This window comes from Nothoprocta perdicaria, unplaced genomic scaffold (genome assembly GCF_003342845.1).
Source record: "Nothoprocta perdicaria isolate Ctin4 unplaced genomic scaffold, notPer1 scaffold_42, whole genome shotgun sequence".
Lineage (NCBI taxonomy): Eukaryota > Metazoa > Chordata > Aves > Tinamiformes > Tinamidae > Nothoprocta > Nothoprocta perdicaria.
This window is the reverse complement of record NW_020455666.1, coordinates 1,437,617-1,581,795: the sequence shown is the minus strand read 5'-3', so window position 1 is coordinate 1,581,795 and position 144,179 is coordinate 1,437,617. Positions and strand designations below refer to the sequence as shown.

Here is a 144,179-nt window from a genome sequence, read left to right as displayed (position 1 = left end):
ACTATAGAGTTGATAAATTCAAAGATAACTATTCCCCCCGTACCCCGCCCCCCACACACACACCCTGTTAGAGCAGCTCCAAACCAGTCTTTCCTATTTGAGTAGGATTCTACCACAGCGAGGTAAACTTTTTTCTCACAGGAATATGAGGCCAGCCCACATACATGCCAAGAAATCCCATGTCCTATGGACTGCAGGGAAGAATTTAAGCATTTACAAGACAAAAAAAAAACCTAAATATTTCACAGGAGGAGGGGGAAGGAGACAAGGAAGAAAAACCCTTTTAATCATCCTTCTGGCTGTGCTCCTCCTCAGCGTGAGCAAGGCTCTCGGAGGAGTCATGCTACTGGCCAAAGAGCAAACCAACAGGCAGTTTTTTGAGTTATTATTGCAAAGCATGAGCTAAATTTTAAATTAATGTGAAATCATACCTGTTTACAGCAAGGGCAAAGTGTGACATTTTAATAATTTTTTTCTTTTAAAACCCTAAACTGATCTGTAGCAAGAGACTGAGAGACATCAATAACAACCYACTACCCCTTTCCTTCTACAAGCCTCATTTAACCATCGTCTTTACATTTTTTTCAAAATTAAATAAGTGCTATGGAACACCAGCATGAGGCTTGCATTAGAAGTTTTTAGGAAAGCTCCAGCCATCCAAAAGTCAAAAACATTTACTGAAAAAAMCCCTTTTTTTGGTGAGCACCACAGCATGCCATGCCCTGTTGCCTGCCCAGGACAAAGAGCATCGCCTCGGAACCTACCTCAAAATGGAGGAACAGGGAAACTCAGAGCCCAAGAAGGGCACAGAAACAGAAAAAGAAAACCACACAAACTTACCGCCATTTAATCAGAGAACCTGAGCTTTATTTACACAGCAATTCAAGCATTAATCTTGCCAACTTGCTGCTGGTCACCTTCRCTGGCACCTTCTGGCAGGAGGACACTGGATGTACTACATGAACGGTTAGGAATTACAACAAACCAGCAGAGAAATGCAAAGGAAAAATTGTGAGAGAAAAGGCAAGCAGAGAATATAAAGACCGAGGCTAGAAGAGTGGAAGGGAAGCAGTGAGGATGTGCAGAGTTTTCCCCAGGGAAGCCCACCTGCTCAGCTGCTGCATTTTGCCCATGCTCAGCTCAACGGGAGGAAACTTCACTCTTCAGGCCCTTTAGGTCTTTGAACTGGAATATCTGGGATATTCCAGCTTCCTGGAGATTGCCCCAAGGAGGTTTGCGAGCTCCCTTAAAAGGCTSAGCAGCCCCCATGGCTCCTGCCTCAGTGCCTCACCCAGAGCAACTGCCAGCGAGCGGCACCTGTGAGGGGCGGAGCCAGCGAGGAACCTTCTGGAACTTGGCAGAACAAACACATGCCTGTGTATGCGCACCCATTAGAAGGAAGAAAAAGAGAGGGAAAAAAAAAGAGAAAAAAAAAAGGAAAGAGAACAGGGAGAAAAGTAAAAAAGATAAAAGAGAAGGGGAAAGGGATAAAAAGGGAAAGGAAATGAAGAAAAATAGGGAAAAAAAGGAAAGAACAGTAAAGAGAAAAAAGAAAAAAGGAAGGAAAGGAAAAACAAAAGAAAGGAAAGGAGAAAAGGAGAAGAAAAAAAGAAGAAAGCAAAAAGAAAGAAAAAAGGAAAATGAAAAAGAAACAAATGCAAAAAGCAAGCCTCCTCCCCCCGCACAAATAACAAAAGGAACATACCAAAAAAATCACAAATTTCGGACTGGAAATTTAAGGCTGCTTCATTGACATATGCACACAAATAAACATGGCATTTTTAGTGGAGATTCTGTTGTTTATATATATTAAAAAAGAAAAAAAAAAACAGACCTAGTTCTTACCAAGATGAGTAGGAAAAGCTACATTACTTATAAATTATAAAACTGCTTCCCATCAGTTGTATAAAATCCATCTAAATAAATGTTCCTAAGCTCTAAGCTAATGGCACATAGCCTAAAGTCAGTCTTGGAATAGATGCAAGTCAACTTCTCCTGCCTTTGGAAGTTGGTCATGCCTACCYGAAGAGAAAAAGGGTCCGCACAGTCACCAAGTGATTTATGGCTGGTAGCATTTCTTCATTTAATTAAGGGCATTTAATGATGCACTTTTTGAGTTAAGTGCTAGGACTGAGCTATATAAAAGCATCTTTTCATTTTGGTGCTGGAGATGTGGATGAGACATAAACCATAAGCAGGTTAGATAGAGAGGTTATACTGGAAAAAAATTTGCATTCAAATGAGTGCTAAAGGGACAAAAACCTTGGTCTGAAGCTGTGGTTTCATCTGATTCGGACCCATGCACAGCATGAGTGGCTCTAAWACCCATTGTGAACCTCAGCAAAGAGGCAGTGGAGATGAAGATTGGAGAGTTTTCCTACCAGAGGAGCCTCTCCATGGGGAATTTGCCCCTTGAGCTCCCTCAGATGCTGGCTGTAACTCAGTGCATTTTCTAGCCCACTTCCAAGGTTTTATTGCATCCCCCAGGAAACGCAATGCTTGTTTTTATGGCTCCTCTGAATGAGTCAAAGCAGCAAACTTTATCCCAAGCAAACACAACATTTTTAGAAACACTAAGAAAATTAACAAGCAACACTAAGGCAAAATATGCCTGCAGTTGAAAGGCAAACAGCACTTGCTCCGAGAACGAAGCAGRCGGGAGGAAGGAAGCCCCGGGAGGATACGACATCCATCCTGCCCTCCATGTGGAGCTGAATAAACATGGAACGCTCTGCGGGTGCTGATGGCCACCAAAATCCTGCCCCGGGCACACGCTGCGGATACAGGCAATCATTCAAAGAGGACCACGAGGAAATGAAGGACGGAATTGCTCAGTCCCTGCAGATAAACCAGTAAACCTCATTCTCTGTAGCGAGCATCGCCAGGACCAGCCTGCCTTAACTGCATCATCCCCATTGGAGGTCCTCACAATTTTCTCTGTGCCTTTTTGTTCTCTCATAGCTCCTTGTGAAACTGCGGTAATGACACGCTGCACCTGGCATCACAGCCCACCAATCACACAACCTAATCCCTTAAATAAATAAAAGTTAAAACAAAAAAAAAMCCCCACACTTGCAGACTAGAAGTGTATTTCCCATATTTCTCCTTCATCCCTCTAGCAATAATTGTATTCCATGCACTGCAGAAAGCTAAGGAAATTGAGCTCCTTAGCTATAAAAACTACTGTACTCCTTTTCTCAAAGATTTGTCTCCAACAACAACCAAACGTCACATGAGTGAAAGTCTGAATGATATTGCACTCATGTGATTCTGTTTCTATGCAGGCTAAACCTCTCTTTTCTGTTTTGCATGACTCCACAAGCTTTTTTGAGATTTAAGAACTAATCCTATTTCACCAAAACATTTTTGTTTGCCTCAGATCCAGTTCCCCCTTCCCTTTTATTGGCAGTGAGAGAGTTTGGAGACTTTTCAGTTAGCAGGCACAGAAACATGGAGAAGAGCATTTATATATTTAAAAAAAAAGTAATTTCTATAAAGGATGCTGGTTATAGCTCTTAGGAGAGCATTAAGTCTATAAGTCTGTCTCTTAGGAGCTCTGTTTTGGAAATAACTTACTTCCAAACATTTGGTACGTTAGAAGATTACATCTAAAGCTTACAATACTCGAAGTACATTAACATTTTTTAGAGTTAATGCTACCGTAGTTTGGGTACACATTGCCCGCCACACTCTGAGCACATTCATTCCCGAGGGCTGCCAGTGCTCAGATCCAGTCCCAGAATTACACGGTCCTTGCTGCACGGCCACTACGGCTGCTCCCTTCTCTCAGCTTGTCATCATCTTCCAGCACAGACGCAATCACACAGCATTTTGTCAAAACATATTGTGCATCAGCTGATGGAACGCATTGGCATTTATTCCAGCCCTGGCCTGGGTAACGTGCTATTGTGCTGCATGTTAGGGGGGAGTTGTTTGCAAACAGAAGAAAGCATTGCAATCAAGAAAATCCTATTTCAGTCTTCTCAGTCAGTCATTTATCCTGAGCTGTTCTTTTTGTGTGAGTCTAGGTTTCATGGTTTTGCAAAATATCCAAGAGAAAAAAAATCTTTCTTTCTTACGGACACTGGTAAAACACATGTGCCAGGTATGAATGCAGCAGCAGGCCTCAGGGCTTTGCCTCCCAGTAAGACACAGGGAAAATAAGTTAACTGATCATCTGGATTAAAAAAAAAAAAAAAAAAAAAAAAAACACCATGATAGATGCGATTGATCCCATACAACACTTGGCCGGAGGACTTCAGGCAGTGTTGGGCATTTGCAGCAAAACCGCCTCTATATAATTCAAACTAGTTCTCCTTTCTTTCATATTTGTTGGGGACCCTGAGCAGATTCAAAGATGAATCACTGTTAGATTTCCCACTACATTACCAGACTATGGCACTCTGGGATGCCATTTCCATGATTTACACAGGCGAGGCTTCTCCAGAAGAAATGCAGAAGGGAAAAATGCTGCAATGAGCTCACTGCTCAGCAGAAGCATTTTACAGAGGGAAAAGAAAGATAAGCCAAGTTTGAGGCAGGAACTACTGAAATGCATATGCAAATAAAAAAAAAGCGGGCAGACATTTTCTCAGAAATTTTGACARTTAATACTTGGCCTGTGAAATGCCTAACAGCTATGTTAGACAGGACTGCAGGAGAGCAAGTAGATCAAAGCAGAGACTTTACATTTAAAACCAAGAATGATCATTAACAGATATATAAGTCTTCAGAGCAGATGACAGAAAATGCCACTGAGCAACATAGTCACTGGTGTATATGATGTATGACTAACAGCTTTATATTGCACCTTTTCTCATCCTTTATACTGCTGTCTCCCTGCTTGAAATTTAATTTCAGTGATTCTTCGTTAAATATTTCTTTTTAAAGGCAACAATTTCAATCCAGATTTGCAAATGCAGAATTTCTGACAAGTCAGTCAAACTCAAATCAACTGAAAAACCTAAGTAAAGAGCATGTCATTACTGCAAATGGCATTTGGTTAGCAGAGAAGCATTTGGGAAAAGTGAACGGGACTGGTAATAAGATGATGTGTATTACAACCAGCAAGGAACGTAGCTGCAGCTACAGGAAAAATTGACCATGTCTTGGCTATATGTAAGGACTAGGGTAAAGAGGTTGGGAAACTAATTATTAATTTAAGTCTTATTTGAAAATGAGACTAAGCTGGAAAAAAGTCAGGGCATGAGTTTCAGAACACAAAACATTTCATTTTTAAACAAGTAAAATATTTCTTTTAGGATAATGGTATGTTTCACGCCAAATTATTTTATGCTTTAATTTCCAAATTCTTCAGATATTGTGATGTTTTGRAAAACATTTGCTATTAATTGTGCTGTAAATATTTTTAGGCTGAAAAGCAAGCACTAAATGTTGCTGGTCTACAATTCTTTAATTGTTGTTTCAGGTCAAATCTGTTTTTAGCTACTTGCAAAACATTTCATTTGGCCGCTAAAGAAATAAGTGCAGATATCAGCTTTAGCTCAGCAGTATTTCCCAGTGCTGCCAGTTCAGAGTGGAATGGAAGTGCACTACTCACAGCCAGGTAAAATCATTAGTTGCACTCACACAATACCAGTGCCCACATGACTAACAAAAATAAACCCCATTATGGACTCGAGGCATTTGCTGGCTCTAAGGCAAATGCAAAGTGCTCTCCTCAAAAGGCTGACAGGACTAAAAGGGTGAAAGAATTTGCACCTTCTTCTGGGAAAATCTGGGCAATTGATTCGCTGTTGCCATCAACAGGAAATTGTACCTTACCTCAGTCAAGACAAAAATCACCGACCAAGGGAAAAGTTAACAAAGTCAGAGGAATTAGGGTCAGTTTGCTTTGCATTGTGACTTCATATTTCAGCAAGGATAAAAGGTTATACAGGTTGGAGTCTGTTACTTGCTTATGGGGGAGCTTTACCCCAAGGGCAGCTGTCACACAAGTGCGCCTCCAGCCCAGAACTGGAAGCACCACTTCCAAGGATGAGAAAGCAGCCCAGCTATTATTCTTTTTTTTTTTTTTTTTTTTTTTTTTTATTATTACAGTGATACCCAAGTACTGCATAAATATTATTTCTGTCTCAGTAGTCTCTTGCTGAGCCAACCAACAGGATGCCAATTAGTGATAATTTTTTAATCTTATTTTTAGTTTTCTGCTTCCAACATCTGTCTGCTCGTAAAATGACTAAGGTCTCTCAACTTACATGAATGGTCCAAACAACATGCAGCTGAAGCTGAATCAGCAGCTTGATCAGATGCAGCTAAAATAATGATGACCTATAAGAAAATTAAGCTACACTTTTTCCTCCCTCCTATGCATGCAGCAAAACACACTATTCAGAAGCACAACATTCACTAGTAGTTTAATATTTTAGCATATATTTTCAAGCTTTACTTTCTATAACCAATTGTAAAGATATATTATTCAGTTAAGCTTAAGATAAACATTAAGATAAATAACTTAAACCATTAAGAGAAATGACATCTCGGGAACTGGTAAACAGATGAGTCTGCTATAAACTTCTCTTAATGAATGAGTGTGAAAATTCAGCCTATGCACTATTTCTTAACAGTTTAATTCACATAAATTATTAAAAGCAGTAACTAGAAGTTAGACATGAGCACATTGAGGAGAAAAGAAAACAGACTTTAGGTGGGGAAAAAAGTTTTTTAAATGTTTACAAGCTATTTCTTTCAGKCAAGGTGATCTGTTAATTACAATCCAGAAGAGATAAGAGTTATTTATACTTACCGTTAATGCTTTTATAAGAAAAAGATGAGATCCTAAAACAAATAAATAGAAAATGAAATATATGTCTTTGAATGTGTATGTCCATGTGCACACTGATATACAGAATGAATATTTCTATATATTCCACCATATTTCCTGTAATTATTTATGGAAAAAATCMTTCAGGCCAAATTAGATTAACTAACACACAATGCACAGATAAACATCAAACATACTAGCAAGATGCAAGGAAGGTACAGAGAACAACTTCATATAAAGCGTCAAAAGAGTGTGATGTATTTCTAATTTATTTTTGCAGTCATTCCTACTAYGTTTTTGTGGACTATTTAATATTCAGATAGGAAATGACATCTTTCRGAGGAGTATTTAGCATATTGCCCCYAAAGCAACAACAGAGTAAAACATTTCTTTTGTGCCCCAGGAAACAGACAACAAAGCCTGTTTGCTCTGGGTTGTAATTAAATGCTACTGAGGACTGTGTGTACGCTTATGTACATGGGCACATTCACCATTTACTGTGAGCTGTAATTAAAGGATATTGCATATGCAGACACTTACCTTTGGCAAGTCAAAGAGTATRAAACAACAGATCAAACTACAGAAAAATAAGCTGAGGGACAAAAAGCATCATTTTTAGGCTTTCCTAAATCTTTTATACATGAAATGCTAGCAGTTAATACATGGTAGCTCTCTGAAAAGCATAGCCCTCTCCTGGCTGCTGTAATTCCTAAGTCTTGCTTGAATACATTCATAAACTTTTATCTTCTCTGCTCATATAAGTAATTATTGCTCTCATTCACATAATTTACCTTATAACTTGACATTTCTTTGTTCTGCTGTGACACCATGAAGCATTTTGATTCGTTGATGTAAGGTTAACCACACGACTGGAGCAACAATACACAAAATTCAAGTTACAATTTTTGCTGGAAAACTACACTAATCTTGCATTAGTTGAACTTCTGAGCCAGTTACAAACAGTGCAGAATGAATTTTATAGTTAATGCACACAATTGAGCGACTCCATTGAGAATTCTTGTGCTATATTCAAAAGCATTTATTTATACTGTAGCAGTAATTACAGTTTAGAAATGTTTAGAGCTTACCTTTCAAAATAGTTAAATAAAAAGGATTTTAACTGAAAATTAAAGGTAGTTATTGCACAATGAAAAGCAGAAACTGAAAGGCATGTTTCTATTTGGGAACACTTGTTAGKGAGGGGGAATAGAGATTGTCATCCAAATTGTATGTTTTTCATCTCCCAACAGAGTAATCCCAAGCAAGTCATACAGATGTAAGTATCCTGTATGTMTCCTGAATGCCATCTATGGAATTAGAGATTAGGCTACTGTTAAATCTAAGATGTATAGACTTTATTTTAATTTCAAATCTTGCAAATGCACTTGGTTTTAATTGCTGTGTTCCTACCCTATTATTCTTGAATAACTGTTTTCTTCTCTGCTTCTGTATGAGAACTATAAAAGGTCGTGTCATCAGGAGGGGAGGCAAAGGGATAACAACATCCTGATGTTTCCTGAAGGACTTCTGAAATTAAAATGTGTTTTTGACACACACTATTAACAGCTCTGTTGGACAGTATTTTTGCCCTCGGTAACAGCGCTTATTTGCAGATGAGTATTTTGCCAGTTATAGGTTCTAGGCATTAATTATCTACAGAAGATAACACTAATATGAATAAATATTAACTTTTCTCTCAAGTAATAAAGCAATAGATTTTTAATTTATCTTGTATATTCCACTGGTCCATTGATGATATAAGAAAAACACTTCTCCTGAAATAACCCCCTGCATTAACAGGTAGGAAATGCCAAGCAAGGGTGCCCACCTGAGCCAAGCGTGGGCAGCCACATCCCTTGCCTGCACTTGCCTCCAGAAGAGCCTGGGTGGAAGAGGAGATGGACCCCTCCAGTGGGCTCAGCAACGCAACGGGCTGCTGAGCCCAAAGCAGGCATCAGCATTGGCCATTCTCCCCACAGAAGACTTTTGTAGGGGTTTTTGAGGGAATTCCAAAGGAAAAACAGGAAAAATAAATAAATAAATAAATAAATAAATGAAAAGCCAAACCTGTAAATGAAGCACTGCTGTTCTTGCTCTCCCCTGCTTCTGCAGAGGCTTCCGATGGAGTTTTAGACATGAAGCCCCAGGAAGATTTTACCTCATCAGCTGCCTCTGCCCGGGATTGCCTGCTTTTACAGCCTTTTCCTTTGAAAAATCTAAGTACATATCAGATCTTTTTTATTTTTTAATTAGCCTACCAGCAAAGGTGAATCATCTTACATTTAAATCTACAGTTACAGTTATTCTTTAAGGGATTTATTCTAATGCTGATTTCCATAGCCATGCTCGAGTCTAACACTGTATAGCTGACAAAAATGCCTCCTTCCTGGCACTTTGATRTGAAGTTGGAGCTTATCTGATGAAATTTGGATTCAATTCCTAAGGAGCTTTAAAAAAAAAAAAGGCATAGAAAAATGCCAATTGCTAGCATTGTGTTTCTCTATATGCATATATATATTTCTAGCCTATCAAGGTTTAAATGCAATCTGTACAGTCACAGTAACATAATGTATACATAATGATAAAAATCTTCTTTTTTTCTGTACAGTTTTCAGAATAGTTGGTGTTTTTTAAAGAAGAGGAAAAACAGGAATTCAAGGTGGTTTTGCAGCATTTTCTGACTCCAGGAATCAAGATTTTAAGGAAGCTATCAAATATCAAGAGGAAGACATACAGAAAGACTTGCACCAGGGAACAGAAAATTATATGCAATTCATTAATTACACACTGCACAGTCAAAAAATGACAAATCCACTTGTTAATATTAAAACCTTAGATTACTAATGTTATATTTTTGGATAGATGCTTCCTACCATAGGACCTATCACTGCTTACTCATATCACTTCTCGGGCTCCTGAGTCTTACTCATTTGCTGCTTAAGATGAAGATCTCAAAAAGCTAKTTGAAAGATGCCATTTTGGGGCAAATAAAAATTAAACCAAACTGTAATGGAACAGAATTAGCTCTCTGAGTAGCAAAAATAACTGAGGTCTCTAAGTCAGAGCTCCAACACCAAGCAGGTGTGTGTGGTACTCACAACTATACAACAACCTTCCTGCTCCCGCTCCCCTCCAACTCGCCCGTAGGAGAGGTGGGAGCGGACGCTGCTTGGGACAGGAAGGCAGAAGCCGCCCCTTGCAGCAGGGTCTCCCATTAACACAGAGAAGCTCAAGTCTGCACAGGATTTACTTTGACTTTATGAAGATCACTGCCTTCAGAAAACAGCTATAGGACCCTTCTCACTTTTAAGAGMAACATCTTGCAGTGTAAAAGCAAGTAGAGACGCGTTTTACCCCAGATAGTCCAAAAAGAGGTTGATGTTCCTAGTGTTTCATCACTGCCACATACTCAGCCATAAAAAGCACATCGAGCTCTGCGCCGCTTGCTGCGGCTATAGAGCTCTCCTCACTGCAACTCTTATCTTTTCCAAGATCAGATATTCAACCCGCAGCTTTCTTTTATATTTACAGTTGCACAAATATTTATAGCTAGAAAGAACACAGAAAATCGCACAGAAATATTACACAGAAAACATTGGTTCMTTCTAACTCCTAGTTCCACATATATAAAAAGTTCCTCGTGTCTCAGAGAGGTGAAATATTATAAGTATCTTCCAAAGCATATATTTTAAGGTATGTTGTATTTAAACACAAGCCTTTACCTCAGAATGATCCCAAACAGATATTCATAGAAATAACAAAACATTCTATGTCCAAATATAGCAAAGCTACTTAGTGACTTAAATTGTTACTAATATAAGAAGCCATTTAACAACCATTGGGAAACTTGCTATCTAACAACACACTGACAAAATACTTCGTAACCAAGAGTCAGGTTCAAGAAAAACTGTAACAACTTTTCTAAACATCATAAAAAAAAAGCCTTACAGTAAAACGCTTAGCTAGGAGCATACAAGACTAAGYTGAAGCCTTGCACAGACTATTTGGCCTCATTTGAAAAAAAGCTTCAATTCCTGTCAAATTCTACTARTACTAAAAAGCAGCTTGAACAAAAGACTGAAAAAAAGATTTTTCTTCCCCCTTTAAAAAGCTTACAATTACACTCAGAAGTATTTTGTCCAGTTTAACACACCTCAAATGCCTACAGACTTGCTGCAAAAAGGACTAGAAAACTGAAAAGATGCCTTCGGTCTCATCCTACCAAAGCAGAAGCATTGCACAGACATCCCAKAGGTGACAGAAACACAGCTAAGGAAACGGGCCTTCCATTGCCACGAAGAAGCTGGAATAAATTGCTCTGCATTGACAGATGTATTTTTCTTCCCTTCTTAAACTCTCATGCTCATATTCCTATGCATACACTTGTACATATGTTTCCCCATTCACTTGTCACTCATTTCACTCTGTTCGTTTCAAATGAAAAGAAAGAATTCAGCAAAAACCACAGTAGTGAGAAAGAAAAAAGGGAAGAAAAAAACAAGCTTCTCTGCCTCTGCAAAGCGATTACTCAGCTCACTACTCATCCACGGCCCAGGGTGGTTTGATTCCCATCTCCTAAGGATGCAGCAGCTGGGGAGATGAAGCCCCATGGGAGCGAGAGCCCCTCAAAAGCCCTTTGCAGGGACCCCAAACAAGCAGAGGTTGCTCATGCTTCCCTGCTACCTCTTTCTTTAGCTAAGAGAAATATTCAGTCATCAGGATCACACTGCTCAACCTCACCCACACTATCTTCTAACATACAGCAAAGCCCTACATACAAAAACTGAATGAGCTTTCCTAATGGGACCAGAAGGTCATTCAGTCCCTTGGATTTTTTTTTTTTTTCTTAAATAATTATCTATAAGATTAAAAATATCTATAARATAGATGTATTTATTTATTGTTAATGGAAGTCAGCAACAGTACTTGATATTTAGCTTAAAAACATTCTCCCTTCTGGAAGCCATGTCCAAACGTAGCATCGGGGAGCAGATAATTTAAGCKCTTCTGGCCATGCTTTGACAGTTTTCATTAGAAACACTGGACTCATTTTCAGTGTTTTGAAACTAAAGCAGGGTAGGGACTTAGGCTCTGCAGAAGAGGTTTGCTCCATTACAGGCCCGCTCAGGCGCTAGCCCATGAAGCTGCAGGCAGCCCCTTCCCACCACACACAGCACCCGCTCTCATTAGTCTCCTTCACAGAAACCTACCTAAYTGCATCATGTAATTTAACTTGGTTAACTTTAACAGAAGTGACAATGCAGCCCAATCTTGATATTTCAATCCCGTTGCTAATCGATACTTTGCTATTTGCTCCGCTTGGTGGCTGTTCATGCGGTCTGAAGTTCAAAACAGACAGAGCTCATTCTGTAGAGCTCCAAGTACCAAATGCAGGGCAAGAAATAAAAGCATTGACATTAACTGTGATTTGCAAAASCCGACCTTTAGATTCAGATCAAAATGGGACTTCTTCAAAGCTCTATCCACTCTAATCAAATATATCGTTGAGCAGCAAAGGACTTGCACTCAGATGTTTACGAAGCTTTTTTAATTATAGAAATCAAATATTTCAACCTTATTACACTAGGGAGATTTCTATGAGCTTATTTTGATTCTATAGACTTGATCTGGTTTAAATTATGAAACCGTGTTATAGCTTCCTATATAAAGATCCAGATTAGAATTCCTTTAATCAGCTCAAATGTATAATGCTTGAATTAACCACTCTTACCGTGTGCTTCTCCTGATAGGGATTTAACACAAACCAAAGTGCACACCGGTTTGCTCAGCAGAAAKCCAGGGAGGCAAATGAGGCCAAGGAAGCACAGCCCGACCCTGCAACAGGCGCGCTGCCGCCGGAGACTTGAGCTGGGCTTTACAGCAGCTCCCAAGAGCACCAAGGCTCTTTCAGAAAACGTTCTTCCAGGGCCTCTTGCCACATACGTTATTATTCACAAATAAGCAGGACAAGCTGTATTTYCATTACTCCAGCCCCATCAGGAGAACTTTTTAAACATCGCCTTCAGATTGGTGCAGGCAGCCATCACAGCCACTTTCACCATTATGGGAATTTCATGCAGTAAAGGCTTCTCAAAGCCAAATTTACCAAAAATAGCTGTCGGGAGTTAGGATCCCTGTGGCAGACTTTCAGAAGTGATTAATACTTTGAAAACCTTTTAAAATACATTTTCTTCGAAGAGAATAGCTGTTAAGCATTTTCTGACAAAACAAGCCTTTATAAGAGGGCTTATGTAGGTAATTCAAAAATTCAATAGATTCAAATAGATTTCAATTATTTGGAAATTAACTGACAGGATGCCCAGCTGGATACCTGATCAATAAGCTCAGGTTTTGTATTCCAATACTCACCAAGAAATCAAAGGAAAAAATCTTTAAATTAGTTTTTCTAAGAAAATGGACATTCATTTTAGCAGATAATATAGGTCCCACTATCATTAATGACAGCTCATATTAAGGGTGACTGATTTTCAAGTAAAAAAGAAGAATATGACAACACAATGACTCTCCAGTACTTTACTGCGCAGGAGCTCTCTGAGGAAAYTGGTCCATACACAACATTGGAAGTTTCATAGGAAGTTTTACCCCATAAGGAACAAGACCATCTCCATCATTTCCCCATGAAGAACCACCTTTCTTCCCAGGCCCAGTTGCAAGGATGTAGGGCCCTGATGCCCCAAGCACTTAAGCCTGATGTTTAATGCTTTATTTCAGCAGAATGCAAAAGCACATGTAAGTGCTTTGCTGAACAAGGAGGGATTTAGGCATATGCTTAAGCACTTTGCTAAACTAGGATCATGTCACTATATATAGAAAGCTTTTTGTTCTGGTTTTATTGTTCAATGCTTACAGCCATCCTATGGCTTTTCCTTCTGTATACCTTTCTCTGCTACAGGAGAGCACTTAAGGAAACCTTTTCCAGAAGTCTGAGTCTCTAACTTTAAGAGCAGGTGGATAGCAGAAGCTGCACTGATCACATCAGTGGCCATATTTACACAGGAGCATGAAAAGCACCAAACAAACAAGCATAAAAAAGAGCTGATTCATAAAAGATATGAAGGCAGAAGTTGTACATAACAGCAGGTTGAAAAGACCCTTTAATCCCCTCTTGGAAGAAAGCATGCATGCAGGAATTCACCTCTGACTGATGGGCCCTTAAGGGTTCATGYCACCTTCTCCAGGAGCTTCTCTGTTCCACCAAGAGACAAATTCAGGCAGGGTCATGTCTGAAGCAAAATTCTGCTCAATGTGATACCAATAAAGACACTAACGCTGTGCACCCACTGCTGCTGCAGACATGGACTGCTACTGGGCACCCAGAGGGGCAGTAAGGACAAATTACTCCCCAGTGAACTACTGCTTAACTGTAATGTCTGCTCTGTGTTCACTGAGAAATCTCCCTCTCTGCTTTGCACAGCAATCTGGCCTGGCCAGCTCATCTTTGAGGGCTAATAAACATATTTTCATATTTCTGTTGTCATTAACCACTACACAAGACCAGTTTGATCACCAAAATCCCCAAAGAACCTTAAAATCTTTAAGTATTTCTCATATTTGCCTCACTGAAAACGYAGTGCCAGTGATATGTACTTGTTCCATCACAGATTTTATGAAGTCTAAAAGATATACAGGGGGCTTCTATTTTTAGTATTCACACACCCTGCGAGGCTGCAGGGACAAACAAGCGCTGCTGCTTTTCGTTTGAGGCAGAGCGTCTGCTGAAGGGCCGTAAAATCTCCTGCTTTGCCCTCAGCCCAGCCTTGCCAAGTTAACCCAGCACGAAGCTTCTGCTAGAGTTACAGAGGGAAGAGCTCTGCCCATCCAGGAGAAGGGGCTGCTGCTCCTGGGAAATCCCTGCAGATCTGCACAAATAGGCAAAGAGGATTCCACCATCTATTCCTCCTGATGCATCAAAAGGGGCGACGTTATTCCCCAAAGTGTATTATTCCATGGCAGAAGCCTAACAGCGTAAGACACTGCATCAGATGCCAATAATCTTCAGCTGAATTATTAATGGTAACTTTTAAGTTTTTTATATCGCTATCATGGGAAGATCTCTATTAGTCACCAATTTAGAGGGCAATTTTCAGAAACATCTAGCGGATACAGACACAGAAATGCCACTGCTGAGCCAAGAAGACTTCAATTCATTTGGCTCTCCCCTTTTTAAATATCCTGTCTTTGATACATTAAGGATTTCTACTGTGTTATCTGCAACCTATTTGACAATCAGGCCACAAACAACTTGGAAACTCTCTCTTGACGAGAAAGCACCACTCAGCATTCAGTTTACAAATGCAATATTCCTTCTTGGAGCAGGAAGGKATTTTAACTGAAGTGCTCTTCTGTTGTGCGCAGGTTCTTCTGCTCGGGACACTCAGATCCTCAGCACTTTGCCCAGATGGGAAACCTGGAGCAAAGTGGTGTTTCCACTGGACAAAAGGCTTGGTTCATTCTGTGTGTATTGGTAGAACCTACCACACTTCTCTGCTATTTGAGTAAGTCACTTCAATAGTCTTTCAGAATAGCACRAGGGATATTTTGTAAATACAAGCAGCCTTTTCTACTTGCACAGCACTTTCCATGCAAAACTCCYTGTAGCTCTACAAGTAGTAAAGAACTAACCCTCGAATTAACACAGGTTAAGCACATACTGTAGTCATTTAAATATTAATCTGAAGCAATAGCCCAGAAAAGGTTAGCAACTTGCAGGAAGTCAAAAAACACCCCTGCCCAAGCCAACAACAGTACACAGAGCCCTGGCTTCCCATTGCACCCCAGCCATCACATACACCTTCTCAACCTTTTCATGCTGCTCCTTTGAGTAGAAAGCACAGTGTCAAGGTGGCATTGGGCTAAGAAGACAAAGGCATGAACATGGAGGAAGTTTCCAAAGTTGCACTCACTGCGTGTTTTTTTGGATTAATATGAAAGACTTGACTGAGGTTTTAAGGGCAGAGATTAATTTCAAGTGTGCGTTATCACAAGTTATTAGAATTCACTACACACTAAAAAAAACACATGTGCAAGCAGCACAAAAAAGAAGCGGGATGCAGGAAAGCTTCATGGGACAGTACTGCTTCAGCAGTACTTCAGCAGACTGCTTCAGCAGACACAGCCAAATAGCTGGTAGAGCCTCTTGAAGAGATGGGCTGAGAATTGAGAAGCGCAGGAAAACTAAGGGTTACGAACAAAGGCTGGATAAAAAGGTGCAACAAATTATCTCCACACAGAGGAAGCCCAGGAAGCATTGTAAGAGCCTATTATATACCCAGGGTCTTTAAAGGTTTTGACTGTCAGAAGAGATTGTACAAAAGGTGAAATAAGAGTGTAGAAAAGAACAGTGCAAACGTGTTGGGTATGATTCACACGAGCCACCGCACAAAAGGATCAACAACTAATGAGGTGCATAAAAAGACAACGAGAAAAGGATCTATAAATACAGCAGAGGCAAGCAGGCGACAAAGGTAAGCACAGGTTCTGGGTTTAATGGGAAAGGAGAGAAAATAACAGATGTTTAAAAGACAGCTGAAGTATTTAGTACCTCCTTCATATTCTTTGAACATCTTCATCAAAGGAAAAAGAGGAACAAAAAGTCTGCAACAAGCAATTATAGCAAAAGGAAGGGACTGCAGGCCTGAGGAAAGARGAATAAGCTAAAACCTAATCTAGGGAAGCTATGGGTATTGACAGGGCCTGACAAAGCTCACTGCAGAGTGCTTAAGGAATTATCTAAAGACATTCTCAAACATTAACTATTATTTTCAATAATGCACGAAGGGAGGAAGAAGCTTCCAAAGGACTGAGAAGAGGCAAAAATAGCGTGTAACTTCAGAAGGAGAAAGGAGCCTCATGGAGGAAGCTGCACACCAGCCCACCTCACTAGTATACTGGGGAGATGCTGCTCAAACAAGTGAAATCACCACTGTGCAGCTCAAGAACTAAGTGCTTCAAGATAATCAGAATGTCAAATTCATCAAATTTCCTTTTGATATGGAAACCAGCCCACTGAAACCAAGAAAAGCAGCAGCAAGTAATTTATATGGGCTACAGTAAGGCTTTCAGTAYTGTCCCATGTGGCATTTTCACAGGGCTGTAAAGATTGGTACAAATTCACAACTTGCACAAGATGCACAGATTCTTCTAAAAAGAAAAAAGGCTGAAATAAACTTAAAATGATTAGTGACAGTTCACTGTCAATAAAATATAACTTCCTGTGACACACTGCAAGAACGTCTCACAGCCAGGTGTACACTCTAGCAAAATCTAGCAGAGATAATACCTGTGAATTATGCACATAAGGTTCATCTCACCTTTAGTCCACAGGTGGATAACATCAGAATTCAAAATACAACTTAATATATTGAAAAACATGCCCAAAACAAGCTACAAATAAAGGAAATGCAGATCTAGAAATCAAGCACAATATAAAATGGAGATCAATTGAGTTGTGCTGGAAAGGATGCAGAAGGCATTAAAAACCATAAGCATTATTTAAAAAAAAAAGACATACATAGGGCCAGGATGTATAGCAGGAATGCTGTGCATAATTAACATTAATCAATCTTTCCTTTTTTTTCTCTCCACTCAAGAAAGTCATGAAACCAGARGGAGAAAAAAAGAAAAACAAAACAAAACCTTAAAACTTCGTAGTCTATAATGACATTTTCTTGTTTCTATTTCTTGCAGATTTGWTAGCACTTGACACCGAATCAGAAGAGGACAAAGCATCTCACATTAACAATTCAGAATACTTAACCTTTCAGTAAGAAACAGTCTGCTCTTTTCCAGGTGATGATAGTACCAGCACACAGCACCAGACACAGGCCTGGTTTTGCCAAGCCTTTTGAACACTAAACTTAAGTACTGTCATGAASAACTCAGTAACATAGAATCGATGCTTCGACATTCAATTTTGATATTTTCTCTTGATATAATTACTTCCAACTACATATAGGCTGCAATTCCTGTCAGTTCTATTTTCAGTTTACTAAAACAGGATTCAATAGACACAGCAAATTTCTTAGCATAAGTCAGAAAAAAACTGATGAACATTTTTAAAAATGTTGTAGGATGATACATTAAAATGGCATTTGAGCTTCACACAAACTTTAATGCAGCAAAATAGTTGCATATATACTAAATGTGGCTTGCTGTTAACTAATTTTTCTGGGTAAACTTCTCCTAATMAACACTTTGCTTTTACTACTGCTGTAGGCCACCACAGTGACACATCAATTTCCTCAGATGACAAAGAACAGAAAACCTACAGTTATTTGGATCAGCTAAATTTACCTTAAGTTTCAGCACTCACTATCAATAAAAGGCTTGAGAGGAATTACTGTAGCAAAGGACGTTGTTCTGCACTTAGTTCTCTTAAATCTCCTCAAATAACAGTTCTACTTGAGAAGTTTTCAAGACTCCAGTTATAGGAAGCCATCAAATTATTGGGGATTTTCATRTATTAGCCACAGACAACATTCACCCAAAACAAACTTCCTATTATTTCAATCCTCTTAAATTATTAGCTTGTCTGGGAGAGGGAAAGACGTTTAAAATATCAGTCAAGTAGGTCTCACCTGCACTGCAAAAACTAAATGGCTGGAAGCTCTAACATATGGGCATGCTTTGTATGTTCTGATGAATGCAATCCTATATTCTATGACATAAGATTTCCTATTAGTGCAAATAGCTTTCACTGATCAAGAGCCACTATTTGATAAGCAGCATAAAACATAAGTGATCAGCAAATATATTCAGGGTTGCATAGTAGCTTTTGAACAGTTAAACTGTGCAGAGGCTTGAAATGCATCTCCTGCTCACCAGGAGATATCAGTAAGAATATGTTAGTGTTAAGCTCACTACTGACCACCAGAAGAAATCTACTCTTTAGAAAATTTTCAAGAGAGATGCCTATAGCAYGGACTTGACATCGGCAGTTGCAACACCTCCCAGCACACTTCATCCCTGCTGGATAACTTTGTATTGGACTTGATTTCATGGAGTTTAATGCAAACTATCCTAGGCATGCTAACAGATGCATAGGGCTAAAGGTAACTCCCCAAACACTATGGAATTAATGACTTATTAATCTTAGAAATTTAAATGCTGAATAGAGACAGCTTCACTATTCTGGGCTTCCAAGCAGTTCAAATACAGAAAGCACATGTGGAGCCAAAGTGCTGCCAGGCTTGGCCGAAGGGGAGACCCAACCGGTTCAGCCCCACAGCTCCCAACCCGCTCAAATCAATGCCTGACGTGTTTGCAAACGCGGGGACGGTGCCCATGTGTACACACGGCGCAGCACAACCAGGCAGCCACGTCCAGGCGGGTCAAAGCGCCTCCCTCGCAAGAAGCACCTGCCCAGAAAGGCCTTTCCGTCCCCGAGGGCCCAGGGCTATCGCCCTTTAAGGTAGTTCTTTGGAATAAACAAGCGCGCTGTGACAATTCCTGCGTTGCGACCAGCGGTACTGCCTGGGACGCAGCACCGCGGCTTTTCTGCAGAAACCTTGCAGCCAGGTTGTCTTCCCAAGCAAAGGGCTCTCCAAGCACATCTGCTTCAGGAAGCCACACGGAGGTACGGAAGGAAGCCTCCAAAATACCCTTCCAACTATATGCATCAACCACCACCTCCAAGCAACACCCAGAGCCCTCCAGGCTCGCGGGACGGTTCTCAGAGGACATCCCTGCTGGATGCTGCTTCTTTTCTTCATTCGCTACAGACTATGTATTGTAATTGCAAAATTCAGAGTACGTGAAACCAAGGCTATCCACATCAATGACCTTTAGATAAAAAAAAATGTCGACACTTACAGAGTCACCCAGGAAAATGCCAGTAACGCTTCAATTAGGATGTACTATATTAGATCCAGTAAGTGGAAAAGAGTTCATTATGCCTATGAAGTAGAACTCAAATACTTTATGAAAGATAAGAAACCTCAAGCAAAACACATGAAGACAAAAGAATAAGCTTTTCTGATCTAATAATTTCATAGTATATACTAAAGACTAGATATTCTCWATATAACATATAYAAAGACCTTTATGTATCTCAGGCACTACATAATAATAAGCATGACTATCATGTCTGCTAAATGTAACTTATCTGTCCACCTTCGCTCTTCTAAAGATCTAGGGTTTTTAATAATTAAGACTATTCTATCCTCCTGCATTTGCCACTTTTAATCATAAAAGAAATAACATAGTCTGTATTTATACTAATCTTCATTTMAACTTGAACATATTTTATCTTTTAAAGGACAATCTATGTTCTTTTAATTCTGTGAATTGTGATATTTATGGCACAGTATACACTATACATAAAGCTTTGTTTTAAACAGAACTCTCAATTAAATCTGATACTGATTCCAGAGATAAGCTTTGTCAAAAGTTTGAACTTCATTCAGACGTTTACTTTAAAAGAAGTCTTCAACAGCTGCAAAATTTTATCAATATGTTCACTCTGTTCCCCTTCTCCTCTGTTTCTTAGTCTCTCTGTGCCAGCCACAAGCATYACCAGTTAAGGGATGGATAATTACCCTGCTTTCCCCTAATGGGCAATACAGATAAACTAAAGACTTCTCTTCCCCAACTCCATTCATCACACTGCACTTACRCTGTAGATATAATGGCTCAAATAGACATTTTTGACTATCAGATTTTTTTAAACTCTCTAAATTTCATTCCAAGTTAGGGACAAATAACCTGAAAATGCAGCTTTTGTTACTAGAGATAAACTTTCAGCTAACCCTTGGAGGATTATTTGTATTCAGATAGAGCTCTCCTGTGAATCACATCACCGGGCACCCTGGGCAATGTCCTGGCAGCACCTGAAGGCAGTGGAGGCACCAGCCAGTGGCACCAGGCCTGCATCTACCTCTGAGGAGGCAGCTTGTGGGACCCGAGGTGCCATTYAAGTCCTTCTGAAGCGGGAGCTCAAGGCCACATAGGACACCAGAGCTATCACAGGTGACTTCAGACACCTTACATGCTTGAGAGAAAGCAAATCAAGCCCACCAAGCACCAGGAAGGCCCCTTGTCTCCTTCCAAAATGGATTTCATCAACAGGACAGCATCACCAAACAACATAAGCCCCTTACCACTCATCTCATGGGGCTTGCCAAACTGCAAGCATGTATCAGGGCGAGGAAACAGGCAACTGATACTCAGTGCAGGTGAAGAGACATGTGAGACACCTATGCCAATRTTATGTCCAAGCAGCTTGGCTTACCAAGAGGTAGCAGAATTGGACTTACAGCACATGAGCAAAGGACAACACTAGCAACGAGATCAAATATGAAGCAAAGTTAACTGTACTTTGCACTGCAAGATTAACCAAAACGTTATTTCTCTTCAGTGTTAAACATTTTCAGTTTATGTTGACACTGGACTGAACATATTGCACACTTTCCTTTGATTAAGGAGGAACTCAGAGCAATGCCCATGCTAGAAAACGGCCTCTGCATTAAGGCATGAAGTCACTAAAAATCCCATCAACCTAGTTTAACAYGACACGTGCATGCACAAGCAACTGCATATATTCTTCATATAAATGTCATGAAAAAGAGCTATGGAAGGTTGACTTTTCCTTGAGGAGCCACGTTAACCCCGTCAGCAGATGCATAGGGAGGACGCGGCACGAAGTTCTGCCACACACACGCACTCACCCCCCCTCTCAAAGACCTACTTACGGAGCAGCCAAGGACTCGCAGTGTCCACTGGTGACACATTAGTATTCTTTAAGGCACTGCCGTAAACAACTACCTCTTTTTCCCATTCAAGAATCAAGTTACAGCGGTGTCAACTACCCCCCTGTTTATAAACCTGCATTTTAGTTCCCTTTGGAAGCAGTAACATCCACCTCCATGTGGTTGCTTTTAGCTGGCCTATCTCCTCACTATCTTATCTTGCTCCTCAAATATCAAAGTTCACTACAAAAATACTCTAATAAAAAGAAAGTGATTGAAAGTTGTAGGACAGAAGTGATGCAAGATGCAGTGGTACAAGGTGAKGAAACAACACAACAGTAAGTGGGGAGGAAAAAGCAGACAAAGAACAAGAAACATGTAGAAATAAGTAAACTTTCCAACTGTGCAATTTTGTGAGAGCGAGGATTCCTCCATTTAAAATACCACAGACCCTGCAAAGACACAGGAGAGACGACAAACACCTCCTCTTTTGCCTTTATAGCATAGTTTCCTAGTCCAAGTTTCTGGAATTGAATGCCATGTGCTCGGTGACAGCAGGAAAGCACAGCTCGGCGACACCAGCGGAGGCGGCGGCGCTGGGGACTGCAGCGGACGACTCGGCTGCTGTATCTGCAGGTGACGGGGAGCGCGGGCTCGCGCCGCAGCACATCCCCGAGCCCAGATACCCGCCGGGCTCCCGTGAACAGCAGGGCTGCGAAAGCGACCGCTGCTGGGGCACCGTCAAGCCCGCAGCGGGGAGAGGCTGCGGGGCGGTGAGCAGCCCGGTGCAGGGGAAGAGCTCCGCGGGCCTGTGCAAGGGAGCTAAAGGTGCTCCCAAGGTCCCTCTGCCTCCACTCGTGTCCCTGGCAGGGGTCAAAACCCCAGGTTCAGGAACAGAGCTAAGAGACAAATTAGAGAGCTAGCAAAGGATCTCTAGAACCAACGTCACCGCCTGAAACTTGGCGCGGAGAGARCAGGGCTCCCTGGTTCTCCCCAGCCCGCCCAGTGCCGCAGCGGGCGCGGGGGCCCGGCCAAGCCGCGGGGCTCCGCGGCGCCCCGGGATGCCCAAGGTGACCGGGGCTGCGGCGGCGGGCGCCGCTCTTACCTGAGCCGGCGGCGGCGGCGACTCGGTGGCGGCGCCTCCCTCGCTCGCTCCGTGCGCGGCGGCGGCGGCGCTGCTCGCTCGCACTTAGCGGGGCCGCGGGGGGCCGCGGGGGCGGGCGGGCGGGCAGCGCCTTCCTCTCCTCTCCTCCCCGCGGAGCGCCGGCCCGGCGGCGCTGGGGCTCCCCGCAGCGGGAGCGGCGGGAGCGGCGCGGCGGGAAGCGCGCGGGCCCTCGGGGAGCGCGGAACCTCCCTCCGCCCGGCCGCGCGCGGCTCCCGCCACCCTTTCCCTTTAATGACGGCCCTCGTCTGCGGCCAGCGCTCTCAGAACTACCTCGGGGGAAGGATGAACCCTCGCTCCAGCTCAAGGACGKGGCACCTGAGGGGGCTCCGGGGGGATATAAGAGGATTTTTACATTGAGGGTGAAGGGTGAAATACAGACTGCCCACATCCAACACGAGGAAACTAGAGCTTCCATTAGCAACGTAGGCTAAAATCCCCAACAAAACCCTGCAACAACCACGCTGAAGGTCCTACCCGCTCTGCTGTGCCACAGAGCTCCACCACGAGCATTAGCCCTAACCACAGAGCAGAGGGGATCTTGATGGGCACAAGAGTTCCTGGCAGTTCCTGGATTTATTCATCAAAAAGGGTTTCTGCATGTTGCAAAGCACACACAGGCCGCTAAGGCCAACCCCATGAGCATTTCATTTGGGAGCCTGGAGGTCTTCCTTGTGTTTCTGCACCCCAGGCCACCCTGGAGAGGACAGGCTGTTAATTTTATTCTGTTCTCTATCATCATCACTTCCTCAACACCATTTAAATTCCAGTCTCAACCTTCTCTTGGCACAAACTTGTGGAGAAGTAGGACAGCCAGAGAACTGAAGTACCAACCCCTTCAAGTCCTTCAAAAACCATTTCTAGCATTTAAAACTAGAAAAAGCTGTCACCGTAATTTCATTAACATGCTCTTCATAATAAAGGTTTCAACTAAGCTACAATAGTTAAATACTTCTCAATTTCTTTTGATTCATACGCATGAGGTTTTTTTCCCCTAAATTCACTATATGTTCACTCATATGAGAGATTTATCTTTTCCTTTAAATTCCTTCCAGTTTTCCTGGCTAATGAGGGCTCATAGAGGTAGGAGGTCATCTGCTTTGTCAAGAGAACCTGAAGGGCAGAGATCACACAGTCACCACTTCAACACAACATCTATCTTAGATTAGTCAAATTTAAGAGCGAATCAGACAGTTTTTCCAAGGTCTCCACTTCACATGATGCTCATAATCTAGACCTTAACCTCCACACTAACCAGAGGAAGAACTTCAGAGACTCCAAAAGGAGGGAGTAAAGGATGTCAATCCAAGAGTTTACAGTTTGGCTGGAATTACATTATGTAAGCTGGAATGTAATAGCTACTCTTTGTATTTTAGAATCCTTTATGAAATTTCTAAAAGCGAGGTAGGTTTCCAAAGCATATAACTATGCTATGATACCTTATAGCATACATTCATACCATCTTCCCAAGGAATCCATATACATTTCCAGAGTTTACCTGGCAATATAAAGGATTGAATGACCTGTATCTACTAGAACTACAGCAGAGAGCCAAGCACACTCATAAAATGTGTCACCTTTTTTAGTGAGGCGAGAGGCCATTATACAAYAGTAAAAGGCTTCATGAAACATGGAGACTAGGAATGACATCTGGAAGATGAACGTTTGACTGACAAGCATCGAGTCCTATCCCTTTGTAACAAAGTTGGACATTCAATTATCAGAACATTCAGACCCAGGCTTACTTTGCTATTTAGAAAACTTGCAAGGCATCTTATTGTACCAAGTTATGCCCTAAATCCAGGATCTGCTTCACCAGAGAACAGATTCCTGCGAATAATCAATATGATCTGCAGTTATTCCACATCCTTCCATCACAGACAAGAGCCAACACTCCTAAATTTCTACAGCTTCTAAGAGCCCAAGTAATGACAGACTAAGACTGTGAGAATTAGCACTGTCTCAGCATTGCCAAGAGGTTGTATTTCCACCAACCAGTTAAAATTYTGCATGATTAGGGTACTTCCCATATTAAATGTTTGAATGTCACATATACTGCAAGAAAAGATGAGAAGATAACTAAAACCTGACCTGCCCAAATCTTTGTTTTCTAAAAACTGTTTGATCAGAAGAGTCTTGACCATACTGGGCTACTCCACAGCTCTAAGCCAGCATCAAAGCAACACAGCTGCAGTMAACTGCAAAACACACATTGCACTGGTGCATGCATGAAGAGGTGCCCTTGAAAAGGCCAGGCTTCAGCTCAGAGGATGGCAGATGGATTTAACCTCACCCGGTGCCTAGAGTAATTGCCTAGGCCAGACATCACACTCAATTGCTGATCTTGATGACAATCGCAACCCTGGCTGCAAGTAAGGATGATTAAAAGTTATCTATTGATTTCTCTGTAAAGAGAATCTGGTGCTTCCCTAGCTAAACAAAACAAAATCTCACACTGTGAAGTAATTTATTAAACCTGACAGAAGTTGATGATTTTGTATGCAAAGCACTTAGCCAGAAACAACATAAAAGAAGGATTCCTGTGGAGATTAAAACCTGGCAGAGGTGTCTGCAATATCTCTAATCTAAAAATAAAGCAAAAAAACACTGAACAGCAACAAGTCCAAACAAACCAAACCCACAACACACATCAATACAACAAAAAAGCAAGCTGGAAGAACACTGCCAATAGCTAGCACATAATACTATGGCAGTATAATCTATGAAAGGACCACAAGGTAGTTTTCCAGATGCATAATTTGACTTTTCCTCTCTTAAATTTATCTGCTAAATATGTTTATATAAATGGCAGCAGCAAATTTTTTTTTTTTTTTTTGCAAATTATCCCTGAACTGATTACCAATCACAAAGCTCTTTTATGTACATGGAGTTAACAGTGAGAAAGAACATTCAGACCTTTTGCAACACGGTGTAACACCCATTCCACAGGCCACTGTGAGAAGTCAGTTATTAAAATAAAAATGTTAATAAAAATGGCATTATTTGCAAAACCACTTACATGTTTTGTAGGAATATTTCTGCTCACAATAATGTATATGAGAGAACATGCATGCATGAATGGATGCTATGCTGAAGAAAGCCATGTGAGGAAAAAGAGACAGCGTGCTATTGAATGTATTACAGGTATCACAATAACACAATTCACAGTTCAGAAAAAAAGGCAACTTTTGGCTATATTTTGAGGATGACAATCATCAGCACAAATAAAAGGAAAGAATGATGTTAGAGGAGGTTGATTCTGCAACCTCCTATTTGACTTTGTGTTCGGAAGCAAATACCAACAGAGTAAAATGGCAACAGTTTGCACAAACCTTAGAGCTAATAACAAAGACTTTGAATGTGGAAGATAACAAAATTTTTGGACATCAGATGCAGGTCATCTCAGAAGTAAGACTAAAATCCAGAAACACTGTGAAGATGCAAAAGCACCACATAAAGGTCAACACTGAGAAACAAGCTATTAGCAAACTTGATTCAACTTTCCCATAAATTTAAAAATCAGCCCTTCCCTTCTACAGCAGTTTCCCAAGGGGAAATAGTGTCATTGAAGTAAAAGCTGGTTGTCATCTGTGGTTTCAGTGAAAACTCATAAAACAAATATTACACAATATTCCATTCAAAAAAAAAAAAAAAAAGTCCATAACGTAAAAGTCTTGCTGCGAATACAGCCTGATTTAGTAGGGTAGCTGCAGAAGCTAGAAAGGGTCCCAGTGGCCTTTTATAAATTCCAGGGTTTGCATGCTACTGTTTGAGGAAGAAAAACTCAGCTGCTCTGTGAACAACGTTTCAAAATATCTTCCTTAGACTGAAGGAYGCCAATTACACTCATGCTGTTCTGCTGGGAAGCCCACTCACCTTTTATATTTAAACTCTTAACAAAAAATAGATAGCACATGGGCAAGGCAAAGCTGCTGACATGTGTTTTAAGTGATTGCTTTAAGTCCCAGGTGCCAGGATAAACAACCCAAAAGCCCTTAGTTTCACTCATGAGAATCCACGTCACTGCTAGAGGAAGTCAATGCTGCCATGCAACTGCTCTCCAATTTATTGACATTGAAAGCTGCTCTTTCACTTTTTCAGCTTCTGGCCAACTCCTGCTAATTAACATGCTGCTTATTTCTCCAAAGGACTCTATAAATAGCAGCTCCAAGTCTGCTAGTAATTATTACAAATGAGCTCTGTGGCGAGCCAAATCTAAGTGCTCCTGTCAGACATGGACGGACTCAGGTACATCCAAGCCCACTTGCAAATTAATCCCCCAATTACCTGCCTATTTACCATGATACGCTGCCCCACAGTGTGTGCTGCTGACCACATACAGAAATCCTAACTCACACAGCCCTCACGTTCCTGTGATATCTTCACTGCAGCCTCTRATCCTCGAAGGAGGAAGGTTCTTACACAGCTCCTGCCTGCACATTTAACAAATTGTTACAAAGACAGACTTACACTGATTACCCTTAACTGCAATGCTGCATTTTGGAGCACTCGTCCTGGGCCCCATATATATGTGTATAAATGTATAGGCACATGCATAGACACACATACCTGAATGCAAGGGTGTGCACATGCACGTAGAATCRAAAGAGAAATATGTTCCTGTAAACTGCATCCCACGTTCCCTAAGAGCTCTTTAATACCATCTTCTGGAGACATCTACATCTTTCCTTTATCTGTAAGTTTATAGTGACTACATTCCTAAATTCAGAATGTTAGTTAGGATCAATCTCCTCAATTATTTCATGGTTAGGTCCATATCCCTGGCTAACAATCTTGGATGTGTATTTTAGTGATGAATGAAAGAAGCAGGAAGGAAAAATGTGGCTAAAGAATGCATTACAGATAGAAAAAAAACTACAAGCCTCTTTTTCCCTGTTCTTCAGCTTTTTGTTTCCTACATATATTTTGGCAACATACTGGTTTATACTGATCTACTGCTTTTAGGTAAAAAAGTTATCCTCAGTTTACTGGGATAGCTACCTGTACTCAGTTTACTGGGATAACTAGTTGCAGTTTCTGCCCCAGACAATAAATTCTCATCATATATAGCGTCAACAGATCACCAGGTAAGGGAAGAAAAAAGGCAAAAAGGCTCCATATTAGTAAAGTTTGAGCAACCCATACAGACAAATATAATTAGTTTCTCCTTTACTGCTTTGATTAAACAGTGTGACACTTTTCTGGTTTTTCTCAGTCCTATCACCAAACTTCAAAGATTTTTTCATTAAACATTTTAAACTTAGCCATTGTCAGCAGCAACAACCTTCTGCAAAGAAAAAAAGAGCATKCAAACCAGAGTCTCTCTCAACCTAACTTTAACACGGCTTTTAGCCATCTTGGAGCAGTCAACACATGAGCAAAACTAAAGATATTTTAAAATATATACTTGATTCAATCTCATGTGAACTTCAATAAGGAAAATTCAGAATTTCTGCAGTAAAGCAAATGTAACAGGTTGAGATTAATATACAGAATCTACTAGGGCAGTGAAAAGCAGTATCTTCACATATAGCCTAACTGTCCTACAATCTAAAAATAAGCACAGAAGCTAGACTAAATTGTATATTCAGTTATGCAAGATGGGAAAAAAGAAAAGAAAAAGCAAGCCCAGCTAAGACGACACAATATTTGGAAAAAGGTTGATGAATTGCACAAGACAAGCAGTACACCCATATGGGAAAAGCAACTATATTACACAGCAGAGCAAAAAGACACAAGCAAATCATCAGCTGTTTCTTAAAACTTCTCAAAAACTCTACATATGCACATTACTTACTTTTTATGAACTGCAATGGCATATATTAATCAGAAAGTCTATGCTAAAGTAGTAATTATTACAAAGTTCTACAATTATAAGGGGATGTTCAAGTAGATGTACTTAGTAGAGATTAATACCMTTTTAATTATATAACTTACTGGGATCTGAATAAAAATGAAGCTATACAGTGGCATGCTTTTTGAGTTGGCAGTCTTAGTGGTTTCTCAGTAGTAGGCATACATGACAAAGCTTCCCCAATCTCTCATCTTTTTCCCTCTCATTCATTTATCATATGGTTACAGTAAAAACAGCAGGGAAATGAATTATGCATATTTTTTAGCACACTGCAAAGTTAATGAAAAGTTAAATACAACTTATGTGTGTAACTGCACAAAGCACTTATTTGACCTTGCTAAGCTTTAAGAGGCATTCTAAGATTAACTTGGCATGTAATTCAAGTGTACAAAAAATACAAAATTAGTTCCTAAAATGCTAGTACAGACTGTTTCATGCCTAAATCCTCATTATGTTCAGTGTATTTATAGGAAGTGACTCAACTTAAAAGTGGGTAAAGAAAAGTAAAACCTCCTTTTACTGTGGAAAAGTATGCTCGTATATTCAGGTGCTAGCTCATCAAGCTACAACCTTCAATACATGATGTTTTGCATAGTAATGAGCAAAGACTATGCAAATGCTTCCCCATACCCATTTCTGTCAGTGAGCTGTACAGCACCGCAACATTTTGTGGTTTAGCAAATATGGCCAGGATACAGAAGAGAAGAAGAAGAAACAGAGAGGAAGGAACTGAGCTATTCCACCCCCTCCAGTGTTAGGAATTGCACAGAAGCCCAGAAGCCCATGAAAACCCTTCAATCATCCATCTCACCTTCTCTTTTCTATCGTTTGTTACATTTAATTTTAAAGTTAGGCCTTGATCCTATTATTTAACCATAGGGGAAAGTTGCTTGGCAATGACTAGAGATACCAAGGGCTGAATACACTCCCATACTCCTAGCAGTATTGAGGCAAAATAAAAATAGAGTAAGAGCTTTCTCTTGACACCTCTATGCAGAACATCACACTTTAAGATCTCATATACCATCCTGTCCTGATTCACCATCCCTTCAAGGAAGCTAACAGTAGGAGTTGCTTCTGTTTATCCATTTGTGAAATGGAGACAATATTTCAAGGAGATGGAGAAAGCCATATTTGGTATGATATTTCTGGAAAGTTTCAAGGGCAGTCGTTTGATTTAGTACTTAAGATGCAAAGAAATTTTTCATTAACTCAACTCTGCTGTGCTGAGGATTCTTGGAGCAAGTTTCACCTTCAGCACTAAGTGCCCCTGTTGAAATCAGAGAAGCTAAGAATGTAACGGGAGTTTGTTCCTCTCTTTTGCAAGGCAGGTTAGAGGCATTTTGGGTMTTGCTTTTATTTATCCATTATCCTAGCTTTTATTTAAGCCTTATCCGCAGAATAGGTCAGATGAAGGATGTTACACTGCTGTGTCTCAAAACAGAAAACAGAATTTGCTGCCCACAGCTCATCTGTAATATCATTGCCATTAGGAAAAATATCCAGCAGAAAATGATAAAGAGCACTCAGTGTTTCAGATCTACCAGCTATCACTGTTCTTGCCATAGACCCTTATTGACTTTTTTTTTAAAAATTAATACCTTCAACATAATAATTGTCTCTCCTGACAGCAGCTGTATCTCCACCTGTCCAGCCTTTTTATTTATTCTTATTATTGAATTGCACTGATTTGTATGTCCTGCATGTTTATATATTCCTGATTTCCTGCCTATAAACTCCTGGCCAAGTTATGTGTCTGACCAGCAGCTGTAAAATTTATTCTCCCAGCCATACTCCTTGTGGAATGTTCCCCTCTGTCACCTCTGAATTAATAAAATCCACTGCATGGCTGTGGCATTAGCCATTGAATCATGACATTAAATCTATTTGAAAACCGGATTTAATACAGAATTCAACAGCCTGCTGATCAAGTGAAGCATCTTTCTGAAAGCAAACAGCGCTTCTTCCAGAGCTACAGGGACGTTCTATTAAGYTCAACAAAAGAAAACAGTACTTCTTAGCTCACTTCAGAAACTCCCTAACATCCCAAGATTCGTCAGTTTAAGAATCTGAGTAATAATATACTGTGGGCTGGGACCATTGCTAGTGCCAGGGCAGAGCACTCTGCAGAAACRCTCTTCTCCTGCGGCACAGCCCTTCATTTCCTTAAGCAGCAGCAATAGTGCAAACTGGCTGATCTCCAAAAGCCCTATTTTTGAAAGGCATCAACTGTGATCTTCATTYGGTATCACCAACCCTCCTTCCTCCCTTGCCAAGAGATTAAAAAAAGTTAGAAAAACTCCTCTGATGAAAAAAWTTGATATAATACATGAAAACCTTGAAAGATCAGTAACAAAGATACTACTATCTGCCACTATAAAACTTTCTAATGACTCTTTGAAAGAGAATAATATATTTTTTTCCAAAGTGATTCTTATTCCATGTAGAATAGTTTTAAACTGGCAATATGTTAAGCATATTATTAAAAGGCTATATAAAATCTGCTTGGTGTATTATCTCATATAAATTATTTTGGCCTCTTATCACTCTAACACCCTTAAACCATTCACTTAAGGAAATAATCTTTCAATACACATTTTCCCTTGTCTTTTCTTTTTATTATCTACATTTGCATGAAAATATCWTTCATTTTGTTCTGGCATCATTCCTTCCTATTCCTGCCTGCTATTATGATAGAAGCTATTAAAAAATAAGTTACTGCTTGTGACTCCTAGGTCAGGTGGCTTTGATATCACAGAAAATTACTTGGGATTCACACTCTCTAAATAGTGGGTTTGGGAGAAAGATGGTGGGCAGAGTTCATGTTTTGCCATTGAGTTAAGTGGAAGCAGGAAGATAYCCCCAGGCTGCAAGCTGATGTATTAAGCTGAAAAATGCAAAGTTACGGTGTAACTGGCCTATTTCTTGGTCTCAGAAGAAATCACTACTAACTTTCTTTTCCCAGTAATTCTTCTATTCATCCCACATCAGTACTTTTAATCAGTAAAGCCACATTTTCATTTCGCAACTCTCACACACCACAGAAGTAATATGAAAGTAATTAGGGTTGGAATTAAGTCGCAAGAGTCTGAAAACTAAGCCTTCAAAAAGGCTCTTAATATTTAAAAATATACATAGATAATATTGTCCACTTCAAAATATTATTTAGAAAGGAAGTACCATCACTACTACTCATTCTCCTTAAGGATAATGAATCCAAAGTATGTTGGTGACAGGATGAAAAAAAATACTGAGAGCATATTGATCTCTAGCTCTTGGATTCATCAAGAGATGGTCAAAAAYATTTTGCACACTTTCACCTGAGACAACTCTCACTACTAATAATCTATAAATGCTTTCCCATAAGGGCTGTGCACTTTCCGTTTTGCAATCTGCTGACAACAAAGCCAACCTCTTGCATCAATGTATTTGCTGTGAAACAAGGTTTGAGACACGACCCTCGGCGGCAGACACCACACTCCTATCTTCCAAGTTAACCTCACAGTCAAGTCCTGCTTAAAATATCTTCAAGCCTAATAATCCCCCAAAGCCCATAGGAAGAGAAACACAATAGCAGTGTAGGAATGAAAAGAGAGCCAGTAAAACCAGCACGGGATGGCCAKGTGTGAAGACAACACTGCAATGGGCCACAGAACATTAGAGAAATGCAGGAAACCAAGGAATGTTCTGAGATTCTTAGGGTCATGCTGAGCAACTTTAGGGTGCTGCATGTGCTAAAAAAGTCTATCCTGACCATAGTCATGGATACCTATATACACCTACTGAGAGTCCAAGGGAAAGTAACTTGTATCACAGTAATAAAGGTCAAAGCAAACATTTGACAAAATTGCCAAATTCAAGATTGGTAACATGACTGTTCTTTGTGATGCACTTTTTGTTTAGGTTTTTTTACCTGATGCTACCATGATAAAAATACAATTTTGGTGCAGACTAATATATCTAATTTGTGATACCTTTCTATGGATTCTTCTTTTTTTTCTCCTATTTTCAYGTGAAAGATGACTGTTGATGATTATCTGTTATTTTCCCTGGGGAAAGGGAATATAATCACTGTGTTTCATGTGGCCTGAAATAGGCATTTTTTATTTATTTTTATTTTCTTTTGCCAATGTACAGAAGTGATAAAAAATATCYAAGCACAAATTCATAGAGCTGGGACTGAACTCAGTCACAGAGCTACAGAGACTGAAGCTTTCCATAAAAGATTCAGAACTCCATATTACCAAARTACAAAAATTAACACTGGCCACAGAGGGAAAGACATTAAGCCTGCATTGTTGAGCATCACTACACTTGGAAGATCAGAAATACAGATGTAGCAAGACCATTTCACCACCACTGAACACAGCCTTGCTCATGCAATTAATCATAATGAAATGCTGGAATAAAGCAGCAGTGTAATGTCTGTTAATGACTTTTTCTCCTTGCAAACTGATAATCACTTTTTTCTTAATTCAATTACAGAGAGTTTCATGTGAAGAATGAAGATCAGGACTAAGCTCCTGTCAAGGTTTAGTGACTGTCTCTCTGATGCCCTGCACTATAAGCTAAACATTTTAGTTCATCTACTCTCCATTGTCTACCTTTAATATAGACACTTACCTTTGACAGAGTTGATGGCTTAAGCCAGATGCCAGTTTTTCAGCATTAAGTGAACAACAAATTCTTGAAGGTCCTCAAACAGTGACAGCAAAATCTGCCAGTGCCTCTGCCGGTACATGTAATAGCAGTAACCCGAATGCAGCAGAGCCTGCTCTGGATAATCAAAATGCAGGTCTCACTGATTCAATCGGCATTTGTGCCAAGACATTTTTTAGATAACATTAGATGATATAATTAAAATATAAAAAACAGAATGGGGAGATATTATACAGAACTGGACAGATCTCAGAACTAGTATATATTTAATGATAAGCAGAATCTCAATGTTAGAAATCTGTGAAAGGCTTTTTTTCTCTAGGCGGAAAAACAGATAAAAAGGGTCTGAAAAGGCTTTGAGAGGTCTCCCACCAAAGAACAAACTGTTTCTGGAAGACCACTTCATACCCTGTTCTTACACTTGCCCTTGAAAGCTCTGGTCATCCTCCCAGGCCATCCCTTCCTGGGGCTAATTACTCATATAATCAGAAAGCTTTTCCTGATGTGTGGCCTAAATTGCCATTCAATTTAACCTCAGGCTTTTTGTTTTATCTTTGGTAAATATGAAGATGAGTTCATTACTATTCTCTTTGCAGCTACCACTTAGTTATTTGAACTTATCGTATCTCACCCTGAGTCTTCCCTGCTGTAGTTTAAACAAGCCAGTTCTTTCAATCTTTCCTCATAAGTCAAGTTTCCAAACTTCATTCCTTGCTTCTTTTTATTTGACTCCCTCCACACGGTCAACATCTTCCTCCTAGCAAAGGTCCTGAAATTGGACACAGTGATCCAGATGAAGCCTTATCAGTAGTAGAGCAGAAGGATTGTTTCATTATTCTACAGATGACAGTTTTGTTTTTCCATCCCCAGTATTTGCTTTTTTTTTTGTTCTGATTGGCAAATGTATGAAATTATTATTCTTATTTAATTATTAACCCATCACAAGTGCAGTGATATTCAGCAACATTCAGGATCCTTCATCCTTATCTAGATAATTTCATGTCCATAAACATGAGTTTGCAGAATAAGATACTCCAAATTAGCCATGTGTCTTAATTTCCCTTCCCTCAGTCTGCATATGCCTGGCACATGACATTCATAAACAATAGTGGCTGAAAGAGGCCACAATGCTGAGAGTTGCCTGCACTGTTAATGACACTGCACTGTCTCTTTGTTAAATAACTGGCTTGAAAAGCAAAGGAAATGTGTCCTTCCAGTGTACTGCAGGTTATATTCTAAGGAACACCTCGTGCACAGATGTCTGGCTGTCATGTACAATCAAAGGTAGCAAATATTAAGTGCCAGGGGGCATTTTAAATATCTAGGAGATTTTAGGGACTGAGAACCAATTGCAGAACTAGGGCAATTTACAGAACTCCATGATCTCTGACTCCAGAAAAATCCTACACACTCAACAGATATTTAGGGGCAGTTTTATTCTAATTGCAGCTGTAAGGAATTTTAAAAGCCTTTTGAGGAGAGGGGGAATCCTAACTAGAACTACTAGAACTCTGCTCAGTTAACTGAAAAACCTAGACACGCTGAAATAGGTCCCTCCCTAAATTACACATAAGCTGTAATTATACTGGTTAAAGAAACATTTTAACTGGAGATAATCAATTGAAGACCTCCTAATTGAAGACCCATCCCCAGCTAGCCACCACTCACACACCAAGAAGAAAATTAATTCAGTGTTCGTGCCATTAAACTACTTCTGCATGCACATCACCCTGTGCTCTTCTTTTCTTATTCATTTTTTTAAAGATGATAAAGCATCTGACACCATTTTAAAGTTCACCTTTTGTTATACACGTCTACACATTATCTTTTTCAATCTACTTTGTCAACGTTGAAAATCAGAAGAGGACATAAGAAATGTCCATAAGAAATCAGAAGAGGACAAATAAACAAACAAACAGGCAGGAGCCTTGGCCCCCTGGGCAACTGCTTTGTGCTCAGCCAGTAATGACGGAGACAACAGTAGTCCAGGACCTAATTTCTGTAACAAACTACTTCAGAGAGAAGTTAATTGAAGTATATAAACCATGAAGACTAKCACATCAAGCCAAAATACTATTATTAGCTTAACCTAGATGTAGTTATAGAAGTGAATTAGTAAAAAATTAAAACTAGTAGTAAACTTTTCTCACTTTAGGATCTCATGAGACAAGTGCTCTCAAGAAATAATTAGAGATTATCCAGAAGAAAATAAGGTAATACTAAAAACAGATGTAGAGGAAGAAGGTAGTACAAAAAGCACAACTTCACCCTACTGGGTCACAACTTTTTCCTAATACTCTGTCACTATGATTTAGAGATAAGATAGCTTAGCTGACTAGCAGAGCAGCAGCTAAAAGTAGAATTAAATTGTTACTCTGCAACAACAAAAAATTCTGATTAATTATATGCTACTTATGTAAGAGACTGATGCAAATTAATTGACCCAGAAGTCATCTTCCGGCAGTTATCTTCTCACAAACTCTGGTCTCCTTTCATTCCCTGTCATAAGCTTAATGAATTTCCCCCTTCACTAACCTTTACTGATCCTACCAAAGACAGAAGCAGCATTTACAGGCAATTCCAGGCTTGTGATATAATCGGACTGGAGACAGCAAGAGTACATCTCAGTTTCTGTTCCAGTCAAGGGAGTCACAGACTATCATGCACTATTTCTGACCTTGGAAATTAAGTCCATAACCCTGGAAAGAAACAGGCAAGTGAAAGTTTGTGCTCACACAATACCCACTTCACTGTAAAGAATCAATATCTTTATATAAAAAGCACAGTCATGCTACATTACCATCAAGTTACATTAAGAACTAATCACTCTAATTTAGTTGTTTACACTGCATGTCCTGTAAAGAACATCTACTTTAAAAGTAGATAAAGTTATATGGGTGGATAAAATTCTCTTATTTTTAAGCTCAAGCCTCATTAGCAGAAGAAAAACAGACCCTACTGAAGAATTCATCTGGTCAACTTCTCTGAAGACAGCTTCAGGGCCAGCTGGAACATACTCCTTGACAAGCAAGAGTTTTGTATTTCTYTGAAAGACCATCCCAAGTGCCACACTGCCRCCTGAAAGGAGACACTTTCAACCCCACTGCCATCCCCACTGGCACCCTGAGAGAAGGCAAAGTACCTCCTTGTGCTCTTCCAAGTATGCTAGCGCTTGCCTCCAGCTCAAGCAACGTGAATACATGMATTTATCTTCTACTAGTGTGAAATACTGCTAGTTAACACTAAGACAAATTTAAGAGATAACTGCTCAGATTTAAATCTGAACTGCTGGGTAGGCAGCATCCTTCTACAAAGCAGTGGCCAAACACAACTGCTGCACAGCATAGAGACTTCGTAGGAGCCGTTAAACACCGTGTTTTGCCTCATTTTGTTGTGAGCAGARATTCATGGAAAAGGACATTCTCAGTCCATGTTGAAAGAAGTWCAAAGATGTTGGCAAAAGAAATTGCAGGGAAACATAAATGAAATAACACAATGTTTCCCATCTAACTTACACTCCGATACCATCCCCTTCTCCTGGAAYAATGACTTTTCTCCCTCAGGTTTGTATGGGTTTTGAAAGGGGTAAGCTGTACATACAAGGTTATCAGCTTTATTTTTCATTCACCCCTTCCCAARGAGTAAAAAATTTAAATCTTTTACCTCTGATGATAAAGTTTATCAGGATGTCTCAGTCTCTATTTTAATAGTGCTTCACAGGTGGTTTTCTTCTGCAGAACATCTTCACAGAGAAAGCTTAAGTATAAAATCAACAAAAAGGCAGTTTTCATTTTCAGCATAAGCAGTTTTTTGCCTACAGAAACCTACTTCACTGTATCTAATGCAAAGTAAGAGATTATCAGATATAGGTCACAAAAAGCAGTCCTTCTCTGCAGGACAAACTATTTTTTGACATTAAGCAGGTACGAGTACATTTAAGAAAGTATAAACATGATGATAAATATTTTGTTTTCTACTTTTTACTGATTCAGAGTGAATTCAGAACTCTTAGCTTTGCAGTCACTAAAGAGCAGATAGATAATGCAATCCATTCCTTGCACAAGACATGGCCAGTTAGCCTCCTTAGACGTTACACAGTAACTTTCAGATGATAAAAAGTTTCAATATACATTGAAGCCCTTCTTGATTTCCATGACAATAATCCAGTAAATAATCCAATAATCCAGTAAAAAGATCAGCTTACTTCAAAATCAGCTTACTTCAAAGGAAAGGCAATGAGCAATGTTCAACACACATTAAAATGTAAAGGCCAGTTTTCTGTAAGTTCAGGCACTGTTTTTTTTTTTTTCTTAACATATATATATGTATATATAGACTTTTTTTAAAACAATGCTTTTTATACTGACTACTGAAGTAGACTTGATCTACTTTAAATGAGCATTTAACAACTTTGGCATGAGCCACTAAAGCATAACTACTACACAGAGTATTTATTTTTAGTCATTCCTGGTAAAACAGCACATTACAGAAAAGAATAAAAGCTCTGATTTATATTTGTAGCTAGACAAATGTAATGAAAAATGAGAAACAGCAATGCAAAAATATGCTAAGCAAGACTTCATGATTCTTACAACATGTTATTCATTGTTAATACTCTTCTTTGCAGTTTATGAAACCTTGTTTTTAGAAAACTACTAAAAAGACATAAGAGTGAAGGCAACTGCATCCCTTCACAGGAATTCTGTACAGTGACAGGTCTCAACAATGATTAACACTATGAAATTCAGTGAAAGTTGTGCCCAATTCCCCTTCAGTCTTCCAGCATTATAGCCAAAAATATCAACTTCCAGCTGAAAAAAGGTTGTCCGTTATTTCACTTGATAAACAGGTATACAAGTATTATATTATACATTATATTATATAATTATATTGCTTATATATTATATTGACTATATTAAATCAAAAAATAAAGAAAAGCTTAGGACTAATTTATATCTAAAACTTGTTTTGAAATCTGAAGCAAGTACRTATACAACCCAGTCCCAAAACCCCAGCTCCAAGAAAATCTCCAAATTTGACAATATCACAACTTGGTTATTAAACAGATATTTCTCAGATTTCAAATTTCCTCTAGATTTTCTTCAACCCATATGATGTGCCAYGTGTCATCCTTAGAAAACATAGGGAACCAATGTACTGCAAATTCAGGGAAACAAGACTTCAGAGAGAAAGCAAATTTATTGTTCAAACTGCTGGAATTAGGAAACATTTTAAATGAACCACCACAYGCTTCAGGAATATCCACCTAATAACGAATGAACAAAGCTGGGAACCCTTTAATAAATTTCAAAGCTTTTGTAACACAGYGTATGTATCAGAGCCTTGCATGTAACCCACCGTTTAGAAAAGCAAAGAGGCTCCCTGCGTAACACGCAGGCAGAGAGCAGCATCACTGAGGTACTAGTCTCATTTCATCCAGGTAAATTACTGCATAGATATCTAGGGTTAAGGAGTTCTGACATGACTCTGAGCAGCTTTACAGTATCATAACATAATGAAAATACATTGTATTTGAAACAAAAGAGCAGCATATTACACATGCACTGGTAGAAAACATCCTGTGTGCAATTTGAGATGTTAGAAGTACCATACACAACTAGGATGTTAATTTGAAAGCATACTAATTAAATTTGGTTTCACTTTTGTGGAAAAAAGTTTACATGGTCTTATTCATAAAAATGGCATCCTTAGCATTCAGCTGTGGTGGGTATAACGCAGACATACACAGTCTTCATATTCAGGATCTTCATTGAGATGTCCTTTGTAATCTCTGAAAGAAAAGAAAAATAAGAGACACAGCTAGTACTTTCTTACATATAAGAGCTATCAATAMATTTATTTCTTTATACAGGCAGTTCTACCAGTTTCTTTGAAATGCTGAGCTTCAGTTCCCACCTATTAAAACACAGTGCATTAAAGGAGAAGTCACCACCTGTTGGGCTTCCTACTACCACAGTTTAAAACACAGCTGGAAGTTAAGCTGTCCAGGTTTTAAAAGAACATTTCCTCTCCCAGCCTCACATCCATAAAGAATGACATTTAGTTCACAAAATTTTGTAATGCAACAATGCGTATATCAATAATCCAATACAAGGCACTGAAAAGTAGAGATCTTCACAAATACCATGTAAGAATGGCTGCAATGGACAGACCAGTGAATAGTCTTCTCTACTACCCAACCCCTGACAGAAGTCAAAGCAACAGGCTGATAAAGAGGTGAAAGAAAAAGAACATGCATGTATTAACTTGAGTTCTATACCTTGAGCAAGAATGGTAGTAGTATCTGGAAAGACCATCCTGTTAAGCATGCCTCAAGATTAATTTTTTTTTTCTTTCTTTTTTTTTTTTTTTTAAATATAGCTTTGTACATAGTCTGGATCAATAAGGTCTTATCAAGAAACCTTTTATAAATATAGCATATGTCCATAATTGAGTCAGTTTCTAATTACTTATTAAATACAATCACACAGCAATCCTGCCTTGCAGCTACAGAAGGGAAACCCAAGAACTACCAGGATCTCCATTACCGAGACTATTAACAGGAGGCCTCTTTGCCGCTCCTGCTGCCCTGCACAGCGCTCGTTTCCAGCCATTAAATGCTCAATAGCTCCATGTTTTGCACCACCATTGGGCTGTAGCAAACCACACCAACACCAGAGTAGCTCATTTTGCTGCAAAGCTGAACCTTCYAGGACTGAAAGCCAATCTGAGTACGAAATGCACCTGAAGTCTCTTTCTTAAGCAAATCACAAATACCCATACTGAGAGCAAAGTGAAAGGATATCAAAGGTTTACTGTSTTACTCTGAATGCTAAAATCCATGTAAACAGCATAAGCAAATAAAAGATAATCTAAAACTTTGGCACTTGTTAGTACAAATGAAAGATTAATAACACTGAGAAGCATGAGGCGTTTTGCTGTGTGCAGTGCATGGCCTCCCCGCACTGACGCTCACGCTGGGCTCACGTGGCCTCAGCTCCAGCTCACAGAAATCAAGAAAGGCAAAGAGTTAGGGAGCARCTTCTCAACACAAACTTCCAAGCATCCCCAGACATTACAAGAAGCAAACCAAAAGTCTGTGCTTACCCTGAGTTTGTGCTTCATCTAGGAACAATTTTAGTCTCCTGCTCCTGAGTCCAAAAACTTTTGCTGTTTCATGTAGAAGACCTTGATATGTTAATCCATTCTGACCAAGAGGGTTTTCCATTAGAAGAGTTCCCACTGTTCCTTTCTGACATTCTAACAAAATAAGCAGCTGTATTACTAGTGGCAAGGAATAGCTTTACTTTTTCTTAGTAAATTAAAATTTAGGACTTGTTCTCCAAATTCATTTTTTGTCATTAAACAACCATACCTAATTACTGAGAGATAATTATTCGTTAAATAAATCCACGAATTATCAGTCCAAAAGTATAAATGCTTTTTAACAACTTGACTAGCAAAAGAAAACCTTCCAGCATTCCATACAACAGTCAAGTGAATAATTTGGAAACTGCCATGGAATAACAGCCTGGGACAGACTCATAACAGAACTTGGGCTGCCAAGATATTTTTATCTTTTCCAATGAGAGGTTTCACAGTAAAAATTAGGAGATTAGCATCTGTGAAATAGATTTATACACTCATATCTATAGCTTCAGATCAGGTTAATAGTATGTCTCTTTTGGCTTTTAAATAACCTTGAGTTGTGATTCACAGGCTGTTTATAATCAGCCTGAGAAGAACTCGCTCCTCCTCCACCATCCTCTCTGTTTTCTCACCAGCTTTAGACAGAGCCTTTTTGAAAAAGCTGCAAAAGAGATCTGATGGCCCAAAACAGAAAAACACTGTTGAAGGGCTCAGGTTTAAATGCCATTCCTTATCTCAGACCAGCTATTCCTTCTCTGTCACAAAAAAAAAAAAAAAAAAAAAAAAAATGTCAGCCCTACCAAAGGAAAATACACATACTTAATTCCATCAGCAAGCAAGGGGGCCCAAAACTTAAGTCACAAGCACACTGTGCAAGTGAGAAGTGGTTTGAGCCCTACACACCTTGTGGCTGTGCATTCAGCAGCTGCAAGTTGATATATTGGCAGAGGAGAGTGTCGGGGGAGCTGAGTAGGTCCGGTGCTGACCCCGCTGTCACGTGGAGAGTCTTTCCGCTGAGACTGAGCACGTCGGTTTTGCTTATCAGTTCTGAAAAAGAAAATGGAACCAGTTAGGCCAGAACAGGGACAATCATGCCCAGCTCTCGTGCCATGAGCTGGCAAGGACTCTTTCCAACTACTTTCCATCTCATTGTGGAAGTGCCTCCCTCTCCAGCATTAGTTTTGCAAGAAAGTACATTGCTCTGTTTTGAAAAATAGAATTTGGGCAGAAATAAATATATATATACATATATATATTTAATACTGCAGTGTACTCGATTGGATGTGGAAATTTGTTCTAATGTCAATGTAAAACTTTAAACCCATTCTTATACAAATAAATGATTATTAAATAAAAAGTGAATAAAAACAATTTGATGAATTAAAACAAGCTAGAAATCATTCACTTGGGCCAAGCATTTCCACCTCATTAGATCAAGGCCTAAGATCTTTCCCTGCATCCTAACTTTATCAGCTGAAGCACCACTGGATGTTTGTTACTATGCAACATCAGGGAGTTTGAATGAACTCCAGAAGGCAACAAATACAAAATCAATAGCTGGGCAAATCCTAAGTACTCAGTGTTAACATTCATTACTGCTTAATGTCAATGCCACCTGAAGATTCTGTAGAGCTCTCCAGCCACATGTATTGGGAAAATGGTGCAGGAGATGATCAAAATAGGATGCTGACTCAAAGGATTTTAAAAGGACTACACTACCCCGCTGCAAGCATGCAAACCAGACATTAGCAAGGCGTTTGTAAGAAAATAAAGCATGTAAGGTTTCATTCTGTACTGCATATACGAACAGCTGCCCCATCTACCACAGAGGTAAAAACAAAACAAATCCCTGCTGATAGCACCAAAATTGAAAGAACACAAGCTAATTAAAGACACAAAGAACAAACATCACCCTCTGCGCCACTGCAGTTGCTAAAGAACTCCAACTATCAAGCCCAGGAAGAATTAATAAATTTAATTTCTTACAAGAATAATGTACTTGCTGGGCAGATGAAGCAGGCACATCTGTCATGTCCTTCCAACAGGTCTTCATTACCCATCAGCATTACTAGCCCGCAGGTTGCTGAGTCTAAGCTTTGGAAAGCTTATTTTCCATACGTTCATAAAGAATGATTTTGAGAGGAAGATTTTGCTCCCTTTTCCAAGAACAATTTTTTAAATAAAAGAAAACAAATAAAGGAATGAGAAGTACCAGACTACAAGCTCAAAATTTGCTTGTATTGCTCAATATTTGCATGCAAATTTTATGAGCCCACGGATCATGAAATGTGATGCCTAAGGTAGGATGAAAGCTTCCCACAYCTACCCTTAGACTGCTTTCCAAAAATTAATTATACAAGCTGCTCCAAAAAAAAAAAATCCTAAACACACACCCATTCTTCCAGTTTTTGCAGTGTCTACATATGAAGAAATAAGTGACAAAATCTCCAGGTGTTTTATCTAGAACAGCRCAAAAGTGCTGGCATTTCAAGATCAACTTTTTTAACAGTCAAGGAAAAAAAAAGTGGGGGGTGGGAGCTTTATTGCTGTACCTAARATTCAGTTTTGCACACTGGAGGGTCTAGGACAGCCCCTTGCAGCTCCCTGAGCTGCCCCGCAGTGACATGAGTGGCTGCGTGCACAGCTAAGGGCTCTGCCAGCCCCGCTTACAGGAAAGCAATAAAAGAAAAATTAGCACAGTAACTAGCACACCAACAAGATTTCCTCATATGGAAAGGGAGCCTGCAGCAGCTTCTCCTAGCACCCCTTTAAAGCAGCCCTGCTCATAATTCACATACAACCAGTATATACCAATCCCTCCCCACCCATATATATGACTCACTTGAAAATAAGCAGACATTGCAAGTGCTCATCAATATTAAAACCACTTTTAAAGTCATTTCTCACTGCAGCTGAGATTTTCTAAATGGTAATACTCTTGTAAGGTACCTGGCAGCCTCATGGCCTTTGAAAAATTCAATATACAGGGGGAAAAAGTATACGCGTATTCCTAAYTCAGTACTAAAAATAGAACTTAAAAAATGAGACAGAAAAATTAAAGACAAAATAAAACGTAGAGAAGATTAGTTGGGGGGAAGCGTTTGCCTTCTCCTCCCCTTTTCTTTAACACTAAATGATTCACAGCTTCATTTATTCTTGTTAGAGACTCCTTGCCCTGAAAACTGCAAGACGGCACAGCAGACATCAACAACACAATTTCATTAAGCCACAACTTTATTTATTCACCAATAGGTTAATAAACCATCTGTTATCTGTCACCTTTCTCTTGTAATAAGATCCTATTACAGCACTGCCTGCCTTGCAAACAGTCTTATTTTTCTTACTGGGGTTTACTGTCTTACATCCATAGGCATTTAAAGTTAACAAGACACAGATCATTCTTTGCCTTTACCCTGCATGAGGAGGCCCTTGTGCTCATGCCATCTCAGGTTAAGAAATGCTCTGGTTTGTAGCTTCCTGCATTATATAGCCAGGAAGTTAAAAACAAAAAGAAATCCCCCAAACAAACAAAAGAAAATCTCTCTAATATACCATAAATGTGCATGAACTGGTGCTCGCTGGAAGCTCTGTAGCCATCCCAGCACAGACATTCACRACAAGGTAACTGCCTCCCTCCTGAACATTGCTTGGGTAACATTTCTTTGGGAATACACTAGCAAAGGCTTTTGCGGCCAAACTCCCATGTCTGCACTATTTTAGKGTTTTTGTTGCTCTTTTTAGCCTAGTATGTGTGGAAATAGGTAAACAATATTTGAGCTTCAAAATGGACCTGTGATAACCCTAACAACAAAGCATGATCACTGCTGAAACATCAGAAATCACATAAAGTCACATCACGGCATGGTCGCTACCTTCTGTATTCAGCAAGTCATTTGATTACTAGGGTCATCTTGTTCTTAATATAGTGCTTTTTAAGATGTCATTTTTGCTAATATATCAGAATATTACATGTAATGTAATAACAAAGCAGAAACTCCATCTTGGAAGAAAGCAAGCCAGCTTGCTGCTAAGGTCCCTTGGTCACTAATTGCAACATTTTTCATGTTTTGCTTCTCTTGAATCAGCTATTTTATCTTTGTAATGAACCCAAATTATGACTCTATATATACTCATGAAAGATACTTCATGCTTTCACTTGTTAGCAGAACACAAACTCATGCCACAAAAATATTCTGACAATTTTTTCTAAATGGAAGAAGCACAGAAATCCTCAAACTTCTCTACAGCAAAAAACAAAGTTTTTTGCTTTCCACAGAGGAATCTGCTTGCATACAATTTTAAGTTCTCACCCTGCCCAACAAGGCATTAGGAAAAACAAAAATCATGCAGAAGCTGATTRCAGCTTGCCATTAAGAAATAGTATGGTCAGGAACTAATACAAATGCTCTGTGAAACAAATAAGTTTTATCCTGTTTAGAACAAATTGAAAATAAATTAAGAAAACATATGACCATCCCCAAGGAGCAGCTTTTGAAAACATTTATATGTGACTATAAATACATTCTAATAAATTATGTAATAGAAAATAATAATAAAACTTCCTTGTGCATTTTCTTGGCAATTTTGTATATTTTTAGGGGAAAAAAAATCCTAAATCACATAACTCATACCTACYGCTAAAAGGACATTCCATTTTTTATTTATTTATTTTTAATATGCTCCACTTACCTGTTTTTCCATTAAAAATTGACAGTTTTGAATTTTTAAGACCAAATATGCAGGACACTGCATCTACAAGTCTAGGGAAGTTCAAAGTATTATCTCCTTTTGGATTCTCCAGCAGCAAAACACCATCTAAAATTAAAATCAAGAAATTTATAATGCAATATGAAAGCAATTTCTTGAGTTCAATTTTTCTAATGAGTTGTTCTAACAACTTTCAGTAACTTAAAACAGAACTAGTGATATCACATAYTTTCAGAAATTTCTGTAATAGGAAAGGGAAAGAGGAAAGAAAACTGCCGAAGAGCAAATTTATTACTGCAGATTAAGCATAATGGAAATGATGATCGTTTTGTTAACAAAACTGTCAGATTACCATGYCATTGAATTACTGAATCCAGTATTGTATTGATTTAAAAATGGCAGATTGTACTAAGATCACAAGCACAATTATTTAGGTAAATTCACTATAACTGGGTAAATAGCTTTGCGATTATGTTAAACAAAACATGCTTCTTTTGACAGATAAAATGCAAATACATGTGGAAAAGTATTTTGCTAGAGTGCATTTATGTTCCTCTCCTTTTAATGTGAAATCCAACAATGTAATACATTCAAGAATATCATTGTGGTCACTTAAGTATTTTTGAGTATTCAAAAAAAGTCATTAGATATTCTGTGTTAGCTAGGTTTATACGTTTAACACAGTCTACTTTCAGCATTCCCTGAAAGCATTATACTAAATACTAGAAATTTTCCATATATATATTTCCATATATATATATATATATACACACACTCTATGTAGATGAATGCATAAGTATTTGTATAAATATACACATTAAAACCACTTAAATGGCATATAAAAGAACAATAGAAGTGCACACATTTTCATCAGGTCTGCATCAGAAAACATGTATTCTTGCTTTTTATGGCTGTATTCTTRTTATTTCAAAGAACTATTTAGAGCTATTACTGGACAGCAGCTCATACATCTTGCAAAAAAATTCTTGGTTCCATTCTAGACCACCACTGACAGATCAAAAAAGACACATCCCTACCTTGCTCGGTCCCATTCACGCAAACTTTAAGGTTAACATAGGCGCAGGYTGGACCAGCAGGGTGACACAAACCACCTCTGACGAGTGTTATTTCTAGTTCTGATCCCTTCAGCTAAAAAAAAATTTAAATGATTTAATATTTTTTATTTAAAAATAATCCAAACATCTGCCTTAAATAAATCGTATGAAGATACTGATTATACAATTATACAATAATTTAATGATGCAAGTTTTGCTCTTTCTTCAGAGTTTAAGTATGAATCATTTACCTCTTCTGTCAAACTTATAGCAATATTTAGCAGATAGAAAAAACAGTGGAATAAACAGCTTAGTTTTTGCAAGTGTTCAATGTTATGGAACAGTCATGAAAGGCTCCAAAATTATAATCCAAAAGTGACTCCAGTTAAGAATGAAAGAGCTTCATGGAGGGAATTCAGGGCTGAGAATCCTCATGGAGCTACAGATGGGCTCCTGCTCCACAGCATCAGCTGGAGAAGCCTCTGACATCTCTGCTGGCCACCAACCACAGCCAGGAACAGCAGATGCTCTGGTGTTCGGTCAAACTTTGCAATCATCTCCCGATTAGCAATGAGTGAATCATTTAAAACTCAAACCATTCTAACGAGAAACAGAATAAGTATTTTCCTTTGCAGTGAGACACAGGAGGAAGAGATGAGGAACACTTTGGAAGGGCAGTTTATAAGTAAGGCTTTATATCAAAAAAGATCCACTATAATTCCACTGAAATACTGAGCCTGACTATTGAAATTATTCCCACAAGATGTAGCCCACACATCAGTCTTCCCCTCAGTGTTCAGGTGTATGAGCATCACAACCATCTCTTATTCCTTTTGATCAGCTATAGAAGTTTGGTGCAATAATCCTGCAAGCTGGAATCACACACTKGAATCTTATCATTTGTGCCTGCCTTTATACCTCGAAGTGTGTACCAGCCATACAGCATTTTCCTTGTCAACACTGCTCATCAACCCTCTCAGCGCAAGGGAGCCGGCACGCAATCCAGCTTCAATTCACACACCCAGAGTGTTTGCGCCATGGGCTGCCAGCACCGAAACGCATCTGTGGTTGGGAGGCCAACCAGGAAAGGGGACTAACAGTAGCCCCGTCTGATGCACCAAGCTACAAATTGATTGCTCCTAACCATATCTGTGCTTAATGAACCACAAAAGGAAAATTTCTGCACTAAAAGAAGGGCTTTTTCATTTCAGATGTTTATATTTACTGGCACTGATGTGACAGGAGAGCTGCCTCAGAGCAGAGAGTGCGCAGAGCCAAACATCTGTCCTCGGCACTAAATCTCTGCAGTCCCCGTAAGTGCGAGGAAGGCTTGAAAATTGCACCAAAACCTCAGCGATCCGATTCCATCTGCCACCTCTATTTTACATCCTAAATATCTGCCTARCACAGCAGAGGCATATGAGCTCTGTGAGCTCTATGACATGAAGGTTATTATATTCCTATGAACTTACTCATTAATTGCAATAGCCCAGGCTGAAATCTTACCTTTGTGCAAGTACAACAGCCTGACCCACAAACCTGCTGCTTACTGACTAGCTCGTAATTCCAAAAACTGAGCCGATGTCTGGCTTTTGCGGACATGCAGACAACTGCTATCAGTTACGTCAGTAATAACTAGCACCATCTGTCAGGGCAAGAGCTTACTACATAGGCAGCGGCATTTAAAACAAATGAAACAAACTCTTCTTTTACCTTTGCATGATATGATTTTGTTCACTAGATTCTGATTAAGACTTCAAAACAGAAAAGAGGTTAAAAAAATCATATTTGCACATATATCAAAATATTCACAGAAAAATGCAGTGAGCAGCATTAAGTTCAATACACTATGCAACTAAGTCAGCATTAGGCTATAAACTGAAGTACTGCACAAGGGAAGTTCACAGCATTGTACAAGTATTGCAGTAGGGGAAAAAAATCTGACTACTGCTTTCACAGCCTCTGAAGAAAAACACATTTATATATAAACACACACACGCGTGCGCACTCATGCATATATGTGCTTGGGCACTTTTCTATATATTTCTATACATATAAATACATATAAATATTTTAGCTTATCTATCTATAAATATATAGTTGTACATTCTTTTATGTATTTATATATTTAAATCAAAACTCAAGAATAAAAAACAAGGACAAATAAATATACTTTATAGAAAACATTTTAAATTAATGTCTTCTTTCATTTTCTCAACCATCTGTAGATAATCACTTAAGTACATGATTTCATCCACACTAATTTCATTTTTTTTCCAGCTGTTCTACATTCTAATTCAGAATTAACATTGACATCAAACTGTTCATCAGCATCATCTAGGTTTATACCCTACACAATCCCTCAGACTAGTATCAAGTAGAAAAAAAAAGAAATTTTGGCCCCAATCCTGCAAGCATAAAGTTGTTTACTTTTCTGTGAGGTTTTTTTTCTCATGTGATTGTCACTAAGTGAAATACTAGTTTGGAAAAGGTCAAACGCAACTTTGTCTCAAATTTGTACTCCTAAAATAAAATAAGGATGTAGAAAACCATAAATATGGTAATATTCCCATGAATAAATTACTGGCATACACACTTTCTATAATCCAAGTGACTTGCTGCTCAGTTAAAAGCAGATGACAAAACGAAACATGTGATCAATGTTCTTCCTTTCTTACCTGTGTTGTCTCCTGGATGAGAACTTCTTTTGAGGTAGGCACTGGGTATGGCTTCAGGGCAGCCTTTACTGTGGCAAAAATGAAATCCGTGTGCTCCTTAATGACAGTATCCAAGTAGTCACCTTCTGGATTTGATCTGTAGTACACGGTAATCTCATCCGTAGGAACCAGATTTCGCTGAAGGACAGACCAAAAGTATTACTAATGACAATAAGATGAATCTGCATACACAAAGTCCGAGAAGGATACTTGCTAGTTTTTTTTTTTTTTTGAATCTTACAAAGTTATGAACCAGACATTCATTAAACACTTCCACGTGAATGTTAGAACAGATGATTCTTTTGCCAAACAAGCAAGAGAGGCTTCAAATGTTACAAGTTTTTTTTTTTTTTTTTTTTGAAAAGGCAATAGTAGAAAAACTGAGTTTGTTGAGGATGTTTGATTTTCAAATTCATTATCAACTCACTCCCTAAAGAACTCAAAGTCTGCCGATTTGTTTTTTTTAAACACAAGAATTTTTTTTATTATGATTGTTTATTTTAACAAAATTTTCATGATCTCTTCGCTCAGAATTAACTCCTCATTTCTGGTCATTATTTAAGAACTGCTCAACAAGTGACATTTTCTTAACATAAGAGTTTTCAAAATACTTTGATATAATTTTTGAAGGTGGTCACTAGACTTCTCTTGTTTTCACACTATTTATATCTYACATGCTGACAAGTATTTCAGAAAAATGACAATTTGAAAGGTACACTTACTAGTACTGAATTATATTAAAATATTGCTTCAGTAAGAAAATTACTACAAGGGAAAAAATGTTTAAGTAACTGCATAGATATAAATTTATTTTCCATATCTGCTAAAAATATTAATTATACTAATGCTATATCAGCAATTCTTATTGCAGATGAAGCACCTCTCCTCTTCTTCCCCTCCCTCCCCCTTGTACACTTTGCTACCAGGAACAGGAAAGGAAGAACAACAGAATAAATACATTTTAGCATTATAAGTTATTAATAAATAGCCAAGATTGAAAAAAAGGCATTTTTAAAAATAAGAATAAGTTATGACTCTGTCACCACAGAAGCAAATTTAATTCATCCAGTAACTTAGGCATACTCCCATCCAGRAGATTATGTAATTTTCCTTTCTGTTTTTATTCTATAAGGCATTGATATGTTTGTCATTTTTCATACATGCTCTTACTGAAGATTTATGCAGTCTTTACTGTTTAAAAAAAAAAATCTTTTCCCAAAATCAAGTCCAAAGGAAATTGTCTCCACATACTACAAAGAGCTCTGGTAAGTGTAAGATGCAAGTTCTGGTTTATCATGGTCACCAAGTTAACCAAGCAGGAAAACTGTCATCACCTCCCTGCTTCACTGGCACTAAGTGCAGATACTCAGTTAAGCTCTTTTTGTTTTAGCATCACCGAGAGAAGGAAGTTACACTGCTTCAAAGTGTCTTAACATAAATATAAGATAGCATCACTTGTATATATGATGAGAGAAATTTAGAGTTGAATCATTAATGCTGATATATAACTGGTGCCAGAAATGCCTCATAGAAGTCTGCTACAGTCATAGGTTCAGATTTCTGCATGCTCACCAACCCAGCTCATGTCACACACATGTATTGAAGCAGAGCAGAACATAATACCTGGCAGGTCTCACCTGAGACTGAACCACTGTTATGGGACTGGAAAGAAATTATGAGGTTCTTGGTACAAAAGAAAAAAAATCATTCACTACAGATGATGTTGAATCACGACATAAGCACATGGCTCAACACTAGCTACTTAAAAATACAGAAGTTTAAAATGAAAAATAATTGTTTCTAGCCATTCATGTTAGATCAGAACGCTATACATGAAAACAAATGATACAGAGCCTCACATTTTAATTAAGGTCAGTTTCCTGCACATTGTGCAAAAACTGATTAAAAATAAAAGCTTTGTTCCATTGTTTTCTAACCTTTTTGCGAAGCTTCTGAATGCGATTAATCACTTCCCGGGCAACTCCTTCATCCACCATGGACTGGTCTGGGGTAACATCCAGCAGAACTAGAACCTGAGGTAATGCACAGAGACAGCTAAACAGATGACAAACTTAAATAAGACCATATTAATTCACTTCCAGACACAGTTTGTCTGTAATAGAACCAATGAGTTAGGTCATATTGAAGACAGTAAGAGGGTGCTTTGACTACTCAGAAATCTAGAAGATGAGCTTACCATATTTGCTCTTTGTTCTTTAAAGACCAAAGAAAACCCCCTCAGCTTTCACTTCAAAGTTTTCCTTTTACTTCTAGCAGAATACTTCCCCTACAACACAAGGGAAAAAAAAAATGATAAAATACCTGAGCATCAGAATGTGCCTCAAACTGGGCAGATCCTCCAGCAACCTGATCAAAAGTATACATGAGACGAAGATCTTCCGCATGTAACTCATGTCCTTCCACAACAATGGTGCCTGCAAAAGAAAAAAGATGTATACTTATAAAAACATGTAAGTATTTTTCTAAAGTCATGAAGTATAAAACAAGTATCAAATTTCAATACAGGGAAAACACTACATTTGCAATATAAGCAAACAGCAATTAAACAGTGGTAAGAAACACCAAACTATCTCAAATTGAGATTTTCCAAACTAATACTCCTATACTTCCACAGGGCAACAGAATGAAACTGAGTAAAATATAAAATAACCAGCATATTGAATTCAAATCACAATGTTACGTTCAGCAACTAATAGACAGATATACCTGGAAAATTCATGCCCTCAGCCCCACAAATCTGTAACTGAAACAACTCCTTTAGAACAGAAGCTGCCACAAATATACTCAGCTTGCATTTGACTTAGTCTTATGCAACAACTTATTCTATATTCCATTTTGTAGTTAGAGTACCTCAACAGAACAGAGAAAGTTCAGTATACCTGACCACTTTCATACCACTGCTGACAAAATTAAGAAAGAAAAAAGGAAATCAAGCCTTTTTCTTCTGTTTTCATTAACATGAAATTTAACTGGGATGCTGAGAAATAGGCTTCAAATTTTCCGAATTCCATGGAAGGATAATTTTGCATCTGTTCCCAGAAATGCTTAACATACACAAATTAAGAATAATTACAAGAAATGTTTGTATAGATCCCAAATTATAGATCCCTCTGGCTCTTCTTTAGGTCAACATTGCCACCACTTGGTGGTTTGCACCACCACCTACCTGTCTCCTGGAATTTCTCCAGCTGCTCGCTCTTTAGCTCCTTGATTGCAGCCATGACAAGCTTAAAGGCACCTTTCAAACGCTTCCCGAGCACCATGTGATCCGGTTCTGCTCTCAGACGGATTCCGTATTTATCTTTATCAGTAGACAGCGTCACTTGACGTACATTAAGCTCCTGTATAAACACACCAAGAGAAAAAAAACCCAAAGCTAAAGAACAGCCATCACTGTGACAACTGTTGAGAGTACAAGAAAGGGTAGTCAAAACATTCAAGCTGCCAGTTTTCTATATGGTTGCCCTACGAACAGTAATTTGTCAACACAGACTAAACCAGTACTTCAATTTTCTTTACAAGAACATCCCATTCTCATCTTCAGCCCCTAGGTTAAGATTTCTCATTCATCAGTAGACAGTAATTGGCTCCCATTTCCAGTCGGATCCCTACTCAACACAAGCCTCACTCCACATTGCACAGTGTAAGAATTGGGAAGATAATTCAGCATGTGGAAGCAGCCAAACAAAGCGAAGCCCCTCACCATCTTCACCAGTGTTCTAAGACGAAGGATGTCATTTTGCCACTACTTAAAAACCTGAGGTATCCCATCTCTATCAATACATGCTGCTTTTCTCCCTGTAGCTGAAGGTAAACTCAGCCGTGCTATAGATGAGCAACTGATATAGAGGAAGAGACCAAAAATGCTGATGCTGTTTAGTGAGCAGGAGGTTGAAGGGGAACATGTTTGAGGTTTGCAAAGTTATGAATACAGTAGGCAAAGAATGTCCACCAAATTCCCTAAATACTCTCCAAACTAAGGAGCATGCAGTGCAAGCAGTAGGACATTGGTTTACAACAGATGCACAAATAGTTTCCTTGGAACCTGGTGCCACAAGAAGAGGTAGGGAGTGCGTATCAGCAAGTTCAAAAGGAATTAATCAAACTCACAATAACAGGCACACAAAAATACATTACAGGGAGCAGGCAAGGATTTGCCCTTGAACACCTTGGAGTGCAGTTGCTGCAGATGCCCAACTGTGAGAGAAATGCACTGCAAGGAGTAGCCAGACTCTCCCTCAACAGGCTCTGCTGTTGCAGGACACGTCATATGCTGCTAGGCAAGACATTAGTCTAAACCACTAGCGCTGTTTCTGATGCTCTTAGTTACAAAATGCTCCTCATCATTTAAGAGCACTAGAAGTCACCATTAAAAGCAAATAAATAACCTTCATTGCATACTCTGACCATCACACAATGCCGAATTTGAAAACACACTGCAAACCTCTGTAAGCTTCAGGCTGTCTGAAAAACAAATGCATTCCATGTTATGAGTAATCAAAAGAAACAGCATTTTGGTTTGTCCCCTGCAGTCTTCGTAACACTGAGCCCCAGCGCTGCCCATGGACACAGAGCCCCTCTGCTCTTACCAGCTCAGCATGCGCTCAGAACACCTTTCTCTACGATCCTGCAGGTTTTGCCTGTCACGCTGCCCAATGCTGGCAGCATTTTATGCTTCCAACATCACTAGAAGGATGCTGAAAGTTCAAATTAAAGTGGTGCAGAATTGACTGACAGCTACAGTAACGGAAGTCTTGGCCTATCCCTCCAGACAACACAGTGGTACATCCTGAAACACTGGAACAGAGATCATGATTTCAAATGTCGTAGTCAAATAGCACATTTGATTATTAACAATCATTGATTTGCAAGATGTTTTTAATGCACCAAAAGCTACAAGAAAYTGAAAGGCTAACAGCTTCTGCCCTGCCCTCATTAAGGATTTATACTCAGCTCATTATATTGGTTACTGTAGTTAAAACACTGTTCCCTTTCTCCGCTACTGTTGGGTGTTCTCTTGTACATCACAGATGTGAAAGAAAAAAAGGATATAAAGTATTTGTTGTGAAAATTGTCCAAGAGAAAATACACAGTATTTTAAAGCAATCAAAACAGTCCTCATATTCTTACCACAACTTCCTCAACATGGTACTGCAGTTTTAAAAAATTCATAACATATAAATAAATTTTACTTGTTTATAAACAAACTCCTTTTTCATCTCACTTAAAATACTACCAAKTTTTTAAAGACTGACTAAATGCCAAAGCAGTTTATAGAAAGTCAATTCAGAAAGTAAGAAGGGTTACTTTTCTTTTGAATGGCAGCACTTTCATGCTGCGAAAGACTTGAAAGTAGGGCAGGCTGCATTTCTCTACTGGGTAAACATAAAAGAGAGTAAGAGACTAAGATCTTATCTACTTAACATTTTATTTCCTAAACAACACTTGCAAAAATTGTGATCAGTTCCCCACTCTCTCTTACTTGGAGTCTCAAAAATCAACCCTTCTACTTACAGCCAAATGATCACTTTTTTTTTTTTTTAAATGGTCTTTAAAAGAGATGAGGCATTTTGCAATTTATCTGTTTTTGACAAACATATAGTTAAAACTTTCCTATTTTCATTCAAAAAAAATATTCTTTTTTCTTGATAAGGACAAAAACTTCTAATGACCTCTTAATTATTAACAAAGTCCTACTACCTGGTCACTTTGAAAGATTAATTATCTTATAGTACTATAAGTGACTACTTTAGAATCATCACCCATTTACCATTATTTCTGCACATAATTCTCATTCAGATCCCTTCCATTATAAATTTTAATTAATTTTCCTTAGTGATTTATTAATAAAGACAACAGGGAAGATTAGAGACTTTTGCCTGCTTGTCTTCTGAGGGTATCTGACTTGCATACACAATTCCAGTTACGTGTCATCTTCACTATGTTCTTACCTCAAGGATGTATTTCTCCAGAGACCTGATGTTTTCCAGAGCCTCTGGATCCTGGTGGATAACAACTACTTCTTTCAGAGGATACTGGGGAGGGAAGAGAGAAGAAAGAGGCCGTTTTCTCTTTGCATCTGAAAATAGGAGCTTTTTCCCAGTCTTATCTCAAAGTTACACAGCTATTGCACATTCACAAGGTATTGGAAAGTGGTGTTAAGGAGTTCTAACCTTTACTGGGATGGTCTTTCTATCTCGAATTACTCGTCCAAGCTCAATGACAGACTGCAAGCAAGAAACGGCACTTTCAATTTTTCTGTCAATCAGATCCTCCCTAGATTAAAAAGAAAACATGACATTGGTTCGTCTTCGTTACAACTTTTCAAGCAGATTTAAAGCATTTTGCCCCATGTCACAGGAATTTCTAAGAGACTGGATTATACCCTGTTTGGAATAAAGTGAAAAGGGAACAAACATGTTTTTCTCCTCTCCGTGGGAAAAGAGTGTGGAGAATGCATTTACTCCAAAACAAAAAAGAAAGATATTTTTAAATCATCTTTTATTAGCACCACACACAAGATAATGATGGTCTGAGTCATGCTACTTACTTTATTAATATCTAATGAAAAATAAAATTTACATTAATAAGAAGATGCAAAAGATATTATAAATAGGATAGTTATAATGACAAAAAATATGCAGCCAACTTGCTGGATCTTGATTTATAATCTTTTCTAGGAATCCTACATATCTTAGCTTGATGTTTTAGACAGTCCTGTCAACGTTCCTGGCTTCATCATTTTTTCTGGCTTCATTATTTTAACACCCTTCCATTCTGAGGCAGCTTGCCTTTTTAAAATTTTTTTTTTTTTTAAATAAACTGACATTCACATCTTGCTTCAAATGCACAAGCAGCTAACAGTTCTGAGAAGGTTCTGAGGTTTTCTTGCTTCCTTGAATAACTGCATAATTCAGGCAGATCCTTTAAAACTGTACATATCAAGCATCATATCCATACAGGATGGACTGGTTCAAAGACACTGATCAACAAAGCAAACATAAAATTGCTGGCTGCTTTATAAGTGGAAATAGTACTGGGATGAAAACAATGCTCTCAAAGGTTATCTGGATAAACAAAATTGGCCAAGCAGTAAAGGAAAACTAACACCTGGAATGCCCACATCTCACCCATCAGTGCTTCAAATAAAATATTAGTGCTTGTTTTGGAGCTTCTATTCCTCCCAGAGCCAGCGTCCAAGAAGGTTCTTTGAGAAGAGACCCGAAATGTGTAAATGGAAAGGCTTGCACTCACGAAGGTCACATAACAATGTTGCATCAGTTCAACATCCCTTGCCATTACTTAGCATCATTGTGAAGCCATGAACTGAGAAGAGCTTTTTTGGATTTCAAGCATATTCACTGAATTTAATGCAATCAATCTGTTCAGACACTAGGCAGTCACACAAGACCTTACTGAGGATTGCAAAATAGGTATGGAATTGAGTGCGGTTGTAAAATTGACAAAGTTTGTTATCTTGGTAATTATGGCTATTAATATATAGCTCTTCATATGTATTATTAGAGGTTAAAATACTATTTCCTATAACTGCATCAAAATAGTTTTTAATGGATCTAGTTTTAACCAACCATACTGTCTTTATGCGGTCTTCCAAAACATTCGAGGAAAAAAAAAATGCAATTATGTACTTAGCAACTAAAGGTCAAACTGTAAATCTTGAACAATAATATAATTTTGAGAATGTGCTTTTGTACCTGATGGATAGAGAGGAAAAAAATGAAACATAAGGGACCAGTAAATTACACAAACTAGTAGTACCGAAAAGCCAATTTAAGTAGAAGAAAAAGGAGAAAGTCATTGCAATGCAGCCGACCTGCACGACGCAGCAGAGTCACTCAGCAGTAACAGGAACAAGCAAGTGCCTAAGTCACTTTCAAAGGCCTCAGGTAACTTTGTGCCTGAATTTAGTTCCCACAAAGAGCTCAACATCCTCCATTAGTCCATACTACAGAAGCTCAAAAGTATTTCTGACAACTAACTGATGTGTTTCACATTCTTTGATTGCATATTCTTTACAGCAGACTCCTAGGGATCAGAAAATCAGCGCTATCATTACGCCAATCTCAGACTCCTTGTCACAGTAACCCTCTTTGCTAAATACGTTTTGTAGCCATCTGAAAGAACATACACTGTGCTCCAAGGATATAGAATCCCTGAAAGAAACATTACTAGAATGCTTAAATTGTTAAGCTGACTTGTGAAAAAGCAAGGTCAGTTCTTGTCCTTGAAGGTTTTCAGATTGAACTGCAATGCAAAAGCAAATAATGTGTCTTTCTTGTGTTTAGTGACTAACAGCAGCCTTAAATGCACACACTAACTTAATCAAGCTGCTGTTTTGGAGTTAAGTGACTACTGTAATACTGAAGTCTCCCTTGGCTGGAGAGAGGACTCGTCAAGGAAAAGAAACAAATCTCAACCCACGTTGCCAGAGAGCAGTTGTTTCTTACCTCACTTGGGGAAGCATGAGGTAGTGGATGCTTTCGGTGTTCTTCTCCTGAACTGAGCCTGGATCAATGAGCGTCTTCAGATTCTGATACATCAGTTCAGTGATAAACGGAGTATATGGTGCCTGCAAAGTTGCATTCATTAAGTCACTAGTGTTTCTTTTCTTTATTGATAGTATACTATGAATTAGCAATACTTACGAACTGCCTAAAGACAGTGGAGGAAGACCAAAATGCTTACGGCGTCCTCCAACACGGAACTGATATTATGCAAAATGCTGACTACAGTAAGTGGTGAAACTGGTACTGCTTATCCACCCTCTTTTGGAGCTTCACCAGTACTTTGGGCATCGGATTAGAAATCACAGCATCTCCCTTTCTAAGTGAGGTACTATATGCATTCTTTACAGTACTGTGGACCAGGCAAGCAAACAAAGGGGGAATGGAAAAGTGAATTAAGCTGCACAGAACAGTAACAGTAGGTTCGTTCTCCCCATCCATCCAGCTTCTACAGAAAACTTGAGATGCATGCTTTTAGATTCACTATGTTAAAAAATGTTACATAATTAGTTTATTGCAAATTCCTTACCATAAGTCTGCACATGGAGTATAAGACACTAAACAATGTTTCCAAAGCTGTAATGCAGTCTTCAGTCCCATTCTCACCCTATTCAAAGCATTCATCAGATTAGAGAAGGAAAAAATAAAAAWGTCAGCTACAGTTTTTTAAAAAAAATTAATTCCAATATTTGTACTCTCATAAACATTCAAGATCTCACATCTCAATTCAATAAACTGGTTTTCTAAACTACATACTTTATTGCTCAGCCCCATCAAGCAATTGAAACTGATCAAGATGCTGCATTTGTTTAGAAACAAAACCAAACAAAGAGGAGGAAAAAAAATACTTTTCACACACAAGCTCATTTAATCTCTGCTACCAGTTACAAATTGATCATCTAAAAAACACAGCATAAAGATTTTGCATAGCTGRCTATGTAGCTGCTACCGTTTAACCCACACAGCTGCTATTTAAGCTATGTAGCTGCTATGGTTTAAACTAGCACAGATGACTTAGATTTCATTTACAGCATATCATAGAAATATACATACCTTTAACCTTCTGCGATTCATTCTTACATACCAGTTGGTCAGAATATCAACAAACTTCACTAGTCGAGGGACTACAGTGTACAGCCTGTAGGCTAGAAGGAAAAACACTTTACTATAGGTAATATTTTCCTTATGCACCAAGTTCCTCAATTAAAGCAGCTACTGAAAAGTGAGATATGTCTTTAACGTGTCATTACACTTTTCACTGCATTTGATAAAATAGAAATACCTTTAAACGCAGAGCACTGGTATTTAAACCTAAACAGGAAAGTAAAAATATCTGCGTTGTGGTAGCAAAGGCATTATTCATGTGGAAATCTGTATTCCTACAAGATTCCCAAACCTGTTCTGGTAATGAATTATCTAGTTACGAGGCTGGTTTAAAAAACAAAAACAAAAACAAGAACCCCAAGAAGTAATATGTTTTACAGGAGACCACGACAGCCTGAAAACATGACTTTTTTCAAATCAATACCAAACTGAATTCCTAGTTTATCAATCAAATCACAAAATCTTAGCTTTGACTTGAGAAAGWGGCATGCATGTATGGGAAAACATGCACAAGTGCTTTTGTAAAACTCTATGCTACAGCAGACACTATAAGGTAGGAAAAAGTCRACTTGTCCTCTGATTGCACATGTTTTGGAAAGTTTTGCCCATGCCACCAGTAAGAGAGGTCTTGGTACACAGTTATTTTTATGACATTTTTCTAGGCTCCCTAAAGTGTCCAGAAGTTGGAGCATGGTAAGACTTCCCTATTTAAGGGAGAACTAAAATAGACTGTCAGGAATCTTCAAAGACTCTATTTTATGCTGATATATTACTGGATATTTCAGCCACTTGTAGAAATTGGGCAGAATTAACATAACTTTGACATAACAGAAACAAATTTGGCAATAACAGACTTGTGAACATTTTTCTGGAGACAACCAATTGGTGTGAAATTGAATTGAATTATAAAAGGGACTTCAGTAAGCAGGAAGAAGCCAGGCTGAATCGCAGCATTCTTCTTGCCTGCCATGTCTCCTCACCGATGTTCCTCCCCGATCATACACACRGGTACACACACAGCATGTCGTTACACGAACGGAGCCATTTCCCAAGGGATAGAAAAGAGATCCTTCTCACCATATGCCAATTGGTAGCTTGGTGATTCTTTTTCTCTTTAACGAGATGCTTTTAAATGATCTCAACTGGTAAGCTCTCTGGAGCAGGCTAACTACTTTAGCGGACTCTTGTCTTGCACTTTCTATTTCACAGTTTAAATTATCTTCATGTAATGCGAGTACTGAGAGGTATCAAAAGACGAAAAAGGCAGAGTATGCAAGAAAAAATACCATTAAAATATCTTTCTAAAACAGGGCAATATGCTAAAGAGATTCTATCCTGCTGCTCACAGTCCAATATAATTAAAAAGAAACTCTCTCCACGGAACTGCATGAGGRAACATTCATTCCCTATGCCGGTACACTTCTCAGAACTGTTCATTTAGCTGAATCACCGCTTTTTCTACCTTTTRCAGGTTTCCCAAATTTAATTTGGCTTTATTTTTACTGCTTTCTTTCAGTTACTTTTATAATAAYGACATTAGTTGTCTTAAGCATTACACAAGATGTTGTTACAGCAACAACCTACACCACTGAGCTCAGGGGATGAGCGGTGATTCTCTCCACCCCCAAATACAGACGTTTCATTAAAACAGTATTCTATGTATTAAGGTATGTGGTTATAGTTTTCCTTTCTTTTACCTGAACTGTAGTGTCTTGCATAAAATCTACAAATCTACAGATGAAATACCTATTTCTCTAATTAAAACAACAAACAGTAAACACACATCTGTACTTGTGCATACCTGCCATTTCAGCTTTGAAGAACTGAATGAGTGATTGGGTGAAAGAAAGAATCCATTTATCCATGATGTTATTACTCTGCTTAACTGTGTTTTCATTATAAAGGAATTCTCTTCCCTCATCCTATCAACAACAAAAAATAAAATTAAAAAAATCAGGTCATACAATTATATACTAAAATTTCTATACCAAACCATGTCATCTACTCTACTCGTTTGCCCCCCATACTCTGTATTGGGCTAGTTTCTAAGAGAGAATATTACATTTCTAAGAGTGAATATTAAGTTCCATCTGCAAAAGAAACAGCCAAAGAAATCCTGTCTTATGCTGCTCCTGAACACATCACACCACACCTTCAACTACAGCAAGGTCAGTGATTTGCTTTTGTTAAAGCAGACAGAAAGCAGCACAGCACACAGAGGTACACAGCACTTGCTTCCCTGTTTGTAGTACAAGTGACAGGCATAGGGAGACTCCTGATTTCACATAATCCTTTCATCTAGGAGCATCTGAAGCATTTACGAGAAAAGGTACTGACTTTAAGAAGAGATTAATTCTACCCAGGGAAAGGGCAAAAAAAATATAGTTATTTTATTAAGAGCACAYGACAACTTCAGCAAAACTAACTAGGTTAAAACAAAAACAGGATAATAATCCCAATTGGAGGATAAAAAAAAAAAGGTAGTTTTTTTAGGTGGCTGAAGTATGATTAGTGCAGKGTATTGTTTGCTGGAACAGTGAAGTCCACAACCAGCTAAGAAACTTCATAATACTTTGGTGATTCTGTAGGGCAGAAAAACAGTTTGGAGGGAGAGGAGGAGAACGGCACTAGTCGCTCTATGATTCTATTTCACCCAAACAGTGAAAAATGCACAAAAGGCTTTGATTCCCTCCTGGATGGTGCCGAGCACCRTACCTTGTGCTGCAGGATCTGGACGTTCTGAACCAGAAAGCGGTAGGCATTGTACCAGGGCAGGAAGACATCCTTCAGAATATCCCTCACGCCTTCCTCCTTAAATCTCAAGTTTTCTGCTCTTACCACAGGAGAATTGATAAGGTATAACCTGAAAAATAACAACATAAYATTTAAAAGCTTAAACTACATATAATAGTAACACACTTAAGAGTGCTGCAGATTAAGAGCTGCACTGGAAGAGGATGACAAAGGAGAAGTCTCATAACATAAATCCTACAAAGGACAATACTGCAAGCACGTGCATAACATCGAAGGTTTGACAGTTAATGACCTAGTGCTAGAGGATTATTTTTATAATACGTTAAAAGTTGAACCAGAATGCAAATTTAATTTTAGTCTGAAAGCTGCTTGATATGGCAACACATGCCCACATGCTGTAACAATACAACACATGGCGAGTTGTATTGGTGAACAAAGGTTCACCTTTAGAATGGCACCCATTACTTAGATAATGCTTTGTACTTCTTAATAACAGAAGTTAGTTCAAAGTTACTGATTTTCCACTTCTGAACCAAATTCATTTCACAAATACTACCATAGCTCAAGTACACTGCAAATAACTCAAGGGGCAAGGCAAAACAGAGGCAAATTGCAGTGAAACTGTAAGAAACAGAAGAAAAGCGGCCCAAGAAAAGAAAAAATGGACATACCTYCTACAAACACAAACGAGCTACTAAGGCTCAATTCTTTTCCAGAAAATCTGGACCTAACATACTGCGACCTAAAGTGAGAGAGACYGTTCCAAACAGGCACAGAGGCCTGCCTTCTACCAGCGAGCAGTGGGGAATTAAAACTGACTTGGGAGTTTGAAGGCATAAATCGTTGCAAAGTTACACACAGTACCAGCCTACAAATGTTTTGCTGTAATGTCAYGAATAACTATCACCTTATAAGACACTGCAATTTCTAACTGAGTTAACAGAAAAAGTCCATCTTTGTAAATTATCCCATCTTACTCCTCAAACAAATATTCTGTCTGCAGAAAAAGTGCTATCTATCAAGTTAACTCAAAAAAATCTCACACTTTATATTATCTAAAGTTTGAATCAGAACTGAATTTAGCTACACTTTATTTTCCAAATATATGAAAAGCAAATCCAAAATTCCCATTTAAATATTTTAGCATTTCTCGTTAGAAATGAATCAACTCATTAACTCATTTTTTAAGCTAATATATCTTTATGGGTATCTTTAAGATKTAAAATTTCAAGGTAGGTTGATAGAGCACATTGAATAATAATAGACCATGAGTTCTTAAGAAAAGGGTTTCTTGCAGACACAAAAAAAATGCAGCTACCAGGGCAAAAAAGACAGTATTGCACAAATATCCATGGCACAGAAATAAACATTTCAAGAATGGTACCACAAAACTATTTTTAAACATGACATCTGTTTTCAGTTTACAAACGTACAAAAGCACATAATAGCTAGGCATGATATAGAACTAGCAAGTCTTTAAATTAAACCTGAATTGGAAATGACATTTAAATTAAACCTCCAATTCAATTAATTGCACATATGGATGTTACTTATTTTTGACTTCTGAAACAAATCATAACTATGGTCTTCATACAAGAGCTGTTGTGGCCCTAGGGATAATGGAGGCCTCTTACAAATTTGGGATTGGCACAATACATGCCCACTTCGATCTATCCCCATCATTTCCCTCCCCAGGAGGCAGAGATAGGAAATATTCAGACCCATGAAATCTCTCACAGCCATCTCAGCAGAATCTAGGTAAGAGAAGTCTCCATAAGMTACCTCTTAAGAAGAGACTATGAAAATCGTAGCTCTCCGAGGACTTAAAAAGAAAAACACAAAGCAAACATACATTGCCTTAAAATGTCAGTCCTAAAAATATATTCAATTGCAATACTATTCCAATGCAAAGATGCCTACATGAATTATTATATGGAAAGAGAAATTATATTCTGAAAAGAGAGTAAGAAATAAAATTAAATTCCTATCATTACAGTTAAACTTGGTAATATAACCCATCAGACACAAAATAAAATCCTCATCAGATCAAGCCAAAATCACCAACTTATACCAATATACATTGTGTGTGGGGGAATYCCTCCTTTTCAGCTGTCTAAAGCAGTAGTGTGTCGCATTACGTTATTTGTTCTGCATTTGAGAAATGGATGGAGAGAAAAGTCTAACACAGATTAATTTAAAMCACAGAACACAGGAAAGGAAAGGCCTGTTAAACAGCATGACAGACCAAGTCTCCCCTTCCATCCTACTTTCAGCTTTGACATCTATCTAACCTGAGATCCAGCTCTCAGGAGCATCACAGTGTAACCACTTCTGGCAATCCACACAAATCTCACGCAGGAGTCAAGTTTGAGGAAGCCTGAGGTTGGGGAGGTTAAATTCACTGGGCTATCAAGCTATTTCTTCTGTTTGCCTTTTCCATTCAATTACATATTCCTTTAAGCAGCTTACATGTAGATTTTCTGCTGATCCGTTTATCAAGTTACTGCTGAGGATACTTCAAAATACTTCACGAACGGTTCTGCAAAAGCTAAAGTAACTCTGCATGGAAGCGGTGCCAAAGGAAGAAAATTCAATTGCAGCTTTTGCTATAAACAGAACACATCAAGCGCTTCAGTGAATAAGCACAGACAACCGAATTGCAGAGCTCTTTCCATAAATGAACCTAGTCGGTAATGCTTTCTACTCTCCATGTGGGTGTATGTATAAATAAATGTGACATTAAAGAACGAGTATACAGGCAGRAAAATGAATTAACTGTCTAATCACAAAAATGTGAGTAACAGAAGCTTCTGCTGCTCGAGTTTGGGTTTTTTCCCCCACCCTTTTCAAATAAGCTAGATTTCTTTTTTAAATTACGTCACCTGTGATTTAAAATATCAAATATGAATACTYAAATCTCTTTCAATTGTATTGCTTCACCCACAGATTCACTGATATTCTCTTAAATATACCTCAATTACTATTAAAGGGTAATCTTGATCAAACACAAGTGGTCCACACAAATCCTCACTGTAAATGTATATGATATTTACTAGGTCAACTAAATGCTAAAGCCTGAAAAATACAGGACACTGTGAGCACMGTCTTTGTAAAATAAACAAAGTGCTCATTCAGCCCAAACATTAGTACTCTACAACTGTGTGCAGTATCAAGTATGTCCAACCATAGYGTTTTTCTTTTGTAGCAAGAATTACATTACATGCCTCTTGAGAAAGGTGCACATCTCTTGAGATGCTGCATATAGTCAGCTACTAATGTCTTTATCCTACCTTTACTTCAAAATGCTGCTTTTCTGCATCTATCCAAAGTAGCAGACTGTGGCATATTTACATTCACACACTTGTGTAATTTTAACAAAATACCTGAAGAATTGTGGCTTAAATCTGTTTGATTAGGACTTAATGATTTCATAACCAGGTTTTAAGGAGATGAAACAATGATACAGAAAGTCTAGGCTCTGTGACCACTGCCAATTCTTTGAGTCATCCATTTTTTCAGTACTTGGCAGCCATAGGGCTCTGGAAGGTTTTAAAATTACCTTCCTTGCTAGTGCCAATKGTCAAAAATCCATACGTAGCTCTTCTCTGAAGTGTTTGCTAGGAAYGCAAAGGTTACATACTAGATTGTACGTTCATTTTAAGAAAATCATACCTTAGTGCATCAGCTCCATAGCTATTTACAATGTTCATCGGATCAGGGTAATTCTTCTTCCTTTTGCTCATTTTTTGGCCATCACTAGAAAATATTAGAGTGCAGATGTAAATTCCCAGAATTCTTTTAACATATGGGGAAGGAAAAAATCCCCCCTTCAAAATCAGTCAACTTTTCCTGTCCTCCTTGTACTTGGTAGTAAAGACATAATAACATACTAGTAAACCATTTCAGCATGAGATTTGAACCCAGGAAAGAACCRGAACACATCAGGGACCCAAGTTATAAATTCAATAAGCATATTTTTCTAGGTAAGTTAGAAGGAGAGAACAAAGGGTAAAATCACCTTTGTTTTGAATCTCTTTCTCCAACTTGCTGTCAAAGCAAAATATGAAAATAAAAACATACAAACACAATTACAAATGTTGTTTTAGATGCAGTTTTAAATAAATCACTCCCTTTACTCTGCATGAGAAGTATCATTCGTCTTCTGTGCCCTCCTATGCTGACTTCAGYGTTTTCTTTCAGTAGGCAGAACTTCCCACCTGTTGCACGAAGTGCATTATGTAGCTGGGACATGTAAAGGTCATGCTCTCTGATGCCTCCTGCCGAGTGCAAAGCTGGTACCCTCATTTATCAGATCCAAAGCCCATCTCAAATTTTATTTGCAATTTATGTATTTGCATGAAACATGTTTAGGAAAGAAATAACATACAAACCTGGCAAGAACTAGGCCATTTACAATTACATTCTTAAAAGGAGGCTTTCCAAAAAGAGCAGTGGACAGCACCAACAAAGTGTAGAACCTGAAATAAGAGACAATTAYCAAGTATGTCTTAAAAATGTTATGTCCTCCATTACAACTGGAATTGTGGTTCTTTTGTTTTACCCTAACATGCTTCAATTATAAGTATTTGGAACATCTACATGGCAAAGACTCAGAGGAGGATCTGACTATATGKAGCTCTTTCCTCTGTGTAGTTTATCATGCAGTTTGCTCAAGGTGATCTAAGAGCCCAAGAAACCTGATAAATTATATTAGTAATCATTATCAAAAGTTGTGAAGAGAACTGCAGCATTTTTAGCTTTTAATATAGAAAAGATTTTGTTGCTGAGCAAGCTCCCTATCTGCTCACTGCAAAGCTCAGAACACAGGATCAAGCAATAATACACAATATAATACAGAAAGCCATGGCCTTTTTGTTGTTGTTTATGCTTGTATTCTTCAGCYGAGCACACAACAGAAGAGAGATGCTGCCAAGATTCGGAAAAGAGCGGCACCACCTCCAGATCAAAATGAGCTGCCTTAACTGGCCAGTTCCTCAGGTTCCCCACAGCAAGGGGCAGTAGTTTAACAAAAAGGAGAGAGAGGAAAAAAAAAAAAAAAAAAGGGATTTTATTTGATGCACTTACCATAAGTCTGTAAACTATCTAGGGCACTTGAGAAATCAGTGTTGGAACAAGCACAGGCACCTACTGTTCAATCTGTCAATACCTGATTGTATTTGGAGAAATTAAGTGGAGGTGTGAGATAAAGTGATAATTTCATGCTCAAAGATGGAACCTTCCCCAGAGGAGACATCTGGGAGCTTCTGCAACTACACTGGTAAGAAGGATTTTCAAGTAGAGGTCGGGCTATAGCTTTTTTAGTTAACCAAGGCTATCATCCTGACTATTACTTATGTCTTCGAACAGCAGATGATTTTATGGAAGCTAATTGATTTAGACTTAAGGCACAAGGCTCACAACTACCTGATTGCATATGTGATGGAATAACACTCTGGAATACACAGCTGACTTTTGTACTAAGGGAGTTTTATCAACAAGCTGTGTATAACTGAAAACCTAAGAGCCCACAGCCCTGGAGGTCAGCACTGCATTTACAGAGCACTTTCTGCAAACTGTTGCTAATTCTCACATAACTGCAACAGGAGGGTTTTCAATWAAAAAAAAATATGGCATAATTTTAAAACAGACTTCACTACCGTTTGATTTTTTATTTTTTTTTACAGATGGACCAATAACACTGAGAAAACATGTATTAAAACCTTGTATAACTTGTCTTAGATTTGCAATGTCAAACCTCATAACTAATMAGCTAACCTAAACTATGAGATATCTCAAAGATATCGAGCTACTGGATTGAAATTGAGATTGTGACCCATTGGCCTACATGGCTCTCTCCTGATCTTCTTTCATATCATTCTTCAGAAAATTGACTTCATYCGTTCCTAACATTTTTACAGGTTGACTCTTGGCACCTAATTTCACATATATCTTGTCCATAGACACATTTGTTTCTGACAACTTCCCACATTTATCTCTGCCACATTTTCCTCCATTCAGCATATCTCAGCCTGCCTCTCAGCTACATCCTCACAGATACATAGCTGTCAAGAAAACTAACGTTAAAAAAAAAAACCCTCAACAAGACAGAAACCGACACTTTTTGTCTTCTCTGCCCCCCATCCCTGCAAGAGGGAGAAAAGCTCCCACACAAACTTCTCTGCTCTTGAGCACTGGGGACAACTCCACCACCCTGTGATTCACACCAGCAACCTTCAGCTGTGAATCCTTTGCAGAACATCCTTCCTTGCTATGGCTATAAATCTTGTTGCATCTTCCTGCTTGAAGTCAGAGATGGGGCCTTTGGGCTTTCCAACAAATCTGTCCATGCTCTCGTTCTTATATCTCAACCACTGCTTCCACTGGACAGCTGCAATTCAGCACTTTCGTATCCATGCGGACAGCCAGTGCGAGATTGCTCTCCTAGCTTAGYGCCTTTATCAGCTTAATTTTATCCTTCTTCCCTTAGCCTTCTCTCTTCCTCTGCTGGACACCCTCCAGCCTGACATCCTTCACAAAAGCACCTTTCCCGCAAGCCCCTCACTGGCAAAGCAGCAGCTTTGAGCAAACATGAGCATGGTGGGAAAGGTAGCGGCATCAGGTACTGAGGAAGGGGGTTGGATATTTCATCCACAAGAGAGATGAGTGTATCATTACAGAAGACAACAGTAGGTCAGTGCGAGACTTGTGAACAGCCCACAGCACCCAAGCATGGGGCTCATAATAAAACCCCATGGACATACGTCCATAACAACAAGATCTCACTTGCATTATCAGTTTGGATCAGTTTGCATTATCATCTTTCTGCCCCTCCCCAGGCCAAATTTCAGCTGAATCAGAGACATGGTCTAGTTCAGCTTGCTAAGGGAGGGAACATGAAGTTGCCTTTTTCAGTAGCTGCTTCCAGGTCACTGCCAGCCTATTGTGAAATCCCCAGGTTACATTTCTGATTTAGTACAGAAAAAAGGAACCTGTAAACTGGGAAAGTGAYAGCTTTGCAGATCTGGATATTGCAGTGGCTTCCAATTCAGATCAGCATCATGACGACACCTCTGTAAAGGCCTATTTCTGTGGGAATCACAGATTCCTAGCGACTCTGCAGAGCACTGCACTGGACGCCTGCGAGATCAGACTTCTCATCCGCCACGTCCCCCACACAATCACGCTGCGACGAGTGTCGCACTGTGACACACACCCCAGTGCTCTCTGCCAGCCCAACCTCCCAGCYGCTCAACAGCCCCAGAAACCCCAAATTCCACATTTCTTCTGTGCTTCACTGCAACAAACAGGAAGAGATTTTTTTATCCAAATAAATATACAGTTAATTTTAAATCATGTTTAATTTTTACAGTTTAGTAGCTCCCCTTCGTATTTTAAGATTGATTATATATTGTACGAATATTTCTTCCTGGTTTTAATTTTTTTGGAATCTAAGTTATAATTGTTTCCCCTTTATAGACTGAGGCAGGGAGAAAAGCAAGCTTCCGACTGGGCCTTTTGCATGCTATTAATCATTTTGTGTATCTTTATCATTTCTTATTTGTCATTTTTCTCAAGGGAAATTGTTTTCCTTAAGATATTTTTTCCTCTTCTAATGCTTTCTTCTAAGGTTTGAATTCTGCTTTCATAGGCAAAATGATCCATTAAACACAAAAGGATATTAACGGTACATAAAATCGCAAGTATATAGTGTTTTTGCTATATTCCTCCATTCCTTCTTTATTTTAACAATGCAGTAACTTCCTGTATTCCCCAAAGCAGAGGTGCTGCCAAGTATGTAGATTTTCTCCCAGGTAAATAAAAAGATAGCCTGAGAAAAAGACACCTATCACTTCTCTTTGAGATGACAGAGAAGATTTACTATATAAAATCAAATCTTATATATAACGCATCCAGTAAACTAACTTTTCTCAAATTAGCAGTACTGCATCAACATGTGAATGCAACATTAAGTAAAACCTAAGAAGCTAAATGAGGAAACACATATGTCACTCAATAYACTGGATACAGCCCTCCCTGAAAAGCAGCAAGCATGAAACTGTGATTAAAACACCTCCCTACAGCTAGAATTGAAGCCAGCAGGATCCAAAGGCTGCCTACCCGCACTGGGGCTGAAAGCTACTACAGCAAGAACGACAGTATTGTTGGTGGGAAGCACAAAATCCAAGATCAATGCAAACAGGTGGCTTTGTAAAGACTAATTTTAGAAAAATGTAAAAGAAAATACAAGTAAAAGCCAAACTCATACAAGAAGCAGAGTATTTTGTCACTGTAATGATAGAAGTCACAGAAGATTTTACAGCAGGTTTACCAGGATGTCCTAATTCTCCAGTACCAAGTTGGACATGCACCATGAACATTATACATAGCACTGTACAGAAAGCCACGATGCAGCTGTAATCTGAAAAAGTGGCCATGAGGAGTCTGTGTTTAACTCAGACAGACTGAAAGGTTTTCCTAACTGTCAAACTTACACATGTAACTTCATGGATTTGATGGGCTAGACTTTTTTCCAATCACAAGTGGTGCCGCAAAATGAAGATGCCTTTTACTACATTCATGAAACTTACTCTAGCATTGTGGCTCAACCCCTGCTCAGATTATTGCTCAAGTTGGCTAGCTTTGAGAGTACAGACAAATCTTGCTCTCATTTCACCAACAGGCAAATGCACAAAACTTACTGTTTTCGTTATCCTACCAAATCACTATTTGGTGGAAATGGGGCAGCGGAAGGGATGCCAACTACGTGTTACAGGAATTTAGTTTACTTCACACTAATAATTCAAGTTACCTGATAGAAACATAAGTTCTGCTTGAAAATAACCCACCAAAACCAGAAAAAAAACACAAATTAATCTTGAAAACGTCTGTCATCACAGCCAACCCTACAAATTTCAAAAATAAAACAAATCCCAGAACTCTAAAAATATTTTTATGTCATTCTATACACAGGTGTATACACAGACACACACTATGTATAAGGTAAAGAAGATTATTCAGAGAACATCTGAAATTAAACAAAAATGACCAGTGATCAAAAAGCATTTGTCCATAAAGGAATCAGTGAGCAGAATCATTCAGAACTTAGAAGCAAGTTTAAAGTTAAAAAAAAATGTTTTTATAAGCTATAACAAGACACCACTAACACAATGTTTGACTTAAAGTTGGCTTCTTCCCACTGATATAAACCAAAACTCAAATTCAGTCAGGCAGATGAGAATTACTAGTGTATATACACTAGCTTGAAATGTTGAATTCTTGAAATGTCAGCTTCCATTTCAATTGATTCAATTGCTACTCTGCTTCACAAAATTACAGAACAGTTGATGTTCACCTAGAACACCCTGCCCAGAAGGCTTTTGAGTCCATTTGCTGGCAGACCAGAAGGTCTTCCTACAAAACTTTGCTCATCAGATTTTTTATTTTTATTTTATTTTTTTACTGGGACTGGAGGAATCACCCTTCACTGTGCAAAATTAATGCATCAACCAGACACAGCAAGGAYAAAAATATGTGAAGGAAATTACCATCCTCGGGTTTGGTCAATGCCTTCAGCAATGAAGTCAGCAGGGAAGGCATCTTCAAGCTCCTTTTTGTTTTCAAATGGATAATGGACCTGTGCATAAGGCATGCTTCCACTCTCGAACCAACAATCAAATACTTCTGGGACACGATGCAAGGAGCCCTTGCCACAGCGTGAAGGGATAAGTAGATGATCAATACTATGACAAAGAAGATGACAGGTAAGTTCTAAATCAGAATCAGCACCAAAATCAGCACCACCACATATTAAGATGAGAATTGTTTTTAATCTTAGTAATTCTTACAAGAGGAAGAATTACTTTCAACATTTCTTATAATTCAAAGCTATTCTACAGATACATTTAGACCAAGCCTAAGACATAAGAAAGGAAAAGTTTATACATTTTTAATTATAAAAATTATCCTATCACCCTATTATCCCTAAATGGGTTTTCAAGGGTTTGAACATAACTCAAGACTTCTTACTCCTGTGTATGTATTTTTAACAATGGGCTCACAGTTCCTGTCACTGACCTTTCTCGATGAATATCAGTGACTTTCTTTCCTGTCAGCTCTTCCAATTCTGCCATGGATCCAACACAAACTACCTGAAAGAGACATTTGAGAAATTTAGTCATTAATTTGCATACTTTGCAAATTCTTTTTCATAGTTTTTCTTTCTTTTTCTGAACATCAAGGAGACCACATGTCAGGCAATACCTTGCAAAGCAACTGAAAAATCAACACAGATCTCTTGTGCAATATGACAAAGCAGAAAGCATCAAGTTAGAGACCACTGCCCTGGAATTAATACAATTAATGTTACATTAACTGGAGAATTGGAAAAAAAATTGTTAGCAAGTAACAAAATTGTTAGCAAGTAACAAAGATTTTGTCTGCTTATTTTGAAAACAAACCACAAACTGCTAGCTCTGAAAATAACATGATCCTGCCTTTTCTATAGATATAGGAGTTTCAGATCCCAGCTTTATCTTTATCTGATGCTAAATAACTCAACTGACTAGATGTCAGTCAGTGGTCACTCAGGTACACTAGACTGCTCTAATTAATGACATCTTATTAAAGGTTAATTCAAAGCTAATATTAAAAAAAGTCACATTTAGGAAAGGAGTTGATTTTAAAAATCCACAGATTTCTCATATTGCAGCAACACACTATCTAACAAAACAGCAAAAAAGTTTGGCAACAGATTTGCATTGACGTCATGTAATGTTGATGAAGCACACAGTTCTAAAGCTGTACGTAGGAGAGAAGGAGAAAAGCAAAGCCTCCTATAGTTGCTTTAAGTCTTAATCAAGCTTAACACTCCAGAGCCCTGAAGCCCTCTCTCATCAACTAGGAATCACGATCCACAAGCTGCAAAACTTATCCAGAAAGCGGAGGGCTGATCCCACATGCTATCGTTCCGATTTAGAGTTGCCTTGGAAATAAGGCTTTTGCCATGCAGATCTGACAGAGGAACAGTTAAATGTACTGACACACACACACACACAAAAAAAAAAAAAGGGGCTGAAAGTAGGTTCAACATTTCTCATAAGATTTTTTTCAAAGTTATCTCAGGATATTGAAAAGTCTGTCGAGGCAACGATCAATTCCTCTAGCTAGCCTTAAATATATACATTTGTAAGCATGTACACAAAAACTAAGTGCAGAGCAGAAAAAAAGCCTATTTGTACAGATGTGCTGACTGCACTAGCTCAGCTCACCGCTTCCTCTTTCCAGCATGAAGACTTCTCACATGTGYCAAGTGAACTAATCCACATAGCAAGAAGTCCCACTTTACCATGAGAAAGTGTGAAAACTCAATATTTGGAAGCTTTGAAAACAGTAGTCACCAAAACTGTTAATGTATTCATTTGTGCAATTAGTTTTATGCTTCCAACTGCAAGAGACAAGCAACTTAAACTCATCGAATTTGTACCATTACAAGTATATATCCTCCTAATTCTACTAGACTCACACTGGAACATTTGGCACTCACACTTGTAATACTACTACTATGTATTTTCACTGACTGGCTTTTATCATGTCTTCAGCAATTTGTTTGGCTCTAAATAACCGAGCATCGGCATTTCAAAATGACACTGGGAGGACTGATAACAAATCTCTTCCATATCTTTAATTCCATTAGTTTCCCAATTAGAGCAGATTCATCCAGGAAATATCATATAAATTGTAACGTTAAATTAAGAAAGAAAAATAGCATGCAATTTCTGAACACAAGTGAGTGAAGGGTGCCTAAGTGCACACATATGCACACACTGATACACAGATCTAATCACTTATTATAGATACATACATACAATCAAGATTTACTAGTAGGCACGGAAGACARCAAAAGCCAGAAGATGCAACAACAGTCTATCAAACTAAGCACACAATTCACAATTCAGAGAAGCTCTTCTGCCAGCTGCAAGTTTTTGCACTCTCACCTCTTCGAAATCATCGCTGACCCACAGAGGAATGGGTGTTCCCCAGAAGCGGTTCCTAGATATAGCCCAGTCTCGTGCATCTTTAAGCCAGTTCCCGAAACGCTTTTCCCTCACAAAATCTGGAACCCTATTAGGGAAATAAGAAAAGTATTATTTATTCACCGCATCTGATCTAAAGGAAAAATAACAACAATATTTATATTTAATTTCTTAGACATTGCAAGGTAATTACTGAATGTTGCACAAATTGAGGCACAGTCAAGTTAATGTACGGGCTGTTACAAAGCAGTCTATTTACTACTTAATTAGTTACTACAAGAGAGGCAAAAATTTTATCTGCTTTTTTTGATCTTTCATTAAGTTATGGAAAGAAGTGAAGAATACCAYGCTCAGTTTACTCTAAAGCAGTAAAGAGGCATATAACATCAAAACAGAACCATTAAAAAGGAAATAATGTCCAAAGATCTTTGTAATAGTCCAAAATTGGAAGATTATGACTAAAAGTAGATAATAACTCTACCATTTTAGTTTACACAGCAATTACAGCAATTACTAATTCTAACCTGGAGTCACGTTACAAAAGTTGCAGAAGTCTTGCATGGTAGAAATGCTTTGCATCGTATACAGGGATTACCTACATATCTTTACAATGCTCTTAGATTTTGGGAAGAGAAAACCCAGTTTGATATATTCTGCAAAAATGCCTTTTTTTTCTTCTTCTCTTTTTCCCTATTTCAACTCCATTTTTAATTCTCAGTTAAAGTAACCATAATTACCTAGCCAGTGTCAGTGCTTACTGAAAAAAAAAAATAAAAAAAAAGACTCTTTTTGAGAACTAGTGCGTCCCGGGAGGTGTTAATAACAAATATTCAGCCTACAAAAGTGTCTTGGAGCTCAAAGATAACATTGCAGTCTAGCAAGTTTCTTTGACATGCTATGAGACCTGATGACTTGATTAASAAGGGATTATTTATTTTCTCTTATGATGAAAACAAGTATTCAATTGCCTACACAATGATTATGTGCTAGATGAGGAGAAGCAATGGGATGAGGTCAACAGCAGATCCTCTTCCTGACTAAAGATGTATTTAAACAGACCTCATTCAAATCAGTCAGTGGCTCACAGGAAGCAATAGTGGGAAGTTCAATGCTTATTACAAGGATTCATTAAGTGAGGCCCATCAGGGCACTGTGACACTCTCAGCCCCAGCTTAGCCAGAGAGCTACACTGAAGCTGGGGTATATTAGGAGAGTGTCACAGGGGCATAAAAGCTATGAACGAACAGTTAACAATACAAAGGAAATTAGACTTGCATATTTTTTCCAGAAGTACTTGTGTTATTTTGGAGCTAATATTTTTCATTTTGATGTGTTGCTCTTGAAAATTTAGATAATGGTGTTTTTCTTGAAAGTAGGTCTATGTTATTTTTGAAAACTGTACCTGTACTGATTGTACACAGGCTCCTCAAACCACTAGTGATAAATGTACACATATATCACTCTCAACTATATATCCAGATACATAATATCACAAACAGGATCCAGAGCTCGAACTCTTTCAAGATGCCATGAATGTTAAGAGTTTTTGYATATATGGAAGATAGGATATATGATATAGACATGCTTAATGAAAATCTTTTATTTGCATTGGTTCAATTAAATTAGGTGCTCAGATAAAGGCCTAAATAAAATTTAGTAACATGATAATAATTACACAAGAATTCAGAAAATTCAAATCCAGAGACTGTTACAAATAACAGAAAATCTTCATGATGTTTTGTCTAAAATACAAATTATTACACATGGTGTAAACAAGCATTTCCATTCTAAATCTAGCTTTATATTTTCAGCATTGCCACAGGCAGACAAGCAAGAAACATGACGCCAAGAATTTTGGTTATCCACAGAAAGGCCAACATTTTTATCGGGCTTTCAGAATGAACGCTTCCTCTCAACCTATTTGTTATAAAGATGTGCACAGAAAACAACTGATCCTCTCAACAAATGGATTATAACTATGCTTCACATTTCATCTTCCAGAAATACTGAATACCAATTACTTGAGGCAAGAGAGAAGATGACACTTGCACAGAGATTCTGGCATGTACCTCTCACAGTGCTTATTGTTTCTGACTTGCAGCTTTTTACATTTATCAACAAGAATTGAGTGCCTCTCAAAAATCTACTGTTGGGAGATTTCTATTGTCTCTGAAGCTTCACCCATCATGATGCCATGTGGAGGTCTAAAAGCTTCATGATGCCAGGTTGTTTCATATGAGCAAAAATCTACTAGTAAAAGATTACTAAAAAACATGAAATTTCATTCTTAAGTTCCCCAACTTTACCAGTTATTTCTAGAACTGTTTAAACTTCAAATTTATCTTCTGCAACATTTAATGAAAATAAGATACAACGACTTTAAGCAAACTTACAATGATTTTAAACAAATTCAAACTAATTTTTTACAAGACATCAGTACTTCTGCTTTGAAATTCAGACATACACAGATTTTCATAATTTGTTTTACAAGACTCCTTACTGTTACCTTTCCTTGCTGATATTAAGAGACCCTCTCTCCAAACACCAGCAGAAACCGTTTTAAGCACATGAGCACAACTAACATACTACTAATGTGGAAAACTTCTCTTTACATCACTCCTAAACTAGTTTCCATTTTTCAGAAGTYGTTAGACACTGATTAGCTGAAATTATTAGTCCCATTTAACATAGCTAGAGGCTGAAACAATTCTCCAATGACATTAAAATGCTGGGAGTTTTGACTCTGCCTCCTCAAAACATGTATGAAAAATTAATTTATCCCCAAAATGGACATTAACCATGAAAATGAAAGGAGAAAGATCTCTCTCCTTCTGAGCTACAAAAGCCCATAATTTACCTCTTCTGGTGAAATGCTGACCCTGCTACCAGTTTAGTGGAACATAAAGCAACAACAATTGCTTAGAATTAATATAAAAAAAAAACAACCCCACAGCTCCCACAGTCTGAGGAAAGCTGCTTCCTTACAAGTTGCCTTCAGGTGAATTCTGCTCCCTTTTCTCCCATGCTTTAACTAAAGAAAGTTGGCCTCATTCTGAGACTATTCTACATCCCATCTAATCCATCAGTCCACAGTCTGACGTAATTCCCCATCAATTTTCCATCTGTATTTGCATGTACACTGCAGAGCTGTGACTTTGATGAGACTGTGATGAAGCTATGAATCAGTTGGGATGCTGTTGCTTAGCTTTCAGGCAATTTCAGGCTGTGTTAAACTACTTATCAAAGCCCAAAGCTAAAATAATTGTTCTAAAATGAAAGGTTGCACACTTCATCCGAAAACACTTACCTCTGTGCATCAAAACAGAAGAAAATCCCCCCCAAAACAAACCACCCTGCCACCACTATACCCTTTAAAAAATGAAACTAACCCCTTACAAACACTATCCGGATAATTATTTATACTTACAATACAAAGACATAGGAAAAAAGTGATTTAACATATACTAAAACATTCTTTTCCACCAAGTATTTGTCACAAACATCCTTCAGCTGAAAAGCACAGATTTTGGTTGCAGGCTGATGACTCCACTGCATCTAAGCTTGGGGTGACAAGCAGGGGCCTAGTGCCACACTCAGCATCGGGCAGCCCACTGCTCACGATGCTGAGGCTGCAGCTTGGCCTTTCACAAGGTTTCCACCTGGTCAAATATCTCTGCGTGTTTGCAACTGCAATCAAATCACTCGCTTCAGCCTGCTAGAGCCCCTAAAATGGTGCTGTCTCACACAGCGTTTTTCTTTGTATTTATTTCCCAATTGCCCTACAACTTGTGTTATTTTTGACCTTCAAATTCCTCTGCAAAGTGACAGATAGGATTTCATATTCCTTCTCAGACATTTAGCAAGGTTAAGGAGACTGCTGTCTCAGCAGGTCTGCAGACTCCTGATTCACGTCTTTGGAATGGTGGGGGAATAACAGGCTTTTCTACTATCTTGCTATCCCAAGTATTGCACCAARCAAAGTCCAAGATACAGACATTTCAGAAATTTAGAAGTTCTCTCCATCGCAAAACCCTATCTCGGCAAGTTACAACTGATAAAAATTCATCATCTGCTCCAAATTTGTAWATCCATTTTTGCCCAGTTGCTCCCATTTGTGGGGGGGTAGATTTTAGCGTTGCATAAAATCTAGCAAAACTAAGTGTTGTGCAAAACAAATACCCATTTCATTAGGCAGTTTTTTTTTCCTTAGCTTCTCCTACCACTTYTGCAAAAATTAAAAATCTAAAATGAGAATTCCATTTGATAAGCAAAGAAAACAGAAAGGAGAAAAAAAATCCAGCCTTTAAACAAAAAAAATCCAATCCTTTAAACAAAGTCTCCCAGCCAGCCAGCTAAAACAGATAAACCTCTTTTCTCGTCTTCCAAGTCTGCCTGCTACAGAGAATCCAAGTCACGCAAGCAAAGCAGGCATTTGAAAATAGCACRAGGGATCATCCTCAATTCCCAGAGCAGGAATCTGTGCGACTAGTGGCAAGTTATCACTGCTGCTGACCCAGTTAGTTCTCACTGCTACCTATACCAGGGGAACAACACTGGCTAGACAGGCTAYAGTTCCTTTTGGATTCTTCTCCCCCTAAAAGAAACAGGCAGAACGTAATAAATAAAATCCTTACATAAACCAGAAGGAAAAACTGCTAAAAAGAACCTCTGCTCCTTTTCTGTACATATTCAGTACATGAGTGTTTCTCTAGCATTCATATCAATTGGAAATATCCACCTCGGGTTGTTATCCCATTGCCAAGCTCCGACACGCTCTGCATGACTCAGTGAGCTGGAGCACGTCCCTCTGCTCACAGGAGACAGGAACGCTGCTCACAGCAATATTGTCCCTCCATTCTGRGAGCACTAACACCAGTACTGAAGGAAACACTCATCAAATATTGCCAGAGCAAAAACCTCACATTTTATCAGTCAATTGAACTACAAGCTGATTGAGATTGTATACAACAGGGAGTGTGATTCGTTCCCACTCTACAGTATTTCCCTTATCAGCTAATTGCGCTGACTGGAGAAGATTCACGTCACAGGAACCAAAGCTCTTAGTTCACAAGATATTTGAGAAATAGTAACACAAGAGTTAGACCATATGGCCAATTAAACAAAATACTACCCTCAAGAGTGTAAATCAGGAACTCAAATGTGAGGTTAGCATCCAACATTTGACATGTGTCAACCTGAGGTCGACCTCAAATTCTCCTCCTCTTTAAGTGTGACTCCTGAAACCAGAAACCATTTATATATCTGGAAAACAGGAGGTTATTCTTGTAGGATGTAACTGAGTTGTAACATCAGAACAATACTGATTAAATAATCATCCCAAGTCACTCAACGAAATGTGCACCAACCTCTCTGAAATCATAGCATACCACCTGTTAAGATTAAAGTCAAATTTTTTCCTGTTTTTTCAAACATTAACCAATCCTTGAAAGACTGAAAGTTTAAACTCCATTGTGATAATTTCCTCTAATAACAAGCCTCCTTCAATACGCCCTCAAATTGATTTCTAATGTTTTTTAATTCCAAGAGAGAAAACAGACAACTACTCGTGCCCTTTAGACACTTTATTTAGTGCCACTGTAAACGGGGGACCTAATTAACTTCCCTGGGGTGGAGCGGGCAGGGGAYAGCAGAGGTGTGAGGGTGAGGAAGGACACAGTCTCTCCCAGTGCAGCAGCGCCCTCCTCTCCTGCCCAGGGCCGGGCAGCTTCTGCAAGGGGCAGCCCAAGATGCACCTGCCCCACGCCAGGCTGGGCTGCCTCCCCAGCGCAACGTCTCCCACTCCTGCGCGAGCGGCACTTCCAACGGAGCCGGCGCTGCGGTGCTTCTCTTCGCTCTTTCCTCCCGGTCCCCATGGCAACGAGGCCGTCAGCGCGCGCCCGCAGTGCTGCTGCGGACTGCAGCACCGCGCGTCCCGCTGCAGCGGCGGCTCCGCGGCAAACGACGCCCCGACTTCCACGTTTGGGATACACCTATCCTGATGACCTCTTCATCTGTAGGGCTCAGCTGCCAATGCTAATTGCTATTAAAATTCTTCATCTCAGCAACAATTGCAAACCTACCTGCACTCTGAAATCCATGCTAAATAGAGTTTTCACTCTGTTCTTCCTGATGAGTTTTTTTTTGAGAATCATATGGAATATTTATGTTTACAAAAAGCCTTTACACAATACTACCACTTAGGATTCATTTCAACTTGCTTACATAAACGTATTTGCCATGCTACAAAGGAGGCAGACATTCAACATACTGCAAACACAGCTCATGGGTTGCCTAAGAACACAGTATTTATTATAACTGCTGAGAGAATTGACGGGGTTCAAGTAATACCCTGCTTGAYAGCAGCAAGCTGGTGGTGGCCACTGCTCAGATGTCATGAAAGGACATCTCGAATCACCACTGCTGCAAAGAGCCTTTGAGAGGCAACAGCACCACCAGGCTGCAGCAGAACCCCGGCTGCGCAAATACCTGCCACAAACCTTAACATTTCCAGTCCTCAACCAGCCTGGGAACAGACAGCAAACAGACCCTGTGCCTTGCGTTGCGCTCAGACAAACATGAGGCTCTCCCTGCAGCAACATTTTTGCATGCCTCATGCTACAGCATCTGCTTTGCGCTTTTCCTCGGGAAATGCTGCCACCCAGTGACTGCCCAGAGCACCCAGCACAAATTCATGTGTCAGAGCTGGGCAGGAACTGTCAGCAATTCAAAGAGAACAGGGACAATTTCAGGGTCATTTAAAGAATAAAAGTAACCATAGAGTTTCACACAGGAYGCAATTAAAACTGTCCTTCCCCCCCGCCGCAAGAGCGATAGCATTTCACTCTCAAATTTAAACACAAGACAGTCTATAGGACATACACAAAAAAATTCAACCTATGAGCATCTTAAAATAATTTACAAACATGTGTAGAAACTACACAAGTTTTTCACTTACTCCTTATACAAACTTTGAACTCCACACTGATAATAAATTGGTCCTATATTGCTGCAGAAACCTATGGTAGAAAGATACTGCCACATCACTATTTCATGTAGCCATTTGTATGAGCTATAGCTAAATTCATTTTGAAAAATGAAGATACAGCTGCTGGTTTTAAAGCCATGAACACTCAAAATCTATTAGCAGCATGTTAATTCATTAAAAAACTAATTAAAAATGCAATAAGGTTACAAAGCTTGGCCAACTAAGTTTAAACTATTTCATTAAAAAACATCTAAAAAGAGCAGAGCTATTCTTAAGGGACAATCTACCTATCAGTCATTCAAGATAATAAGAAAGCAATATAGTCAAGCTCATTTTACAAAGACTAATATAGCCTGAAAAGCACTTATCCCCATTTTCTGCTCCTTCAGGACATGCTGAAGCCCCAGAGAGTCCAAAAGTAATTGTTTTTAGAAACTGGGTATTACTTCTGTGACACTTCAAGAGATCAAGGCTCATCAAAAACAAACAAACAAAAAAAGCAGATTTGGGGAAGAATGGAGTCCCACAGATCTAAATAAATTGATATTAAGGACTGCTAAGCTTAAGTAGTTATACCCTAAACAAGACTAGTAACAGTGAGGAACCTGGAAAGAGACCCTTAGGCAAACAATCCTTCTTTAAAAGCCCTTTTTTTTTTTTTTTTTAAAGCCATCTCGGAGGAAAAGCCACCAAGCATTTGAACTGCTACTATGAATTCACACAATGGAAAAATGTTGTTAAAAATTTGATGATGAAATTTCTCTATTTGTGGCCATCTCTCCTAAAACAGGATTCCTGATAGGACAGGATATTATTTTACAGGAATTCTCAAGGAAGCAGTTTTACTTTMAGTTACAGTACTAGCTTGCAACTAAGCTGCTTGAAAGATAATGGGGCTTTAATCTTAGGAACGCTGAATATTACCAATGAATATAATCCTCATGGTATACTAACCCTAACGATACTGTTCTCTCACCTAATCTTTACAATGACAGCTCTCACACGTGGTTCCAGCTGTAACCCCACCGATCAACACCCACATATGGCCCAAATATGAAATGAAGCAATTTATGAATTCTTATGAGTATATTCTGGATGAGTAGAGGTTATTCTTGACAATTTCTTCTTGAAAATTTGTCTCTGGAAAAGCAGAACTAGCTTAACTATTCAGACATTTTCTTTTCCTCATTGGGTCATTACATTTTTCTTATGTTTATGTGAAAATTAAGTATGCAGGTCTACTGTCAGTCATCAAAATGGTAAAAGCATCTTGAGGAAGCTAATTAAAGCTAAGAACAAACACTTTCACCCCCTCTCCAGCTTATTTTTCCCCCAAAGTAGCATGACAGTATGTTCTGTTATGGAAATATGAAAGCAACACTTAGTAATCTATAAAGTCTTCTTTCACATCAAGCATGTGCTTATTGCAAATTAGCAAGAGAGCTTTGCAACTTTTTTGAACAGTCTATACATGGTTCACTAAACTTTTCCCATATATCGCAGCATTTACAGCACTCGTACAAGGTAAGCAGTTACGCAGAAGCTGCTCACGGAGAACTTAATTGCCAAGCACTGTCGACCAAGAAACACAACATAATCTGTAATTGCTCGCTACAAGTTGAGTCACCTTCTTGAACACAACCAKGGCTGCAGGTCAGAGGCACAGAGCAGCAGAGTGCTGACTGCTGCAGTCCTTGCAGCAAAAGGACAAACGATAGCAAGGCACACAGTGCCGCTGAGCAAAGACCTCCGCGGTTTTCACCATCTCAACTGCTCAGGCACAGACTAATTTGGCAGGGAAGGAAGGGAGGGAAGGTAACAGGACAAGCTGGAGAAAAGCAAAAGTTATATAGGTGAGAAAGACAAATTTCTGGTGCACTTGTAGCACACAGACCCCACCACCAAATCTCCAAACGGTTTCAATCTCTAATAGTTCCCTCTTTCTTATACCTAATTTAATGCTTTTAAATAATTTATGACTATTTGTTCTCTATTTCTTCTTGCATGTTTCACACAAATATTTTTCCTTCTACGCATGTGGAGATTTTTATTCCACTTGTAGTGTATTTTTCAAACCACTGAAAATGAATTTACATGTTTCAAAATAAGAGGAGCTTGTTTTAATTCAGATGCACCTAGTAAAGCATCAACCTTACCCTGTAAGAACAAGATAAACTAAAAAAGTTTGTCTAAAAATTTGTTTAATTTGAAACCTTAAGTAGCCAGAGTTTAGCTGACTGAACTGACCTCTAGTGAGCTTGTCTGGGTGGCTTAACAGTGCATTTCCAGGCTTCCTCACATCAAAATTCTTCTGCAATTCTTCTCTCAGTTTGAACTTCCTGGGGTTGTATCACATGATTTGAAGATACTTTTTATAATCTTGCAACGTATTTCATTGCAAGTTATTAGTATGAAGCCAACCTTAATTACACACTAATATGTATTTTTCATGGAATTTTTTAACAAGTAAAAAATGACTTCTAAGAAGCAAGTAAGGAAGAGGGTACAACTCTGTTCGTGCAGTGAAAAGATTTTGAGGCTCATTCAAGCAGCCTGAGATAAGAGGCTGTTCACAGCTAAGAGCTAGATCCAGTCTAATAATACTGATTCAAAAAGACCRAATGGAAGTACAATACCAAATTAGCACACTGACAGTGATAAAGTCGCTGTTGTTCATCTCTTTAAAGAAGAAATAGATGCAAGAGACATTACCAGTAGCATTGTGCATTATTCTCCAGCAGCTTCTCTACCATGTGCTCCACTCTCACAAACCAACTTGGCACAGCTTTGTATATTAACGGAGTATCTGACCTGTAAGAGAAAGTGTTGGGTAAGAGATCAAAACAAACATTTTCAGAGCTGTAGGATTTATCAAGTGTTCTTTAAAACACATTTTTGCACAACTCAAACTCTTCTCCACAGAYTGAATTAAATATAACAATACTTCAAATTGAACAGTTAAAGTAATATTTTAATTATTACTATTACTACACAAATCATTACACTTAGATGAACTGCTACATAAAAACTCTTTTTCTGCAAGTATTCTTCAAATATTCTGCTGGAAATTACAAGGTACTTCAAAAGTATGTTATAGTTTTATTGAGTATCTTGTTTGAGATGTCCTAAAGAATGATGAATTATCATCACATAARAGATTTTGAATTACTAGGAACAATGAGATTCAAATCTGATAACAACTGTCTTGGAGATGGTCAAATCAGTGTGTTGCAAAAAACAATGCTGGGGCAATAACTCTGTACCCATTTGATCCCTAAATTTGATCCATTCAAAGCACCCACAGAGCACCCAAAGCACCCACAGAGAACTCTCTTCCTCTAAGGGAAGGCAGATAGCATGGGGTTTCCCTGAATATTTTCTACTTTATAATTGTTCTGCCAAGCACTACTTCACCAAATGGGGGAGATTTTGCCCAGTTATTAATACGTTACCTCTTAATGAGGAGTGACAGGTGAAATTCTTCTTTAAAAACCAAATGAGAAATCCCTGTTCCTGGATTATGTTTTGCATTGATATAGAACAGCAGAAAAGCTACCCAGACAGACCTCAAGGCAGGGATGGGTACATGCCTAAACTCTCTACCTAAATTGAAGAGGGCTTACCCCATTCCACATAAATCAAACCACTTCTCAGAGCCTTAAATGAGTTTCTTGCTAAATAGAAAAAAAATGGAATTTATTTCCTGAAAGTAGATCTGCTAGATCCCCTCAGTAAAATATATTATTAAAGATAAAAATAAATTTTTAAAAATCAAAATGTGAATTAAAAAGAAAAAAAAGAGAGGAAAGGAAAAAAAAGAAAGGAAAGATACCCACAAACACATCTACGTTACTCAAGTCAGTCATTGCGGTGATGCTAGCTCAGGAAATCCATTACTTGAAAAATCATTGGAAGTCAGGGGAGTACTACACATAATACAAGTTTGTTTTCCTGATTTTCTCTACACATCCTATTCTTGACATTGTCTGATGAAATACCTGAATGTTTTGTTAGATTCTGTACAACTCTTAATGCTGCCATAAAATTGTCCAAGTCCAACCTCAACCCAACTGTCTAACTTGAGATCTGTGTGGCCTCAATACTTCACAAAGGACCAAGATCGACCAACTCAATTTATTAACAGCACAAAACTGGATGTAGAAGCAGAGCCAAGTCTCCAACAGCACTCAGCTGCAATGCTGATGTGAAAACTGAAAGAGGATGTTCAAGTACAGACAAAATGTAGTCCAGCTTTTTAAAAATATACTCAGTTACTTAAACATTTAAAACAAATGATTAAGAAAAAAAGAGACATAGTAATTCTCTTCCATACTATTCTTTTGTGGGTTTTTTGTTTGCTTGATTTTTTTATGCTTTGGGCAATACAATAATCACACAAAATTTAAATAGGAGCACATAGAAAGGACTAGTCKTCATATGCTAGTAAGAGCTGGTACATCTACCTAGAGTTCAAGGAGTACTTACAGTAACGGATCTGTGCACTGTATCTTACATTAACCCTGAGCTTACATTGAACAAATAAATATGTGAAAGATGAGACAAGAAGTTCAGGCAAAAGTTCAGGCAAAACACCTGGATGATGCAGTGAAAAACACCATTCAAGGACACGGGCTTTAAAACAGACAAAAATCTAACAAGAACACCTTATTYCAACACCTTCAAAACGTTTGCTTCTTCACTCTGAGATGCAGCTTTACAGTGTATGCTTAATACCATCCATCTTTAGAGTATCATCCTATCACACACAGAGATAAATTTTAAGCTCAGGACCAGCACCAGCTTTGGTGAAGCAGCAGCAGCACCATTTGTTTACAAGTGCATGCTTTAGAATTGAATCAGAGGAACCAAAGCACCTAGGCAAGCTCCCTGTCCCTTAACAGAGCTATAAAACACTCCCTGGAGCGGGATGGGCGGGGGGGGGGGGGGTGCTTTTTATACATGACATGAGATAAAAGTCAGGCAGAATGAACACTACATCTTCACCAATTTTTTTCATGTTTATGTACTGCACACGTTTAACACACATTATTCTCATGTTATTCCTTTTCTATTGGCTTGTAATCTAAGAAAAAAGATACCGATCAAATGCTACAAAAAATGCTTCTTTGCTTTGCTTTCACTGGCTTAAAAGAACAATATCRTATGTGTCAAAAATGGAGCTTTCCAATATTGCTTCTAAATAGAATAACRCACAGCAGCTGCAATGGACACTACAGCTGCCACAGCTGTTACCTTTGCTGTCCTTTAGGGTTCTTATATTGCCTTCTCTCTAAACCATTTGAGCACTTAGGCTATCCTGACCTCAAAGGCAGAYGTGTTAGTTTGAGACATGTGGATTTTTCAGCAATCCAAATAAAGGAGAATTCTAACTGAAAACTGTCCTTTGACAGGTTCCTATCAAGCTGTCTGGTTCTTTTCCTTTAAATTTTAAAATTTGAGACAATTACTACATATCACAGTAAAAAGGCAATAGTGCAAAGAAGGATTCTTATTTATGATGGATAGAAGGAAGAACATCCAGGATTTAAAAACTGCCCGGTTTCAGGGAGAARCATGAACAATAGTACATTAAGTAGCAGAGTCTAATTTCAAAGTTTTCCTACATTAATCAAAATAACTTATAAAGATGTTCGAAGTCAAGAACTACTTTTCTACTTTTAGCATATTCCAATTATGGTTTGATTTCTGATGGCAGCGAAATGAGCTTTTCAAGCTGAATCCATTATTCCATTCTTCCCACCAGATAATTTGCTGCTAGGTGCTGCCTGCAACTTATCATCAATCAACAAAAATGTCAACAGAGTGGCAGGATTAAGTGTGTTCTACAGAATCAGCACTTCTCTTACTGGTTTGTCTCAAAAGCCTATGACTGTAAATCTGAATTGTTACATAAGAAAAATATAACAGTAGCTTGGTTTGCCTGGTTTTGGAATATCATCTATCAAAATGTGTCCCAACTCACYAAGGACGTAACACTAGATGAGCACTTCCCCTCTCTTCTCTAGAGAGCTCTTAGGRGAAGAGGGGAAAAAAAAACCCACAATCACACTCCTGAAAGGCAAGTAAAGGTTATTCCGGCTATAAAGAGAAATACTCACTGCTAAAGCACTTGACCTGGYAGCATTAAAGAAACCTTTTACCTCTGTCAATGCAAGGGCTGAATATATCAGATATGTCTATCAAAACTTTCAAGTGACCGTAATAATTAAACTAGACTTTAAAGTATTTCTTAAAACTTAMCCAAAAGTTTTTAAACATAGCACGCTAACTAAACCTGATGACTTTCTAAAATTCACTGGACTTTTACACTGAACTTCATTAATTTGGATTTAGCCCCAAACCAGATCATTTCTTAGCCACTGGTCTTGACATATGGTACATTCAGTCTTTTTTTTTTTTTTTTTTTTTAAATAAAAAAAAGTACAAGGAGGTTAAGGGAAAGGACAAAATAGACATTTTTGATGAAACTACTGAGTTACAACCTTTCATCTGAAAGCCATATGCATTTCTCTCCTTACCTCCAGCAGAAAGGATAGCTGTGTTTAAAACTACTGCTGTGAACCAGTCTGCCTTYCTCTTTCAGTAATTTAATGATGTTCTTATCTGCATCCTAAAAAGACAGAATAAAAAGATTTCCTTGGAGAAGATTCCTTGGAATATATCTTTCACTATTTCAGAAATCTATTACAGGATTGGTCTTCCCTATACAATTAAAAAGCAAACAAAAACTTGTATCTATAAATGGCCTAACATTCACACAAGACTCAGAAAGCTCCTATACAATTTACATATTTTGTGCAGATGTGCAGGCATAACAAAACATTCAAACTAGAGAATTACTTGCTCCCAAAATCTTGGTATAACATGAAACCYCATCTTATCCTTCACTGTGTTTCAACAGGCACAGAACTTGGAAATAGAARTTACCTGCACTAGACTACCTGCACCTGACTAATACCAACCAGAACTTGCATGAAATAATATCTTAAATTTAGGTTTCACAACAGCATATTCCTCTAACATGTGACCACAGTTAAGAAGTTGTTGTGCCTTCTATAGCTACCTACTTACTGCAGACATTGATATTCTGAGCTAGGGATGAAGAYTGTGCATTAATACTCAAAGACAACCTTCTGAACAAATGTCTCCAAGACACTAAGAGGGGAAAAAATRCACCAATTTTTTGATAAAACAAGATTTTAAGTCTTCCTTCAGTAAACTGCACATGAATATGCTTTGCAATCTGACTGTAGCAGTGGGAACCTTAATGAAAAACAGCTTACTTCTTGAGGACACAGAATTAATGAGGCACTCCTGTCTATCGATTTCTATTTGCAATAATTTGGAATTTCCTTCATATGGATACTCTTGCATTCAATAACGAGTAAATTCACAAGGCAACATTTCCCAAAACTAGAGTGAAATGACTTGTTCTTTCTCCTCTAACCAGTACAGTAAGACTTGTGTAAACTTAATTACTTTGGAGAACTTTCCCTGACATCTGTACCTTCTGGTGCACACAGGCCTATAGACTACATCTATAACAAATTCCTTATTTGTCAAATACCGTAATAAACAAACCTGACAAAGTATCAAAAGGCTCTTTGTTTTTTCAAAAACCAAGGATATATGCAAGACAAAGCCATTCAAGTAAACAAACAGAAGCTTCTACCTCATAGAAACATTATCTTAAATAATCATATACTACTCCAAAATCACCAACCTTCACATACTGTCCAGCAAAGTCAGTCACTTCTGCTGTGAAGCAGCCTGATGCATCAACAGGACAAACAGGCACAGAATCTTTCTGAATGATATTAAAATCCATGCAGACTCTGTAATCATCCTGCAAGAGAGAAAAGTATAAAGTTATAGAAATCTAAAACACTGGTTAATACACCCCTGCCTGGAAAGAGAAATTAAACATTAAATATTAAACATTATATGCAATGACCAGACAGGAATAGCAAAATACTCAGCCATCACTATTCCAAAATATGCATAGGAAAAGAGAGATTTTAAAGATAGTACTTTTATTTGTGATGAAAGTTTCTTCTCTGGGTGCATGCATTTTCTCCCAACACAGCAGAGCGCGCATGTGTGTTTGCCTCTGCGTAGATATCTAGATGCACACTCAGGCAGGCAACAATTTCAGGCTATTACTGCACAGTAACTGACAATTCTCCATGACTATTATATTCCAGGCAATAAAGACTGCATAACGCACAGGTCTGGGTGACCTTTTTCATGAGGTAGGTTGTTTTAGTCCATGTAATTCCTGAATTCTACATAAGAAATCCTATTTTCTCAACATTTTAATTTTGAATGGCAAGTCTGAAGTCAGGGAATCCCCCAGGGTTCCCACTTTGCTGCCCTGGAGGTGCCAGAACTTTACTGAGGGTCTAGATGGGGGATGTTAACAGGAGAAGCAGTAGGAGAACAACTGCCCTCTGCATTCACATAATTGCTTCATTCTCCTAAAAAAAAAAAAAAAAAATCCTCAGTCTGCATCAAGCTCAGTGGCTTTTTGAACTTTAGATGTTCTTAAATTGCTGATCTGACTAGACAGGGAAGGAAGACTTTGGGCACAGAATCTCTACTTTTGGCTATGTAAAATGGAAGCTGCTGTGACCTTGTCTGTCAAACCAGGCTGCAGCTGAACAGTCAGCCTCCTCCATGCTTAGAGCTCATTTACCTTTTGCAAAACAAGGACACAGCAGCTATTTGACAGAGTTGCACTCTGAAGCATTTTTTCCAGCTTGATCAAGGAGATCATTTAAGCAAGTGCTTAAACGGTTTGGTAGCAGAATTTTCCTTCCCTAGATCAGACAGATAACGGTGATTCAGCCCTTCCAAATGGCAAAGCAGGGTTTCTAGACCCTCTCTGTGGTTGTAGCAACGGCAATTCTCAATTACATGCCAGATCTCATCCACCCAACAATATCCACTGTTTCCAGTGGTTCCCACCTCCTTCAAGACAGAGCTGGCAGATGTTGCCAGCTGACCCACATCCTACTCAGACTCCTTTACAGGGACAGTGAGGTTAGCTGTCACAAGTGCTAAAGCATTAGATGTAGAAGTTTGAAACCACTTCAGCTCAATTGCTCTGCACACAACCCCTTCCTACTTCTCGGATGCTGTGGGCAGCCCTGGTGCCTATGGAGCCTCCCTTTGGTCAAGCAGCTACTTCAGTCAAGAGATGAACTGAGATAAGCCAGTCCTCAGTTGAGCTTTCAGCAACTATTAGTACTGAGATATAGCAAGCAGATTGCAGTGTTAAAACGTAAACCAGATGACAGGACTAATATCAACCCTGATTTGGCAGTGAACTGTAACAGCCTTTGAAGAAGCAGCCAGCAAAGGGTACATCAAAGCCTGGCATGTTGACAACTCAGCAAAGCTATAATAACATACCTTCTACTTCAGAGGACCTGGGTCAAGATGTGGTACTGTTTGATTTGCATTGCTGATGTGGCCAATGATATATGAAGAGTTCTACTACTTTGGTTTTCTATGGTTAGTTCCTTTCTTTTGAAGGGCTCAAACATCAAAGCAAAAATCTTCTAGACTAACCTATCACTTGTTTTAATGAAGGTTTGCTTCAGCAAACACAAGTGAGAAACACATCCAGGCACGTACATAAGCCCACAACAGCTAAGTTCCACTGGTGAAAAAGACTAATTCCATTTCTTTCCAGGACAGAAATCAGCATTCACTTCTGTAAGACTGTCAAAATTACACAGATTTCTCAAAAGATTTATACACACACACACAATCATCACAGAGTAACTGAAGCAAAAGCAAATGAGAAATGAGAGTTCATTGATAAGAATAACTCAAATCTTTTCTGTTTGGAAAAGATAAAAAGCAACAAGAAATTGAAGTTGACAAGGTTGATTTGAGACCTTTTCTAACAAATTAGAGTATTTTTCTCACTCATTGGAAAGACTGCAACATTACTATGATATCTGTGACTCACACTCAGAGCATTCACACCTCATAGGGCTTATTTTAATAAGTTAATTGTAAATAAACTCTACACCAAGTGCCCTAGCTGTTGAGTTTGTCATAATGATCTGTAGATGCAAAGACTTTACCAAGAGCCTGTTTTTTTTTTTTAATTGCTTTGTCTTGTTCTGTGAGCTTTCTTTTTCATTCTGATTTCTTTCCAACTGAAATAATTGTAAGCTACCTGATATTGTGAGATAGCTCATATTTGGCAAAAGCTATCACAGCTGTATTATGCAGGGACATCTCTTTATATCAGTTTGCATCTTGATAAGGGAAATGAAACATTAAAATAGGTTCATCCTTCAGAGAAAGAATATAGCAAAATGACACAGAAAACAGGTATTTCATATATTCATTCATATATATACATATATAAATATATACAAAAAAAATGTGCAATTAATGCCAGCAGTTTCTGGAAATAATGACATAGTGGCTGCTTCAGGGATCTCCAATTGCTGGCAATTGGCAGGTCGCATTTTGGGTGGGGAATAAAGTCTCAGTACAAAAGACTCAGACTCTCTTCTGGCATTCCAAATGTAGTGTTGAAACTGAAGCTCTGAAGAGTAGCAATGTGCTGAGCAGAAGCACAGTTATCATCCAGAATTATGACTCAGCATAGCGAAGCTTCACTCAGTGCAACAGGTCATTTCTTCTTAAAGTGAATAGCTTATAAAAAGCTAAGAGTAATGACATTCAGAAGATACTGTGGTGAGTTCACTTCTCATATGAGAAGAACTAAGATCTCTAACCTAGCACACAAGACAAGAGCACATAYAAAGAAATGGCTATGAAAATTCAATTCTGTATTTTATATATATATTTATATTTTTTTAATATCCCTGTCACCCTGACACACAGTTCATAGTAACATCGAAGACTTGAGAAGAAAAAGAGAATAACTGCATAGTTCATACTCACAGCACCAAAATAAGGGGCCTGATGTACAACACCTGTGCCTTCCTCCTCCTTCACATAATTGTCTACGACCACAGTAAAAGCACCCTTATCTTTGCACTGTAACACAAAAACATGCATTTTTAGAACAGAGGAGCTACATAAAATTGTCCATCCTCAAGAGTCAATAACTGCATTTGAAATAAATTACACACATTAAAGAGTGATAAAACTAATGTTATGTAACCATTTCCCAAAGCTGAGACACCCAGGCTGTCCATATCATTCAAATGGCATCATTTACATTTAAATCTAAGACCACCCTAGGAAGTCTCCTAGAGTCAGCTACTCCTCAAGTCTAGAATCAATACCTGGTTCAATGCCTAACAGAATACAAATCAACAGGCTCCTACAAACAAGGATACAATCAAGAAAACCACAAGCATTCTATACTAAGAGTTCTTTGTGTGTACCATACGTTCCAATTACCAAAAAAGTTTATTTCCATTATTACCTCCAGAGAAGAATGTTATAAGTATCAAGGAAAAAAAAAGAAAGAAAAAGGAAGTACTAATCTAAAAAACTGCAATGTTCATTATGTAGATAATCAGGAATAAGAAGCTATATTCTGTCGCTCAGTTTATAAAAAAGCAGCAAGAATTACTGCAGAAAATGACAACTGAATCATATTTGTTAGAGAATAGTAGATTTGACTTCTTCTGAAGAGGAATATTTTGAGAACGAAAAATACACTCTGAGAAAAAGTTGAATATGCCAACCTGCTCCACTAAAATATTCAAAAAAGAGTGATGTATTCTCAGTCTTTACACATGTAGTCTTATTGACTTGATTTGGTTATGTTTGACCTTTCTCTAGAAATAACAGGTTCTGCTTCCTACACAGGTGACTGCAAATGAATGAATCCTGAGGTGCTTTGCTAGCAGTACCGTAATTCCATTTAAAGTCTTGGAAGAATTTAATTTTCTTTATATATGTATTTTTTAAATACATCATTTTTTCTACCCCTTCTCTTATTATGCTTATTTTAAWATCATCTGAAGTGCTATCGTTAACTAGGCTAGATTTATGCAGCAGTTCAAGGCTTTTGCTAGAATAAGAGCTAGTGTTTCTGGTATTTATGGATATCATCCTGCGCAGCATTTAATTCTTTAATAGTTACACACTTGCAGTCTTTTCCCTTGTGCACAGCCAAGTCATTCTCTTAATTTGAGCAGTTAAACAAAAGACAAGTTCATCAGACAAGAAACTGAAAGAATAGTGACTATTTATTAATGTTTTGGGGAAATTGCTCTGTAATCTGAAGTCATGCTAGTGGTCATGATTGAATTCTTACTCTGGATATATTTAAAAGAGGGGAAAAAAAGAAAAAAAGAACAGTCCACCATCTGTTTAACCTTTTACTTGGAGTTAAAGCTGCTAGGAGTTAGAGCTACCTTAAAGCATATGGCTTGTTATTAGAAACATGATTTAATATGTATATGTGTGCGTGCTTCTATCATATACACATACAAGTATATACACATGTAACAAAATATGTACGTAATAACAACAGGAAACACAGAGTTGTTTCTACCTTTGCATTTGTATCCTACATCTAAATAGCAAACTGACCTAACTCACCTTAATAAAATATTCAAAAACTGGTTTATATTTCTTGCCTTTAAGAGCAATGCCAGGAAATCTGAAGGGAAAGACACACAAATTAACAATTGACCAATTGCTCAGTCATTGGTTAGAATGCTGTTTTTCCTATTCCCCTTTTCCCCTTCTGTAACAGAACTTTATCTCAGCAGGTTATAATAGCACTTTCTAAAGAGGTTTTGCCCATTTCTATACTTGACAATTCAGAAGATGAAAACAGTAATGTACTAATGCATCTCTAGTAAGAGTCAACGGTTATTCCTCGCCTTTCAATCAAGCAACCATTTCACACTAAATATATCAATAAAGCATTAATAAAACATTTCTGGTAAAGTTGGACTAGAAGCTTCAGAATTCAAAAAAAAAAGAAGGTAATTTCAAATGGAGTTGTCGTCTATAGCTTGGTATGTTCAACAAAATTAAGCACCAATCCAAATCAGACAGAATTTACTAGCACAAAGGATCGTGATACTGTGTATTACGGCATCCAAAGCTTAGGTCTGAAACTAGCTATCTTAACTCTCCTCAGATTGACTGGGGAGCCCCATACGACTAACTGGAAATTTAAACAGATATAGCCCGTTTATGGTGCTCTTCAAGTCTCCAGCATCCCAAAGTGCTTAAATCTTCCATTTAAGAGAACTACCACACACTCACACACAACATGCCCTACCATCAACCTAGTTAAAATGCAATTTAGGAAGAGCCAAACTCCATATCTTTATTTTTATTCTCAGAATGAAGCTATGAAGCTTCAAACTGCTTCGTAAAAAGAGGTACACATTAACACAAGTAGCAGCTATCCAACCCGACTTTAAATACTCTTTTTTTTACCCACTGAGCAAAGATAAATAAGCAGTTTTCAAAAAGCCATAAATGCCACTAGCTAGTTAAATCTGGTAGTCAAACAGAGACAAACAACATTCGCTTGCTGGAGACAGTGGTTTGGGTTTTTTTTTTTTTTTTTTTTTTGTATTTCTTCTTAAATGCTTAAAAAAAAGCTCAAAAGCCATTCTGCATTTGAAATAACACACCTAGTTTTCAGACTTGAACATTTTCTGAAGAAAAAAGCCACCTTATGTTTTATTTGGAGCTTTGCTTCATCAAAGATCAATTTGTCCTAGTAAATTTCAATTCCTTCTACAGATTTTTGAAAGATATAAACAAAAAGAATAACCACACATAGCAATTCATCTTCAGGTAACTGCAAAATGCACCAACTCAAAACATTTCATTTCCTATCTATAGAAATATGAGAAGTTAACAGATGTATAGTAATTTATGTACTTGCCTGTCAAGTATCTCATACTCAGTGTCAGATTTGTACAATGCTATCAGTCTGGCTTCCATCAGTATGTAAATCTTTCCTGTTGCATTATCTAAAATATAAAGTTGCATAAGTCTCAATTTAATACCCTGATTTGCAATCATTGCAAAATCTTTCAATTCATACAAGATGGTATCACATTAGCTATAACACTACACAGAATAATCAATGAGTATTATTTATGTGGGATTTCTTCCTCAACAAAAACCCTATGGGCATTCAATATAAACACTTTTAAAAAGTTAAGCTTAAACAGATACATAAGACTAAACCCAGTGCCTTGACATTCAGCTGTTCACACAAGAGGTGTGTGCATGTGTGTGTGTGTGAGAGAGAGTACATGTATTTGTGTACACATATTGTTTTGCAAATCAAGAAGGACTGGATCAAAGATGATTGCATTTCAAGACRAAAACCAAATCTTTTTCCCAAGTGAAAATGAAGACATCATAACACACTCCTTTGCCAATTAAAAGGCTGGGATTACAAACCCTGGAAAACTATTTGAAACAGTAATAAAAGAAAAAGCGTGTATTTTTTTTTTTTTTTTTTAGGCACCCCATGTGGCCTGCTATATACATTTCTTGAGTCGGACAATCTCCTGACAGAGGTCACCTGGTTGCACCACTTATAGTGACATAACATTTGGGCCTATGTACTCTTGCACTGGAGATAACTGTATATAGTTGGGGCGTACATTATGGTATGAATAAACACGCTTTGTCAGTTGGAGACAGACATGAAACACCTTGTGTCAAAAGCACAAAGCTGCTCAGTTACTTAACCGAGCTGCCACGCAGCACTTGCTTGTGGGTCTTGAGCCTTTCTTTATCCCCAAACAACTCAGGGACAGCTAAAGCCACATTATTTTTGAGACAAAGAGAATTGTGACTCTGTGGTAGTTACAACAGCTGCTCTTACTTGTGATTTTATGCAACCGCTCTTAAACTCAGATTAAAAAAAAACGGTTTAACAAAAAAAAAAAAAAAAAGAACACACACCCTGCCATACAGCAAGGTTATCTCATCCTTCACAATAATACCTAATCCAATTCCAGCAAAGTCCTGTACACCTAGCATCAAATAAAAGGAATAAAATCTAAGTACATCAACACAGGCACCAAAAAAAGCGTTCATTATAATTCACGTTAGGTTAACACTTGCCTCTCAATTTTATATACTGCAATTCTGGATTAACACAGAGGGCCAGATTACTAGGTAAAGTCCAAGGAGTTGTGGTCCAAGCAACAAGAGATGCACTTTCATCTTCATCCAGCGGGAAGCTCACAATCACAGAAGGATCTTGAACATCCTTAAATAAGACAGAATAAAGTCAAAGGAAATAAACCAGAAAAGAGCCCAAAAGTTTGCTGTGTCTATTAATATTTCTTTGGTTTGTGCTTTCTCATTAAGTTACTGTCATACATTATACCACTGCAAGCTGTCAGTCCGACAGGGCCACAGTTTATTTTTAAAAAGTTACAATTAACAATGAAATTTTGGAGAATTAGCTATCCAAAAGCCAGAGAAATGGGTGCCAATTCCCTCAGGTATCTCTTATAATCCCATTTTAAGAAGTGAAAATAACCTAAACTGACAAGGAATCAGCAGCAATTTCTCAGCTACTGCTGCACAAAGCTTTTTTCTGTCTTTCCTCCAGGGAGGAGGAGGAATAGCCATCCCTTAAAGATGCATTCTGTTTAAAAAAAAAAAAAAAGCTATTTTTAGTGCAATCTTTTAGTAAGAAACTATAGCTAACAAGGAAAAATAAAAGGTCTGGGTAATTAGAATATATCAGTATTTAAGACAGCAAAGATATCTGGGAAGGAGATCTTCATTAGCTACCCTGTAAAACCTTATCTCCAAGCAAGTCAAAAAATTCCTTTAAAACAAGTACAACCCTATTAAATCATTTCAAATCCTATGAAAGTCAGATTTAGAAAGAAAATCTAGTTTTGCAAACATTGAAGCTTCAAATTAATAAATTTCCACTAGTTAGTTTTAAATGCCTAACAAAAATGACTATCATACATAAAGCCTGAACATCCAAATAGGTTACCTTGTCATTTCATAGTACAAGGCACTTTGGTTTCAGTCCAGTATCATGCAACAGTTAATTGCATCATGGAACAAGCAGCTATTTATGTCTGAGCTAAGGGCTGTTCCAGAGGGAATTTTCTGTGAACATCTGGTGCAGTCAACAGTCAAAACATAAATATTACATAACTCTTGAACTGCACTCAATGCCAAGGGAAGATTAACCCATTACTGCAATTCTGTCTCTACCAGTTACTATATGACAGCACTTCACTTTCTGAAACACTAAGTTGACCAGATGGTAAAAAGCATCTGGCAAATCATAAAAAATTACACTTTCTTACTACCAAATAACATGGCTGTTTAACAGTTATCTTGTTATCTTGTAATCTTCACAGTTACACTTGTCTTAATTTGAAGGCTACATCTCTTCAGTAAGAAGATACTGACACAGATTACTCAACTTTAGACACCCAATTCAGTTTCTTAACATGCTCCTCTAACGTCTGTCTTATTCCCCATACAATCAGTAAAAAGTCAAATTCAGAAAAAAAATGGCCTTGCCAAGAATAATTCTTGCTAGCTCACTGACCCTTATATCTCTTCTCCAAAAGACCACCTCTGACAAACATAAAGATTATTTCTGCATCAAGTGCCAGAAGAGTAAATCTCTCTACCAGTTCTAGAATAATAGCATCAAAATATTTTTATAAAGATTTAAAAGTAGAGCTTTATTTCATGAAAAAAGATACATAAAAAAGCAAGCTTTGTGATTTAAAGAAAATTCAGTAGTTTGAGTATATATGAACTGCTAATTAATAAATATGAGCCAAGAAAGCAGTTATTTCAGCCATCCCTATTCGAGGCAGTCACAAGTATCTAGATATCTTTGTCTCACTTTTCTAAGTCACAAAACCACTGTTTATTCAATAGAGTCAAGGACCTAACAGCAATATAGAGCTTTTTATATCAGTGGACTGCATTCTACTACAAGTCTATTTAAATATTTGTTTTAAAAACATATTAACCTTTGCTAGGCAAAACATGAAAAAGACCAGATGCATGATTTGTGCTAACTTTCTGCCATAACAAAAGCAGATTTATGGCATAGAGGCCTAAGTGGGGGCAGGAGAGGATACAAAACTTTTGTCCACTAACACAAATTTCAGAAGACTGAGGCACAAGATCTGCCTTCTCAAAATTTAATAGAACTCTGCAGGAAATAAGAAGCTGCATCCAGTTGTTCATTATTTGGTGATCATTTTCTAATTCATGCTATTTTATTTTTTACAMTTACAACCTTTAGGAAATGTCTTACCTAGTACAATTTACAACTTAAAAGATTCTTGGAACAGCTATTATTATACCACTTTGCTACAACCAAACACAACCTAACTCCTGGTACTCCCCTCGCAAGAAACTTCAACTTTGTTACAGACCTTCCCCTTTGCAAATCTGCACAGAAAGGGACAACTTCAGCTCTCTTAATAGATATTTACCATGAAAACCCAACAACGCAATGCTCCTCTCAGGAGTCTGCAGAAGAAACACCGGCAATTAACTAGAATAGAGCAAACTATAATTATACATCTGTAACTAGTGATCAAAAAGAACAAGGAAGGAGGGAGAGATGAAGTGATTCAAACAAACAGCCAAACATAATAAGAATTAGTTGATTTTTCCAGAATTTTTATTGTCAACTTGGAATGTGCAAAGATGCTTATGTTCAACCAAGTACCAAGGAGGAGAGTCTTCCAAACTCAAATAGAAGGAATAAGTTATGTATAATGCACATGTACAGTGACTTACCTTGTAATTCTGATGAGACTCGAAGTTTGACAGTGGAGTGTTGCACGCAGTTGAAAAAGGCATGACTTTAACCCCTCTGTACACCAGACCTTTGTCATACAGCTGCTTGAAAACCCACCTGGAAGTAAACAAGGAACACAGAAGAGCACTTGGGGTTTCAAAYTCAATAAACCAATGGCAAAGTAGGGACCTGTTTTGTATGGTTTTACCCTGCCAAGGGTATACACACGGCTCAATCTGAAGAGCATTTCTTCACAAGAGGGCACAACTAAACACTCCAAACAAGAAGACTCAGCTCTCATCCAAGATCAGATTCGTGCATCAACCTTTAATTCTATTTACGCAATCTTCAGCACCGCGTGTAATATCTTTGAATCCTAATCTCTCCTTGAAATTATCAACACAGTATGTTAAAATGACAGATGCTTACAGTGAATAGTAGCAGAAAATGAAATACAGTTTAAGCAGCAAACACTGCAACAGTCAGATACAGAGAATATAGGGTTTTGCCAACACATGGACATCTGATGACCTGCTAAAAGATAAGCTACCCCCACACTGATTGCCTTTGGTGAAAGCTCTCAATCAGACTTATACTGCCAGGGGCACATGGCTACCTTAGAGGAAAAGGTGGGAGAAACAAGCCTTAAATAACCATGCCAACATTTGACCGAATTTCGTGTTCTGCAGAGTCTGGTCATTTCAAAATGCACAGGCAAATTGTTAAATATCACTACTGTTAAAATTCTTTTTTTTACCTCAGTTACGGTTTTAAATCATCCTGTGTGCTTTTCTATGCCCCTTTCCAGATAAGCGGCTCATTGCTAAGCAAACAACCCCCTCCTGGCAAGCAGCACTTTTCTGCAGGCTGTCATTTGGTGCTTGAGAGCCAGGTCTATATTTAAGTGTCTTGTCTTTTACTTTTGAAYGCCTAATCTTCAAGACACAAAATGAAAGCAGACCATTACACTGATATCTATCTGCAGCCTGAGACGCAATAGAGGAAGATAAGCACTGGCTGCTGTCATGGAAAGTCACACAGTATCTTAATTGGAATGGCTGCTACAATATAGATCAGAGAGCTGCCGAAAATGCAGACATTCAGTCTACTCAAGCTCATCAAGGGACCTCAGATTAATTCCAAAATYTCCTAGGAGCGGTCACTGACTTGAGAAAGTTACATAATTGGAAACCTGTCTCAGAGGGATAAAGTACAAAAGGCACCAGCAACAGCAAGTTCTGCTACAGGGGGGCAAACCCGGAGGCTTCTCAGAACTGTGCACTCTAATGAAGGYGGCTTATTTTGCAGGCCAAACTTACAGATACCATGATAAAGTATTCAGGGTGACTACTAACAAGCTGTGATTGCTTGACCCCAACCCAAACTCAAAACATAGCAATGATTGTCTCTCTGTTATTACAACAGGAACCACATCCACTTAAATCTACACAGCTATAAATCCATCTTTTCCTAAAGAAACAAAACAATGGTTAGTAAATATGACTTCATCATCTTTCAGTACATGCATGTCAGCAAACTAACTGCAGAAGTTGTAATGAAAGTTAATACAACATTTTAAATGGAGGCTTACCACCTCAGTATAACAGACCATAACATTGACGGTATTCACAGTGAAGTTGTGCTACTTGCTTTTCAGACCATTAATTAAAATATCCTTAGATAAAAAAATCTCCAGGATATCACTGCTTTCTCAAGAACACTGCCTACTGTCAGTGTAGAAGGAAACTACTCTGTGGAACAGTGGATATATAGTTGTAAATACAACTGCAAATTTCAGAAATGAGAACCACTAGATGGAGCTACCAAGATACAATTCCAAGCCAGCATCTCCCTCTTGTGGTTATGCTACCCTACTTCAAAGCAAGAACTCTCATTTTTTCCCACTGCCAAGCAAACAGATAACCTTGCAAAGAGCTCTCCTTGCATTTTGTAATTACTACCCATTTGTATTTTACCATCTTAACTGCTGTCTTCAGGCAACCACACCAACATAATAATGAGAATTATAATCAAGCCAAAAGACTCCTGCTTGATAAGAACTGGTTCATTAGGAAAACAATAAGGGGGAGGAATTCAGGATCTGAAAACTCCTAGCATTCAAGAAAATGAAAATCATTCCTAATATCAAAAAGTGATTGTCAAGCTCATGAGGGGCTTTTAAAAAAAGAATTATGAACTTAATTACTACTATTACTAATTACAAATTAAAGATTAGGTTAGGAAAACATCACAGGAGAATCTGGAAGTGAACCATGTCTACAAAAGCTTTCCACTATGTTAAAAATTCCACGATGTTCAGAATGCGCATCTGGGGACACTAGATGGTGCGGAAAGCTATTTAAATTGATGCTGCAGCACACAGGGAGCAATCAGCTGGCCTAAGAACCCATACAGGCAGCCAATGGAAGAGACAGCAATTTAGATAACAAGCAAATATCCACACTCTTACAGAATTAAAACTTAAAAGATCAACCCCAAATGTTTTAAAGACACGGAGAACCCATGACATTCATCACGTATCGTTGCTAAATACTGCACAAGTTTAATACTTCAGTACTACGAGGCACTAATCACCAACAGAGGGCCTGCCAAAACACTATGGCTTTTTATCCATAACAGGATGAAGTTTTGTGCTAAGTCAAGATTTAGCAGACTAAAAACTTGCCTTATACTTTAGTCAGCCACCATCAAGCGGCCATTTTCAGCCAACTCCATTATAAGACACTAAAAAGTTCTCTAGCAGTGTTGACCTGTACAATAGCTGCAGAACAAGACAATATTAACATAAGATGTATCTGATGTCTGAGGTCTAAACCATTTCAAGTCTAAACATGATAATATGACAGCCACCGCTAAACATATAATCAAAACACAATAAAGCTGTTAGTTCAATACAGTCACCAGATTACAGTCACTGAAGAAGTTAATTTGCAGTTTTGTCTTYTTTACTTACCTGGAAATTAATTTAAATTTAAGCTATAGCATCTTAAAAGAACAAAAGAAAAGGAATTCAAAAATAAGGAAATTCTATGAGAAATACACTAGATGATTACTGAAACCAACACTTCTAATGGATGTAAACTTGATATAGCTATACTAACACGTGGAGATTTTCAGTTTGATTGTCTAGATAACAACTTCTTGGTCAGGGAGAGATAAGAGTACTAAAAGCAACAAGAAGGTAGAAATATAATACCATTTCTTAAACATTACTAGATCAGTAAAACTGCTTTTAAGCTGATGTGGAATAGTAAGATTTCATGATTAAGAGAAGTTTAGCAACATTTTACTAAACAAAAACAAAACATCCTACTACTTCCCTATTTCACATCACCATTCAGTAAACACATGTGGACAACAACTGAAGGATTTTTAACATTCAGCATTTTTAACTGAACTGGTAAAGCATATGCAAAGTATTCAAGTTAACTTACCACACAGATTCCATGAACTCAGGATAAAGAGTTTTATAGTCATTTTCAAAGTCAATCCAGCGTCCTAGCCTGGTAACATTGAACTGTTAAGAAACAAATAAAGTAGCTTAAAACACACATGAATATAAAAAAAAATGGTACATTTCCAATATTTATTCTACTACAACAGCTTGATTTAAAGAGAAGAGTATTTGCCCACATCACTGAAATGTATCTACATTTAAGCCTGACAAGTTCAAACTAGTCTCTTTAAACAGACAAAAATAAGCAAAGGAAGCCATGAACATACAACAAAATCTAGATCATGTAAAAAGCAAATGTGTTCAACACTACTAAATAAAAATGGTGGAGCAAAGATAATTTTTTAAGAGTTCAGTTCTTGAAGTTCAAGAGCCTGAAACTTATTTTCTATTTTTATACCTACTAGTCAAAGGTATTCAAAATCCAGAGCACAGAACAGCCTACCAACTCAGCTTAAAACTCCCTTGGAAAGCTGATCTGGTTTATATCAAAACATAATCAAAGTTGGAGACAAAGAAATCTGGGAGAATTTGGTACATTATGACAAGGTATCCAAGTTATTTCAGGGCAAACTACCTTGCTGACTTCCCAGGGATATGAACCGAACTGACAGGTGTTTGTCCCTATCCGAGGATAGCTTATGTTTATGCCCGCTGGCACTGAACATGAAAACTAATGAGTTAGCTATGCAATTCCCTTGGACAAGTGGTTCTCTCTTGCTAATTTTCCAACTATAGGAACTGTCAGCTCTGCAAATAACCAAGCCCGGAGGCACCTGTCCCGATATAGTTACATATACAGCAACCAGTCAAACTACTAAACTGAGACCAAAACAAGTGAGTTCTGTCTCAACATTCTCATACAGTATCCGAGCTCCTGAGATGCACCAGTTGTGCTTCKGTCCTTTGAGGCACTCTGGTATTCCAAATATAGAATCCAAATAATAATACTAATTATTAGAAGAAGTTGAGTTATTCCATTTGGTCTCAGAATTGAGAAGTTTCATGCACCCAAGAAACATCCACAGGCTTGTTAGCCACTCCAGACAGAAAATAGACACTGTTTCCAAAAGGAACACCAGAAATTTCTCCTAATACAGTCCCCAAAATACTTAAATTTATTACTGTGCTGTCACAAACCAGATATTGAAATGAATTTCATTTATAGTCTAAAACTTATTTCAAAGCAATCACTTGTTTTTGAAAATAGAGAAATTCTTTTTTGCTTTAAAAAAGTTTTAAAAGGTTAATTTCGGTTAATATTTTGCTTGCTGTATCTGCCAACTTTAATTTCTTAGCAGCTTGTATTTCACAATATTTTAATTAGTAATCCAAAATGCATGGAAAAACACATAAACATACAAACAAACAATTTATTCATGATCACAAGATGAAGTTCTGCTGTGAGTTACTCCAGATACATATACTGCTATTTTACTTACCTCCCACTCTTTAGAGTATCTCATCACAATTCCTCTGCACTGGGCATTGTATTCAGCAATCCCCATCTTTGCCACATCCTCTGGTCCTTTGATGCCTAAGGTTTTGTCGATTTCATATTCCTGAGAGCATTAAAAACCAACAACATCATCAAAAACTTTCAGGATTTCTCTAGTTCCTTTATCTCTCTCTGCATTCTGACATCAAAGCCAAAAGGCCTCCTTTATCCTTTTGAGAGTTTATGAGCATTGCACCTGAAATAAGCAGAGGTTTCAAAGGAAAATCTTGGTATACTATCAAAAAAAAGTCCAACACCCACCACTTGAAATGCATATTGATAAAACAGAAAGTAGTTACAGTAGTGAACAGAGCGAGTAGGGGGACATAATCAGTAGGAAGCACCTGATATCACCACATACAAAGAGTAAAAAGCCAGAGCAACACAGTGGGTGAAGAACTTGGAACTTTCATTTCAGCAGAAAAGGCACACGCAAGGAGAAGAGATACATGACTGATGAGCAGGTAAAAAAATGTAAAGAGGAAGCAACAGAAAATATTTGCAGGTCTATTTTTGACACATACCACAGGTAAACCATGGCAATCCCATCCAAACCTTCTGTCTACATGAAAACCACTCTGATGGGCGAATCTGGTTACTATGTCTTTAATGGTTCCTGCAAGAATATGTCCGTAGTGTGGAAGCCCGGTGGCAAACGGTGGGCCATCATAGAAGTTAAACCTAAGGTGCAGAAAGACATTAATTAAAACTAACCAGCAAATCCTGAAAAATGCTAAGTAAATCTGTGTAGCTATGCTTCTCATATCTTGCTTGGACAACCTCAGTTTCTTCCTCTMTTGGTCGGCACAGCTGTCACATTGGCAGAAGTGCAGTGGGAATAGAAGGAATATTTCAAACCATAGAGATCCTACCAGCAAGTTCTGGCAAGATTTTATGGAAGTTCACCATAACACTGCTAGGCCACTTAAGCCTTAAGTAGAAATGCATGAACTGTGTATAGTGGTTTGCTTTGCCTCAGCTATCAGAATGAAAAAAAATCAAACTGAACACTACAACTTTCACACCCTGCTTCTCCTGAACTGCTCAAAATGCCAGCTTGCTGCTCCAGAGTTGACAAACAAAGGTAAGAGCTGCTCCTTTTCATCTGCAGTTTTTCTCATAAACTTATCAAACAGGAAAATGGTTTTGTTATGGCTGTTTCTACACTTTTAAAGACTTTTAACATGAAATATAAATAGCAACCGATATGATGACAATGTTAGCCAATGCTGCTACTTGCAAAGCAAACAGCAGTTAGTTAACCTGAGTAGAAGGCCAAAAAAACTCCACTCCCCACAATCCTGAATTGCTACAAACAATTGCTGGAGCTTTCATCAGATTCTTACCTAGGTCTGTTCTTTGATTGCTTCAGGCATTCCTGGAAGCAATTAAGATTCTTCCAGAGCTGCAATATCTTCTCTTCTTCATTTGGAAAGGTTATGTTTTCTGGAACTTGATGAACCATTCTTTCTCACAGCAACAACCAAACAAGAAGAGGAAGAAAAAAAAAGAAAGAAAAAAAAAAAAGAATAGAAATGAGAAAATCATGATGCAACTTACCACCCTACAATTCTATGACACCAAGCCGCATTTTTTTTTTTAGTAGCCTGTTTGTATAGCATTGAGGCAAGCACCATATTAAACAAATGCACATACACCATAGAAATCTGCTAGCTTAACGTTTCAGACAATAGAAGAGTGCTCCCCACATTAAAATTTAAGGGGAAAAAAATCCATTTCTACTTTTTTTAATGTTAACAATGTCGTTTCRCTCCCACTAATAATCCCAAATTATCAAAAAAGACAAGAAACTCATTATCTGTTATGCAGGTGAGGTTGCAGAGGGGAGAGAATCATGGTCTGTCTGACATGAAACAGTCCAGAAAAGGCCTTGGTGTACTCTTCAAAAAATAATAGTTAGTCCCAACACAGTATTATTTCACATTGCTAACAGCCCTAAGGTCACAAGTTGGAGACTACTGAGCTGACAAAAGAATTCAGCCCACAAATTTATTTCCCAAAGCCAGTATTCTCACTCATTTCTCTTCATCATAAATAAAGAAATGGGACTGAACATCTTTCCAACCACAAAACCAGCTTTCACAGTTTAGCAATACTATGGACAAGGTTTTAACAACTGACCCGCAACTGTCAACTCCTCCAAATCTAATACATCAAATACCTGTTTAAGGTTTGGTCTGTGACTGTGACCGGGCTATGGAGGCTGCTCACGTATCACAGGTTCCATGCGTAAAATCACAGTGTCACTTTTGGCCCATTTCTATTAACTGAAGCACTGCACATAGAAACCAGTGTCCAGCAACCACAGGGCACAAATTTATGCATACACTTTCCAAACACAGAACGGAAGATTATCAGAATTGAAAAAACAAAAATAATTGAGACTTAATACCTACCAGCTGATTGTCACAGGGCATTTTTTTTTCAAGTTACAGAACAGAATAACAAAAAAGACAAGACAAGTTCACAGCTCATCTATATCTCAGCCGTAGCTGAGGAAAAAGTGAGGTGAAGACTATCATGTTTGGGAAAACCATAACCAGTTTCTGYACTGATGAATGAATAACTTGGCATATCCGCAACAGACAGAGCTCAAAACAGTCAATTCAAGAATTTGGAATACAAAAGAATCACAAAATCTTATCATCAGCTCAACAAGTGACAACATGAGAAATGAAACACTGTACACATGCAGTTAATGAAACATTTCCATGCAAGACTCCACTTTATTTAGTGAACACAAAGATTTTTGGTCAGGCAAAGAGAAGTCTCTCTGTTCATTTCCTGCTGAGAAAAATCCTTAAAAAAAAAAAGTTTTTTTTTAAAAAGGACACTCACTTTTTCTAAAAGATAGTAACATTCAATAAGAAAGTCGTCAAAGTTCACAGGTTGGACTACAGTCTCGCACTACGGCTGGCTTTCTTATCTATAAGAAGAAACATAAAAGTGTTAAAATCATAAAAGCAAGTAAGAATATGTTTTGGCAAGTTAACAATGAAGTGAAACCATATTTTAAAGATGCAGAAAGCTTAGCATGTGGTATGTGTGTGGGGACTGGTTAAAAGTAAATTGGATTACAAAATATTACTAATTTCATTCACTGCAAATCAGAAAAGACTAAGCAGCAATCTTTACTAGAAGTGCACCTAATGGTAGTACAACGAGCAGTAAAAAACACACTATGCTATACACAGAAGATGTCCAAGGACCTAGCAACCAGTGTGATATGATCCTGAGTTCCAGATTTCAAGAGGTTTACAGGCAGTCTCTGAATCATTTCATAAACTCTTCTTTGTTGTAGTCTGTATGAGACATAGGTAAGCATAAAATTTCACTTCCAAAGGGTAAGCAAGAGCCTCTATTCTCCACCTATATGCGCCCTCCCAAAATTAAACACCACAGACTTCTACACATGAAATCAGACTCCCTATTTCTGCCTTTTTTAGGAACTGAGCTTTAATGTAAGACCGCTTCTAGAATACAGACATTTTTAAATGATAATCTTATAGTCAGAAGGCAAGCATTTTTAAAACAGATAGACACAATGAAGCTACATAAAGAAACAAGGCCATACTTTAACAACTAATCTAGGACACCACAGTTTCAGATATCTAAGAAAGTAAATTAAAGCTATTCAAATCAAGCCTAGCACCTGAGGATAGGTTGGAGGGATTTCAAGATCAATTCATCTGAATGTATCACCCAAGGTGCACTGACGTGATGTATACACTAGGAGCTGAGATGCACAAAAGCCCACTTTTGTTTCCCAAAAAGGAGTCCTTTTCATACTGCAATGTCAACTAAATCAACGCAGAGTGAGCTGACTCATGAACTAGTGCTACATTTTGATACAAATATATACCCAGCAAGTAGCCATTTTAGCATATAACTGATAACTGCTTAAGAAATTTCAGTTTAATCTTCATACTACCTTGACCAAAACACAAACTCTCTTTGTGCAAGAACTGACATGAAATAACTTGGATTTTATACACCTACTAAACATAGGGATCCAAAATGAAGTCAGTCAGTAAAACGCTCCTTTTTAACAACTTTTGCTACTACTCAACAGCCCCTACTTCAGCTTTAGGAAAAAAAAATAAATAAAGCAAATACGCTTTCTTTTGTTTTGGGAAGACATGKGGCAACACTTCAAGACAAAAATATCAAATCCATCACATGTGCGACTCCCTCAGAGGCTGCCCTCCATTAAGAAGCTGATGAATTAAGATGCTGAAGGGGGATGTTATACACTCTGCCAGGCGCTTTAGCTCCTTTAACCAGTTAAAGACAAAACAAAAAATAAATAAAACGAAAACCTACAGAGTATTAACCTCCGCAGCACAGGAACGCGTTACTGAGCGGCCTGCGCGGTGCTGGGCGGCGGCTCCCGCCTGTCCCCGCGGCCGCGGAGCAGGAGCCGCCCGGCGCCCTGGGGGGCAGCCCCTGGGGGGCAGCCCCTGGGGGGCAGCCCCTGAGGGGCAGCCCAGCAGCCCCCGCCCGCCCCTCACCTCAGCGCGCCCGGCGCGCGCCGCTGCCGATGATGCAACGTCGCGCTCGGCAGCATGGCAGGAAGCACCGGCGGCGCGCCCGGCCGCCGCAGCCTGTCAGCGCACGGTCAGCCTGGGCAATAAGCCACTCATTTATTGGCCACGCCTGGTCTCCCGGCAACAGCGGAGCCAATGAGGCGCGGCGACGTGCCCCGGTGKGAAGGGCGGGGCCCGCGAGCGAGGCGCGGTCATCGCCTCCTGCTTTGCGCACTCTCATTGGCCAGCGAGGGCTGAGGGGCGGGGCCGCGCGCCCCGCGGGCTGCCGGGGGGGGGAGAGGCGCCGCCATGGCGGCCTCGGCCTCCCCGGGCCTCCATGACAAAAGCGAGTGGCGGGTGAAGGCAGATCCGGGCTAGCAGAGACACAAAATCCCTTCCACCCACATTGTATCTAGCACATTTCAAAGCTAAGGAAAGGCCCGACACAAGTCAGGAACTACAAGCGAGCAGGGCCTGGATTCTAACTGCACTATTGCCTCAACTCAGCATTTCACCATGGTTTTCTATAAGAGAACGTAAAATGTGATTCAAGATTCCAACTGTAGCCAGAAGAGGAACAGAATAAATAATTCAGAGTTTGCTCCTCTTCCCACTACCGGCTTTTCTATACCATCAAGGTTACAGTGTATCTGCACACGGATACATTGGTGATACTTTGAGGAAGCCTTTACCTTAAAAGTGTTTCCTGTTGATTTAGTTTTAACTCTTCTCCCAACTTAGCCGGAAAAAAAAAAAAAAAAATCATAAATACCTTTGAACCACTTCACAAAATGTTTCTTTACACATATACTTATTATTAAAACTCTCAAGAGATTTGGAAGGATCACAACAGCCTCTCCCTTGTTTAATGGTCTTTCAGGTTCCTGGGGTTGCAGGTTCAGACAACTGTAACCACTCCTGCTACCTTGTTTTCCTTTTACACCTTAGATTGTAAAATCCCCAGGTGACTTTTAAGATTAAGGACCAATAATTAATTCTAAAGAGAACACCAACTGCTTAAAACTTATATTCTGAAGCAACAATATAGGCAATTAGATGTTGACAGAAGGGACTCCATTCTGTCACAGAGATTTTCATCTTGTTTGCCCCAAATATTCTATACTTTTCCCTCCTCCACTGCAATAATAAACAGAAATGTGTGAAATTTTACTGTCCTTACTCAGGCAGGGCCTTTACTTGGAACAATTTGGACCACAAGCCAGAGTTCCAGTGTTTCACAAACAAACTACCTATGAAGACAGGGAGAACAGGGAAGTTATGTAGTGCACTACGTTAAAATCAAAAATAAAAAAGTTTTAAAGCCAGAAAATATTTGTGTTAGGGGAACCAATGGCCTAGCAAGGATAACTGGGGCACTCACCAGACCAGAGGAATGGCTCTGCTCTGATTTTCTCACCAAATTCTATTGAAAAAACAGAAGTTCATCAAAGGGGGGCAGTTAAGGCCAGGACTCAGCAGGAGGCTCCCTCCTTCCTCCAGTGCCCACTCCCAACGGTTCCTGGCTCCAACTCCCTGGGTCAGGAGTTCCCCTCAGGCCAGGAGATACCTTAAAACAAAATAAAAATAAAAATTAAGTCAGGCCACGGGGCTCCTTGGGGCTCCCCCCGCCCCGGGGCGGCGGCTCGGGCACCATTTTGTGMGCCCCAGGCGGGCAGAGCCATTTCCCGCGGGCTGCGCCGCTGCCTCACGCGAGCTCGAGGCCGCGCCGGCTGGAGCGGTTCCCCAGCGCCAGGCTCTGCTCCCGGCCGCGCCGCACAAGGGGCCGCGGCTCCGCCGGCCTCAGCACCGACCCTCTCGGGCCGCCCTGTTCACCCATCTCCTAACGGCCATTACACGCGCCTCACTAAAGGCTTACGCAGTTTGCGTATCGCTGCCGCAAGAGAAGCGGAGATAGCGGCCGCYACGGCAAGGCCGTAGCGCAGGAGCGCTTGGTGAATAGGGCGGAACAAAATGCCTCCCCCGGCACCTYGGGCCAAACCAAATCGTGGCAGAGGGACGCGCAGAGCCCCGGTCAAGTTCCAACAGCGGGAATGGGGCGGCCACGCACCTCGCCCCAGAGCCTCTCCCCCGCTCAGAACGCGAGGCGCAGAGGAAGGACAGTTTGGGGTGGAAAAGGCCGTTTGGGGAGCGGCGCCGTCCCCCCCTGCTCGGCTGCGCGTGGGCCTCTCCGCAGGCTATAAATAGGGGTCGCGTGGGCGAGCGCCGTCAGTCGGCGAGGGGCGGCGGCGCGCGCAGCAGCGAGGCAGGCGGTGCGGCCCGCGCTCGGCGCCCTCCCCGCAGCACCGCCCAGCAGCGCCCGGCCCTGCCCGGCAGCACCGGCCGAGCGCTGAGAGCAGCGGCAGCAGCAGCTGGCGGCGGCGCGACCATCCCGCAGGGGCGGCGGCGCGAAGGCGGCCAAGCTGCCCGTCAGCGCGCAGCGGCGCGGCCAGGCTATGCGCGCTAAAAGCGCTCCGCTCAAGAAGAAAACGGAGCGGATCGTGAAGAGGTAGAAGGCGCCAGCGGAGGCGCCGGGAGAGGACACACGCACACACGGACGCCGCGAGCCTGCGGAGCATCAGCGCGGCCACGGCGGGCGGGCGCGGCGCGGCGGGCTGCGCGGAGCATGTGAGCGGCGCGGCCATGTGGCGACGCGGCCGCCGCGAAGCGCCGCCCGAGGCGGCGGGGCCGCCGCCGCTCAAGGGCACCGAGACGCGGCGCGGAGGCGGCGGCCGCTCGCGCTGCCAGCGCGGCCGCGGGAAGGTGCGGGGCGGGCGCGCGCGCAGCCCCGAGCAGCTGGTGCTGCTGCAGGGCCGCGGCTACCGGCGCTGCTGGCGGCCCGCGCGGCCGCGGGTGCCGCTCTCGCTGCGGCCCGTGAACGTGCTGGGGCGGCGGGCGCCGGGCATGCGGGCGCCGCGCAACACCAACCAGTTCCTCATGCGCGAGAAGTACCAGCTCCTGCACCTGCGCTCCGACTCGCTGGGCACCGAGAGCAGCAGCGGCGGCTCGGACTGCGAGCTGGAGCCGCTCGACATGGACTCGTACCTGGGCGTGCTGGAGAACGCCCGCGGGGCGCTCATGGACTGCGCCGCCGCCCGCCCCCCGGCCGGGGCCGCKGCCCCGGGGCCGCCACAGGACGAGAGCCAGCCCTACTTCCCCTCCGAGGACGATGTGATGCAGAGCGAGCGCTTCATGGAGCGCGACTTCGACGACTTCTGCAGCCGGATCGCCTGAGCCGGCGCCGCGCGGTTATTTATTGCCCGGCCGCCCCTCGCGTTCTCGGCGGGGGGGTCGGGCCGGGCCGCTGCGCGCTGTAAATAAAGTGACCGTGGAGGCGTCGCGGCTCCCGCGTGGTGGGACGGGCCGCGGCGGCAGCGGGCGGAGCGCCCGCCCCCGGGGCGGGTCTCGCCGAGGGTCCTGCGGAGAAGAAGTTACCGAACGGCGGGGTGGGGGGGTCGTGGCTGGAGCGCAACGGGGAGGGCTGCGGGCAGGAGSTGCGGGAGGCCCCGGTCCCTGGCACAGCTCCACAGGCCGCTTGAAGGGCAGCGGGAGCAGTTTCGTTCCCGCTTAGATCCATGAGACCTCCCCCCTCCACCYCCATTTTACCCCATCCAGCAAAAAGAGGGGCCCAGGAGGAGTTAAAGGGGCCCTTAACGATGGGGGTGTCTACCCCTCCCCTGAGCAAGGGTGGCCAGAGAGGGTTAGGATGCAGTTTCCTCTCTCCAGTCCCTCTGTGAAAGGCAAGATACTTTTAATGGACATGTAGCCATSTAGTAGATCGAGTAGAAATCTACTGAACAGTAAATAAAAGCAAAGCTTTAAAATGGCTAAGCAAGATGCATTAAAATGGCTGCCTGGGCCCAGGCTGCCCCATTTTCCACAGCCGCTGCTCATGGAGCTACAGGCAGCCCCCAGCTGCATCCTCCCCACRACCCTGTTGCAACCAGGGCCAGGGCAGCAGGGGGTTGCAGCGGCAGCAGCCCCTGCAGAATAAGGAGCAGCCCCAGCACCCAGAGGGGCAAGCCTGGCACGAGTGCCTTGCAGGAGGAAGAGCAGGGAGGGAGGCTCTCAAGCACCACGGCAGCAGAAGAACAACCGCAGAACTCGCCAGGGCCCGGGAGCAGAGCAGGAAGAGGGCACAAAACCAACCTGCAAGGGAGAGGGCTTAAAATGGTGGAGAGAATTTGTCCTGGCAGGTAGCGCCGTCCTGGAGCTGGTTGCCACAGGCGACAAGAGGGGCCCAGTGGCAGACTGGCACTGAAACGAGGCAGSGAGGAGGAGCGGGGAGGGGGGTGGAGAGAACGGGGAAGATGGAGGGTGCGAGAGGGGTGGCTCAAGGAAAGGGATGAAGTGCAGGGAGCGGCTGCAGGCCCAGCTTGTTCTGCCYGCTGGGGTGGATGTTGTTTGGAGAGCTGAGGAAGGGAACCCCTTCTCCTCCTCCTCCTCCTCCACACACATATGGTGTCAGCCAGGGGACATCCTGCTGCCATGTCTGGAGGCCAGGCGTAAGGCTGAAGGTTGCTGAGTTAGAGCTGACGCCCTTCTGCAATTACAGACCCAATCTCCATCTTTACAAGGGAAAATATTTTCATGTAAAGCATGAGATGTCCAGTACCTTAGCTGTGACCTAGGAAAGACCGTGTCCAAAAACACCACGTGCTCTGGTTTTCCGATGAAACAAGGCCACTGAACACCAGAAATGAAGATTATCGTTCTGTTATGCTGTTTATTTGGAAACAGTCATAGTAGCTACGCATACAAACTTGGAGACAACACCGTCAAAATAACRCCCTTACAGATAGCACTTACTTTGTACAGGAACTGTGCCTACATTGGGAATTTTACTCTGATAGGCATTCTAGTATGACAGTCATTCTGATATTCTAGTACTGCAGAGGAGCAAACTTGTATCACAGGCTTATGAAACAGTAGTTTGCACCCAGAGAAACTGCCAAGATTTGCGTTTCAATAAGCTTGTATTTTATTAATGAATTTAGCTCTGTAGTAAGATGTTAAAATAATGGTTTGCATGCACATCTTTTTCTGACTTGCTATTTGGATAGATACAGCAAAAACTCATTTAGGAACTCTGATTTGAGACTTGGCTCCCATATTACAGTGCTGGTGTGTTTGCATCATAATGCAGATCTGCAAGCGAAGTGTACCAGGAGTGTAAATTAAAAGAACAGCATAAGGAAATAATTAGAGGCCACGTACTGCCTGACAACTATAGAAATACCTTGTGTTTTGAAAGTAAAGTCTGTGTTCTCACCACTTGCCAAAGCAGTTTGCCATGAAGGCTCCATTCTTGTTCAAGCCACAGGCGACATCGGGACACCAAGTCCTCCTCTTCCTCCCAGTGTCTTTCTCCATCATCTTCTTCCACCCATTCAGACTGCTCTGTTCTGTCCTGGACAACGGTATCAGACAGCAAACAAGTCCATCACTCATGAAATTACTATAGGGGAAGGAGGGAAAGAGGGGGGCACAAATGGGACCCCCCAATCTCCCCATTAGCTCCTGCTGCTGTTCAGCGAAGAGTGCTGGAAAACCAGGATCCCAGTGGCCACAAATGCCACGTACTCCCCTCAGGTGATGGGAGAGAGAAAAAGTCTTCAAGTCCATATGGAGCCAGATGGTTAAGGTRTCTGATAATGCACCAAGGGGCAATCTTCTCATATAAAGGCCTTTCTCTCCCTTTGGAGATGACCTGTCTTGAGACCTTCACCATCTGAATCATCTCTTGTCTTCAGTAAACCCTGGATTTTACATTACAGATCAGAGGTTACCAAGTAGGTGGGGATTTTCTCCACATTATATTATTTCTATTATTCTTCTGCTTATTGCTAATAGAAGAAGCAATCGTCAGCTCAAAATAGCAGTGCAAATGAAGAACTAAGTAGCAAAATCTGTATCAACACTTCAGTGATTCCACCATTTTTTTGTTTGCACAGTCACCATCTCACTGTACTCTATCCACCCTAGTCTCACCAACACATCCTCATTCTGTTCATTGACAGATTTTCATGAGTTAAAATCTAGCTTGCATGTAAACTGTTTCCTTTCATTATGGCTTTAAGCACAAACTGTATTTCTTAAGCACTTGGAAAGCACCTACCTTGTCATGTGTGGAACCACAAATAACGCTTTAATATTACGCCTGAAAGTACTACACAAAGCTGAAATTCAAAACCTAACAAAGTTAAGTCAACATCAAAGCTGGAAATAGAAAGCAAAAGCTTTGACCTCAGAAGATCAGAAGGTCTGCCTGCTGAACGCACTCATCCTCCCGCAACAGGCTTTACACGTGCACCACGTGCCCCAATGTGTTTTTTGTGCCCCCATCCCAATTCTCTGATGTTGAAGGAGATGACAAAACTGCAGGAACAGTTCTCAAATTGATCTGAGATATCTTTGGACTCACTGTATTTCACATCTTTAATCATTTSGGCCTGCTCAAGTACCTGTTGCTTCAATAGGTGACTTCTACGTTATTGCCTTGTTTATCATTATAATCTTATCAGATGACATTACAATAGCACATTTAATGCTAACTTGTGTGGAAAATGACCTAAATAAAATGTATTATCAGCTGGGAAATGTATGTCCATTCTATGAGTCACACCATAACTGCCGGATGGTCTTTTGCAAAAACAAAATATATTACTGTAAAAAGGCAACATTTTAGAGATAATACTTCCAACTTCATTTTAATTTTTAAATAGCTTCACCAGAATACATATTCTTAGTAGCTAGACCCCAAATACAGGTGAACAAGAGTACTAGTGTTCCTGAAAAAAAAATGTATATAATTTTTTTAACAATCACAGAATGTGGCCTGCTAATACTATAAGCAAAAATCAAGTCAATAAAACATGACATTTCAGTAGGAGCAGAGTTGGAAATCACTTATACATATTTATGTACTGCATGTACAAACCACTTACAAGGTCATATGAAACAGGAGGGAAGACTAAGGTCTGTGACATACAGGCTATACTCACRCAACAACAGGGAGTTTGTCACCTGCGGAATTTTTGCTGCCAGCCCAGGCGTGGGAGGCCTGATGAATAAAAGACAGTGGCAATATCAAAATTCTCTTTCCCCTTAATAAAATTTCAGAACACTCTGTTGAGCATATAGACAAGCTGTTTGCTTACATAGCTTCATATTTGTTTTGAAATCTCTGACAAAAGTGCTTCTTATTCTTGAGGAACAAGAATTACTACAAAATACATCAAAGGCTTTTCAGCACATCCACTATAAAAAATTACCTGTGACTAACAGAAATTGTCATCAATCACTTCAATTGATAATTATCGATAACCACTGAGATAACTGACAATTGTAAGTAATCACTGTAAGGAAATAACTTATCTCCAAAAAAACAAACATACACAGTTTTGCTAATACTGCAATCGCTTCACATCATCCTGCAGGTGACCTTTTAGAAAGAGAGAAGGKTTTTTTTTTCCCCTCCCCTCAAAACCCACCACAGTACCTTGAGCATTTCTTAATTCTGTAACTTTCTGACCTTGAGCTGGTTTCACTCAACTATCAATAAATAAAGCAGCGTTAATTTACAAGCAAAGTAGTAACATATACAATGTTACTTTGAGAAATTTATCATTCCCTGTCTATCTTTAACCCATCTCTTTCCTTATATTTTCCTTACCGCTTTCCACACACGTGGTTCTGTTAGAGCCATTGGATGGTTATGCAATTCTTATTTGGCCTTAAGGAAATCAAGGAAAGTTCCTTTGAGGAGATTTTTCTGATACCTCAAAGACCATAAAAATAGAATCACACTAAACAAAATTCTTAACTTTCTCAATAACACCCTGTATGTGAAACTGAACAATGCCAGAAAACTTGAGCATGTACATATGAATTCTGTTGCAATCCTGGACACTATACCTGCGTCATCCTTCACAATGCAGCTTCTCCTACACGGCAGGCTAAGGCTTCAAGGGATGGCACCTAATTCCAGTGGTTGATCTTAAGCCTGTATAAAGGTTTCCATCCAGAGAAGTAAGGAGAAAGTTAGAATGAAAATAAATAAATAAMAAGTTGACAAGAGCTGATTTTGGTCTCTCAATCCATTAAGTGCAATCAGTTTGTAAAACACAAATGCATTTTTTTCCACTATTTGGCGGGGGGAGAGAGGGTTGTTTGTTTTTAAACKACAATCTTTACTAGGGAATTGCATGATTTTTTGCAACAGCTTCATCCTATATTGCTATGACAAATACTTTTGGATTTTATATTATCTTTAATATAAACAYGATCCTTTTATCACAACATTTTACTCTGAAAAGAATTGAATGCCTTATGCAGTTCAGAAGGAGGCCAGGTTTTCAAAATTAAAATTTGAGCTATATCATTCGCCCATTCCTCCTCCTAGTGCTACCTTGGGAAAAGAAAACCAAAGCCTAGCAACAGTAGATTTTAGCATAGTTGAACACACACTGTCTGGTACAATTACTCACAGCCAGTTAAATGTCTTTTCTGGAAGATAAATACTTTATTTAATTGCAACAAATCTAAAAGTTGGTTCAAAATAATTAAAATTCCAAGCTCCACAGCAGTCCTTTTAAATATAAGCCAGCAACTTGTGCCAAAGAGGAGAATAAAAGCCTCCTTCTGGCATGCCCAAGCATCTCCGCCAGGTTGAAAATTGGGCTGTGTCTGAAGCAGGGAAGCACGAGCAAAGAACCATCTTTCCAGTATCCCTGTGCACTCACCTGGGAGCCCCATCCAGCTACGCACTGAGTCACTGAGTTTTCCTCCGGGAAGGGTAGCAGCTCCCAGTATAGCAAAGCAATTTGCTCATTTTGCTATTTCAAGTGTTCTTTTAAGAGCAGAGTCAGTGGTTAAAAAAAAAAAAAAAAAAAAAAACATACTACCCATCAGCAGTGAACTTCTGTCCTTAACAAATGAGTCACTTGAGCAGTGCTACCCAATCTAGAGCTGCTTCCCATGCCTTTTCTGAGCACTTCCTATACCGTTTCAACAGCAGCATGGCAGCGTTTGGGGTAATAACGGAGGGAAGAACCTTCCATTCCTGCATTTACACAATTGCTGTCCACAAGATACTGAGCAGAGAYGTGGAAAGAGCAGGGGAGATGTCATTCCTGCAAAGACAGTGATCTTCCCCACGTGCAGACTGCACAGTGTCTGGCTAAATGGTACAGAGCCAGAGTTCACAACTGCGAGGGGCTCTGCTCACGTGTAGCATTGCAGTCAACCCGTCTCATGATCACAGGGCCATGTGCAACCACGAGGACTCAGCTCCATCGACCAGGGCAGTGACAGATTCGCCTGCAGACCCTTTTCCTACTTACCTGACCACACAGGTGCTTGCTCCCAAAYGTGGCAAAACAAGAGGAAAAACAACATCACTATTAGTCTCTCATATATCATATTAGTAGATGCTAGAGACAGGCTTTTTGACACTTAATAGTTTGACTTTTGAACAAATAAACGCTCTTTTTCTGCAGCTTACATTAAAGTTCTTCAAGTGTTAAATTCTACAAACACACACAAAACACTTTCCTCCCGAAAACTGTATGTGAATACAGCATTAGCATCAACTATGAATTAATTTAGCCTGTTTGCTCCTTTTGGAAAACTAGGGTGGCATACATCTCTAACTGATATGAAAGCATATAGGGATAGTTGTAGTATTCCAACTGAAAATATTACCATCTAATTACACGTGAACACAGAACAGTATAGTGGGGTCATTATAACCATTCAGTTTTAGGTCCTATCCGAGGTTATTCTTTTTTCCCCCCACAGACATTTTTCAATGAGGAAAACAAATACACAGATATATATTTTTTMAACTGGTGATATGAACACTGCCCACTGACAGTTATTGTTGTTTTTTTTTTTTTTTATTGCCATAGGGTTTTTTTTTTCCCCCTCTTTTTAGAATAAATCAATACCTACATTGATTTCTAATCCCTCAGTGTCTACACTGCAGCATATTTTTCATCATGGAATATTACTGCTTTCCTATTCAGGAAATATAAACACTGACAAAGACAACAGCCTTAATGTCAAGTGCTGTAACAGGAAAGGAGGGTTAGGAATCTGTATCCAACTGCTCAGGGGTTCAGTAAACCTGCTGAGCCAAACTTACTACCTAGTACAGGAAAAGGTACCATTCCTGCAAAGAACTTCTTTAAACCAAGGGCCTTGCATGAACCAGCTTCTTCAAATATAATAAAGTTTGTTAGTTTATCTTTTTCATTATTCATTTCATTCATTCAATTACTCACATTCATAATAGTTTATTATGAATACGTAGCACAGCAGAATCTTTAAGAGATGTTTGTTAGAATTACAGAAGAGAACCTCACAAGTATCTGGAGCAGCCACATTTGAGCCCTAATCTTATTCATCTTCAACCAACTCTTGTGCTTTGATTTTATAAACAAAACTGACAAAAAACAATATAAACTAAATGTTGCACACATCAAAATGTAACGTGTCCTAAACATGGCTTAAACATGTAATAGTTTCCATTAGCTAGGCTGGAAAAGAAGCCAATCTGGAACACCCACCGTTACCAGGACATCTCTAATTTTAGGTCTGCTCGATACTCACTGCTGCCTGCCCAGCACAGGAGAGCTCTAGGAAGTGGAGTGCAGCATTTGCGTCGAGCAGGTCTCCCTGTGCTCTCTGCAACTTGGCTCTGTGCTCACTGCCATCCTCAAGCCTTTTCCACTGCAGGGAAAAAGTCACACACTAGAATATAACTTCAACATACAGCTAGTAAACAACAGCAATCCCTAGAGAAAAATGGGATTCCAATCAGAACTAGGAGTGGGTTTGCCTTTCAGCTATTTTTGAATTCTAACTTAATAAAAACCACCGTAGAAGCCCGTGCTTCAGGGCTGGCTGCCTTGCAGCTCCCTGGCACCCTCCCGTTTGGAGCGCGGGGCAGAACAACCCCCCAGCAGTGCCTGGCCCGTGCCCAGTCATTCCATTCTCTATTACTAACATGACATGGGTAAATTGTAAATGAATTGTCTGCGCTTTAAAAGGAGGACTGAGAAGACAGGATACAGCACAGCAGCCCCGAACATGATAAAAACCATGCTACTGAGATTTCATTTGGTGACGTAATGAAGACTGCTTTCTGAGCAGATTCCCTTTAGTGCAGCAGTTCCCCAAAGCAGATCTCAGAGCTGGACTGCTGACACCATGAGCTCCGTGAAGCTCTGCTACAGAAGCGGTAAGGAGCCTCCAAGGAGCAGGGCGAAGGGCACAAGGGCGTAAGAACTGCAGGGCCTGCTGATACCCTTCAGTCCGAATATTAAGGGATGGGATCCATGCCAACACCCACAGCTTTACCTAAAAAAAATTAAAAAGAGCCCAGAGTTACACAGCAGCTAATGCTCAGCTCAGTGTCCCCATCTATACATCAACATGACTTCATTTGGGAATGGTTGGCAGTCCTGGAAACAAGCTCTGGTGCTGATGACCAGCACTCTCYCACCCTCCTCCTCTGCTGCTGGAGTCACTTACTCAAGTATCCCAAACCACGATCATGGCCCCAAGAATCGGTGTGGTCCAAGGAATCTAAAATTGGTGAATATTTTACACTCACATTAAAAAAAAACACATAAAGATGGTCTGCCTAATTGGAATTTACCCACTGTAACAGAAAGCTAAGTTAATTAAAAACATCATCTGCTAAAGACAACATGGAAAGTCAAGTTGATAAATACAACACGCACACAACTTTATTATAAACTTTCTCTGTGATAAAGAAAGGCTCTTGGTTTCCAGGACGCTCAGTCTAGACCTTCATGACAGGGACTAATTTACTCTTCAATAAAAATAAAATGAATTCACTACATCATGTAATACTCAGCTGTTAGCTTATTTTGATTTAAAAAAAACAACCCCGAAATCCTGTTAGCATTTCAAATCAGGAAGGCACTGTAGCTCACTGCTACAGCAATGAAAGCCATTATTCTAATTCTATTAGAATAGTCTATGGGACAATTTATTTCAGGAGTGATGTTACAGACATTCTTCACAGCAGCTCCCTTAACCTCTCCAGGCCTCGGTTACTTCCTCTGAAGTGAGAAAACACCGATTTTTTTTTTTCCACCAAGGTTTGAAGCTCTGAATCATTATCTGTGAGATTATCTGTGAGGTGCTTCATTTTTATGGTTTAGTTTTGATATTCTATTTGATATTCTCATTGTGTGTAATATTTAGTGAGTCATATATACCTCAAAAGTAAGCTGTGAAAATGCAAACTGTAGTGTTACAATACATAATTACCCAGAGAAATGAAATACAATAGCTTTTAATAGAGTTGCAGCTTTCCAGTTACAGCATCCAGGCTATGTTTGACTTTGCAAACACAGAAAACCTGACCTACCAACACTTAACTTAGTTCAGATAAGGAAAATACCTTAGAAAAAGTTATCTGACCAAATGAGAGACCTTGCTATCACAGAGCAGGAACCAAGGGGAATACTGCCTATGACAACTACTATACATATGATAAATCCCATGTTAATTCACCTCTTTGCTACAGCAGTCCAAACCAATCAGGTCCTGGTCTCAAAACACAGTCAGCAAAGTGGATGCTGGTAAAGGTGGAAGGAGTGATGTTATTAAGCTCAGATAAGTCCTCTCCTAATATGTTTTTCCCTAACAGAACCAAAGGATATGATTTCCTACRGGTGTGCAAATATATCTCTTCATGATGTAGATTAAAATGTTAGCTAACTTGCTTACTGTTTTCCTATGAAAACAGATTTGTAGCCCCAAGCCACAATATCAGAACTGGAAGAGATGTCCTTTTTCGCTTACTTCACTACCTGATAAGGTTACAGTGGAAAGCATAGATAATATGCTTACTAATGCTTCTGTTCTTTGAAACAGTAAGCTCTTGACTTCAAGCAAATGCATCTGGAATAAGCCTGACCAAACATGAAAATGAGACAAATAGCATCTGCTAGGTGTAAGARAACCCGTTTCTGGTACACAACAATTCTATAACAAGCACTAAAACCAAAGTTTTGCAGGTATTTCAGAAGGGCTCATTCAATCAAGAAAGGTTTTTAAGTAGATAGCAGAGTTGCAGCCTTGACTATGTGACAATAATGAGACGAGACAGCTTAAAACCTTGATATTGTTTCTGCTTCACATCCAAACGACATCCCACTGAGATCCTTCCACATTTGCACAGCTCATCACAAGTAACATTAATGAGATTCTGTTGGGATTGTCAAACATTTTTCTACTGGGACCATTTGGACACTGCCATTTGCCTAATTATTCCTTTCCCAATTAATTTGATTGGCGGTTGCAGATCTTCAGTTACATAAATCTTCTCCTGTGTTTGCTCAATTAGAGTGGAATGATTCCTGTAACTGAATATGTTAACCCAGGGATAAAAACAGCTGTATAACCTTTACCCAAAACAGAAAATATTGGTGCTCTYCAAAGGAAAGTCTTTGGACTTCTTTTCCCCCCATCCAATGTGTTTCTTCAAAATTTTTAGAAGCATATTACTTTTCCCGCCCCCCCCTCCATCTTTCAGGACTCATAAGAGGAATGAGATTACTAGYGACTACAAAATACTATCTCTTTGGATAGCTACATTACAAGGAAGGTCAGTAGAGCTTTACTACACTAACTGACRGCTTCCCCTTGGCCTTGGGGCAGCTAACTCACCTCCCTACCTCTTCAAGGTCTACAGTCCTGCAGAGTCACTCTTGTCTGATAAAGTCTGCCCAAAATCTGTTCTTAGTGAATTCAGAGAAGGGGGGAATTCTCCAGTAGTAGAATGAACTCAACCCTGCACAAGACAAACTGACCACAGGGCACACTTCAGGTAGGAGTCGAGAGACCATTCAAGCTTCTGTACTGACAGACCATTACCATACCATCCCTAATTATCCAGTCCATGGAACGGCACATCAAACAATAGGCCTCCTATATAAGGGGTCTTGAGATACCTAATGTTGCCTATCATTCAGTAAAATCATGGATTAGATTCTAAATATTCACATCAACAAAGATGCCCATTATTGAGAAGTAAAACTAAAATAAGGGTTTTAACAACTTCTAGTACATTTTGACAGCTCTGGTGACTACTGCATTTTTAAAATAACTACCTTACAACACACACACAGACTACTGACAATATCTCTATTGACCTTCACTTATCACAACTTTTTAAATTTCCAGTTGGAAGCCATGAGCTTTGAAAAAAATGTTAAATATTTTAATGAGACAYTGGCTTAAGCCTCAAATTTTAATACTTAAAATGAATAACAGTTGGTAACTACCAAGCACAGAGCCTACATAACACACATTACTTAAGAACACACAACCAATTATGTAATGTTACAAAACAGAAACAGATTTTTCCTTTTCTGAGACTGTAATGTTATTTCAATATGAATTAGCTCTATGTTTTCTAAAGGTACATTATCAATTCTGTGCCCAAAGGTACTTTATCAAGGCAAAAGCTTTCAGCCGTGCCAGTTCAGACTGCAATTAAGAAAAAAACCTGSCCGTTACCAAAGAGCATCATAAAACATATAATGTTTATTCTGAAGGGCACATCCCAGTCAATAAAAGATTCTTGTTTSAGTGTCCAACAATGAGGGGCTTTCTGTCACTTGGCTTTTCTGTGTGGAATTGTACAAACAGAACTTCTCCTGAGTAGGTTAGTCATGGATTTTATGTTATTCATCACAACTTAACTAATCTTTCTTGAATCCCAAATATGGATGGGGAAAGATTATAAACATATGGCAAAAAAAAWGTTTTGAATTCATTAGAATGTTAATTTGTGGCTGTGACAAATTATTAATGAGTGTACTTAAAAAGCTGATTGGCCATAAATGACATGAACTACAGCAGGGCTTTTTTGTGCATTTCTCTTTATATTTAATGTGACTCTAGATTTGTTCCTTTTTCTCCTTTCACTAAAGACTGGAAGCAAATTCTACCTGAGCTATTCAATATGATCTTCTTCTATGAAGAAAAGGGTAAGCTATAAAAAAAGCAAGTGAATTCCCTCAAAGAAAAAAAAAATCAATAAAGTTTTCCACCATCTATTTTCTCTCATTTTCTCCAGCTTTATTGCTATTACTAGATAACAGAAATGAATAAGCCTTGCATAATTTTAAATATATGTGATCCCCTTCCTTCTCACCATATGGATGAGATCACTGACAAGGACTCACCCAACAATCAGGACTGTACTAATCTCTTGCCAGTTAATTCAGGCTGCGGTCTGACCAGGCTGCAGAGCGCAGGGGACTCGGCAGCCCGGGCACAAGGCTGAGCACACAGAGCTCTCTTGTTCCCCGGCTGGCTGATGCTCACAAACACGACGCAGGATGAATGAAAGATCCCAACTGCCTCACACAGAAACCAGGGCTACTTCACTGGATTATTAAAACTGGCAGCCTATGGCACAGATGCACAATATGCCCTTGAAGCCAGCAAAGCTCCTCAGTTGGCACTTGGTGCTGGTTCCTCTGGATGTGACCTGTGCCCATCTCGGCTGCCCRGCCTTTGGGATTCCAGGGACTTCGTTGGCTTCCTCCATAACCTGCAATTTCAGCCTCACAGTTCATCCCTGTGATGCTGAATTGACTTAATATTAACTGTTGGGTATCAGTCCACCTTCTTTTAAAACCACAACGTTAGTTTTTCAAATGTTAGCTGTTATAAGTTMAGTATTTCAATCTATTTATAACCATGCAAATCTCTTTTGAATAAAGGACAAGTTTTAGTGCACCAAAGTATTTCCTGAACTTCTTCTCTGTACTATTGGGGTTGAGGGAAGGAAGCAAGGAAGATGCCAGGGGAACAGCAATAATTCTATACAGTTCTTTACAGTTCTTTCAACTTGTACTGTATACTGATGAAGCAGTATATAATAAAAAGGAGAAGAAAAATTGCAGACATCTGGAAGTTATCTGTTACATATTAAAAACTGCAAAACAGCCTGTCTTCTTTCTCCAGTCCTTTCGTACTCCTGTCTAATTCCTCCCCTCTTCCAGCCACACGCTCTTCCTGCGGCTCTGGAGTTGGCTCCGGCAGTTGACTACATCACGAGCCAAATCAACTGTAATGGCACAAAAATGAACCAAAAAACAAACATTTTCTGCTGCATTAGGAGACTGCAATTGGCTTGTTGGTCATGTGCTGATGAGGTGAATGCCAGGCCTTGCAGAAGGGACATGAAAAGACCACACATTCCATTCAGCAGGAGCAAACTGTCAGCTTAGTTCATCTCTTCTGTTTATATGCAACCAAACAATAAAGTTTTTTTTTTTTTAAGGCTTATCTAATAACCTAATGTAGCTTAGAAATCAGTAGCAATAGTGTCAGATGTTTCTTTTTCATTTGTCACCTTTATCACAAAAGTGAACATTTTGACAAATATTGTGTTTTCCTCCCCAAGATGTGGTTTTAGATACAACTGCCGGGAAATAACAATGTTTGCTGTGTTCAGACAGCTGGATCTAGAATGACTGGTCTTCTACAAAACCATTGAGAATGAGTGTCCAACGAGTCCTGCAGCTGATGACTTTATAGGACATTTTAAAGCTTTCACATACTGTCAGAGAGAACTTGGCCTCTGCAATGTACTGTGACAGCACGTGGGTATATCCCTATAGGAAGGGATTACCCTCTCTAAACATTTTTGATGAGTTCTAAATGCCAATGACTCTTAAATGCCAGTAGTCATCAGTTCCAGCTGATCAGAATTTAGGCTATTTATCTGTGAAATAATAACCCTTCTTCTTTCAGGTTATCAACTTSAACAACTACAATGATAGAACAACCTATTCAAACAAAAAGTCTGCTCATTTTCTGTGTTCTCTTATTCTCTCAGCCCTGATGCTCTAACAGCRGACTGTTGGTCCTGACCTAATTTGGGAGAATACTTTCAGTAAATTGACTCCAAGTCCTGTTTTTATAATCAGCTCATACCAAACCAAGCTTTGAGCTCCATGCAATTAATATAAGTGAGGAGAGATCCGGTATGACATAGCTTACTTGCAGCTCTGCTCCTCAGATGAAATAGCAAATTTTCTGCCACTTTTAAAAGGTTGTGGCTGGCACCTGCTCTGCTTGTGCAAGAAAATTTTCACTTCCTAATCTGAGATAAAAAGCAGTCAGCTGAAAAATAAGCTAGAAATCATGGACCTGAGATTGCAGGGGATGGATGAAATAGTCCTAATAATTATTTTTCAGCCCTAAAAAATATGAAATATGAAGCCAAACCAATCCCCCCCTCAAAACAAACAAAAACATACTAACAATCAAACAGCAAGGGCAGCAGTGCACCAAACAATGCAAAGCCTACAGTCAGCAGCAGCTGGACACCTAATTTCTATTTGTATCCCTAAAAACTGCTCTTACTCTCAAGGCTACAATGCTGATTTGCTCTATTTGCAGCTACTAGAAGCCAGGTACCAGTGCAAGCACAGCAGCCAGATCTGGCATGCTYGACTAAGACACTGTTTTACCAAAACAAACAAACAAACAAACCCTTAACTTTGCTCAAACACAAGGCAYGTTCACATAACCATCCAAGTCCCCAAGAGAGGCCAATCTTAATGTAATACCTTTACGCCCTGCTTCCACATCCGATAGTGCTTTTGTAATGAAATGTTCAAGCTGAAGYAATCAGAAACCTAAAATAAAAATGGCTAATGCATTCATTTAATCTAAGAATAGTCTCATAACAAGGATTTATTTCCCATTGTCGTACACTAAGACTTTTATCTTAGGTCAGAACAAAAGACCTCCAGACTAATGTTTGTATTAAATACAGGCATCTTTTGGAATAAATACAGCAACTATTCTTCATGGAAGGTTATTTATGAAGAGCAAGAAATTTTGGGGAATGAGAAGAAAAGTTGAGCTTTTTGAAAATAAAGGCAAACTTTGTAAAATAAATAGGGTTCTTTGTCATTATCTTTGCTTCTYTGCCGAGATCTGAGGTGAAGATCCTCTTTTGTAAGTCTGCTCTTGCAACAATTTTTTTTAAAATCTATAACATATCACTTTTCAAAATGAACTAGAAAATTTAAAATTTAAAAATCCAAAGTATTTGTCAGTGCAAATGTTTTGGGAAGCTAGTTCAGTGGTGTACAGAACTCGCTTTTCTGCAGCTGTCTCAGACATGCTGCCAGGAAAAAGCAAAACACAGTGACACTCTACACTCGATTAACTGCTAGCCAGCCCCCTCCAGACCCATGAAATCAGAACATGYAAATGGCAGCACGCGCAAGGATAAAGGAAACAAGATTTTGAGCAATATAATACTCTTCTTAACAAGGAGCTTAAAGTGCTCAGAAGCTGGTGCTAACTTATATACACTTAGGAAAACCTAAGCATGAAAATATGTGGTCTGAATCACTAATGCATCAGGTACTCAGCAGTTTGCCAGAGAGAAAAAATGATCCTAATGTATGTTCAGAAACCATRTATAAGTTAGGCATTTTGCTTACTTTTTAAAAATGTACAAAAACCTGATGGGAAGCACATATCACTGAACATACTAAACATCTTGTAACTTCTTACAACATAAAACAAATTCTAACTGGAATAAAATAAAGCTTTATTGCTGAATCAAGATGTGTCATTCTCTTCAAGCCACAGGTTTCGTGATTATGATTACAGAGAACTAGCTAGCTTTCAGCTGAAGTAAAGTTCTATCCTTCTCTTGTAGAAGAAGTRAGAGCCAGATAACCTGATTTCAGCTTTAAAAGTCCATTGCACTGAAGTCTGTTTAAAGTTTGTCAAAACAGAATGGTAAGAAAATTCTTCTTCACAGAAGGCAAAATAATTTTTAATAAGGAATTAAATTTAATGAGATGCGCTAAACAGTGCTATGCAAAGACATAAAAGCTTGACATAAAATAGACTAGATGAAATCTCTATTTTTTTCCTAATAACAAAATGCTATACAATAATTATATGTACCATTTTTAAGGCTGACTCTGAAACACAGTTAAGACATTTTTAGACAGCTAACAAATCTCCACTCACCCAATTTCTGCAGCTTGTCAAAACTTATCTTGGCTCGGTGGTGTAGGAATTCACATCATTTATTCGAAGCAAACTGAGCAGCAAAGATTCACTGAAGAGATCTAAATACAGATTAGAGGCAGAAGGAATATAATCAAACAGATTCTGCTGAACTGTGAAGTATGGAAGAGAAAGAAAGGGTTTACCTGAAAGAAATGGGTTAAAAGCTTGTGATCTAGCAAAGTTTACATCAAAACTACTGTATGTGGACATAATTTACCATTCTCTACTCTTTTCTGCTCCTTTCTTGTACCATGAAGAGATGACTAGTTTGTATTCTCACTATGTCAAGTGTCACTACTCCACTCAACACAAGTTCCCCTAAACATCAGATTTAGCTGCTACTAGGCTCTAAGTACTTGATACTGGTACTAAGGGAAAAACGAAGGCAGCATCCTGACCTCCACAGTCTTCTCTGTTGGAAAAAAACAGCATGGGCTCAGCTGCCACTGCTCATTTCTTCTGTAACTAGCTCAAATGCCTTTACTAGTTCAAGAAACTTGTTAGAAGACACTCATGTTTTACAGTCCCTCTGTGTGATTGACAGCAAACTGTGGGGATCAAAACATTATTTACTAGACAGAACATGTGAAACGACAGCAATCATGGGGTTGGTTTAGAGGAGAAACACAAGAGATTAGGAAGAAGAGGCCTCTTCCTCCACTCCCTTCCTCCTCTTGGTCACAAGCCAACTACTCCCCCTCAGTCATTAGCAAAGCACAGCAATAGGCAAAACAGAAAGTGAACCTAAACTGCAGGGTATTTTTCCCCAGAAACCCTGGACACCCCTCCTGCCTCCACAACTAAGTGGGAAGCAGCAGCTGGACACTGACAGTGTCCCAGCGCCCCACATCTCACAGACCATGGGCTGCCTACAAAACGTCAGTTAAATTTCCCAAGATTTGTTTGGTTATTTACAGAACTGTCATTTGCCAATAGGGACAGAACAACGAAGTCAGTTCCTCAGTTACGCTAAAGTTGAGTTTCTTAAAGTTTTCCTGTTGGGGGAAAAAAAAAAAAAACACACAACACCCAAACGCAGAAGGAACGACTAAGTGATCTCTTCTAAACCTCCAGATGCCTGTTGCATTTCATAAAAGTGAAATGTCTCATGCTCACTCATGTACACGGCATGGCAATATCCATGACAGTCAGAGATGTATGTCAATTGGAACAGCAGAAACAAGGGCCTGTTACATCTAACCCTTGCAACTGAACACTACTGAAATACCACACTGTCCCATCCTGATGCTAAGCTATAAACTAGTTTCAGAGAGCTTCTTTWTACCCTACTGAAAATGTAAAACAGCACATTAGCATAGCTCCCTGGTGTATGATTGCCATTACSTGACACTCCAAAGTGCTAACTACTTGATCTTCATGTTGGTTTTAATTAATAGGCTCTATTAATTAAAAGGCTGGATGACTCTAACAGCTGCCTTTCTAGGTGTGTTCTGTGGCCTGCACACTATGCAGCATGCATGTATCACAAGCTGCTACAGCTCCCCACTGGATGACATCATTTAAAATACTGTATTGTGCCTTTCTACATGATGCAAACACAGAGGATCATTTAACGAGTGCTCAACATTTCCTGACTTGCCTTGCGAGACCTGCAACAACACAGATAAAACTATCTTTCCAAAAAATTGTCATATGTAGGTTTTAAAAGAAGTGAATCTTTTATAAATGATACATAAAGTTAATGCATGATTTTTTTTTTTTAAATCCCTCCCAAACCAAAGGCAAAGGCCTTTTGATTGATCATACTTTTCACTCTTARGTAAAAACACCCAATGAGAAGATTTAATATTGACTACACAGAGAAAATAAAAGTTCTACCTTTCTTCAGAGGAGCACTGCAAACACCATTCATGATCTAGCACTGAGATTCTTCTTTGGTAAAGGGACTGCTAATCTCCCAGCATGACTGTGGAATATAAAATCCCATAAAGCTAAATTCAGGGGCTTGTCAAAAACAGAAGGTCATGTTACTCTGCAAGCGCACATAGCCTGTGAGTTTAACAACCTGCTATTTCAGGAAATACCATATAAATTTTCCCTGAAACTCAATTGCTGCTAGTGTAGCTTGGATTTTGTTGCCAAAGACACTGCTTGCTATGACAATTATCTTGATTTGTCAAACAATCCTGATAATGACATTGGAAGGAAAGGATAGAAGCAATAGTGAAGAATTATCAATTCATCCAGGGACTGAAAACTTTAAGTAAAAAGACCACTTCTCTTTTGCTCCAAAACAAAGAGATTGGGGAAGAGTCAGAGATCTTTTTGGTTTTGCTTTTCTCTTACCCAGTGCAGTCAATTGGCATATACACCTGAAAGGTGGGAATAAAATTCCTTTCTTCCTCACTAGCTTTTCTAACCTGTATTAACCCTCCACGTACTCCACTTCCTTAGCATAAGGGCACTCACCAGTATCAGCTACATTCCCTGTCCACCTCCCCCTGTTTGGCTAGAGGAAACTCCCTAATGGCAGCGTTAACCGCTTGCGACTCGGCTGCACAGGATTTGGAATTAGTTATGTTCTCTTGGATGCAGCAGCTTTCCAGCCATCCTTTTCCTGTAGGTTTTTTTAATCAGAATATTAAAAGGCAATGGAATTTGGGAAACATGTAATAAATCTCCATMAAACATGTACATCACCTCTCAAGGCTTCCTGAAATACATGCACGTAGAAATTCAGACATCTTAGCTAAACCATACAGCTGGCACAGCATAGGCATTTATGGAAAGGCAGAGCAAAGCAAYACACTGGAACCTTTTCTTGGCAAATACAGGCCAAATTTAAACGATTTCAGAAAGGGCTTAGTTAAATTTGGTAATTTGCCTCTGCCTAACACCCAAGCTCTACTGCACAGAAGAGAACGAAAGCTCCCGTCACTGTGAGCCTGCAGTGGAGGAGGGGCGCAGAAAAGACCGTGTTAAAAAATAAAGGAGGGGAAGTGTTAAAAATGCTTCCACTCTCGGCAGCGCCCGGCCCCGCTCATTGGCTCGGGGAGCTGTTGCTACACAGACAAACTCTGCCTGCTCCTATGGCAAGTAGTAAAATGCACTCGCTAACACGCTGCTGCAAATGCTCTCTCTGTTAAAGTAACAGTATTGCAAGCTCCACAGAGCCAGAATTACAACTGTGTCCTCCCCTCGGTTAAGAGGAAAGGCAACGAGCGTGCCAGAGCTTGTACAACTCCATGAAATTCAGATTTATCTGTGTATGAGCAAAAAACCTTAGTAAACTGAGTATTCAGACCTGCTTTGAGAAGCCCTGCAAAGTTCTAGCAGTTGCTGAAGCAACCGAGTAACATGCTTCAAAATCCTGCTCATGTATTGTCTGATAAAAAAAGCCTTTTAAAACTGAATGGTTGCTGCAAAAGAAATTAAAATAAGAGGCAAAAAGACCAAGGTGAGTCAGTATCAAAATGTACTGAACTGAAAACTAAAAGCAAACGAAAATATAAATCACAAGCCTACAGTTAGAATACCTTTGAACGTGCCTTTCTGAACACACAAAAAATGTTTCCCCTTGTGCATGATCTGTGTATTTAAATGAGCACTTACAAGACTGAACCTGAGGGTTTTTCCACTTTTTCTTCTCCTTGGAAGTCAAGGATATACCGTAGTCCAGTGAAAAGTGATGCAAAAGTGCCTGCTGCTTAAGATATGAAATGGAAAAGCTAACACRCTTCCTCTTCCGCTCCTGTTCTCGCACATGTCAGTGTTGAATTTGCAACAACAACAAAAAAAAGATTAAAAAAGAATCAAGTTTATGGTCTGAGAATGGCTATGTCTGAACAAGCCTTGAGGGAGCTGTGGGATTCACTAATATGCTTTGATCATAAAAAAAAGAAATAAAGTGAATGATCTCAAATAATGAGACAAACTGCTGGAAAAAATCCTCCCAGCAAATTACAAAGGGAAAATTAATAAGGATGTCTGAATAATGGAGGCACATCAATAGTGCAATTGAAATAGCTTTATGTGCCATCTTCAAAAGCAGCATTAAACGTGAGCAAGACCCTGCATTCAGATTTCAGCATCAAGTGAGACTTAAACCTCCAGAACTGAAGGCTAATGCACTTGTGGTGAATGGGAAAATTCTTCCCACAATTTCCCTCACCTAAGCCAGAAACAAAGAGCAATCGGCCAACCAAGACACAATCCCTTGGCCTCTGTGGTCAGTGTAGAATATATCAAATATATGTAAAAGTACATAAATGCACTCTTTGGCTTTGGCAAAAAAACACTTAGAACTAAAAATATTTACTTTATAATTTCATCTGTAAATAACCACAATGCTTTGAGTAAGCTAAATTCTACAGTTTTTGCCTAATGCAAAATAGTCAACAATTTTATTTCCTTGGAAGATGTACCTGGATACAAAGCATGATTTGAACTCCAGCACTGCTTAAAAATGAAAGGGCGGTGACCTGCTGGAACAGCAAAGCCCGGAGGAGATGGGCTGTAACCCTCGTGCTTCCTCACGCAGCCGGAGCAGAGCCAAGGAATGCGGCCGGCCCCGCCACTTCCGTGCTGCCAGGTGGCCACGAGCACCCRGAGCGGCTCCCGCACACCAGGAAACGCAGGCGCTTCCCAAGGCCCTGCTAGAAATATGAGAGAACACAGGTCAGTGATACTGCGTTTCCACAACGCAGGGAACAACTGAATTTGGGCAATGCCTGAAATTCCCTGCTCGCATAACAACATTCTTCATGTTTAATCACATTAGCATTTCTTCACATTATTTATTTTGGATGAGGATTCCATAAGCAAGGAATTGCTTTAGAAGATAGATACATGCACAATCAGCTTTCCTACTGTTTGGACCAACTAACTTTATCTCATTTCCAGTCCGGGCTATAATGTCTTAGACCAGGGTTTGTCTAGATAAGGAACACCGTGAATTAAATTGTCTTTTATATTTTTTTAAATGTCAACAACACTTTTAGTTGAAGAGTTTAAAAAGAGTTCAGAGCACAGTCACACCCTGTCATTTAGGTTGCTGATAAGAGCCCTGGGGCTTGGGGGTGAGAGGGAAAAGAAAATAGGGCAGAACTAAAAGAGAAAGGGATATTTCTTAGAGGGAAATAAAATACCTATTTTGAAGGTATCCTGCTTCACTTTTGTCACTCACAAATAGTTGACATTCACAGTAACTCACATATAAAAATGAACCCCCAACTGCCTTAGAAAGCAGAAAAGCAAGCACTCATCTTGAATTCAAAGGCATTTACGAGACGCAGGCTGCTTTAAGAAAGGCCCATCTTGACTGCAGCAGTCAAGTTCACTGCTTTGTACACAGTCTAGGCAGTTAGTACAATGTTTGGCCTCATAAAAACCTACTTTCCACAAAAAAAAACTCTCCCATCAGCTGCTTGCTGAGACTTTTTGCCTTGTCGATTTTGAATTTTCCAATGTAAAGCCTGTTTTAGCTTGTGGCTCCTGATAGCGAAAATTGTTAAACAACTGCTCTGTAATTTCTTAGTACAAACTGCAAGAAAAACAAATAGGTTACCCAATTAAACATTAACTTTAGGAAGGACTTCTGTGTATTTTGAACTGCTGTAATCAACTGACAAGTGCCTTAGCTTAATACCTACCAACCTGTATTAACATCTGCATTGAAAATATGCAGATTTTAAGTTAATTCAAATTACTTTGCAGTTAGGCTGCAGAGATGCAGAYTGTATATGGCCCATTCAAAGAAACTAAAAAAGTAATTCTGAAGGGGAACATATTTTCAGCTCATTTGAGAGCAACATAAGACAAATAGTTCTCAAGAAAGTGTTTTTTTTCTTCTCAGTTAAGTAGCATAATTGGTAAAGCAYTGAAAACTTCACAAATCCAAGCTCCAGACCTTCATTCTACCACGCAGCCCCCTTTTCTACCTTCTCGCTAAATCAACTCACACATGTGTTCTTGATAGCCTACTCCTTTCTCTTCAAAGCAGGACACCACTTCTAAGCCTGTAACATCTTTATATTTCCTTTTCTTCATTTTTTAAAGTAGAACCCCCCTCACCCACCGAGAAAAAAACTTTTGTTTTTAAAGACAATATGCTTCAAGAACACTAGCAAGCAACCAGTCTCCCCTTTTTATAAATGATCATTAAGTGTGTGTGTGTGTGTGTGTGTGTATATATATATATATATATAAATATTCAGAGAACAGCTTATCTACCATAGAAGATGGATTCCGTAGCACATCACTACGGAAAGCAGCTGCAACATTCAATTAGCTATATGGGCAGTTTGATAACCTCAACAACAGATCACGTGGGAGTCCTTTACAGTGAGGATGCAGAAGCGGCCAAATCAGAGCAACTGGTGCAAGTTCCAAGCGTGAACATTCTTGTTCAGACACCTCCAAGAGAACAGTCTCCCCCCACCTCGCATCTCTGACAGCGAGAGATGCTGCAGCAGGCAGAAGGCTGCTCTGTTCCTATTGCCCTCGCAGGCTGTGGTAGGAACACACTCACATTGGCAGGGAGTCCACGTTGCTGACAGGGAGGTCCCACCTTGTCCTCACTTCAGCTCTGCTTTCCTGCTGCCTGAAGACTTGCACACAGTGGCAGATAATATTATTTTTTCCTATATTTACTCCTCTTCACTTGTTCTGTTACTATTAACATCTCACTTAATACAGTGAAACACAACAAGCCAAATRAGAGAACAACTAAGTCTGATTCTATTACCTTCTGTTTGCATTTTGGAAGTTAAACAATATATGTCCTGAGGCTAGAGAGATAAAGATGGTTGGGGAGAAAGTATCAGATTTGTTAAAGGATATCATTTGGTAAAAGCAAACTGCTAATGCGTGCTTTTGAACTGAGGAGCTGAGAAACACGAATACCATACTCATGTTATAGATCTTGGGTTAATTTTCCAGAGAAACTTTTCAAACACTAAATGTTCTTTGTAAAAAATATGAGAAAACAAACACCCTCCTCCCCCCCCCCAAAACCCCACCTTTAGACAGAAAGATAGTCTGAAATACTGTCAAATTTGTTAAAGCATCAACTGAATAGGCAAATTCCTTTATAGGGACAAAAATGGCACATGAAAAGTTCATCATCTGCTGGCTCAGTAATATTGGATCAAAACTACTAAAAGAAAAGGCAAACCACAGACACAAAATAGAGGGCATACAGCATGGTTTTGAAGTTATAAAACCTTCCATGCCAGGGAACAGAGACTCCTTTGAAGGTATCTGGTTGGTAGAAAAGAAAATCCTTTGGCTTCTTTCCTCACAAATAAATCACTTGGTGTAACCTACCCACTGGCAAGTTGAGCTTGCAGTTATGCCAGGCCCTGAAATCACTCTGCATCCAATAGAGCATTCCTATTAAAGCACTACACAGGCTTAATGCAACTGTTTTTCCTTATCGATGTAGCAGCCAAGGAAGAAGAGATAGTGAAGGGCCRGGCAGAGCTGGGGGGAACGTGTGCGGGCAGGCAGTGGGGAGCAGCCCCAGCAGCAGCACGGGAAGCAAACTCAGCAAAATGCAATACGGACTACCCCTGTGGGTCACAAAGCCCATTTTTGTGCTTACTTCTTGTTGCTGTTACAAGCAGAGTGCCTGAGTGTCAGTGGGTGCAGGGGGTGTGCAGAGATCAGACAGYTGCATCTCTGCCTCCCTGCCCAAGTTCTGTCTGGCAAGCACCATCAAACCTGAGCAAAAASAGCACCAGAGAGACATACCTGCACCTTGTGTATCTGCCACCTTGGGCCAGGATCAGCTGCTTTGATGCTGCTCCCTGCCTCCTGACTTAYAACACACCAAAGTGCTCTTAGATACCTTACTGCACTTTTCTGTCTTGTCTTCCAAGGTAGCTTTTAGTTTATTCTTTCATGCTATACCTCAAATATCAAGTCCTGTGGAACAGGCTACGTGCCAACATGCCAAAAGTTTCTATAGAAAATGAGTAATGGGAATTTTAATATATTAACCTTGTCACAGTAAACCCTGGATTAAGTACATCACTACAGCAATAAGAGGTGTAAAACAAGAACCCTCCTCTTTACAGGCATCATCTACGCTYAGATTTTAGATATTCGCATTCAGAAAATACTTGGCTTTCAGTAAATAAAGCCAAAGTTCCTCTGCAGGGATTTTCAAGAATTCTGTACTAGATCTGAACCTGAGATTGCTTGTGTCTAGGGCAAATGGATTGAATCCAAAGATAGCATCAACATATAAGCAAACAAGAATGATTCTTCATTTTCCTCRGTAGTATCTCAAACATAACATAAAAACATGTCACTGACAAGGGCAGTCTTTTTAATGCAAGCTACAGTATCAACAGATCTTGCAGAGCACAAACGTTAACCATCATTAGAAAAAAACAGGGACTGTTTTTAACATTTGTTAAAGGTTGCTCTTAAAAAACAAACTAAACAACAAAAAGCCCAAACCTACACCTTTAATAGAAGGTTTTTAAGCAGTTACACAGAAATACCACTTGTCAGCCCAATCTTGGAAAGGGAAGGTGCAATGTAACATGAGGTATTCAACCACTTCCGTGGTTAAAACTTACCTCCATTTACTTGCATTAAACACAGRCTAGAAATATATATATGCTCTTTATTATATCTCTGCAGACAAATATCTAYTCCTTTTAGTATAACTACCCATTCCTTTAAAGACAGTATCATCATCATAAGCAGTTGGATACTTTTCTCTTTTTAAAGTTGATTTACATGTCCAGGGCAGGGACAAAACACAGCATTGCTACAATTAGTTATCTACCAGTAGCTAATTAAGTATCCTAAACCATCCTAAATTGCTGATCTGTATTAAAAAAAGGCAATCAGGCTTTTATTCAACAATAAAYATGGGCTTTAAAAAAGAGCTCTCACTGGGGCTTTAGCTTAATGTATTCTATCTGTTTCCAAGGAAATAAAACTACAGGCACTCAGCTACTGTGCTGAATGCACAAAAGTTTAAGTGACAAGTAACTCAGCAGCATGACCAAGCCCTCAAGAATTTATGTCCTAACGATCTGAACAGTATTTTCACTCTGCAATTTCAAAGGAAAGATATATACTACCATGCTACATTGCAGTAGAATGTCTGCAACTGCCAGGATAGAGCCAGCTTTCACTGCTCCAAGTTTTAGAAGCCTGCTGGCTTTCTCAGCCAGTTAGCCCACATTGAATTTTGCATTACTATTTGAGTACTGCTGTACACAGTAGCACAAGCCACATCCTCAGGTTTCCAGGACTKTCAGGGAGAATGTTTAATAAGCACTCTCCAACTATACAAGCTATTTTGGGATTATGGAAAATGGATGTTAATATACCTGCAATAGTGAAATGCTGGTATTAAAACACCAGCCGTCTTCAGCAAGGAGGTTGTTAGCGAGAGCTTCCACAGTTGTTCCTAAAACGTTAGGCTGCTCAAATAAATTTCAAAGGTGTTTCAYGCATCAAGCTGCCTGGGGAAGAGAAGGAGAGCGCATGCACAGGAAAGAGTGACATTACAAGAGGAGGAAGAGAAAACACAAAGCTATAATACAACAACGCTTTTTTTTTGGTTCGGTTTCAAGAAGCAACTGGGCTCTTTTTCCACTTTGTTTATCATCCTTGCTTGCTCATTGCATGCTCTCCCCCTTGCACTACACAGACTGAAAGGATGCAGACATTACTACCAAACCCACATCGGGAGCAAAAACAAAAAAAAACAAACAAAACAAACAAAAAGCAGGAAAGAACGGAGGTAGCAGCACCTTTCAGGTTATGATGCACTTAATATTAGACAATTAATATAGCTAAYATCAGATTGAGAAATATAAAACAGTAAGTGTAAGCATATTAGCTCACTGCTTTACGTGCACTCAAACCTAACAAATACAAAGCTTGCCAGAAGCAGCATTTTCCCTACAAAACGAGGTGAGCAGACTGCAACTCTGCAGAATCACCTAACTGTGAAAGAAAAGCAGCAGAACCGACTGGGTGATGAAACCTCCAGCAACACCAGCCTACATAGGTGCTAAATGATCCCTGAACACAGCTCTATTTAAAAAACCACAGTGTGAAGCAATGGCAGAACTGTTGGGATGAYACTGAATGCTACTTTGGTTTTCCCTTCCTTTTGCCCCACCAACCTTCTTTTGTGGGGCTGTGCACCACTCTGCTCCTCTGCCAGCTGTCTTCTGTCTGCAACACCCCAGCCGCAAAGACAAGTTTATGCAACTGGTGCCACCCTCTGGAAGAAACTATTATAGTCATTTATGTGACAGCTATTACAAAATAATAGGCCCTCCACTCAAGGCGTGCAGTACTGGAATGTATTATTGTTGACAGAGCATGCATTTCCAGCAAAACATTTCAAACTTTCAATATATGAAGAGCCTAACTGGACAAAATATTACAAACAACTGACTTCCAAGCACCTCAAGAGAAACCACGGAATGGTCAGGAAACAGAAAAAGCGTTAGAAGACAAAAGATGAAAGGAGAAAGAGAACAAAGTTACTAAATATCTACACTTGCAACACCCTCAAATACAACTGATGGTTAACTGAAAGAGACTTATGAAAAAAGATTGTGAAGTTTTAAGATGCTGAAATGTGCTGCCTTCCGCATTGTGAATATATGTAAAAATCCTTTTAAAAAAGCAGTATGGTATTTCTTCAGTCAGCCATTTTAATTATACAAGAAGTGATAATGATAAAGCAGCCTTGAATYTTAAGATATTCAACAGCTCTGAACAATCCAAGTAATTRGATTCCAGGAGAGCAGTGGCTGTAAGTAAAACAAGTCAATGATTTTACGTAAGCATCAATGCTCATCTATGYAAAAGTGCAAATTCCAAGTATACCACTGCATAACACCMTTTTGCCTTGTAAACTGATACGAGCAGAATAGAAATGTTCCTTGGCAAAATAATGATCAAGAGAGTTTAACTTACTGCTCCTTTTCCTTCTCCAGGTATTCTTCAAGAAAATCCATACAGGTTGAAACTTGTTGTAGGAACTTCGGTGAAGTCAGAAAGGCTTATGGCATTGCGTACTACCTTTATTCATTATTTTGATTTTGTGTTTTTTATGTATGTACTTCTTAATGTCTATCCAAGTATCCTCCCCCAAAATGTCTCAATTAAACCATATACTGCCATAAATAACATCATTAGATCTCTTCATGCTGAGATGCACATCTCTAGCAGTCAATAGYAGAATGGTTCCAGGACCACAGCTAGGGAAGCAAAGCATCAAAACTTGCAACCGAACAGGAATCCTTCTCAGGAAAAAGTAACTTGATGTACGAACGATACAGTAAAGCAAGGTACTTAAATACTACAACTCCTAGCCTCAGGGAAAGGAAGAACAGTGYCACAGTAATGAGTACAAAAGAACTTTGTTCAGAAAGTAGTATCATAGACCAAGGTATCCCAACAGGGCTCTGTTGTTGAAGTCTCTAAGACCAGCCTCTATTTTTATGTTTGGTTAAGAATATACAAGATTGAAACACTGCTAACATTAAAACAAACAAATCAAACCTGACACCCCACAACTGAGGAAAAACTTGAGAATGCAAATAGAGAAGAACAATTATACTTTGGGAAGAAYGCCTAATTCTTTTTCACCAACTTTCCATTCAAGTGATCATGTATTATAGGATAAAACAACTGCTGACCTGCATTCTAACAAATAGGAAATAGTCTTTGTGAACTTCTGTCCTCTCGTCTAAGCCCAGATGGATATCAGATTGCTTACTCCAGCCATGTATTCCTCACTCRTTGGAGGCCTCAGCCTTTTAAATCCTGAGGCAGCCAGCTACCATCCTTATTTCCTCGCAACAGCAGGCTGAGCAATAAGTGAGGAAGAGACAAACGACAGAGCTTCTCTTGGATCCTTGCAAGACAATGATTAATGTTGTGACATTTAGTTCTCAAGAGAAGTTATATTATAAAGGGTCCCAATCCTATAGTCCTCATGATTCAAGTATACTCAAGGATCTACACACATTCATGGGTACGTCACTGTCAATACTTGGCACTCTTGATTCAAAAAATATTTTCAATGAAGAATAAAAGAAACACCGATGTGCACAACGGTTCGTACCACACATCAACAAATACTCTAGAATTATGCTCTGCAACAAGTGATTAAAAATTGAGGAAAGGAAATGAAGGCAATGACAGACACTTCAAAGCACATACTGCATTGACAGAATCCCATGAACATGTCTTTTGCACTCAAAAAACTGCTTGAAAATTATTTGAAAAATACAGCTTAGATATTTTTGTTTCCATCAGATCTCTAGTACTATTTATTTGCTGATACTGTGTTTTCCAGGCTGAAAGATGTAGCTTCCAAAAAAAGTACCAAACAAATACATTCYTAGCAGTTAAACTGACAGAAAATATAATTTAAACACACTGCTAAATATATCTGCCTGCTATCAAAACATACCTTAACCAGCAATTTTTTTTTGCTAGATGTGGTTTCAAAGAGTGCGCTATAAAAATTCCAAGTAGAGGGAACACTACAACTTAGATTTCTTTGTACATATATATGTCCCAGAAAGTCAAGGAAGAGTAGAWAAGGGCAACAAGGTTTAATTATTTTGCAAATAAATGACAGTCATGGAATCTCTCAAATCTTATTGGGAAACCACTTTTCTCAATTGTTACTTTCACATACTCTGGAAATACATTACAAAATGTTCCATCTCATAGTGCTGGCATTATGGATACTGGATTTCCTCCRTTGGAAATTACACTTTTTCCTTCTATTACAGCTCCTAGAGACGTTACTTGGTTCTGACTTACAAAAATAAGCACACAGTGCTGTACCTGTGGTTCTGCTGAGGCACCAGAAGGGATGTCTGACAAGACTTCTGATTTCTGACTGCCTGAACTAGCTGTRCTTTCTCAGCCTTTAGTCTGTCTTCTTGGCCTGCAATCTTCTACAAAGAATTAATTAACAGGGAACTTCACTTAATTGACTTATTGTTCAACATGCTACAGAGGACCAACCCTCTCTACATCTAAAAAGGACAGATAATCTTCCACTAATCCTTACCTTCTGTCAGTCCAGAAAGAGAAAGAATTTATATCAAATAACTGTCTTGAAGAAGATCATATAGAAGTTTTATCATGCTTCAGCACATAAATGGCCAAGAAGTCAATACCTTCATGATACTATGTATTCCCTGATATTGCCATGACCCTCTGCAGCACATGTGCTGTATGAATAAAAAATATGACCTTGCATGTAAAAGTAGTATGCACCAACAAGCATGCAACACCAGCAATATTTGTTCTTAACGTTTATTAATGCATATACTGTATTAAAAAAAATTGGAGAATTTAGTTCTGTGAAGAAATAAAAAACTTAGGAAATATGCCTTTAATATTTACATATTTTCAAAAATTTCAGGTAAACTTTTAATGTGGGAAAAAAGCATTCTGAACAGTTGCAAATGAACTTTGGACGGGATCCTTATTACATTAAACCRAATACAGTTTACATCGTCTTACAGGTGCAACTGCCTGTCCTGCTCCATCAAGCCCACGCAGCACTAGGGCCCGAGAACACAGCAAGGTATCCCAATGTATTCCTCATTACATGATCAAATCCTCAAGAAGTTTTCAAAGGAGCAAGTCACATTTAAACAACATGTTTATAAAAACACATACCAAAAAAACAGTGAAAACTGTCAGACTGACATAATCAATTAGTATATAGCTTCTTAAAACCATGGCTTAATAGTCCTTTCCAACATTCTTCTCACCAGATCTTTTAACAACTGGAATTTTAAAAGACTTTTTTCCCCATAATTTCTTGAAAGAGGAAACAAACAACACTCCTGACAGGAACATAAGAAAGACTTATTGTTTTGCTCTCACTTTCCTTCTTGCATCCTTATGTTTCTTCCGGCATTCCTGAAAATATTTAAATTTCAAAACAATATTATGAGAAATATATAAATCATGTGTTTGTCTTTTAAATACATTTCTTTCATACACTAATTGCTCCTGTGCACTACAAAAGGCTCAATAACTTACCTGGTTGGACATCAAAACATGATGTTATATTCACTATTGCATTAAAAATTTAGATAAACCCCTGGTAGTAGCAAAGTTTCAAGCCTTTCTAAAACTCCTTGATTCAATCTTATTAAAAATTAAAWAAACAGTCCTATTCCCTTCCTCATGCTCACCTTTCTTTTCAGCTGCAATTAGCAAGAAACAAAAATTACAATACTTACCTCTAGCAATAAACTACGTCTGTCTTCCCAGGTCTCTCTTTCTTCGTTGAGGTTTACTGATCTACAGAATAATTTAGGGCCCTCTGCACAAGACAAAGAACAATTCAGTATGGTTTGGGATATGCTGTCCTTTACAGACCTCAGAAGTACAACTGGCAGCTGAGTCWCTGACAGACATGCATTTTCTGCACGCATATCCCTCTTCTGCCCCTATAATATGGCTTAATCATAAACAGGATTACACCCTGGCATCCAAACAAAAATGGAAAGAAGTGCATTTTTTCTTAAAATGATGAAATWTAAGTTGTAGCAAATCAGTCTCTGTCCACTATGAGCTCAGGAGCATGATTCTACAAATCTCCCAAGAAAATTTGTGCCTTCTCTGGATACAGAGCTCTATAAATCAGATATTTAGACTGAAAGATTATAGTAGAGGAACTGTTTTAGTTGCACAGTAACTTTTATATACACACACTCTCAGCATTTTTTGACTTGTCTCAGGAAACAAGCATTATTTATACGATAAATAACTAACAAAATGGCCTCATCAAAAGCAAATATATATTTAAACTATAAATGTCATATCTACAGAATCACTACACTCAAATATATCAAAATACATACAGGCATACAGGATCAAAAACTATACAGGCATATGAGTTCTAGAAAACATATTAAAACCTTTAAATACCAGAAGTATGGAAAAAAATAAGATCATATATATGCCTGAAAGCATCCAAAATGTCCAAAATAGCTTGCCAAATTATTTTTTTGTAAGGCTAAAAAAAAAATCCAAAAGCTACCTATTAAGGAATGATCTGGAAACAGGAGGGGAAAACAGCTTTACATTTATTATACCAGGAATGTACATAAATTCTGTTAGGATACACTACCACAATTCATAATATAGATAATGACAAGAATTGGTATTTTTAAGACCTCATCTATAMTTCAAACAGAAACCATTAACAACTAGGCAATTAGTTATCTTTAATAAATTTCGGTAGAGTGATGGAGAAAAAGAAAGTGTTATACCTCTTAATCGTTCATCATCTTTGGAGAAAAAGAAGAGCCTAGTGCTTCCTGCTGGTGGCAAAGATAAAAATCTAGGAAGAAAACAATTTCAATTTCTATTCATACAAAGTTGTAATGCTTCAGGGAAATATGCATTTAAGAACATGCATTTAAGAACAACATTACTCTGTATTACCCAGACTCTTGGCCAGAACAACTACCTAACTACATTATCATGCATTCAGCTGGAAACTCAGTTTTCATATTCAAYTTCATACCAGGTGTGGTAGAAGGATTTCTGACCAGGGTGTTCTGCAACGGCAAGGAATAGCTTCCTAATAAAAGGACTTATATTATTAAGAGGTATAGAAAAATCATGCTGGCTTTCCATGTGATGAGTTTCCAAGTATTTCCAYTGGAGTGATGCCATTAAAATCCTCCCAGTCTCAAACTACTGCAGTGTAGCAGACAATATTTACAAGTAAACTTACACTTCGTGGTCCTCTTCATCTTTCGATGCTTCCGGCTCTTCATCATCCTCAGAGCTGCTGTCTTGGAAACGTGGATCTTCTTGCCATGCAACTTTTACAGGTTTTATTGTTTCAATGACATAAGGCTCTGCAGTAATACCATCAGAAAAAAATATTAATCYCCTCTCTGAAAAGAAAAACTGCTACCTAAGAATGAAATGCCTAACTGGGAAGGGATATATTTAAACTGGACAGAATCCTCACATCAAATATTCCTCTGTGATCATCTGGACATAGGTATAAATTTAGTTTGCCATCTTATGTGTTACATATAAAACCTTTAAATCCACAACTGTCATCATCACAGCTTGGGGRAAAAAACAGTGAATCCTTTTGAAACTCACTGTTGGGGTCCAGAGTCCTGACCAGGTAACTATGCCCTAGTAAGTCATTTCTTACTGAACTGGGATAGCATCAGATATTCAGATTTTCAGCTTGCAGAAGATAAAAGCTTTTATTTTCCATTGTGAACTATCYTGATATAGAGTTCAAAAACTACACTCACAATGCCTTAGCCTAATCTTTGTGTATACAACCAAGCTAATTCTTTCTTTCTCTGACAATTAAGTGTAGTTACCAAGCCCAACAGTAAATAAAATATGAAAATCAAATACTTTCTAATTTCTCATACTTTGAAGAAAAATTAGAATATTCTGTTTAAAAAAAAAAAAAGCAAATGAACAAGCATTTGCAGTGGAACAGACAAAGCTGATGTTTTCCAAACAAGCCACAGTTGTGCTGAATAAAATGACAACAAAAGCACTTAATGGTTAAAATCTTACTTAGCAGTGAACTTTGGACTACATCTCCACTTACGTGTATGCCAAACTCCATATTGCAGTATCCAGAAGAAATATGAGCTCTTTTTATTTGTTAGCTTTGCACGTAACATCCTCTTATTTGCTATATTACTACTAAAGAAATTTCATGACTTGATTTGCTTCGTAATATTTTATTTAGGGCAGGATACTTTTTGTTACGTAGACCCAATAATATCAGATATAAACATACAATTAGGTACATACCAAAAAGTTTAGGATCTCCTGCTCTCCTTTAAGATCTTTTGCTCATAATACTACCTTATTTAGCGTATATTTTATTTATAAAATCTTGTTTTTTGTGTGAAGCCTGCTTTGTCCAATTTGAGAACTCCAATGTATGTCAATGTGTTTTCCAATCACCTTTCAAGAAACAATTAGATATTATCTCTTTCTGAAACCATTATGTCTTGCAAAATTATTAGGAACCAAACACAATTAACTATGATTTAGACTACAAAGGCCTTGGCAAGTATAAGATGAGATGATAATGATTTTGCTTAAGCACTGAGTACAGCCTATAAGAATTGCTAGGTTCTGAACTTGAAATATGCTCTATAACTCTACAGTGCTTGACAACTTTCTCAACAGATATTGTACTCTTAACTATGTTTTCCTGTTACCTTCTGTTACGGCTGACTCATCCACATCACTAAAGAAGGAAAATGTGAAACCACTAGACTCCTGAGCTGCGTTACTGCCAACATTAGGTCCCAAAGTCTGAGGCTCAAGTGAAGTGGATTCCTCTGCATCATCTTTGTCCCAGGGTATTTGCTCAGTTTTTTTTGCYTCACTTTTTGAAGATCCAAACAACTCCTTCAAGTTCACAGCAATATGATAATATGTTTCCTTAGACACTTCAGGTAGCTTCTCACTCTCTTCCCTCTTCTTCTTCCTTTTAGCTTTACTGAAATCAAATGGTTTAAGGTTAATGATGCAGCACGCATTTTTGAAAGAAAGGCTCCCTTTCTGTTAATACTGCTGTTTTATT

General features: G+C 39.1%; 2 protein-coding genes, 1 long non-coding RNA gene and 1 other non-coding gene across 8 annotated transcripts in view; all 4 read right to left on the bottom strand.

Moving 5' to 3' along the window:
* Positions 1–38,429: 38,429 nt before the first annotated feature.
* On the bottom strand, positions 38,430–109,069 carry IARS (isoleucyl-tRNA synthetase). 3 transcript variants are annotated; one of them, XM_026046003.1, is made up of 35 exons: positions 108,879–109,069; positions 105,810–105,897; positions 104,297–104,416; positions 103,475–103,631; positions 102,895–103,014; positions 101,433–101,515; positions 97,977–98,094; positions 95,295–95,442; positions 94,096–94,183; positions 92,784–92,844; positions 91,167–91,262; positions 87,958–88,080; positions 86,753–86,844; positions 82,926–83,024; positions 73,190–73,316; positions 71,271–71,344; positions 70,742–70,936; positions 65,588–65,674; positions 64,869–64,952; positions 61,158–61,305; positions 60,244–60,364; positions 58,392–58,483; positions 57,868–57,945; positions 57,282–57,403; positions 54,987–55,089; positions 54,765–54,848; positions 51,980–52,154; positions 51,115–51,227; positions 50,730–50,825; positions 48,754–48,930; positions 46,058–46,169; positions 45,003–45,128; positions 41,217–41,360; positions 40,272–40,424; positions 38,430–38,955 (listed from the first exon to the last, which is right to left on the bottom strand). In XM_026046003.1, the coding sequence occupies exons 3-35, from the start codon at positions 104,413–104,415 to the stop codon at positions 38,873–38,875; spliced, it is 3,798 nt and encodes a 1,265-aa protein (XP_025901788.1). In that variant the 5' UTR covers position 104,416; positions 105,810–105,897; positions 108,879–109,069; the 3' UTR covers positions 38,430–38,872. The 3 variants fall into 3 exon arrangements, with proteins under 3 accessions (XP_025901788.1, XP_025901787.1, XP_025901789.1); XM_026046002.1 differs by lacking the exon at positions 108,879–109,069 and adding an exon at positions 107,483–107,580; XM_026046004.1 differs by lacking the exon at positions 108,879–109,069 and adding an exon at positions 107,295–107,311.
* LOC112953146 lies at positions 105,147–105,282 on the bottom strand. The gene has a single exon (XR_003250531.1). It is a non-coding gene; the product is annotated as a small nucleolar RNA SNORA84 (small nucleolar RNA).
* Positions 109,070–118,126: 9,057 nt separating the features above from the next.
* Positions 118,127–128,522, bottom strand: LOC112953066. The gene is made up of 3 exons (XR_003250514.1): positions 128,438–128,522; positions 126,557–126,657; positions 118,127–118,228 (listed from the first exon to the last, which is right to left on the bottom strand). It is a non-coding gene; the product is annotated as an uncharacterized LOC112953066 (long non-coding RNA).
* Positions 128,523–139,956: 11,434 nt separating this feature from the next.
* Positions 139,957–144,179, bottom strand: part of NOL8 (nucleolar protein 8) — a 13,932-nt gene continuing 9,709 nt past the window's right edge. For 2 of the 3 annotated variants that reach the window (XM_026046084.1, XM_026046085.1), the window contains exons 13-17: positions 143,812–144,095; positions 142,332–142,458; positions 141,862–141,932; positions 140,827–140,909; positions 139,957–140,500 (exon numbers count right to left, since the gene is read on the bottom strand). In XM_026046084.1, coding sequence (XP_025901869.1) covers positions 140,447–140,500; positions 140,827–140,909; positions 141,862–141,932; positions 142,332–142,458; positions 143,812–144,095 — 619 coding nt within the window. In that variant the 3' untranslated portion in view covers positions 139,957–140,446. Of the gene's footprint in view, positions 140,501–140,826; positions 140,910–141,861; positions 141,933–142,331; positions 142,459–143,811; positions 144,096–144,179 lie in introns of those variants that run through there. The other variant, XM_026046086.1, reaches the window with a different exon arrangement.